This window comes from Lampetra fluviatilis, chromosome 45 (genome assembly GCF_964198595.1).
Source record: "Lampetra fluviatilis chromosome 45, kcLamFluv1.1, whole genome shotgun sequence".
NCBI classification, from domain to species: Eukaryota; Metazoa; Chordata; class Hyperoartia; order Petromyzontiformes; family Petromyzontidae; genus Lampetra; species Lampetra fluviatilis.
The window spans coordinates 4,941,422-5,085,600 of record NC_136319.1 but is presented as its reverse complement, the minus strand read 5'-3'; the positions used below and the strand labels follow the sequence as shown (position 1 = coordinate 5,085,600).

General features: G+C 49.3%; 3 protein-coding genes and 1 long non-coding RNA gene across 5 annotated transcripts in view; 3 read left to right on the top strand and 1 right to left on the bottom strand.

Annotated features, from left to right (window-relative positions):
* LOC144947435 (E3 ubiquitin/ISG15 ligase TRIM25-like) overlaps positions 1-8,981 on the top strand; it is a 26,572-nt gene extending 17,591 nt beyond the window's left edge. The window contains exon 6 of the mRNA XM_078876681.1: positions 8,431-8,981. Within this exon, the coding sequence (XP_078732807.1) occupies positions 8,431-8,981 (551 nt within the window). The remainder of the gene's footprint in view (positions 1-8,430) is intronic.
* Positions 8,982-52,284: 43,303 nt separating this feature from the next.
* LOC144947434 (E3 ubiquitin-protein ligase TRIM11-like) lies at positions 52,285-76,252 on the top strand. The gene is made up of 6 exons (XM_078876680.1): positions 52,285-52,863; positions 53,335-53,430; positions 69,103-69,336; positions 69,846-69,868; positions 71,423-71,526; positions 75,690-76,252. Exons 1-6 carry the CDS (start codon positions 52,285-52,287, stop codon positions 76,250-76,252), a joined length of 1,599 nt encoding a protein of 532 aa, XP_078732806.1.
* Positions 76,253-83,931: 7,679 nt separating this feature from the next.
* LOC144947538 (papilin-like) lies at positions 83,932-126,737 on the bottom strand. Of its 2 annotated transcripts, XM_078876760.1 has the most exons (10): positions 126,534-126,737; positions 108,724-108,927; positions 107,309-107,494; positions 102,450-102,653; positions 92,208-92,411; positions 90,918-91,121; positions 89,628-89,831; positions 87,451-87,654; positions 86,117-86,302; positions 83,932-84,497 (listed from the first exon to the last, which is right to left on the bottom strand). In XM_078876760.1, the coding sequence occupies exons 1-10, from the start codon at positions 126,613-126,615 to the stop codon at positions 84,352-84,354; spliced, it is 1,824 nt and encodes a 607-aa protein (XP_078732886.1). In that variant the 5' UTR covers positions 126,616-126,737; the 3' UTR covers positions 83,932-84,351. The 2 variants fall into 2 exon arrangements, with proteins under 2 accessions (XP_078732886.1, XP_078732887.1); XM_078876761.1 differs by lacking the exon at positions 87,451-87,654.
* On the top strand, positions 92,668-93,460 carry LOC144947547 (uncharacterized). The gene is made up of 2 exons (XR_013640077.1): positions 92,668-92,733; positions 93,356-93,460. It is a non-coding gene; the product is annotated as an uncharacterized LOC144947547 (long non-coding RNA).
* Positions 126,738-144,179: the final 17,442 nt, after the last annotated feature.

Below are 144,179 nucleotides of genomic sequence, written 5' to 3'. Positions count from 1 at the left end.
TTAATGTCCCCAATGCAAATAGTCGCCCGAATCTGGCCGATGATCCCCAGGGATCCCCCATTCGCCGCATAAAATGGCACGTCTACTGGCAGAAGGGGTCTACTTTGGACGGGAAGAATGTTATAAATAAGGTCCGAGATGATGGTGGCCGACGCACCCGTGTCAACAAGCACCCGGACCTCAACCCCGTCAATGAACCCCGTTACCACGGACGACCCGGCTGACGCAGCCACGATCCTGTGGGCCAATTCGGACCACTCGACTGCTTGCGGGCCGCGTACGGACCCCCCTCGCCGAATTGAACCCCCGGCACCCAGCCGCGAACCCCCCACCGCGAAGCGGCGACCCGAATGTGCCGTGTTTGTGGACCGAACGTGTGAGGTGCCGCGACTTGCCGGGTTTTGTTGGGATGACTTGTGGCCCTGGTCGTCGTCCCGACGTGGTCCTGCGGCGCGCGGACGCGGGGCCCGGCACCCGCTGCGACGTGACCCCGAAGGCCGCAGTTGTAGCAGACGACGGACGTCGTAGGTTTCGGTTGCTCCAGCTTGCGGGGCGAACGTGTGGGCGAACGACCTCCCATTCTCCACTCCCCCGGACGCGATGCAGCGAAGGCCTGCTCCTGCACCGCAGCTGGCTGAGGCTCGGCGATCGTGGCTGCCAGTACCGCGTTCCCCGCCGAATTGCAGACGACCCCCGGCCTGCGTTTGAGGACCTCGTACGTGTGAATGCTCGTGGCGATCGCCAGGGAGCAGATCTCCATCTCGTCTGCCACGTTGATGGGGACCCCCAACTCGTGGGCCAACACCAGCAGCTGCTCCGTCACCATGGCGTCCTTCCCCTCCTTATCCATGCGGGGAAAAGCCGCGTCCGCCAAGGCGAGCAGTGCCGTGCGGTAGGCTAGCGTCGTTTCCCCAGCCACCTTCCGCCGATCGTAGAACTGGTGGCGACACGTGGAGGGCGGCCCGAACACCTTCGCCATCAGGTGTAGTGCGGCCTGGAGCGTAGAGCGGGACGACCTTGCAGCAGATGTGAAGGCTGCAAGCGCGTCGTCGTCAAGCATCGCTGGCAACGCACGCAGGGCAGTGGTGTCGGACCACCCCGACATCTCCTGATGAGCGAGGAACCTTCGTTGGAAGGCTCCCCAGTCGCCCCCATCCGCCTTGAACGCCGACAGCGCGGGCAATCTTTGCTGGAGGACCCGATCGTCGTCGACGTCGGAGAGATTTTCCCGCGCTCCGCTGGAGTTGTGTAAAATGTCGGCTCGGTTGTCAGGCGCAAAATGGAGGGCTCCGGCGCGCGCTGATGACGTGGGCTGCGCTGCGCGGAGGTGTCCGGCCACGTGGCGTCCGTCTTTCCCGCCAATCAATGGCGGCCCCTCAAAAACGGCGGGAACTTCCAGACTTTCGGCGCGAAGCGCCTTTTGGCGGGATCCCGCCAGCCTCGCTCCTTCCTCCAACCCCGCAGCCGTTTTCTCGGCCGCTGGAACGGAGATCTCGGCCAAGATTGCAGCAGCGGCGAGCAGCAACTCCGCCAACCGGGAGTGTGCGTCTTGGAGGCTGGTGTCGGAGGCAAGCGGAGCGTCGGCCATCACCGCGAAGTGCTGCATCGGCGGCAACTGCTCGTCCTCTACTCCCGAGGTCGGTGTCCCCGGTACGCCGTCGTCATCCCGACCTCGCTCGTGGGTACGGGTAGTCTTCCTTGTGTCCATACTTCTTGAAGACAGGTTTACTTCTGACGCCAGTTGTAATGTAGTAACTCCACGGGAGACGACTTCACGGGTAACACACTCTTTATTTTATCAAACTTGGTTACAGGTGACTAACACCTACTTTGCATCTCGGGTGACAAACACCCACTGAGCTACTTGGCGACTAACGCCCACTGAGCTACTCGGATGACCCACATCCACTTAGTACTCGGGTGACAAACACCCACTTAGCTACTTGGCGACTAACGCCCACTGGGTTACTCGGATGACCAACATCCACTTAGTACTCGGGTGACAAACACCCTCTTAGCTACTTGGCGACTAACGCCCACTGAGCTACTCGGATGACCAACATCCTCTTAGCTACTTGGCGACTAACGCCACTGAGCTACTCGGATGACCAACATCCACTTAGTACTCGGGTGACAAACACCCACTTAGCTACTTGGCGACTAACGCCCACTGAGCTACTCGGATGACCAACATCCACTTAGCTACTCGGCGACTAACGCCACTGAGCTACTCGGATGACCAACATCCACTTAGCTACTCGGCGACTAACGCCACTGAGCTACTCGGCTTCACTAGGTCTTCAGCTCCGTCTTCGGGTCTTCAACTGGGTAACTCTCCCCGAGTGCTCTCGCGCGTCCCCCTTTATACCCCACCTGCGGACGTCGCTGCGAGCACCCACTTATTCGACCAATCGCCGGGTGCTGGCTACGATCCTCTTTTCCCACATCTCATCGTGCCTCACCACTCACTCCGCGCCGCCTCGTCATCTGTCACTCCCGGCGCGCGCGTCCACACCACGCCCACAACGCGTGCCCAACCCCGCACCCCGCGCCGCCCCGTGATCCATCACTGTCACAGTCGGCGCACGTCAATACCACCACTACATCTTCATGGCTAAGTTGGTAACTTTGTTTAACTAATATAGCTCAAAACCCGTCTGTTTGCTTCCCGGTTGCCAATTTGAACTTTTTTGCCGTTATAAAAAAATAATTATATATGTCTCGTGGCGCCTATTGCTTGTATTGTGAGGGGGAGCTTTTGAAGTGTGGTTATTGTCTTAACACCCTCTTGAAATTACCCCCCCCCCCCTTTTCCTCTGGTGTGCAATTCGGGGAGGTATTGTGACATTTTATGTCTGTCTCTTTCATGCTTTATGGCATTTTGAAGCGAGGTGCGCGTGCATCTGCCCGTGGAAGCGTGGAAACAGGTTTTTTTTTCTTTTCCTATGTTTGCTACCAAGTTTCCCCCGTGTCTATTAAAAAAAAGTATTATTGGCAGAATTATTCTTAATATAAATTTTTGATGAAGGGGCATAGATACAACAGGACGACATGCTGGCCGCTGACATCATCTCTCCATCCAATAGTCCATGGGGTGCTCCGGTTGTTCTTGTGAAAAAAAAGGATGGTAGCCTTCGCTTTTGCGTTGATTTCCGGAGGCTGAATAAGGTATCTGTAGCGGACGCGTACCTCCTGCCGCGTATGGATGATTCCCTCGATGCCTTGTCTGGGGCGAGATTTTTTTCGACCCTCGATCTTTCCTCTGGGTTCTGGCAGCTCCCCCTTGACGAGTCGTCGAGGGAAAAAACGGCTTTCCGTCCGCCTCAGGGGCTCTTTCAGTTTAATGGTCTCCCAATAGGATTGAATGCCACTCCCGCTACATTCCAACGGTTGATGGAACTGGTGTTGACCGGGCTCCAATGGGACACGTGCCTGATATATTTGGACGACGTCATTGTGTTTAGCCGCACGTTCGAGGAACACCTTCAGTGATTGGAGGCCGTTTTTGCTAGGATGCGTTCCGCAAATTTGAAATTTAAGCCCAAAAAGTGCCACCTCTTGCAACATTACGTGCGCTATTTGGGTCACATTGTCAGCTCGGATGGAGTGGCCACGGACCTGGACAAAACGGTGTGCGTTCGGGATTGGCTGACTCCTACCTCAGTGGGGAACGTACGTCGATTTGTTGGGTTTGCATCCTATTACCGCCGATTTGTGATAAATTTTGCTTCGATCGCTAGGCCGCTCCACCTCCTAACGACGAAAAATCAGAGGTTAAAATGGGGCCCGGAGGAGGAAAAGGCGTTTCGCGGCCTACGTGATCGATTGGCGTCAGCACCGACGCTGGATTACCCTGATTTTTCTTTGCCTTTTATTTTGGATACAGACGCCAGTGATACGGGTATTGGTGCTGTCCTATGTCAGTGTAAGGGCGGCGTCGAACGCGTTGTAGCATACGGGAGCCACGTTCTCTCTTCGACAGAGACCCGCTATTGCATCACCCATCGAGAATTATTGGTTATTGTTCATTTTGTTCGCCAATATTGGCCTTACCTATACGGCAGGAAGTTCATTGTGCACACGGACCATGCGGCATTGCAATACTCTTTGAAAGTCGACCAGCCCTCGGGCCAGCTGTCGCGATGGTTGGAAACTTTACAGGAGTTCTCATTTGACATTCAGTACCATAAGGGTTCTCATCAAGGTAACGCGGACGCGCTCTCTCGACTGCCGCATGATTCCGCCTGCGCGTGTGCCTCGGGCACAAATCGGTGCACGCGGCCCCCTCAGCCACTTCGGCCTGTCATGTCCGCAGTGGATAAGTCCGCGGACTCGACCTGTCCTGAGCCGGCTGATTGGGTTTTAAACTTGCTGCTTTCCATTTGGGTCCGCGAACAATTGTTGGATGATTCGCTTGCAGCTTTTCAGGGTCAGGCAAGCAAGTCTAAGGGGTGCCCGTCGTCGGATGGGGTGCCTGGGGCGGCTCTCCGGGACGGATTGCTTGTGTGGAGGGATGATTTGCGGGGCCGTTGGCGCCTGGTCGTTCCATTGTTGTTGCGGTATGAATTGGTTTAGGTCCTGCACGCTGAAAAGTTGTTGCATCTCGGTGTGCAAAAGACCTTGTTGATGTTGCAATGTGATTATTTTTGGAACGGAATGATGACTGACGTCGTCGGACACAATCGAACATGCTCCGAATGTGCTCGTCGGAAACCACTTAAAACAGCCTTATGTTCCTCCATTGCAATCGATTAAAGTGATGTGGGTTAATGAGTTGGTGGCATTGGATATTCTTTCCTTCGTCCGCTCGGGGGAACAAGTTCTTGTTGGTCGGGGTGGCTTGGCCCTTGCCCGACCAGTCGGCGTCGTCCATCACGGATGCATTTTTATACGGATACGTGATGGACAAGGGGGCGCCAGAACGATTGCTCACGGACCAGGGGCACAACTTTTCATCCAAACTGTTGCGGGGCGTGTGCGACGCTTTGGGCACTAAGAAGGTCCGGACTTCGCCGTACCATCCACAAACGGATGGGATGGTTGAGCGGTTGAACCGGACCCTGTCGGCCATGCTCTGCCATACGGTTAGCGAGAAGCAGGCCGATTGAGATTTGCATATTCCTGGAGTACTCTCTGCTTACCGGATGGCACCGCATGCGTCCACGGGGTATTCGCCCTTCTTTTTAATGTACGGCTGCGAGAATGTGCCGCCTGTTGATGTACAGTTCGACATGCCTGCGAAAGGTCCTGAGAAAACCCTTCCCGAGTATATTCGCGACTCCGTTCGTCGCGTTACGGAAGCGCGGGATGCAGCCCGATTGGCTACAGCCAAGACCCAGGCCCGGAACGAACGGTGTGCCCGGCGCTCCCATCGTGCATCGCCTTGGCGTGTGGGGGACCTGGCCTGGCTCCACTGCCCACAGGTGCCGGTAGGGACCTCCCCTCAATTATACAAGCCCTGGCAAGGTCCGGTGGTATTGATTGATGTTCCTAGTCCCCAGTCCGCACACGTCCGGGTGGGGTCGCGCCGTTGGTATGTCCACACGCCCCAATTGAAGCCCTACGTAGCCCCTCGTGTCGATGCGTCATCTCCTAAAGTTGCCTTGCCAGTGTCTGATGCGTCCGACGCACCACCACCCTTGCTTGTTCAACCTTCAAGCGCGCCTGTCGTGCCTCCTGTAGGCGTGCCGCCAGTGATCTTATCAGAGACGAGGGATTCTGCACCGGACGGGCCTCCACCAGCGATGGAAGATCTTGATTCCGTCGCTTTTCAACTCCCGCCGAGGTTGCAGTCGGAAGGAGCTCTGGTTCCCACCCTCTCTGATGCACGGGATCCTGTGGTGGACGAGCCTCCGCCTGCGGCGAAGTGTGATGATCCCGCCGCTCTTATGATCCCTGATGCACATGTTTCTGTGACGAACGGGCCTCCACCATCGGCGGAAGATTCTGGTTCCGCCGCTCTTCCAACCACGTCCAGATTGCAGTCTGCGAGGGCACCGGCTCTTGTGAGGGATGGGCCGACGTTCCATACTAGATCCAAATCCCTTCCCTTAGGTTGATCGTTGTTGTTATTATTGTATTGTTCTGTTCCGTCTGTTCGTGTTCGTTGCAGTAACTCTGTCGCTCGCATTATGTCTGGTCCTGATTCAGCCGGGACGGCTGGTCTTTTACACCGGGGGGGGGGGGGGGGGGGTGATGTAATGCATAAGCGAGGTTTCGCCGCTCAGCTCTGGGCCAATCAGACGGCCCGGAGTATTGGGGGCAGGGCCCAGTAATGTGGGCGTATGGGAAGGTCCGCCGCCCACTTCCGGTCCAATCGGAGGCCCGGAAGATCAGGGGCGGAGCCTAAGGGCGGAGCTGGGGGGGGGCGCTAAGTGAAGGGCATAATCTGGAAGGTTCGGAAAGGGCGTGGTGGAAGGTGGAGACAGGATGACGTGGGGAGGGGAATATAAGGGAGATCCGAAAGAGGCTCGGGGTCAGTTGGCGTAGTCACGGAGTGGGACCACGTTGGATCATGGGAGGTCTCCTGCGCCATCAGCCACGTGGCTGGAGACGACTCCAAGCACACTCTCAGCCAACGGTGTGCGGGAGCAGGGAGGAGTGCGACTGACGGGAAGGGCGCGCGGGGTGCGCAAGAGGAACAGCCGGTCCACTGTTGGGACCAGCGGAGTGTGAGCGGCATAACAAAGAATAAAAGAGAGATGGAGACTAAGCTGTGTGTCGTCAACATCTTTTATTACACGTGCTTTGTGGCGGTCTTTGAAGCCATGTAGCGATTTCCACAGAATCTCATTCGCAATCTTCCCCCTTTTCTCTTTTGTTTTTGGGTTTTTTATTACCTTTTATGGCTTATCTCCGGCTGCCTGGTCCCGAGTGTGAAGGGTAGGCTGCTGTGTGAGGGTGGGTTGTGCCTCACCCTTTTTTACTTAAAAATAAATATTCGGCAGAATTATTCTCAATATAATTTTTTGAAAAAAGGCCTATATATACAAAAGTGTACATCAATACACTATCACACACATACACGAGTGTACATCACTACACTATCACACACACACGAGTGTACATCACTACACTATCACACACACACAGTGTACATCAATACACTATCACACACACAGTGTACATCACTACACTATCACACACACACACACACGAGTGTACATCACTACACTATCTCACACACACACGAGTATAGATAACTACACCATCAAACACGAGTGTACATCACCACAGTAGTGGAGCATCTGAAACGGTCATTAGCCTCCCCTGGGTCGACTCAGCCTCGAGTGAGCAGCTGGTGTGGTGTGTAAACGTCACCACAGGGGAGACAAAGGCGGCCGGGCGTGGTGTTGGTCAACCCCACCCACCTCGTGTGCCTTGCCAGCCTTCACAGGTGCTCACCAACACCACTTGCCCCTACAGCCTGTGAAAAGTGACACACGGGAGATGTTTGTGTTTGTTGTACACACACAGCGACGCTCCGGCGGTGTTGATATCCACTCTGCTGCTGCGATCCACTGCCTCCCACGGGCACTACCACACAGTAGGGCTGAACGATTAATAGATTTCAAATCGAAATTTGAAACAATGCGATTATCAAATCGCAAAGGCTGCGATTTTTAACGATTTGAAAAGTCCTATTATTTTCTTATTGGAATTGTTTCAATTTGTCTTATCATCACTTTATTTAATTTAACAATTGCTCTATGTTTGATCGTTCTATTTCAATTTAAACATATTAATAAATACATTTTGGAAGCAATTCAAATATCTTAAGTTCTCATCCTTGCATTAGCGTATATAGAGCAGTTCATATTTTGATGGTTTAATGTGGTAATGCTCCATCACGTGGTTTAAATCTATTACACAGTAAATATTGAACTGAAGCTTGACTTAAAAAATATAATAGCAAATCAAAGAGCAATCGCAATATCTGTCAGAAAAATCGCAATTAGAGATTCTCCCCAAATCGCCCGCAGTGCACCCCACCTCCTCGTACCTCGGAAAGCCCCGCATGGGTTGGGCCTGGGGAGAGCTCGCACGGGCGGCCACCACCCTGCGTAGAAGGTGCTATAGGCTGCGGGGCTACGTGGCGGGGCAGCAAATGGCGGGGCAGACAAACGAACTGCTGTACTGTACTTCTGTGCTCTCGCCAGCCGCGCCGCCTGCCTTCACCAACGTGCGGTGACCGCGTGGTGAAGTATGGTCAAATATCCCCCGCAACCCGCACGGTATAGGGAAGCCCTCGTCCAGCAGTGGATTGACAAAGTGCCCGTTACATGTCATTACACCGATAGCTACGCATTACATTGTATAAAATGCTCATTATGAATTGAGCTATTGTACTGTACGTACGTGTTAGTGCACGAGTGCTTTTGTTATATTTGTGCTGTTGTTACACGGCTACTGTTATTATCATTACTGCAGACGGACGCTCACCGACTCTGAACCCAAACTCGGCCTACAACAACCTCCAGATTTCCTCGGATCTCAGGACGATGACGCGGACCGCTGTCTCCCAGGGTCGACCCGATCACCCACACCGCTTTGATGTCTTCTACCAAGCCCTGTGCTCGGAGAGCTTCGCGTCGGGTCAGCACTACTGGGAGGTGGACGTGGGGGGTGTGGCGGGGATCTGTGAGGTTGGAGTTGCATATGGGACGATCGCACGGAAAGGAGGTGGTAAAGAGTGTGAGCTGGGAAGGAACGACTCATCCTGGGTTTTATGTAAAAATAACAACAGCTGCTCAGTGTGTCATGGTGATGTAGCGACCTCAGTGACAGTGAGGGATCCTCCCCGGAGAGTCGGATGTCATCTGCACTGGGAGGCGGGGCTGCTGTCGTTTTACCGCCCGGACTCCATGGAGCTGTTGCACTCCATTCACCACTCGTTTAGTCAACCGCTCTACCCCGCACTGTGGGTGGGTGGTGTTGGTAACTCAGTGACGATTCTGGATCTGAGTCGTCCGTCCCGATAGCACGGAGTTTGAGCAGCACAGAGAAAAGGGCACAACGCACAGACTGACGCACACAAAGACACAGATCCCCCATGCAGCCTTAACAGACTGTTGGGGCAAGTGCTGTGAGCGAGCACCAATGACGTCCGGCACTGCACTCGAGGGGGTGGGTGGCCAACACCACGCCCGGCCGCCTTTGTCTCCCCAGTGGTGACGTTTACACACTGCTCCAGCTGCTCACTCGAAGCTGAGTCGACCTAGGGGAGGCCCATGACCGGTTCACCAACACCAGTGACGATTATCCGATTCTAAGTCGACTGAGCATCAAATTAGTACCTTGAGTAATGTGTAAACATCGCCATTGGGGAGACAAAGGCTGGTCAGGCGTGGTGCAGGCCACCCACCCCCTCGAATGCCATGCCGGCCTTCATAGTTGCTACCTGCTACTAACAGCACTTACCCCAACAGTATGTTAAGGCTACACGGGGGATCTTTGTCTTTAGTGTATAGATGGGCATGTGCATTGTGTGGGGTGGAGCGGTATGGCAGTGGTTTGCGCACTGGTGGGGGAGGGCGGGGAACACTCTCCACACTCTCTGCGCTCAACGCCGAGAGTGCGGAGTTCCACCGCGGGCGTTCTGGGAATACGCGTCACGTGACGCTACGGGGTGACGCGCGGCGTCCCCCTCGCGGTCACTCGTTTGATGGGTAATAAACCAGGGGTGGAAATGGGATAGCATCACTATGGGGGGACTACTAGTTGTGTGTGCCGAGCGTTGCTGGGCGAAAACATTTTTGTTATAACCTGGGTTGAGGGACTCCTCCACCCACACAAAGTAGTTTTTATTTTACAGGGAATTGACAGAGAGAAGCCATTTTAAAACCTAGTAGGAGGGCTTTCGCCACCAATAGTTTACATATTAAAGGTTTGTTTTGTTTAACGTTTTAATTCTCTTTGGACTTCCAGCCACAACCTTCGATTAATGGGATAACGCCTTCCTCTGCTGACAAAAAATGTAACTGTTTCTTGACTTGGAAGTCTGTCAATTAATTAAGCCTGCTTCAAATATACAGCAGCTTTCAGGGTCGTAATCCAACCCACGACCTCCTGCATACCAGGCGAGTGAGTTAACATCTCCGAGTTACCGCGGCGCCCCTCCTTAACGTGAGACACCAATCCGGTGTAAAATAAACCTCGAGTCTCAGGCTGTTTAGCAACGCGTAGATGATTTGAGACGCATTGATTATATCGTACAAGTTGTGTAGTTGTGTGAACGCGAATCGCATTGTGATCTGGGCTGTGGGTGAGATTTATATTTGCTTCATTGCTCGCATGGGTTTGACTTGCTTTTTTCATTTTTGTGACCCAGGTCCCTCTTGTCAATGAGACTCATCCTGATCTCCTGAGTTTTCACCTCGTTAAATTAAAATTCAACTCGACTCGATCATCAGCATCAGCAGAAGTATCATCAGCAGCAGAATTAGTAACAGGAGCAACAGCATCAACAGCAGTAGCTCCATCATCATCAGCATCAGGAGTATAACCAGCAGCATCAATAATAAAATCATTATCAGCAGTAACAAAATCATCAGCAGCAGGAGAAGCAGCATCATTATCATCCCTCTTGAAACCGAGACTCATCCTGGTCTCTTGAGTTCTCACCTGGTTAAACAAATCGACTTTAACACGTAGGCTTTCGCGACCAATATTATCAATGATAAATGTTTATTGGGTTAGATCGTGTAAATAGACATAGACTTGATTGTGTTCTGGGTTACCTGTGAATTGTAATCACATTGTATTGTGGGTCAAGGGTCAATGTGTTATGGGTGAATACAAAATAAAATCTGAAAATCTATTTTCAAGATTGTCATCCAGGCTGTGAATGTGACTCTCTCATAGCTCAGACTGACTTGTGTAAACATGTATTATTTTGGGATGGTTACTGTTGTTGTATTTGTATATATGTTATATTATCGGAGATTACACCCGGGCACGGTTTGTAAATCTACAGCTTACGCCTTCACAGGTAAGTGCTGTCTGTAGTCTTGGACTACATACCATAGCGCGTCTCGTGGTATTTATAGCTGCACTCTCAATCAGTTTGCTTGTTCCTCATCACCATGAGCTACGATGATGAATGGATCTTGATGGATGATGATGAAGAGCACGATGATGATAATGACGACGCTTAGTAATGATGACCACCACCCACTCACCTGCACCCAACACTTTCCTACCTTACACCAGCCACTCCCTAACCGAATACCCCCCCCCAGCCGTCTACAGAGACCCTCCCTCCCACCTGCCCACACTCACACCTGCTCGGCCCTACACCTGCCCATCCTGTCACCCTCCCCCCTACCCACCTCATGCATATTCAAGGTACCATTCCCGGCTGATCTCCCTCCTACCGGATCACCTGCAAACCCGCTCACTTATCCACCCGCACAAAGGCAAAGATCCCCCGTATAGCCTGAAACAACTGTAAGGCAAGTGCTGTTAGCGAGCATCTATGAAGGCCGGCATGGCACACGAGTGGGTGGGTGGCTTGCACCAAGACCTGCCGCCATTGTCTCCCGAGTTGTGATATTTAAACTACACACCAAGGTACTCATTTGAAGCTGAATCGACCTAAGGGAAGCCCATGACCGGTTCAGACAATGGTCAATGGTGTTGGTGGCCATGAGTGGGAATTGAACTTGGATCGGCAGGTTCACAGCACAGCGCACTAACCACTACAACACCAATCTCCACCTACACACACACCTGCTCAACCACCCACACGATCACCCTCCTACTCTCCCACCTGATCCCCCAATCATTTACACGTGGAGTTGGGAGATGATTTGTCAAATAATTAACAGTATTAATTTGACTATTTTTTAAGACAATTTTAAACAGTTTTTCTAAAATAAATCCAGAACAAATAAATTGCAATGATAGAGACGACATACTTTTTTTCAAAACCTTTAATAATACATTTTTATACGGTATGGTTTGGTGCAGAAACCCACAAAGCCTCACCATAGCCGACGACATCAGTCCAAGGGACAAACCATCACCGTTTGCCTGGCCACTCTGGGTTTTGTAGAAATCGCGACTCCAACACCGCGGTGTAAATGCAACGCTCCTGTCTACGCAGGTGAGAGTCAATTCGTGTCTTGGTTCGTTGCTGCCGTGTGCGCTCCTGGGACAACGTCTCTCAGCCACAGCGAGCGGCTATCGGTGAGAAGCCACTAAGAGTCGTGGCGAGCGCAGCTCCCACTGAGAGCGTAGCGAGTGGACCTGGCTCCCGTCTGGAAGTGGTCAAAGCCGACCGTGTAATGTGTCTCACGTTGCGTCTCGACAACTGCGTGCGATACGAAGCTCGTGTCTGTGAACTTGACCACCTGAGCACATTTCCACGGAGTGTTTCGTGAGGCTTGTAACCTCGTGCTAAGTAATGTTGGCTTTCTTGTTCATCTCCGATGTTGTGATCGCCCAGGATGTTGATGGTTAAAATATTTAACCTGGAAAGTCGCTCGATTAAACTTCTCATTCGCAAGGGTGTCCAAGGTGTCAAGTGACACATGTGTAAAAACATCAATACAATTATTTACTATGCACTACATTTTGTTATATTTTATCAGGTAAGGCCAACTGAGAAATGTAGCTCTTTTTCAGAAACGATCTGGCCATCACAGATGATAGCTCAACGAAGTGGCTTATAATCACGTGGAAATGTATATCAGTAGCTTAATAATCTAAACGCATGATGTTGATTCTATATGTGGAGGGAAAACCCGACCACGGGGAGAGAGAAACACGCAATCTCCTAATAAGCAGCAGGCGTCGCGATCGAATTTACGACCTTCTGCAGACCAGGCGTGAGAGTTAACATCTAATCACTACAAATAAAAACGTTAAAATCTACATCTTACACGGTTTACGTTTATATACAACGTGAAACACATTGATACAGAGCCAAGAACAGGGGCAATGCAGCGCACCCACAAGCATCAGATGGCAGTCAAATGCACGCATGCGCAGTGCGCACTGCCGGTTCACGTGGGACGTTCTCTCGCCGTCACAAAATATCTCGACGCGTCCGTCAAATATCACTGCGTGGACCTTAAAGGTAACATATTAAACTACGTTTCAGGCAACGAGCCTATTCATAGGACATCATTGAGAGTTAAGCAGGACTGCGATTCTGAATGAGTGCGTGCGTGTTCGGGTTTGTACTCTGATGATCGTTGCTTTAGTGAATGTGTAATGCGGGCGAAAGCGACCTTCCGGATGTGACGTCACGAGGAGGCGGAGCCAGGTGACGTGGGTGAAAGGTAGGGGGTCCTTAAGCGGGAAAACCGGAAGGAGAAGGCAGTCGGGGTGTGAATGGAAAGGTGTGGGGCCACGCGGGCGTACGAGCCGAGGGGGCACCGTCAGAAGCGGGAGCCAACCCTGGGAACAGTAGGGAGCTACTGGGAGGTGTAAAGCTGCAGATAGAGATAGGCAGTAAGGTTGTGTGTGAGGAGCAGCGGAGTGGCTGCCAGGAGTCGCAGGAGCGACGAGAAGGCGAGACAGCACGAGGCCGTGAGAGCTGCAGCAGGAACAGCCAAGGGAGCTGTGTGAGAGTACAGCAGCGGAGCTGCTGTGGGGCTGCAAGAGCGACAAGAACAGCAGCGGGGCTGCTGATGTGGACTGGAGTGACATCGGAACCAGCACAGAGAGAATAAGAGAGACAGCCGTGTGGGGACGCAGTACGGACCGAATAAAGGACACTGAGCCAGATATCGTGGTCAAGTCTTTTATTACACTGGGGTCAGAAGTGAAACGGCATGTCTAAGCAAGTAAGGAAGAAAATTCCCCCGGCGCCAGCATCGGCTTCTTCGTCCGACGACGACGAATTCCCTCCGACCACGGATTTTGCTGGGGTGGTGGAGGAGAGCCCTGCTGAGGCGAGCACGGGGACGGGCGTGGAAGATGTCGGCGCGATGGCGGGTCCGTCAACAACATCGGACGCTGAGCAAAGATGGCAACAGGTGGCAGAACAACTGGAGACACTCAAGGACGTCCTGGCGCATCTGTGTCATCTCGTTACGCCAAGGACGACGATGGAACGAGAAGGTGCTCCACGGGCCGCCACGTTGCCTGCCCTGCCGCCGCCATTGGCCACGCGGCAAGAAGACGCCATCTTACGCGCTCCGCGGCGCCAAACCGCCATCTTGGCCACGCCGCGGGCCGACGCCATTTTGAATTTACCTCCACAACAACCATCATTGGAAGACGGCGTGAAGAGGAGTCGGAGTCGCCACCTTACTACGGTTAAGGAATTCTCTATCGGGGGCGATTGGAGCGCTTTCGCCTGCCGATTTTTGGCGGCGGTTCGTTCAGCAAGATGGACCGATGCGGAGGCCTTGGAAGTGTTGCCGACTCTACTGGACGACGAATCTGTGCGATTTTTCCGTTCCATAACGGCCGATAAGAAGAAGACGTTATGTGGAGTTTTTGAGGAAATGGCCGACGCCTATGAGCCACCTGACGACGCGCATCGGCGATTCGCTCAACGACAACGAGCACCCGAAGAATCGCCCGTGGCGTTCAGGGGTGCGGTGTTGGAGCTGGCCATGGCGGCATATCCTGACACGCCACAGGATCTGCTCGAGCCCCTCATATTGGGAAAAATGCTGGAGCTGTCTCGGGATCTGGGGATCCCCATGCCTGTGTGTGGGCATGAGAAGCTCACGTCCCGGGCGGCAGCAAAGTGTCTGGACGCGCAGTTTAATCTCCGTCGCTGGAAGCAAGTGGCGGCATGGACGGGTGGGCCCGTCAAGGAAGGAGGCGCGATGGGGTGGGACCCCACAAAGGCGATCTATGTGCCGGATGAGCGGGGTCCACAGGAGCTGACGGCTGCCTCCTCTCCATGGCCGGGACGCGGAAGGCCGGGGCCGCGCGCTACGCCATCGGGACGGGGCCGCCGGGACGCAGGACCTGCGCTTCGGCGCAACGAGGCCGATTGCTTCCGCTGCGGCCGTAGGGGCCATTACGCCAGAGATTGCTGGGCCCGCTTCCCGGGTCCGCCGCAGCAGGAGCCCACAACACCGGACAAGCCGACCAAGGAACCTCCGAAACAGGCATGTCGGCACGCACCAGACACTCGGCAAGGCTTTACACCTCACCCACCACCTGTGTTGCGCGATCCTATTGTTGTTGTTAAAGAAAGGCCATCGACGGGGCCTTGTCATTCAGTTACGCAGTGGCGCAAATTGGCACGGAGAGTTGTCGCGGCCGCTACGGGTTCGTCCACTGTACCGGGGTCCATACAAGGTGTGGACGTGCGCATTTTGGTCGACTCGGGAGCGTCTGCGACTATTATATCGGATGTCATTTTCCATCTGTTGGGCATTCCGCCGGGGGCTGTGCGTCCGGTTTATGGGTCTTGCGTCGCTGCAAACGGGGGTAGTATGGGGATTGTGGGCCAGGTGGATGCTAAGATATCTATAGGGGATGTGTCGGCTTCGGGCGTTGTGTTAATATCGAGATCTTTGGCGGTTCCTTGCTTACTAGGCACGGATTTTTTGGCTAAGATGCCCATTTTGATTAAAATCAATGAGAATTGTATTGAATTGCCGGGGGGCCGTCGAATCTCGTTTCTGCCGTCGCCCTGGGGGCGACCTGCTTCGGCCGTACAGGTGCAGGCGCTGTCCGTCGCATCTGTGGACATCCCACCTGGTTCACAGATGCTTATACCCTTGCGGTATCGGAAGCCCCTGCCCGATCGGCTAGGAGCATTAGGGGTCTTGTTGTCACCATCCGCCACGATAACAACGGGATTGGCGTTAGTTGGGGCACAGACCATCGTCCGGCCGGATCAATTACCGGTTTTACAGGTGCTTAATGCGGGGGTGGAAAACATCCGTGTTCCGGCCGGTACGGTTGTGGCACATGCCACTACGACGTTTGCGACGCACGATTGTCCGCATCGCCGAGGAGTGGTCGCTGGTGTTTCCGAGCCAAGGAGTTCGGACAATCGTTGGATCGCTACCTTATGTGACGAAAATTCTTCCCTGTCCGTGGGGCAACTTGATGCGCTGCGTAAATTGTTGCTGACGTATTCGGATGTATTCAGCTCCGACGATTTGGATTTGGGACGCACATCCTTGCTTTCCCATCACATTGAGACGGGCGACGCTGCCCCTATTCGGTTAAATTCGCATCGGATGAGTCCAGCGGAGCGAGAACACGTTCGGGGGGCGGTGGAAGACATGTTGGCTGCGGACATTATATCGCCATCTAACAGCCCATGGGACGCTCCTGTGGTCTTGGTTAAGAAAAAGGATGGCAACTTGAGATTTTGTGTCGATTTCCGGAAATTGAATAAGATATCGGTGGCAGATGCGTACCCCCTGCCGCGTATGGACGACTCCCTTGACGCATTGTCGGGGGCTAAGTTCTTTTCCACACTGGACCTCTCTTCGGGATTTTGGCAGCTTCCCCTTGACGAGTCCTCACGGGAGAAAACCGCATTCCGTACGCCGCAGGGGTTATTTCAATTCAACTGCCTCCCAATGGGATTGAATGCGGCCCCTGCTACGTTTCAAAGATTGATGGAGCTCGTTTTGACGGGGTTGCAGTGGGAGACGTGTCTTATATATTTGGACGATATTATTGTGTTCAGCCGCACATTTGAGGAACATTTAACGTGGCTGGAGACAGTGTTCACGAGGATGCGCTCTGCCAATTTGAAATTCAAACCAAAGAAATGCCACCTACTGCAACGGTCCGTCCGTTATTTGGGGCACATTGTGAGTGCCGAGGGGGTGTCCACGGATCCGGAAAAGACGGCGTGTGTCCGGGATGGGCCGACTCCGGCCTCTGTGGGGGATGTTCGACGGTTTTTGGGATTTGCCTCGTATTACCGAAGATTTGTGCCGGGGTTTGCAACGATTGCGAGGCCCTTGCATCTCCTTACGGGTAAAGGACGGAAATTTGTTTGGGGAGAGCCGGAAGAGGCGGCCTTTCGGAGTCTGCGCGATCTATTGGCTACGGCCCCGACATTGGATTATCCCGATTTTGATCGCCCTTTCATTCTAGATACGGACGCGAGTGACACAGGTATTGGGGCGGTATTATCACAGTCTAAAGGGGGCGTAGAGCGCGTCGTGGCGTATGGTAGCCGAGTCTTGTCGCCTGCGGAAACACGCTACTGTGTCACTCGTAGAGAACTTTTGGCGGTTGTTTTTTTCCTGCGGCAATTTCGACCGTACCTTTACGGTCGTTCTTTTATTGTGCGTACGGATCATGCGGCCTTGCAATATGCACTTAAAATGGACCAGCCATCGGGACAGTGGGCACGTTGGTTGGACACGCTGCAGGAGTTTTCCTTCCAAATTCAACATCGGAAGGGAGTGCGCCATGCGAACGCTGACGCACTTTCCAGATTACCAGGGCGCGCCCCTTGTAAATGTGCGTCGGGGACGCATAGGTGTTCGCCGATTCTCAACCCCTCTCAGCCGCTCACGTTGGCCGTCGGGAAGTCGGATACTCCGATGGAACCGGGACCGACTGATGGGGTTTTGAATCTGCCGCGGTCTGTCTGGATTCGGGAACAGATGATGGACGAGTCGTTGTTGTCCATGCGGAAGCGGTCTATGAGGGACAAGGGGAGTCCGAGTTCGGCTGTGGGGCCGCGAACCGCTCTCCGAGATGGTCTGCTTATGTGGCAAGAAAGGTTCCAGGAAAGCTGGCGTGTGGTGGTACCAACGTCCTTGCGATTTGAGTTGATTAGAACTCTCCATTGTGACACACTATTGCATTTAGGGGTGCAGAAGACCTTGTTGACGTTACAACGTCATTATTTTTGGCACGGCATGGCGACAGATGTCGTAGGGCACGTGCGCGCGTGCCCTGAATGCGCCCGGCGTAAGCCGCCTAAACATCCTTACGTGCCGCCTCTCCAGTCGATTCAGGTGTCTCGAGTCAATGAATTGGTGGCACTGGACATATTGGGACCCTTCCCACCATCGGCGAGGGGAAATAAATATTTGCTGGTAGGGGTCGAGTATCTCTCCCGTTGGCCGATGGCCTGGCCGTTGCCCGATCAGTCGGCCGCGGCCATCACCGACGCCTTTTTGTTTGGGTACATTATGGACAAGGGGGCGCCGGAGAGACTCCTCACGGACCAGGGCCGAAATTTCTCTTCTAAATTGTTGGCTGAAGTGTGCGCAGGCCTTGGGACTAAGAAGATACGGACATCTCCATACCATCCGCAGACGGATGGTATGGTTGAGCGGCTGAACAGGACATTGTCTGCCATGCTTTGCCATACTGTGAGTGAGCAGCAATCGGATTGGGATCTGCACATCCCCGGAGTGCTTTCGGCGTACAGGATGACGCCCCATGCGGCTACAGGGTATTCGCCGTTTTACCTTATGTATGGTCGGGAAAACGTGCCTCCGGTGGATGTGCAATTGGGTACTGGGGTGAAGGGACCTCGTAAACCACTCCCTGAATACATTCAGGACACGGTTCGCCGGGTTACGGAGGCGCGGGAAAACGCCCGCGTGGCTACGGCCAAAGCCCAGGCCCGGAACGAGCGGTATGCTCGGCGGTCTGACGGGGAGTGCCCCTGGAAGGTGGGAGACCTGGCCTGGCTCCATTGCCCGCAGGTGCGGCCGGGGACCTCTCCTAAATTGCACAAACCTTGGCATGGTCCTGTGCGCCTCATTGAGGTTCCCAATCCACAGTCGGCGCGTGTTCAGTTTGGTTCTCGCCGTTGGTTTGTTCATACGTCGCGGTTGAAACCATATGTTGCTCCCCTACGTGATGCGTCATCTCCCAATGTTGCCTTGCCGGGGTCTGTTGCTGCTGACTCTGACTCTTCCCCGCCTGCGTCCATTGATCTTGCTAGAGCGCCTGTCGTACCTGTTCCAGACAGGCCGACCGTGACACCGCGGGGGAGGAGTGGGCCTGCTCGGAGGGCGCCTGCCAAGGCTGCGGGACCTTCAAGCCCGGCGACCCTTCCGACCCCGCTGCAGGCGCATTCGCCGAATATGACCAAGACTGATTCGTCAGGGACACGAGATGTCGGTGGACTTCCAATCGCAGCAGGGGAATTACCCCCTGTCATTTCTCGTGTTCCATCGCGTCCCCGTTCTACAAGTGGGCCGCCGACCGTCCGGGACGGGCCGGCGACCCGCACTCGTTCCAAATCGCTTACGTTTCGTTGATTGTATGTTGTTATTGTTCTTGTTCTTGCCGTCGTATTTATCGCATGCTTTCGTACGTTCGTCGATGTTACTTGTGTTGTTCTTGTTGTTATATTGCATGCTTAGTGTCCTTTAAGGGGGAAGGTCGGTTCACCGCATTACGCTTTGGTGTTGTTCAGCCGAGGTCGGCTGGGTTTTTTCTATGGGGGAGGGTGGTGTAATGCGGGCGAAAGCGACCTTCCGGATGTGACGTCACGAGGAGGCGGAGCCAGGTGACGTGGGTGAAAGGTAGGGGGTCCTTAAGCGGGAAAACCGGAAGGAGAAGGCAGTCGGGGTGTGAATGGAAAGGTGTGGGGCCACGCGGGCGTACGAGCCGAGGGGGCACCGTCAGAAGCGGGAGCCAACCCTGGGAACAGTAGGGAGCTACTGGGAGGTGTAAAGCTGCAGATAGAGATAGGCAGTAAGGTTGTGTGTGAGGAGCAGCGGAGTGGCTGCCAGGAGTCGCAGGAGCGACGAGAAGGCGAGACAGCACGAGGCCGTGAGAGCTGCAGCAGGAACAGCCAAGGGAGCTGTGTGAGAGTACAGCAGCGGAGCTGCTGTGGGGCTGCAAGAGCGACAAGAACAGCAGCGGGGCTGCTGATGTGGACTGGAGTGACATCGGAACCAGCACAGAGAGAATAAGAGAGACAGCCGTGTGGGGACGCAGTACGGACCGAATAAAGGACACTGAGCCAGATATCGTGGTCAAGTCTTTTATTACAAATGTAAGGGTTTGGAATTGGTTTCCACGCAAGCGTTTCTCTTTGTTTGCACGTGGCAGAGTTTAGCGGATCAACAGCGAATAAATAAATAAATAACAACGCCAGCTTCTGCAGCGCCGTAGCATGGAGAGCCGTTCTCAAATCACCTAAATGTTTTGGCGACGCTGCGTTTGACAGAGGAGCACAAATAACCACATTCGTAGAGTCGCTCTTCAACTTCTCCGGGCTCGCGACATGCTGTGAAGAGGGGCCGTTGCTCGAAACGTCACCTGTTGTATACAGTACTACCTTATAAGACCACGCAGTGTCATGATTTAACGTGAGTTTTCTTCAATGTTAAAAATACGTGTGTATTTGCACAGATGTATATTTGTGTGCATTTCAGTTTCTCCATGTGTCTATAACAGTGTAACTCACACCACCAAGCAGCTATGTGAGTGTGTGTTTATATTTATTACTCAGACCCAAGCGATGAGGTTGTCTATAACATGACACATCACACTATCTACTGTGTACAGCTCAGATACAGTACACTTGTGTGTAATGCTGTTTGCATACCCTCACCATGTACTATAGCTGAGTTATAGACAGTGCATAGTGTGTTGTATAGTGTGATGTGTAATGTTGTTACATACCCTCACCATGTACTATAGCCGAGTTATATACAGTGCATAGTGTGCTGTATAGTGTGGTGTGTAATGTTGTTACATACCCTCACCATGTACTATAGCTGAGTTATAGACAGTGCATAGTGTGCTGTATAGTGTGATGTGTAATGCTGTCACATACCCTCACCATGTACTATAGCTGAGTTATATACAGTGTATAGTGTGCTGTATAGTGTGATGTGTAATGTTGTTACATACCCAAACCTCTCAACCCATACGGATTTACCCGTATTGTCGTACAGGGAAATTGAGTTAAAACATTTTGTTTGTCTATTTGTTTGTGATTCTCCCTTGTGATGGGGACTTTGTAGGATGAACGCTGAGATTTATAAGGGACACGGGGTGACCGATCACGTCTGGATTGGTCCGTAATAAAGTAGGGCACTGATAAGGGGTTGACAGCTCTACATACCCACACCATGTGCTAGATCTGAGCTGTAAACAGTCAACGGCGAGGTTTTTGTGAGAAAATGATGAGATGTAAACTCCTTGGTTCTTTCGGTAAAGTCACGTAGATATGTTTTACCGAAACAACCAAAGAGTATGGATTCCTGCAGTCACGAAAGCTTCAAATCAAGAACGATGAGAAGTGTCTGTCGTCAAAGTAAAAAGTCACATCGGTGATAAAATCGCGCGTAGTGAATTGAAAGAGACATTGATGAGGCATCAACCATTAATGTTGTACAACAACAACAGCAGCAGCTGCTGTGCGTCAACGAGCTGCACCACTCGCACGTCGTTCGCCACAACGCGCTACAGACGCAGTCCATGGCGACACGGAGCCAAGGCGAATTCGTCGCTGCACTCCGACAACAAAGAAAGCGGTTTAAGATCAAGTTCATTTATTAGGTATAGCCCTGTGAGCCATTCGGCTCTTGAATCGGGTGCAACCGCAACAAACAAAAAACAAAAACATGAACAAGAATACATCTTATAGTGACTATGTGCAAACAGAAAATCCAAGAAAAGACAGCAAAATATTGCAGAAAAAGCACCGTACACCAACACTGTGTGCAAAAATCCCAGTGGGATGCAAGTCAAACAACAACAACCACAAGACAACTTAGATTAAGGCCATCAGTCTAACTCTGTACTACAGCAAACAAACATGGCCAAACCAAAAAACTTTTCGAAAATCACCAAAATAAAACCATAAAAGCAATGAAACAGTGGTCATAGGAACTGTGACCGAATTTTCACAATAAACGACGTAAACAACATGTACTACCAAATTCTGCAGCCATAGCTGGCTGCATGAGTCACTCCACAACAGTAGGAGCATCAGTCGGGTTATCAACATTTTTCAATGCACCTTTAAGATCAGCACACTAAAACACAGATCATACTTTGCAGCGATCATCCGGAGCGAAACATTGTATTTTAGGCTACTAAATTGCGGTGGAAGCTAGGGGTGTACAACTCCTCTAGAGCAGTTTTGAGTGAAAATCTCATAGTAAGCGATTCAAGTTGCAGTTTAATGGCAATAGCATTCCAGACCCTGGGGGCATCAATAGCAAAGGCCCTTCCTCCAGTATTTGTACGGCAATAGGGAATGTGAAGCTGGTAAATGAGTGAAGACCTTAGGTCAAATTTGTTCTTTGAAACAGAGAGGAGATCCAGCAGGTAATCTGCGGATTCTTTTGTAAGTACATCATGAATAAATAAGATCTGATGCACAAGCCGTCGAACATTGGGAGATGTTAAGTTTGACCCAATGTAGAGATCACAGTGGTGAGTCCTATATGGGCAGTTCAATGCAAATCATAAGGCCGAGTGATACATTGAGTCAAGCTTCTTCAGTACAGTACTTGGGGCTGATTTATACACGATGTCACAGTAATCAAGTAGAGGCAGTATGGTAGCTTTTATCAATTCCAAACGGAACATAGGGGGAAAGCAGTGCTTGTGTCGATACAGAAAACCAATTTTTATTTTTGTCTTTTTACCAATATAATCAATGTGATCTTCAAATTTCAGTTATGAATCAAGAATGACCCCAAGATACTTATAGATCTTGACTTGATCTATTTGATAATTATTTAAGGAATGTAATTGGGGAAAAATAACTTCCTGCTTTAGTCCTGGTGAGAAGCATAGTACCTTGGTTTTGGAGGTATTCAGGACTAGTTTAAGAGCAACTAGCTGATGTTGTAGTTTGTTGAAATCACCCTGGAGTTTAGCAATCACGTCATCCAGAGAGCGGCCAGCAGTAATCAGTATCGTGTCATCTGCAAAAAGATTTACCCTGGAATGATCCAGGTCAGTGCCCAATTTATTGACATAGAGAACAAGAGGGGGCCGAGGATTGAACACTGTGGAACCCCTTTTGTTATCTTAACACTGTTTGACCTCCAACCATCTGTGAGTACAGTTTGGGTGCGAAAAGAGTGGTAATTTTTTAACCATTCTACTGCGTGTTTGGAGAAACGTAGGCAACTTAGTTTACTAAGCAGGGTGTTGTGGTCGACTGTATCAAAGGCTTTGGACAAGTCAAGAAAAAAACTGGCGCAGTACTGCTTATTATCAAGGCTACTGTAAATGTGATTCAAAGAGTCTAATGCAGCAGATGTGGTACTGTATTTTTTTCGGAACCCAGATTGGTTTTGATGTAATAGATTGTTGTCGGACAGGAAACTGATAATTTGGTAGTTCAATAATTTTTCAAAAATTTTCATCAACGGGGACAAAATTGAGATAGGTCGGTAGTTATCTGGATCATCTTTAGGGCCCCCCTTTGTGAAGTGGACGAACATATGAATGTTTCCATTCTAGAGGTATTGATGCTTCTTTGATGGACAGGTTGAAAATATGGGCTATAGGTTTGTATATTAGGTGACCAACAGTTAGCAGAGCAAAGACGGGAATACAATCTGCTCCGGTAGAGGAGGACCCTTTGAGGTAGGACAGTTGTTTCAGAACATTACTTTCGTGGATTGGCTGAAAACTAAATTCGCTTAATGTTTGGATAGGGGTGTAGGAATTTGCATGAGCAGGGGTGACTCCCAATACATTATCAAATAGGGTACCAGCTTCAGAAAAATGAAGGTTAAAATTGTCAACTATTTTCTGGGGATCTGAAAAATATTCCCCATTTCGGTTAAACTCAACGGGCAGATTATCTGTGTTAGATGCCTTTTCGATACATTTGATTGTTTTCCAGAAAATCCTGGCATTTCCATGAGATTCAAGGAGAGTGGAAGAGAAGTAGTAATTTTTTGTATTCTTAGGTTTTTTTCGGTAAAGTCACGTAGGTAAAACATCAAAATTAATGAAAATAAAATAAAACAAAAATAAAACAAAATCACGACGTTTCGGAGGCAACACAAGTCTCCGTCATCAGGTGGGACCGTCACAGCCGAATTAGCTGCATCAAGTGAGGCAATGATTCAAGATGTAATCCCTTATAAGCAAGTTGAAGGGGGGAGGAGAGGGGGGGGAGCTCATCAGAATGTGGTAGCCAATGAATGGAACGTATCGGAAGGGAGGGAGGCGGGGCTCAAAGACAGCACGGAGTGCTAAGTACAACGCATCGGGAGGGGGAGGGGGGGCGTGGGGCCAAAACAAGGACGACGGCTTGGACGCGGTTGCTGCTGCACACGCCAACACAATGGACAAAGAGGGGGAGGGGAGGCCTGATACACATGATAGACAAAAGAACGAAAATGCCCATGTTTATACCAATGCTGGCTGAACAATGAAGAGAGTACTGTTAAAAAATAACTGGGGATGTTAACACCCGGTAAAGTAAAGTAAAATAGTGCCTGTCAGATAGGCAGGCACAAAGTGTAATTAAGTCTTTTTTGCGTGGTTGATAACATCTTTCCAATGATTACTAAGTTTGTACCCATCATCACGGTTGAAATTATGTCTGTGTTTGTATATTTGTATGGCTTCGTGTACAAACCTTTGATGGTAGCCGGGAGGTTTGCAGAGAACCTTGGTCTCGGAAAAGACAATTTCATGAGAGCCCACCGAGTTGTAGCAATGATCGGCAACGGCAGAAGAATCAGTTCTGCCGTGTTTCAGATCTGACTTGTGCTCGCGGACACGATCAGAGACATGACGTTTCGTTTCTCCAATGTAGCAATCACCACAAATGCAACTCAATTTGTAGACTCCAGGATACTGTAAGTCAGGAACGACATCCTTCACAGATGGAATCAGATCACGGATTTTATGCACTGTACTGAATCGGACTTGGATCTTATGTTTGTTTAGAATTTTGGAGATCTTTTTGGTCACGCCTGCTATGTATGGTAACGTGATGGTTTTGGTCGGAGTTTCGTGTGGCTGTTTCTGTGTGGTGGGAGAGACAGCTTGGCGGATAGTACGGTCAGAGTATCCGTTCATCCTGAGGGCCCGATGTACATGTCTTAATTCACCGGTCAGGTGGTGTTTGTCAGAAATGCCTTGGGCTCTGTGGTATAGCGTTTTGATGAGAGAATTCTTCTGAGATGGGTGGTGGTGGGAATCCGGTTTCAAGTAGGAATCTGTGTGGGTGGCTTTCCTGTAGACAGAATGTCCCAAGGATCCGTCAGGCCTGTTTTATTTTTGTTTTATTTTATTTTCATTAATTTTGATGTTTTACCTACGTAACTTTACCGAAAAAACCTAAGAATATGATTCCTTGCAGTCACGAAAGCTTCAAATCTAGAAGTAATTTTTTGCATGCCGTATTTATTTTGACGCATCTATTCCTTAAAATCCTGTATTCTAGCCAGTTATTGACCAAATTACTTTTCTGAGCACATGCCCAAGCCTTGTCCCTAGTTTTCATGAGCTTAGTAATCAAGGGATCAAACCATGGTGGGCGGTTGCCTTTAGTTTTAATTTTAACCAACAGAGCATGTTTGTTAAGAATTTGGAAAAACGTGTACCTGAAGGTCTCCAAGCCGTAGTCATGTTGGGAATATCACAGACCTTGTCAATATCTGAGTGAAGCACATCATTAGTAAATGCCTGAATGCTGAAGTGTCTCATGGAGTGCTTCTCAACCAATTTAGGGGGGGCTTTCTGTCTGGCTCATGATCTCTCCCCAAATATGAAGGAGTGATCGCTAAGGTTATTAACCAGGACACCAGTCAGCACGAAATTGTGAGGGGCATTTGTTAATAGGACGTCAAGCAGAAATGACTGCCCCAGGTTTTTTAGGTTGGGTCTTGTAGGGACATTTATTAATTGAAATAGGTTAAATTCATCTGCAAAATTTGGGGCCACGGCCGGCGGGTTTAGCCAATTCCAATTGAGATCACCCATTAAAATGATTTCACCTTTAGCAAGGCCCCCAAGAAGCTCCCTCAGTGCGTTCCCAGCTTCAACATCCTTACCACTAGGCGGTCTATAGCAGCACACTACCAATATCTGTTGATTTTTAGGGAGAGTGATTCTGAGAGCCAGACCTTCAAAGCAATGTTTCTTTAACAAGGAATGAGCTGGTGAACACGCAATAGTACTACGAACATATATGGCAATTCCACCTCCTTTAGACCCTCGGTCAAGTCAAAAAAGGTTGTAGTTGTCAATCGTAATCTGCAAGTCAATGACGACCGGAGTGAGAAATGTTTCTGTAAGGCAGAAAATGTCTGGGTCCAGATTTGCCACTTCTAGTTTAAGTTGACTTAATTTAATCACAAGACCTCTGATGTTGACATGTAGAACACCAACACCTTTTCTGCCAGAAACATCTACAGAATTAAATGAGTTCTTTACATTTGGGCCAGGATGAAGCTCAATACCTCCCAGAAATAAGAAAATTAGAATTAATAGTTTGCACAAGTATTTTCTGTGAATGGATGAAGAGCGACGAACCTTGGACGAATAGCAGCTGCTTGCGTATGGTGACATTTTTAAGAGCATAATGAAGTTAGGAAGGAGTGCTGGTGAAGTAATAGGACAGAGATAGGGCTTAAAAAGATACAATGATGGAGTGTAGAAGTGGCTATAAGCTGTTTCACTAGCAGGTGTAGTGGCAAATGGAGCATGAACTATGGACTCGAAATAACGAGGGCTGCCAGTGGTGGAGTTGTGTTTGGCACTAGATATGACCGGGAGGGACAGCAGTAGAATACACACTGCCATCTTTAAAATAACAAAAAACCACAACAGTTAAACACACACGTGAAAACGTACAGGTAGGCCGAGCGTGAGTAATGTCTTGCCGCACTCGTCGCACATGTACGGTTTCTCGCCTGTTTGACGAGCGCCCTCCTCGAAGTAGCCCTCCTCGAAGTAGGCCGCCTCGAGCAGGCCCCGACGCAGGCCCTGACGGGGTGTGGGCGGATGTTGTTGGTGTTGGTGGCTGCGGTCGTTGTTGTTGTGGTGGTGTGGGTGGTTGTGGTTAGTGCTGCTGCAGTGGTGGCCGTGGTTGTGGTGGTGGCCGTGGTTGTGGTGGTGGTCCCCGCGCTCAGCCTCGGGCCCCTGAGCCGCGTGTGTGCAAACACACTCACCACACGCACACACACACACTCACCACGCGCACACACGTTCACCACGCTCACCACACGCTCACCACGCTCACCACAAGCACACATGCTCACCACACGCACACACGCTCACCACACGCACACACGCCCACCACACGAACACACACCCATCACCGACGCCGTGGACACCGCTGGGTGACACACACACACGCGCGCACCACGCGCGCTCCCCACCACACACAGGACTACAGCGATCTCAACAACAACAGCGATCTAAAAAAGAAAATCACGTCTCCCTCTCACACACACTCACATTCTCACACACAGTTCACACTCATTCACACTCATGCAGAGCCATTCACACGCTTCCATCACGCTGCCGCCATCTTGCTGAGAAGGGTGGAGTGACTCCAACTCAACCCACGCGGGCCTCACCTTCCGTGTCTGATGCTCATCCTCCAGTGTGATAAACTTATGACCCGTGTGGTCTCCTGCGATGGTGCAGTCCCTGCACACGAGGCTCAGGTCTTGCTTGCAGTAGAACTTGAGCTCCTCGTTGTGCGTCTTGCACTTGCGTTCTTCAGGGTTCACATCTGATTAAACCAGGACGTGATCTTTAAACATCGTATTTCCAGGTGAGGCATGAGGTGTTCCCTGCAGAAGGACGTCTCACACCTGAGGCAGGTCTTCACTGCAAGCGTCTTGCCTTTTGGGCAGTTGTCACAGAAAACAACACCAGCAGCAGCCATTATCTCAGTCACTCGCAGCTGCTCTACGAGGTTGGCGATCGTCACGTTCCTGGTCAGCTGGGGTCGTCGAGGGAAGGTCTTGCGGCACTGCGGGCAGCAGTAGGAGTCTGTCTCCTTCCAGGCGTCCTCCAGGCACTGGAGGCAGAACGAGTGGCCGCAGCTCAACGTGGAGAGCAGTCAAACGTGTCCAGGCAGATGGAACAGGTCAAGTCACGGTCCTTGTTCTCAGCGGGAGCTGCGCTCGCCATGACCCGAGGATGCACCCAGAATAGTTTCTCACTGTGGCTCATAGAATATATTTGAACAAAAATCCTTTATGTTTATAATATCGTGAGATATTGATTACCATTGACGAGGTGTAAACTGTTTAGGAGACGCTGTGTGAGCAGCTCAGCGGAGACGAACACGGAAATAATTTGTCCGCGATGACCCACGGAGAGAGAAACCATTACCAACCACAGGGGTGATTCTATTCCATTATTTCACTATTTTACGACGAAAACTTTACCATATTCCGTCGATTCAAATTCGAATTTGTTCATCATTGTACAATAACAGTTTCAGTGATTTTGTATCTTGCTTTGTTTTTGTTTGTTATGTTTTAAAGTTAAAGTCAATGCGATATTGTTGCTATCCCCCCCCCCCACCCGCTGAGTGAGTGGTACATTCCGAACAGCCCAGCAGCTACGGTGAGCAATGTGGATCAAAGCAGATACCAGTAACGCGATTTGTTACTATCACAGATATTAATTTGGCATCTATGGACTGACGTACATCAGAATCGGAATATTTATACTGCAGGAGGAATCAGATGACCTGTAAAACTCTTTTTAACAGATGTCCAGTAGGAGCACGGGGTAAGAACGTTACAATAACAAACAGTACACAAGCATGATAGTAGCGCAAGTACAAGGAAAGTTAACACATCACCATACCACATCTTCGACCACATCAATTCCATACACCCAGCCATCAGATTCACCATGGAAGTCGAAAAAGATGGCAAGCTACCCTTTGTGGATGTCCTAATTAAAAGGAGACCTGATGGTTCAATGAGCCATTTTGTCTACAGGAAATCCACCCATACGGATGCTTACCTAAAACCGGATTCCCACAACCATCCATCCCAGAAGAATTCCCTCATCAAGACTCTATACCATAGAGCCCAATGCATCTCCGACCAGGAACACATTGCCAGTGAACTCAAACATGTACGCCAAGCTCTTAAGGCTAATGGTTATTCCGACAACACAATCCGCAAAGCCATCACTCCAACCATCAAGAAGGATCCTGTTGAGGAGCCTTTCAAAACCATCACCTTACCCTACATTGCTAGGGTCACAAAAAAGATCTCCAAAATCCTGATAAAACACAAGATCCAGGTCCGATTCAACACAGTACATAAAATCCGTGATCTGATCCCGTCTGTAAAAGATGTGGTTCCAGACATACAGTACCCTGGCGTCTACTAACTAAATTGCCTCTGTGGTAGCAGTTACATTGGGGAAACCAAACGACATGTCTCGGACCGCATCCGTGAACATAAAGCAGACTTGAAACACGGTAGGACAAACACCTCAGCCGTGGCAGATCACTGTTACAATTCAGTGGGCTCAAATGATAATGACTTCTCCAAGACAGATGTTCTCTGCAAGCCATCTGGCTACCATGAGAGTTTCGTTCATGAGGCGATCCACATATACAAACACAGACACAATTTCAACCGAGAAGATGGATTCTGGCTCAGCAATCATTGGAAGGACGCAATCAACCATTTCGGATCTTAACTGAGTGTGTTTACGGTGACTTTCAGACCGCAGTCCACTCACTGGCATTGACTATATATCTTGTATTCTCCGCAGGGAATAGATTATTTGCTCCTCTGCAAGTCTCCTAACACCACTCTCCCATTGACATATTTCGCTGCTTCCTCTTAGTATCTTTCACGCGACGTTCAATGGTATAGTGTATAGCGGATTGTATAATAATAAATAGTATAAAATTGTAATGTTTAATACAATGTACAAAGTAATATATAGTATCGTAATTATATAGTGAATATACAACAGTGTGAGTAGAATAATACATAGCGTAATATTACAATGTATAAGGTATAGGGTGGTGTATAGCAATACAGTATATAATTTAATGTTGGGTTTGTCTATGGCAGTATATAGTACGTTGTAGACCCGTGTGATGTAAGAGAATAAAGTTTAGCTGGAAGAATATAATATTTTTTGCGACATAGAATTGTAATATATTGCTTACTGTTAGTAGCTCAACTTATTGGAGAGTATATTTAGTATACTGTTGATACTATGTAGTTTATACTTTAGTTGTTTACGTGGTGGTTTAGTGACTGCAGCTACAGACTATTAACATTCCTTCCCTTTATTAATGCTTCCCGCTATCCCCTACCTTTGATGCTGCTAATCCTGCTTAATGCACGGGCAAAACATAACTTTAAACCCCTCGCCAAACCTCTTACGCATTTCACAAGTAGTACTAATCGCATATCTGCATTTCCCATAAATATGCTAAAATTCCTCTTGATATGCAAATTCTTTTGTCAAGGCACTCCTCCTCCTCCCTCCCAGCTTAAATATACGCTCCAAGCCTGGGGTGTGTCATTCAGACTCTGTCGTCTTGACAAACCTGTTCTTCACCTGAGGACGGCTGCTTGCGTTGTGGTCGAAACGTCGTGAGAATTATTTTATTATGTTTTATTTTTATTATTTCCATTCTACGTGACTTTACCGAAAGAACCAAGAAGATGACATCCACAGTAGTTTAACACGTACAACTTTCGCGACCAATATCCGTTATACAGTTTTATTGGGGGTGAACCATCTAACCCAAATAACCTGCATTATAGACATCTACAGTATATTAATATAAAAGTTAGTAGTTCCCTGCGTCTTGTTGACATTCGGGTGATTGCCAGAAAGTGGTTTGCTTTATCCACCGCTTTCTCTGTTGTCGGAGTGCAGCGACGAATTCGCCTTGGCTCCGTGTCGCCATGGACTGCGTCTGTAGCGCGTTGTGGCGAACGGCGTGCGAGTGGTGCAGCTCGTTGACGCACAACAGCTGCTGCTGCTGTTGTTGTTGTTGTACAACATTAATGGTTGACGCCTCATCAATGTCTCTTTCAATTCACTACGCGCTATTCATCCCCAATGTGACTTTTTTACTTTGACGACAGACGCTTCTCATCGTGCTTGATTCGAAGCTTTTGTGACTGCAGGAATCCATACTCTTTGGTTGTTTCGGTAAAAAAAATATCTACGTGACTTTACCGAAAAAACCGAGGAGTTTACTTCTCATCATTTTCTCACATTAACCTCGCCGTTGACTGTTTACAGCTCAGATCTAGCACATGGTGTGGGTATGCAGAGCCGTCAACCCCTTATCAGTGCCCTACTTTATTACGGACCGATCCAGACGTGATCGGTCACCCCGTGTCCCTTATAAATCTCAGCGTTCATCCTACAAAGTCCCATCACAAGGGAGAAACACAAACAGACAAACAAAATGTTTTTACATAATTTCCTTGTACAAGAATACGGGTAAACCCGTATGGGTTGACAGGTATGGGTATGTAACAACATTATACATCACACTATACAGCACACTATGCACTGTCTATAACTTAGCTATAATACATGGTGAGGGTATGTAACAGCATTACACATCACACGATACAGCACACTATGCACTGTCTATAACTTAGCTATGGTACATGGTGAGGGTATGTAACAGAATCACACACACGTGTACTTTATCTGAGCTGTACACAGTAGATAGGGTGATATGACATGTTGGGTCTGGGTAGTAAATATAAACACACTGGCATAGCTACTCTGTGGTGAGTTACACTATCATTTACAAACGGAGAAACTGAAATGCACACAAATATATACACGTGCAAATACACACGTATTTTAACAATGATGAAAACTCACATTTATTCATGACACTGTGTGGCCTTAGAATGTAGTACTGTATATAACAGGCGGCGTTTCGAGCAATAGCCCCTCTTCACAGCACATCGCGAGCCTGGAGAAGAGGTAGAGTGACTCTACGAATGTGCTGAGATTGTTTTATTGTTGTTTGTGCGCCAACTGCCGAACGCAGCGTCGCCAAAACATTTCGGTGATTTGAGAACGGCTCGCCATGCTACGGCGCTGCAGAAGTTGGCGTTGTTATTTATTTATTTATTCGCTGTTGATCCGCTAAACTCTGCCACGTGCACACAGAGAGAAACGCGTGCGTGGGAACCAATTCCAAACCCTTACAGTCAATAAAGCAACGATCATCAGAGTAAAAACCCAAACACGCACGCACTCATTCATAATCGCAGTCCTGATTAACTCTCAATTATGTCCTATGAAGTAGGGCCGTTGCCTGAAAGGTCGATTAATGTTACTTTTAAGCTCCACGCAGTGTTTGACGAACGCGTGGAGTTATTTTGACAGCGAGTGAACGTACCACATGAAACGGTAGTGCGCACCGCGCATTCGTGTGTTTGACTGCCCTCTGATGCTCGTGGGTTTGATGCCTTGCATCTGTTCTTGGCTCTGTATCATTGTGTTTCACGTTGTACATAAACGTAAACCGAATAAGATGTAGATTTTAACGTTTTTATTTGGAGTGATTTAGATGTTAACACCCTCGCCTGGTCTGCAGGAGGTCGTGGATTCGATCCCGACGCCTGCTACATATTAGGAGTTTGCGTGTCTCTCTCTCTCACTGTGGTCGTTTTTTTCCTCATTCAGAATCAACATCACGCGTTTAGAGTATTAAGCTATTGCTATACATTTCCACGTGATGATAAGCCACTTCGTTGAGCTATCATCTGGGATGGCCAGTTTGTTTCTGAAAAAGAGCTACATTGCTCAGTGTGCCTTACCTGGTAAAATATAACAAAAATATAGTCCATACTAAATCGTTTTATTGAAGTATTCACGAATGTGTCACTTGACACCTTGGACACCCTTGCGAATGAGAAGTTCAGTCGAGCGACTTTATAGGTAAAATATTTTAACCATCAACATCCTGGGGACTCACAACTTCGGAGATGAACAAAGAAGCCAACATTACTTAGCACGAGGTTACAAACCTCACGAGACACTCCGTGGAAATGTTATCAAGTAGTCAAGGTCACAGACACGAGCTTCGCAGCACCCGCAGCTATCTAGACGCAACGTGAGACACGTTACACGGTCGGCTTTGACCACTTCCAGACGGGAGCCAGGTCCACTCACTACGCTCTCAGTGGGAGCTGCGCTCGCCACGACTCTCAGTGGCTTCTCACCAATAGCAGCTCGCTGTGGCTGAGAGACGCTGTCCCTGAAGCACACACGGCGGCGACGAACCAAAACACGAATCGACTCTCACCTGCGTAGACAGGAGCGTTGCATTCACACCGCGGTGTTGGGGTTTACGGGTCGCGACTTTTACAAAACCCAGAGTGGCCAGGCAAACGGTGATGGTTTGTCCCTTGGACTGATGTCGTTGGCTATGGTGAGGCTCTGTGGGTTTCTGCACCAAACCGTACCTTGTAAAACATTCTTATTAAAGTTATTTTTTAAGTATGTCGTCTATATCATTGTCATTCATTTTTTCTGTAGTTATTTTAGCGTAACTGTTTAAAAATTGTCTTTAAAAAATAGTAACCATTAATATTGTTATTTTTTTTGACAAATCATCTCACAACTTAACGTGCAAATGAGTGGGAGATCAGGTGGGAGGGTAGGAGGGTGATCGTGTGGGTGGTTGAGCAGGTGTGTGTAGGTGGAGATTGGTGTTGTCGTGGTTAGTGCGCTGTGCTATGAACCTTCCGATCCAAGTTAAATTCCCACTCATGGCCACCAACACCAATGACCATTGTCTGAACTGGTCATAGGTCAATTCAGCCTCACATGATTACCTTGGTGTAGAGTATAAATATCACCACTCGAGAGACAAAGGCGGCAGGGCTTGGTGCTGGCTATACACCCACTCGTGTGCCGTGCCGGCTTTCATAGATGTTCGCTAACAGCACTTGCGAAACAATCTGTTCAGGCTATACGGGGGATCTTTGCCTTTGTGCGGGTGGGTGAGTTGAGCGGGTTTGCAGGTGATCAGGTGGGAGGGAGATCAGCCGGGAATGGGCGCTTGAATATGCATGAGGTGGACAGGTGGGAGGGTGGCAGGATGGGCAGGTGTATGGCAGAGCAGGTGTATGGCTGAGCAGGTGTGAGTGTGGGCAGGTAGGAGGGAGGGTCTCTGTAGACGGCTGGGGGGTAGTAGGTTAGGGAGTGGCAGGTGTCGGCGAGGAGAGTGTTGGGTGAAGGTGAGTGGGGTGGTGGTCATCATTACCAAGTGTAGTCATTATCATCATCATCGTGCTCTTCATCATCATCCATCAGTCAGGATCCATTCATCATCATAGCTAATGATGACGAGGAACAAGCAAACTGACTGAGAGTGCAGCTATAAATACCACGAGACGCGCCATGGAATGTGGCCCAATGGTACAAATAGCACTTACCTGTTGTTGTATGTGTCGGGTTATGAAATTTTGATGAAAATAATAAAAATTAATAATTTTCCGAAAAATGCGCAAATCGCATTAATTATGTTAATGTATGTATTAACGTGCATAAATTATGATAATTTGTGTAATTATATGCATAAATTATGATAATCACGGAGATAATCGTAGTAATTTATGCGGATGCTTGCGATTATGTTAATGTGTGCAGTTGTGATACTTAAGCTCAGCTTCGTTTATCCAGAGTTATATCAATCAGGATAACACGATTATCATCGATTAAACGTTTATCGATTATCTTAGTGTGTGTTATGATATTTTAGGTCTCCATTTTCATATCTCATCGCAGGTAACAGCTCTTATGAATAAGACAGTTTTGCATGGACTTGGAAAAAAGCACTTGAACAGTTGGTGTTAAGCAATTTTATTCTAACAAGCATGTGACACTCTCTTATCCGAAAGCAAGTATACGTCAATAAATTCATGGACAAGATTATGCAGTAACGAAAATGAATGACTAAAAATACTTATTCATTAGCGTGATTATGCAGTTGACGAAAATGAATGACTAAACATTTTTTATTCATGTAACTCGACGGCAGCAACTGCTTTGCACGATCCGTTGATATTGAACGCACCACCTCGAAATGGCAACCCTTTTTGAAACGCAAAGACAATTTTTTTTTAAAGTCTTATTCGTGTGCGTGCTGTGTGTGCGTTGTCCCCTTGTAATATTAATTAAATCTTAGAGCCGGGAGTTGTGTTGTTAGCTTGTGTGGTGTGGGAGAATACAAACAGCGGCCAGAAGTTTTCTCTGGGTTGGGCGTGGCCGCTGCGAGCGCCTGCTGCTCCCTCGCTCGGCGTGTCGATCGGCTTGTGCGCTCTCTCTCTCTCTCCACTGCTGGACGACGAGTTGGCACGACGCTCAGTGACGCCCAGTGACGTCCGAGTCGTGCTGCTCTTGCGCTCTCTCTCCCTCTACTGCTAGATGACGAGTTGGCACGATGCTGTCCTTGAAGATGCTCGGTCGCACGTGTCGCTCGGTGGCGCTGGGTGTCGCTCGGTGTCGCTCGGTGTCGATCGGTGGCGCTCGGTGGCGCTCGGTGGCGCTCGGTGGCGCTCGTTCGGAAGACTTTGACTCTCATTCTCCACTGCGGGATGACGAGTCGGTTTTGGTTGATGCTGGTTGATCTGGGTGTGTATTAGACACATGGCGCATTCGATGGCGCTGTCCTCTTCCTCACAGCCGTTTGACCAGGCTTTCTCCACTGCTTCGCGCTCTCTGCTTTGCACGCTTGGTCGACGCTTGGCGATCTCCGCCCTTTTACAGGTTGATTGCTTGTCGTCACTCGTCACTCTCTCTGCTCCGTGCTTCCCTTGTTCGTGCAGCTGCCAGCTTCACTCGCACTTAACTTCGTTCTGCGAGAAGCGACACCGGCTATCGGCATCGGTGTTTCGTTTCCTCACGACGCTCCGCCAGCCGGAGCACGGCTGAAACCCAGCCCCGACCCAGGTTGAACTCAGACTTCTGCGACTCGAACGACTCCTCCTCGTTCCATCACTTCTCGATGCACAACCGCCCCAGCTCTCTTGCGAGCCCCCGTCGCAACGCTGCGTCGCAAGCCGAGTTGCGAGACCGAGCGCCTCGGATAGACTGCTCTCAGACTGTCACTTTAACGACGTCTCGTCGTCCCATCTCTCCTTGAGGCACGACTGCCACACCTCTCTTGCGAGCCCCGTCGCAACACCGCGTCGCAAGCCAAGTTGCGAGACTGAGCACAACTCAACCCAGACTGCTCTCAGGCTGCCACTTTAACGATGTCTCGTCGTCCCATCTCTTCTCGAGGCACGACTGCCACAGCTCCCTTGCGTGCCCCGTCGCAACGCTGAGCTCGACACGGACCCAGACTGCCTGTTCGCGGTGTGCGCCCGTGCCTAACTCAAAACGTGACTCCCCTCTCCTCTCTCCGCGTCTCTTGCGAGAGAAAACAAACAGAATAAAAAAACAGATATCTTTGGAATGTCAGGCACCGATTCCCCCCTGTGACCTTTTTGCTCCCTCCTTGCTTGGCCTGCGTGGGTCATTCTGAGGTCAGACCCCGCTGGAAGACAAAGGTGGTCGAGGAGATGTATGCGATCCTTATGTGGTCCTGTGTGTTACATTTATTCTTGAATTATATTTTATGAGTTCCTTTGGTCTTAGTATCGTGGTTATCATTCGTCTATGCTTAATGAATATTCGTAATGATCTTCGTCACATTATTATTTTGGGGCTTCGCCAAGTTTAGTTCTCCAGAGATTGGTGTTTTATTCTGAGTTATATTTTAATGTCCTGAGGTTAAGTGCAACTATGTTTCCACTTAAGCTTTCTGGAATTCGTACTCTTTAGTTTTTTGGACGGTCATGTAGAAAGGTAACATATAATTCTAAATAATATGTATGCGGCGAATACGAGTAATATAAGATAATTACTAATAATACAAACGTATTGTTTGTTGGTTAATTCTCTTTGTTAAGTTTCTACTTTTCGGTAAGGAAAACGTTAAGAAAACGCGAGTGGCAACCGTTATTATCCTTTACTCTGCTCTGCACCCCCTCCGTGCATCTCAAGATGTCTTGGGAGTTCAGGTTTTCGATCTTTGTCCATCTGGATGTCTCTGACCTCTCTGTGACTGACTTCTTACCAGTTTAATGGCCGTTTCACAGATTCCTGGTGTGCTTGTAGTGGGTTGTTTTCATTATTTAATTTAAAAAAAAGTATATATATAGATATAATTAAAAAAAAATTCTTAATTATTCTTAATATTAATAACGGAAAACAGGGCATAGATACAACAATCCGCCCTTTTAAAAATTATCAGTGGTTGATTCGGCCACTGGCGAATTTTTAAACAAAGTAAATGCCCTGTTTTTTTCGTTATAAATCCATCAGCCGCCCTCACTCTCGGCGGTTATTTCTCACAACGCGCGCGTATGTATCACAATCTTAACATGGTTACATTTGAAATAAGCAAAGAAATAAAACACAACGTTAAACATCGGTACTAATCCATAACGCATTCCTTCCAAAGCGCGCGCATATGTATCACAATCTTAACATGGTTACATTTCAAATAAGCAAGGAAAATACAACAAAACGTTAAACATCAACACCACAAGTTACATTGATTCTCAACCATCATAACTACGGCAGATATTATTTTGTTTTTGTTTTTGTTAAATCCTGGGAAACGCTAGGTAGCGGTTTCGAACGCATTTATGCGTTACCTTCCTCATATTACCTCGTCGCCATAATTTTTACAAGCTCCGAGTGTCTGGTTTACCACTTATCACTTTGATCATTCGATCACGGTTTTCCGGTTCGTTTTTGTAATTTCCCCTCTCACTCTCTCGCGTCGTGGGAGTGTGTGGTGTAAAATTGTGCTGCACATAATCAGAATTCGCGCACACAACCAACTTCTGTACTCCGTTATCAATGGCATTCGCTTCTCTCTGCGATTACATGCACATTTGCCGAGTCAGCGTGTCGATTTAATTCCGTGCCTCGTAATGTTACCCTTTTGGTTTGTACGAGTGGGTTGGATTTCAACACCATTCCCGATACGTCATGGACATTCGTCTCCATTTCAGCACTCCGACCCACATTAATTTTTGTTTCATTTGGATATTTTCCATTCAGAGGCTCACGCCTGTACTTCCCAGGGTGGGTCTCTGTGTTCCCTCTCCCTGCACCATTATCGCTCTCTTTTGCGACACGTGGCACTGTTTTCCCTGTGCGCTCTCTCTGTCTCTGCTGTCTGTTATCTACTGTCCGATCACGCTTCAATTCAGCCCTGTCCTTGCATTCGATTTGCGCGTCATTTACGGGAGCACTGTCCGTGTTTCTTACCGCATCGTATGCATTTGATGTTTCCCGGTCGTGGTGGTATTTGCCCGCCCTGTCACTTGCAGCCTGCTAGTATTTCCCAATGAGGCCAGGGTTTAACAAAACTTCAGCGTACGTGGCGCGTATGGGCTGCTCGCTCTCAATCACTGTGGGTGGTTCATCACGTATTTGGACCGCATTCTGTGTCATTCCTCTATTCCCTCCTGGTATAGCCGGTGGAGGAATTGTTCGGAATTGGACCGATTGTGTTTGACCTCCCTTCCTGCGATTCTCCTGAATGTTCGCATCCATACCCCCGCAGTCTGTGTACCACCTTCTCGCTAGATGGTTATCTCGCCATCTTTGTGAGTAATTTTGACCTTGCGTGTGTCGTGGCATGGGGTGTTGATATGGTTCTGCTCTGAACCTCCCCCTGCGATTCTCCTGAATGTTCGCCTTTGTGCCGCTCTCATTCTCGTGCCCCCCTCTCTCTGGGTTATTTTGCCATGTGTGCATGCGTCTTTGCTCCTCCCTGCATTGTGGGACTGCTCGGTGATTTTTATTCCTCTCTGAGAGGCTGGGTTCCTTATCCCTCTCCCTGTGTTCTGGATCCGAATTATGATTCTTAGCTCTGTATAACCATGCCATGTACGCCTTGCTGTCTATGCGGCGTAAGGATGCGGTTTCTGGATTCAAAACCATTCTCACCCTTTCTGTAATCTCTGGGCTCAAGGATTCAAAAAACATAATTTTGAACATTTTATCTCCTTCGTGGTATTGATTCACATCGCCTGCGTAATACGCTCTTTTAAATTGTAAAATGTAGTCACGTGGGTCTTGGTCCATGCCCTGGGTCATCGATTTTACCGCATAAAACCGCTCAGTGAGTGTCGAATATTCTCCAAACTTCCGAATCACTGCCAGGCTCAGTTGTTTTAAATCATTTCTAACCTTGTGTGGTAGTGACTTTACCCATGGGATAGATTCTTTATGTAAGCTCCGTTTCAACAAACTCGCTTTTTCATCCCGTCTCCTCAGCCCTCGAATCATTGCCTCATCTTCTACTGTTGCGATATGTGTGTGTATATCCATGGATTTATTGTGTGGGTCAAAATCGGGAATTCTGACTAGAGCCTTGTCCATCAATTTAAGGGTTTTACTGATGAATAGGTATTCCGAAAGTTGATTGCCGACAGCGTCATCATCAAACAAGTTATCATCAGGCAATCTGTCACTTTGGTCTGTGCTGTGTCGGGCGTGTTTCAGCGGCATGCATTTTTTGTGTGAGCGCTCAGTGCTGTGTCGCTCATGTTGCCATTTCCCTTCAGTTTTTGCCTCTGCCCTTAGTGGAGCATGTCCTGTCGACTTTACTTTAACATTTTGCCTCCCTCTATCTGTAAAGTTGTCAGTCTCACATGTTTTTGTTTGCATATGTATCTCTCCATCCCTTCTCTCGAATTGTGAGGGTTTCCCTTTGTCAAGGATTTTTTGTTCGATATCCATAATTTTTTTGCGATCAGTCCCTGGACTCTGTCCACGTACCCAAGAGTGTGATTTACTGTTACTTCCATATTTATTATGTGGATCAACGTCTGTGAGTTTCGCTGGTGTCGCGAGCACTGATTTCTCCTCCCTTACGATGGTGTGAGGACATTTTTCCTCGTTTATTAGAGACGATTTCTCTCCTGTTTCCTTTCCGAATTTTTCTTCATTCCACAATCCCTGTCTGTATGCCTGTGTGAAAAGGAATGAGTCCTGTCCTGCCTTTCCTGCAGTTTTTACATCGTGTTCGCCTTCGTTACATTTTATCCAGTCAATTAGTTTCCCCCGAGGTGTGTTCATGTTATCGATACAGCTCCCTTCCCATATGTCTCTCTGACTGTACTGCTTTGTAACAGATCGGTTGGTACGTTTTAATGCGAGCTCCCAGTATTCCGTAATCTATTCAAAAATTATTCTTAATCCTAGCATCTCAAGTGGCAGGAGTTACTTTGACCTTTCCTTTCAGAGTGCATATAAAACAATTATCTCACAGAGTGTGGTCAGTTTGACTCGAGCTATTCTGTAATTTTCCGATTCAGAGTGCGTACCTCTAACACCATTTATCACAGGATGCAATCGGTTTGATACGATATTATCTTAATTCCACAGTCTTTTTTTTTTCAACCTGCTATTCTGGGTTTTCACCTCAGAGGGCGTTTTTTTGTTTGTTTTACGCCCGTTTACAATCACCATGCAATGTTCGATCACGATATTCTAGTTAACACGTAGTGATTCATTCCTTCATCCATGCAAAACACTGTCTGCGAGAGATCCCGGACGATGCCACCCATTATATTGTATGTGTTGGGTTATGAAATTTTGATAAAAATAATAAACATTAATAAATTTCCGAAAAATGTGCAAATCGTATTAATTATGTTAATGTGTGTATTAATATGCATAAATTATGATAATGAATGTAATTATATGCATAAATTATGATAATCACGGAGATAATCGTAGTAATTTATGCGGATGCTTGCGATTATGTTAATGTGAGCAGTTGTGATAATTAAGCTCAGCTTCGTTTATCCAGTGTTATATCAATCAGGATAACACGATTATCATCGATTAAACGTTTACTGATTATCTTAGTGTGTTTATGTTATTTTAGGTCTCCAGTTTCAGATCTCATCACAGGATACAGTTATCAAGAATAAGATAGTTTTGCATGGATTTGGAAAGAAGCACTCGAACAGTTGGTGTTAAGCAATTTAATTCTAAACAAACACATGACACTCTCTTATCCGAAAGCAAGTATACGTCAATAAATTCATGGACAAGATTATGCAGTAACGAAAATGAATGACTAAAAATACTTCTTCATTGGCGTGATTATGCAGTTAACGAAAATGAATGACTAAAACATTTCTTATTCATGTAACTCGACGGCAGCAACTGCTTTGCACGATCAGTTGATATTGAACGCACCACCTCGAAATGGCAACCCTTTTTGAAACACAATGACAATTTTTTTTTAGTCTTATTCGTGTGCGTGCTGTGTGTGCGTTGTCCCCTTGTAATATTAATTAATTCTTAGAGCCGGGAGTTGTGTCGTTAGCTTGTGTGGTGTGGGAGGATACAAACAGCAGCCAGAAGTTTTCTCTGGGTTGGGCGTGGCCGCCGCGAGCCCCTGCTGCTCCCTCGCTCGGCGTGTCTCTGCTTGTGCGCTCTCTCTCTCTCCACTGCTGGACGACGAGTTGGCACGACGCTCGGTGACGCCCGGTGACGTTCGAGTCGTGCTGCTCTTGCGCTCTCTCTCCCTCTACTGCTAGATGACGAGTTGGCACGACGCTCGGTGACGCCCGGTGACGTCCGAGTCGTGCTGCTCTTGCGCTCTCTCTCCCTCTACTGCTAGATGACGAGTTGGCACGATGCTGTCCTTGAAGATGCTCGGTCGCTTGTGTCGCTCGGTGGCGCTGGGTGTCGTTCGGTGTCGCTGGGTGTCGCTGGGTGTCGCTGGGTGTCGCTCGGTGTCGCTCGGTGTCGCTCGTTGGCGCTCGGTGGCTCTCGGTGGCGCTCGGTGGCGCAGCTCTGCTGGCGCTCTCCTTCTCTTTCTCCCGGCTGATTGTTCGTTAGCGCAACTCCAGCTGCAGCTGTTGGCATTCGCTCTCAAAATTTATAATTGTATTTGCACACCTCTTAGCCGACTGTGAAAACTTAGTACAATCAACTTATCGCAATCCTTGACTTTGCGAGCAACTCAACACATCAGGATAACTGTAGAAGAGAACTTTCAGCGATACTCTCTCGGCTCATGCCGACACCTCCCTTGCGAGCCCCGTCGCACCACTGAGCGCGACTCGGACTGACTGCCTGTTCGCTGTGTGCGCCCGTGCCTAACTCAAAACGTGACTCCCCTCTCTGCGCGTTCCTTGTGAGCGGGCAACAAAAAAACACAAACAGAGCGAGAAGAAGCAGACACCCCCGCGACCCCTCCTCGCGACCTTTCCTAACCCTCCAAGCATTCATGGGCCATCTGTTTGTGCTGCGGGGAGACAAAGACGGCCGTGTTTAACTCAAACGTGAGCACCCTCTCCTCTCTCCGCGTCTCTTGCGAGAGAAAACAAACAGAAAAAAAACCAGATGTTCTCGAATGTCAGCACAAACCCCCCCCCTTTGTGACCTTTCTGCTCCCTTCTTGCTTGCCCTGCGTGGGTCATTCTGAGGTCAGACCCCGCTGGAAGACAAAGGTGGTCGAGGAGATGTATGCGATACATTTATGTGGTCCTGTGTGTTGCATTTATTCTTGAATGATATTTTATGAGTTCCTTCGGTCTTGGTATCGTGGTTATCATTCGTCTATGTTTAATGAATATTCGTAATGATCCTCGTCACATTATTATTTTTGGCTTCGCCAAGTTTAGTTCTCCAGAGATTGGTGTTTTATTCTGAGTTATATTTTAATGTCCTGAGGTTAAGTGTAACTATGTTTCCACTTAAGCTTTCTGGAATTCGTACTGTTTAGTTTTTCGGAAGGTCATGTAGATAGGAAACATATAATTCTAAATAATATGTATGCGGTGAATACGAGTAATATAAGATAATCACTAATTTAAAAAAAACTATGGTTTGTTGGTTAATTCTCTTTGTTAAGTTTCTACTTTTCGGTTAGGAAAACGCGAGTGGCAACCGTTATTATCCTTTACTCTGTTCTGCACCCCCTCCGTGCATCTCAAGATGTCTTGGGAGGTCAGGTCATCGATCTTTGTCCATCTGGATGTCTCTGACCTCTCTGTGACCGACTTCTTACCAGTTTAATGGCCGTTTCACAGATTCCTGGTGTGCTTGTAGTGTGTTGTTTTCATTATTTAATTTAAAAAATATATATATAGATATAAAAAAACAAAATTCTTCTTAATTATTCTTAATATTAATAACGGAAAACAGGGCATAGATAACCAATCTTATTCATAATAAAAAGTTGTGTTGATAACTATTTTAATTATCTGCTTTGACTTCGAAGTGGGTTAAAGTAATTAAGCGCCTGATATATCTTTAGAGTGAAGATCTACAACATGACTAATTTTGTCTCAACACACATTAATAACACACACAGTGTGTATTATTACAGGGAGAGAAACACCACAAACTCCAAATATACAGCAGCTGTCAGGGTCGGAATCCAACCCACAACCTCCTCCATACCAGGCGAGGGAATTAACATCTAGCCACCACGGTGCCCCTCCTTAACGTGAGACACCAATCTGGTATGAACCCAACCTCGAGTCTGAGGCTGTTTAGCGATGTGTAGATGATTTGAGACGCATTGATTATATCGTTACCAGTTGTGTAATTGTGTGAACGCTAATCGCATTGTGTTCTGGGCTATGTGTGAGATTTATATGTTCTTCATTGCTGACATTGGTTTGACTTGTTTTGCTTTTTTTTCATTTTTGTGACCCAGGTAACTCTTGCCAATGAGACTCATCCTGATCTCCTGAGTGCTCATCTCGTTGAACTCAAATTCAACTCGACTCGATCATCATCGGCAGTATTAGCAGAAATATCAGCAGCAGAATTAGTAACAACAGCAGGAACAACAGCATCAGCAGTGGTAGCTCCATTGTTAGCATGATAATCAGTATCAGAGTAGGATCAGCATCAATAATAATACAATCGGTATCAGCAGTAACATAATAATCAATAGTATCAGCAGCAGGATCATCGCTAGAGTCATCAATATCATCAGGAATAGGACCAGCAGCATTAATAAAAAATATAATTAGTAGCAGTAACAGAATCGTCAGTAGCAACAGAAGCAGTAGCATCATCACCCTTGCAACTGACACTCATCCTGGTATCTTGAGTTCTCACCTGGTTAAACAAATCGAATTTAACATGTAGGCTTTCGCGACCAATATTATCAATAGTAAAGGTTTCGTGGGTTCGATCGCGTAAATATAAAAAGGCTTGATTGTGTTCTGGGTTACCTGTGAATTGGAATCACATTGTGTTGTGGGTCAAGGGTCATTGTATTCTGGGTGAATAAAAAAATCTGAAAACAAATCTTTAACATTCTCATCCAGGCTGAGAATGTGTCCCTCTCAGAGATGAGTCTGACTAACTTGTGTTAACACGCATGTTTGAAATGGTTACTGTTATTCTTTGGGTCTTTCGGTAAAGTCACGTAGATCGGTTCAAAGAAAATAACAAAAAGTAACAAAAGACTACGACGTTTCGATCGCAACAAAAGCGTTCGTCATCAGGAAGAAAAAAGAGGGGGAAAGCAGCTGAGGCAGACTGTTTAAAAAGTAAAAAAATGGGTGGAGCCCAAGGGTCAAACGAAGTGGGCGGGGCTAGCGATGTTATCATCATGTGGAAATGTATAGCAGTAGCATAATACTCTAAACGCGTGATGTTGATTCTAAATGTGCAGAGAAAAACCGACCACGGGGAGAAAGAGACACCCAAACTTCTAATATGCAGCAGGCGTCGGGGTCGGGATGGAATCCATGACCTCCTGCAGACCAGGCGAGGTAGTTAACATCTAATCACTCCAAATAAAAACGTTAAAATCGACATCTTACACGGTTTACGTTTATATACATCGTGAAACAGAACCAAGAACAGGCAAGGCATCGCACCCACGAGCATCAGACGGCAGTCAAACGCACGCATGCGTAGTGCACATTGCAGGTTCATATGGGACGTTCTCTCGCTTTCACAAAATAACTAAAAAAAACACTGCTTGTAGCTTAAAGGTAACATATATTAAACGACGTCTCAAGCAATGGACCTACTTCATAGGACATCATTGAGAGATAAAGCAGGAGGGCGATTCTGAATGAGTGCTTGCGTGTTTGGGTTTTTACTCTGATGATCGTTGCTTGAGTGAATGTGAGGGTATGGAATTGGTTCCCACGCACGCGTTTCTCTCTGTGTGCACGTGGCAGAGTTTAGCGGATCAAGGGTTAATTAATTAACAACGCCAGCTTCTGTAGAACCGTAGCATGGCAAGACGTTCTCAAATCATCGAAATGTTTTGGCGATGCTGCGTTTGGCGGTGGTGCACAAATAGCAAAAAAATGTTTTTATCCCAACACATTTGTAGAGTTGGTCTACCTCTTCCTTGGGCTCGCGATGTGCTGTGAAGAGGGGTCATTACTCGAAACATCGCTTGTTACCTTTTAAGGCCACGCAGTGTCATGAATAAACGTGAGTTTTCTTCATTGTAAACAATACCTGTGAATTTGCACGTGTGTAATAAAAGACTCGACCACGATATCTGGCTTGGTGTCCTTTATTTGGTTCGGTTTCTGTTTCCCACACGGCTGTCCTTTATTTGGTTCCTTCCACACGGTGCCGACTCCGCTGTCGCTCCCGTCACCGCCAACAGCCCCGCTGTTGGTCTCCGTCGCTCCCGTAGCTCCTTAGCAGCCTCGCTGCTGTTACCCTCACGCAGCCCCTCCGGCTGTACTCGCTGCAGCCTCCTCTCTGGGTCACTCCCGTAGACTCTTGACAGCCTCGTTGCTGTCTCTCTCTGTCGCTCCCGTAGCTCCTGGCAGCCTCACCACTGCCTCCCTTACACAGCCTCCCTGGCTGTACTCGCTGCAGCTTCACTCCCTCCAGTAGCCCACTACTGTCTCCGGGGTTGGCCACCGCTGGCCGACGGTGCCACCCCTTCTTGGTTCGCCCGGCGTGGCCTCACCCTTTTCCAGTCTCCCCCCAACTCCCTTCTCCTTCCGGTTTTACCGCTTAAGGACCCGAACCTTCCTCCCACGTCACATGACTCCACCTCCCCGTGACGTCACATCCGGAAGGTCGCTTACGCCCGCATTACACGTGTATAGATGTAATAAGAGCCTATGTCCGGCTCACGTGGTGATCGGCTCTGCCGGTCCCGCTTTACAGCCAATGGGGGGAGAGTCTGGGAGCATGGCCTCGGCGTGATCACGGGGTGTCAGCTAGGGTGATTGGTTCTGCTGGTCTTGGCCTCAGCCAATAGGAAGACAAGTAAGGGGCGTGGTCCCGGGAGTTGATGGGGAATCTGGAACATTCGGCGCAGGCTATTAAGGATTGGCTGGAGTGTACCACGTGACCCAGGCGTTAAATAAGGGGAGAGATCAGAGACACGGGTCAGACACGAAACGAAGAGAGAGAGGGGCCACGCGCAAGCGGGGCTCCGGGTGCCACGTGGCGGTGTGTCTCTTGTGGGCTGTCTGCCCGCTTCCCGTTGCCTGCCAGCAACTGGGAGTGTTTGTGAACTGAAGAAGTCAAATAAAAGGACCGATTCCACAAGCCGTCTCCAAGAGGTGTATAACATATATATGTTCGTGCATTTCAGTGTCTCCCTGTGTCTATGACAGTGTAACTCGCCACTGAGTAGCGATGCGAGTGTGTGATCATATTTATGAATGAGTGGTAAATGTGTCTGTATTTGTATCGATATGGGAGATAGTGTAACTCACACCAATGAGTAGCTATATGAGTGTGTGTATATATTTATGAATGGGTTGTAAATGTGTCTGTATTTGTATCTAAATGAGAGTGTAACACACCACTGAGTAGCTATGCGAGTGTGTGTTTATATTTACTCGCTGGGGGTTCCCATTACCCGGACCAAAGCTATGAGGTTGTCCATACCATGACACATCACACAATCTAACAGAGGTGGGACAAAGTCATTGTTATGCAAGTCCAAGTCGAGTCGCAAGTCATCAAATTCATGACTCGAGTCTGACTCGAGTCCAAGTCACATGACTCGAGTCCACATCTCATAGGTGGGACAAAGTCATTGTTATGCAAGTCCAAGTCGAGTCGCAAGTCATCAAATTCATGACTCGAGTCTGACTCGAGTCCAAGTCACATGACTCGAGTCCACACCTCTGCAATCTAATGTGTACAGCTCAGATATAGTACAGGTGTGTGTAATACTGTTACATACCCTCACCATTTACTATAGCTGAGTAATAGACAGTGCATCGTTTGCTGTATAGTGTGATGTGTAATATTGTTAGATATACCCCTACCTGTCATCCCATACGATTTACCCATATTCTTGTGTAGAGGAGTAGTTGGTAACGTTTCGTCATGCTTACCCTCCGGTGCAGTGACGTCACAGGAAGTGACGTCAGGCGGACTTTCCGGTACGATGACGTTATGGGAAGTGGCGTCATGCACAGGGGGCGGGGCGGTGACGGCACACCCCCCTGGAGTACTTAAGCTGGAACCCGTGACGTGAGCGGGGTCGTCGTTAGAGCGGGGAACGTGGAAGGGTGGAAGTCAGGACCCAGGGTAGGGTAGCCTAGCACGAGGCTAGAGTGGCTGCTTCACCCGGCCGGCCGAGTTTGGCTTATCCCTCCGTCGGTGCAGTGGGAAGGGCCCGAGTAGTCTGTGTGTTAGGGACTCCCAGTACCCTATCCCTGGGGAGATATATATATTAGCCCGTCCAATATAGGCGTAAGCCCCTAATAACCCTAGGCGTAAGCCCCTAATAAACTCTGGCGTGAGCCCCTACAAGACCTGCCTCTGCGACGTCATTTGCACCATAACACTTGTACAGGAAAATGGAGTAAAAACATTGTTTGTCTATTTGTTTGTGTGTCTCCCTTGTGATGGGACTTTGTAGGATGAACGCTGAGATTTATAAGGGACACGGGGTTACCAACAACGTCTGGATTGGTCTGTAATAAAGTAGGGCACTGATAAGGGGTTGACAGCTATGCATACCTACACCATGTGCTATATCTGAGCTGTAAACAGTGAGGTTATTGTGAGACAATGATGAGAAGTGTCTGTCGTCAAAGAAAAGACACATCCTCTTTGGTTCTTTCGGTAAAGTCACGTAGGTATAAAATAAAATAAATCGTGACGTTTCGGGTGCAACACAAGCGTCCGTCATCAAGTGACTTTACCGAAAGAACCAAAGAGTATGGATTCCTGCAGTCACGAAAGCTTCAAATCAAGATTAAAAGTCACATTGGTGATAAATCGTTCATAGTGAAATTAAAGACATTGATGAGGCGTCAACCATTAATGTTGTGCAACAATAGCAGCTGCATATCAACGTGGTGCACACTCGCACGCCGTTTGCCACAAGTCGAATTGATCGCTGGCACTTTCTGGCAATCCCCCAAATGTAAACGGACGCACGGAACTACTAACTTTTATATTTATACCGTAGATGTCCACTAATGCAGGTTGTTTGGGTTAGATAGTTAACCCGAAAAAACTGTATAATGGATATTGGTCGCGAAAGTTTTACATGTTAAACTACTGTAGATGTGTTATGGTGATTTGTTTATTTTTCTTGTACTTGCACTACTATCATGTTTGTGTACTGTTTATTGTTGTAATGATCTCACCCCCGTACCCCTACTGGACATCTGTTAAAAAGAGCTTTACACTTAAAAGGATTCCTGGTGCAGTATAAATATTCTGATTCTGATGTACGTCAGTCCAAAGATGCCAAATTGACATCGATTTTCGATGCACAGCGGTCAAACCACTCATTTACAATGCTCAGAGCTGGACTTTGGACGAACTAATCGCAGAACCAAACTCTGTATGCGTTCATGCCTGGCATTGAAAATGGGCTTAAACCAACAACTCGTTTCACCAGAGTACCGCGTTTAATCACAGGCAAATGCTTGGAATCGAAAACCCACATCTCAGGATGTGTTATACAGGTAGGAACAACAGTTCCACACTGCCCACCAGGGATTATTTGTCTGTCTGTCGTGAATAACCACGCTCTCGATTTGTATTTTATAGAGCGCTTTGGGCGGGCTCAGCACCACGTGATGCACCGCCCCACGCAGCTTGCGCCGCGTGACACGGATCGCACGAATGCGCTGTCCAACCAAGTTCCTAACTGCCCACTCCGAAGGAACGTGTTTTTCACGCTTGTGATCATGTTCTTACAAAGTCCATTGTTGGCACTGGTTAAAGCCAACGGCGCGAATCTACAGGTACATCTAGACAGGTTTGTGTGATGCGGGGCTTGTTTCTACATTCCTTAAACATCTCAGCACATTCCATGGGGTGCCTCGTGAGGTTTGTAACCCCGTGTAAAGTAATTTTACATCCACGTTTCTTGTCTGTGAGCCTTGATTAAAATATGCATGACTCACTATCTATACACTACTCACCACCCCATATCCACACACACTACTTACCATTCACACACTATTCACCACCCCATATCAACACTACTCAGCATCCGATATCCACACACTACTCACCATCCACACACTACTCACCATCCACACACACTATTCACAATCCGATATCCACACACATTACTCACCATCCACACACTACTCACCATCCCATAAGCACATACACTACTCACCATCAACACACACTACCCACCACACACACCACGCACCTGCTGCCATGCACCAGGGAGAACATCTCCCCCAGGAATAAACCCGTTTCGCAGATATTCTGATGGAGAGAATGAGAGCAAGAAAGAACTTCAAAGCGTAAACACAGATCCTCGCAGAAGGATGAGGCAATGACACAAACGAGAAAAAGGCAGCGCCAACCGACTCGCCCTCGCCTTAAATGGACTTGCTCCTCCCTACATTCATGACCTCCTTCAGCCACGAATATTGCATCAAGATCGTCAAGATCCTCAGCTTGTGCATTGCTCACCGTCCCACGGTCTCTAGGCTACACACGTGGGGTGTGACGGTGCCTTGGCAATCGCGGCACCTAAACTCTGGAACTCGTTGCCCTTGGAGGTCAATGGGGACTTCCGAGACACTGCTCATCTTCACATCTCCACCTAAGCCATCTCTGTGTAAAATGGCTTTCTCCCTTTAATGATGTTCCAATGTCCTTCTCACTTCTTTCCTCGGGTGATGTTTACTATTTTCTGCCGTTCCATGCAGAGCGCCCTGAGAGTGATTGTTTAAGGGTGCTTTGTTAATATAAATAATTATTAAATAATGATTATTAAATCTCTTTATTAAATTATTATTACTTGCCAGACACGCCAGTTGGTTCAGGGCACGGGGCGCTTTGTAAATGCAAATTATTATTATGAAGTTATTATTAAATAATGATGGCAGCAGGTTTATTTAATTATTTTAAATTCATAGTATTACTATATGGCATCAAATTATGACTTATCATTACTAAATGCTGTTATGAAATTATTGTTATTTCATAATTATTACTAAAATATTATTTAATTATTATGGGATTATTAGGAACAAAAATACTTAAAAAATTATTAAATTATTATAAAATCACCATTTACTTATTATAAAACTATTCTAATAGTTTAATAATTATTAACACTATTGGCTATGGGCGTTGTGAAAGAAGACCAACATACATGAAATAAACCACTGCGACGACGATCTGGGCTTGTGTCTGTCTTTATAATTTCTTCCACAGCTGGACAACACCTCTCTCTCTCTGGCACGGCTGCACTCCGTTCCACACGGCTGGTGGTTACTCGCCTCTCTCTCTCTCAACAGCTCCCGCGCGCCGCTGACAGGCGGTGCGCTGGGAGGAAGCCTCCGGCCCGCCACATGGCCGCTGGCGTCCCGGAGTCGAGCGACGTGGTCCCGCTCTCTGACTCCACACACTGACCGCGAGCTTTCTTCCGCTTCCCCTCATATCCCCTGGTCTACGTCACCAATCCCCGCCTAAAGCCACGCCCCCTCACGAACCTTCTAGATGGTTATGTAATGTAGTAACTCGGCGGGAGACGACTTCACGGGTAGCACACTCTTTTATTTGAACCAACGATATTTACATGGGTGACCAACACCCACTCAGTTACTCGGGTGACCAACACCCACTTAGTTACTCGGGTGACCAACACCCACTCAGTTACTCGGGTAGCTAACACCAGCCTAACCCTACACAGTTCTCCTGGCTACACCAACACGGGCTCTTACGCCCCGTAGCCTCTCGGAACACACCCAGCCGGGGTGTCCGTCTCGACTCTGGGTCCCACAGTCCCGACCCACATGGGCGTCGGACCACGGGTCCCACAGTCTCGCCTTCGAGCCACACAGGGCCCCGGTCCCGATAAGGACGGCGGGACTAGGGGTCTCGGGCTCTACTCCTTCAACTCCGTCTTCGATCTTCAACTGGTTAACCACCCCGAGTGCTCTCGCGCGTCACCCTTTATACCCCTCCTGCGGACGTCGCTGAGAGCACCTATCCCATTTGACCAATCACCGGGCGCTGGCTACGATCCTCTTTTCCCACCTCGTGTCAGCGCGCCTCACCACCCACGCTGCGCCGCCCGTAATCCCTCTCCCGGCGCGCGCGTCCACACCACGCCCACATCGCGTGCCCAACCCCGCACCCCGTGCCGCACCGTGATCCATCACTGTCGGCGCACGTCAACACCACCACTACAGTTACTTCCCCCGAGCCTTTTGAGCTCCGCCCCTAACCTCGGCCCATCCCTCTAATTGGGTGATGGCCCAAGCGGCGGAGCCTATCCACTGATCGGCGCTCATCGATTAAATCTCGTATTACACATAAACACAACCACCATCCACATAGAATAAAGCGGTCTCCTAGGAATTTCATGAATAAAAACAATATTTGACAGATGAACAGAGGATGCATGAAGCCAGTAGTTAAAATAATTAGTTGATAAAGGTTGAAGACGATTAAAAACTGTGAATCTTAAACAAACAGGCCTTGCAAGAAAAAAATGGAAAAAGACACATATGGGGAAAAAAACCTGTTAGCCTTTACATCAGAATGTCTGTACAAGGTGCGGTTCCACTGTGGCAATGCACACAGCCTGACCCTACCCGGTCAATCAGCCTGTGGGACAAACCATTATCAAGGCTGCTGCTACTGCTGGCTTTTGTTTGTTGAAACCTAACACAGTGCGTGACTGTAACGTGACGTCTGCACAGGTGAGCGCTGCGTTGTGGAACATTCAAGGGCGTGTCTCGGGATATTTATAACTTAACTGCAGGTGAAGTCAGTTCATTTCCCTGCTCGTCTCCGCTGTGTGAGCTGCGCACACAGCGTCGCCTGAACAGAACACATATCGTCAATTATATTCAACATCTCAAGAGATTATGAACGTAAACGCATTTTTTTTTAAATATATTTTTCCGAGTGATAGGCAGCGACTAACTTTGGGTGCATCCTCGGCTCATGGCGAGCATAGCTCCTGCTGAGAACGTGGACCGTGAGTTGACCTGCACCATCTGCCTTGATACGTTTGACTGCCCCTCCACGCTCAGCTGCGGCCACTCGTTCTGCCTCCAGTGCCTGGCGGACGCCTGGAAGGAGGCAGACTTCTATTGCTGCCCGCAGTGCCGCAAGACCTTCCCTCGACGACCCCAGCTGACCAGGAACGTGACGCTCGCCAACCTCATAGAGCAGCTGCGACTGACTGAGACCATGGCTGCTGTTTCTGCTGCTCCTGCTGGTGTTGTTTTTTGTGAAAACTGCCCAGAAGGCAAGACGCCTGCAGTGAATACCTGCCTCAAGTGCGACACATCCTTCTGCACGGATCACCTCGCGCCTCACCTGGAGAATAAAAAGTTTAATGACCACGTCTTGGTTTCACCAAATGTAAACCCTGAAGTCCGCAAGTGCAAGAGGCACAAAGAGGAGCTCAAGTTCTTCTGCAAGCAAGACCTCAGCCTCGTATGCAGGGACTGCATCATCACAGGAGACCACACGGGTCATAAGTTAATCACACTGGAGGATGAGCATCAGACACGGAAGGTGAGGCTCGCGTGGGTTTTGTGGGAGCCACTCAGGAGCGAATGAGAAAACCTGAGCTTAAAAAGTGCAACAACAACATACTCTTAGGTTTTTTTCGGTAAAGTCACGTAGGTAAAAATAAATAATAAAAATAATAGAAATATAATTATTCTTATTTTATTTTTATTATTATTTCTATTATTTTATTATTTATTTTTACCTACGTGACTTTACCGAAAAAACCTAAGAGTATGAATCCTTGCAGTCACGATAGCTTCAAATCTAGAATCAACAACAACATCTCATTAAATCAACACCATCAGGATGGGATGATTCTCTCTCCACGCTCTTTTTTCTTTCAAGCTGACTTCCTTGGATTCATTTCTGGTGGGCAGTTATAGAACGATCACTGTGGAGGGCTCCGTGTGGAGTGGGGCTGAGAGGGAGCAGCTCAGGGAGTGGAGTCTCCTCTGGTGACTTCGTCTCTTACAGAGTGGAGTCGGAGAAGAAACGCGAGCGGTGGAGGAGAAGAGGAGGAAGGCGGAGGCGTCCGTGGGACGGATGGAGGCCACTCGCAAGGTCGTGCAGGTACCACACGTGGGCTTTGTAACCCTGTGACCTCCACCCTGCGTGGAGTCTATGACTCTCTCCCTGTGAGGACAACTCCGTAGATTCAAGTGAACTTTGTTAGTGTAGTAACGCTCACGACTCGTTCACACCGGATAGTTGGAGGCACACTGGTTTATTTAACACCACACCTTGTGACATACACACTGAGGGGGTATCGGCCCCCTCACCCGTCTATCTGAGGACACACCTCTTAGCTAACCCTAGCCTGCCTCTGAGTCCTCCACTAAAGGGCTAGGGGAGGCTATCTTGGCCCGACACTGGTCAGTCGGGCCCGGTACCCAGAGTCCAGACCAGCACTGGCTCTGGCTCTGGTACCACGCCACTGGCTCGAGCCTGCGCGGTCCTGATAAGGACGGCGTACCAGGGGGAGACCAGGGCTCTATCTAGGGCGTCTTCCGTCTCCTCTTCTTAGCTAACACATCACTCCCGAGCCCCCCGATACATTCCCCTTTTATACTCCCCCTTCCATGAGGGGTGGGGCCCCGGGGGATCGTAACGTCCGAAGCGCGGACGTCGTAGAGGGCACCTGCCCGTGCACTCACGTAGCCCCGCCCACTGTGTTTGTTTACCATAGGCTGCCATGCATAACGGGCTCTCTCTAACACCCCTACATTAGTCTTGAGTCAGTGTGTAAGAACTGTGCAGGATGTTGCATATAAAGGCTATGGGTGCTTGACATATAAATGAGAAAAAATGTCACATTTATATAATAAAAGTTCAAGTCTCGTGAGACTGCACAGCATTTAGCAGGTTAACTCCAATGACTGGCAATGGTTGAGATAAAATAAAGCAGACTGGAGCAACGACTGCATTGAATTAGGAACCAAAAATTAAACGAGAGAAGATTAAGATGAAATTACAGGAAATCGGCTGTCAAATGCTAGAATAAACACAAGAGACGCGACTTCAAGAGAGTAGGGAATGCTGGAAAACACTTTTGCTCTCATGGCACGCACCCAACTCTCAACTAACATAACATAGAGTCTGACTATTTAAAACATTTAAAATTGATTTTGCACGAATCGTGATGTATTAGTGATTAACTCTTAGTGCCGTACATTTTATCGGTCAGTATAATTAGTAATTGTCTACTTTTGATATGTCTTCAAGGATAGTGCTGTGAACCTGTTTGTATTTTCGCATGCAGAAGTATCCATTGTAATGCAGGGCAACAGGTCAGCTGCTGATATTCATAATAAAAAAACGTAGAGAATATTAGTAACAAAAACAGATAAGCAGATTAAACGTCTCCATCACATATCTGCCTCTGTATAAAAATCATGACAAAAAATGTACACATGCCATCAGCCCCACGACGTGGGAGTGCATCGTTTCAAAGTATTCGGTAAAAGCAAACTCTGGACTGATTTCCACACCCAGTGTCTCGGTATCAGAGTCAGGCTTGCTTGAGGTAATATTGATGTACTGCTCTTAGTTTACAGGCAAGGACCGTTTCGCAATGATACGGGTCCTAGTTAGATGCCAAATTATATAATACCAAACACAAGCATAATAATTAGACTCGTTGCGGAGAATATAACAAAAAAATAAAATAAACAGACATTTTAATTTCCTTACACATTTGTCTCAATCTAATACATAAATTCGTAAACATCCCATCGGCTCCACAGTCTTTTGGGAGTGCATCATCTTAGCAGCATTGATTCCATAGCAGAAACGCTGGACTAGTTTATGCATCAAATAATTTTTTGTTGTCTGACAAAGATCCATATCACAGAGGGTCCTTGTCTATAGCATCTAGCAGTTCACCTTCGTTAAATCAAGCGAGCCTGACTCTGCTCATGAGACACTGCATGCCAAAACCGGTCCAGAGTTTACTCGCACTGAATGAATACAGTTATGCTCGAGTTTCAAGTAAATTTTAAGGTTGCAGAACTGCTACCGCAAATGTAAGCACTTTGACCGGGATCTCGACACCGGTCCATCGGCCGTGGGCGATTCTTGTGGCCCTCTGGGCATCAAGGGTTCACAGTCTGTGGCCAGCACAACGCATTTTCCCCGAAGCACAATTATTTTGGCCGACTGCTCAGACACGTCGGACACACCAGACCCCGGCCGTACAGGACATGCGGATGAGGTGTCTGGGCGGGGGATGTACGTATGGCTTGAGGTGTGATGGGTGGATGAACCAACAGTGACGCCCTGCCTGTATTCGCACGCACTGCCGCCATTTCTCCTCTATTTTTTCCTGAGGTCGTACCAAGTTGAGCCTCTATGGGGGGTTCATTTTCCCGTCCATACATTAGAAAAAAGGGGAGAATCTCGTAGATGCGTGTGGGGCCATTCTATATGCCGCCAGGATCCCCGGGACATGCAAGTCCCAGTCTGTCTGGGCCTCATTAACCGCTTGACAGAGCACAGATGTTATGGTCCTGTTCAAGCATTCTACCATTCCATTCGTTTGAGGATGGTATGGCGATGTTCTAAATTTTCTTGTACCAAATGCGTCACACACTTCGCGCAACAGTTTAGACGAGAAATTTCGACCCTGGTCAGTGAGAAGCTGCTCTGGGGCACTCTTGTCTAACATGTGGCCGTGTAGGAATGCATCCGCAATGGATGCAGCTGTTTAGTCCGGCAATGGCCAAGCCATTGGCCACCGAGTAAAATACTCCACCCCCACCAGGAGAAACCTGTTCTCCTTTTGTGAACATGGAAAGGGTCCCAGGATGTCTAGCGCAACCAATTCATCGATTTGGGACACTGTGATGGACTGCAACAGGGGCTGATACCTTTGCAATGGGGCTTTCGGCGCACGCACTCCGTGCCACCTGCGACGAGGTGATGAACATCGGTCGACTTTCCTGGCCAATAAAAGTCCCGTTGCAAGGTCTGATGCCCAACGTGCAGCAGCTTAGTTTCATGCACGGCTCGCGTCAGCTTACCCCCCGCAGGGAAGTGGGGACCACTAGGCAATGATGGTGTCAAACCTCATCTTATTGCATTAACAGTCCTTCATGGAGAACAACCCGCGAGACTCCCGCAGAGGCAGGAGCATAGTGGTTTGTTTCCACGCACCGCCGCAAAGCCAATAATAATCCACCTGCAGCTGCCCCCATTCTGCATGCGTGAGCCCAACTGCTGTCTCTATGTATAACCACCCTGGCTGGTTCTGCATCACTCAGTCAAGCTACGACCATTGGCAACCCAGCTGCGGGTGGTTTATACCGCCCAGCGCCCGACGCACATGCACACCGTTCTTCATGAGGCAACCGAGACAATGCATCCGCGTTACAGTGTCTTACACCTTTCCGATAGACTACCTGGAAGGATTATTCCTGCAGCATTTCTAGCCAGTGTGAGAGCTGGCCAGAAGGCTGGTCTACTCGCAGGAAGTACTGCAGAGCCGCATGGTCCATGCAGACCCCGAAGTCCCTGCCATATAAGTAAGGCTTATACTGCTGAATGAAGCAGACCATTGTCAGAAGTTCCCGGTGGGTAACACAACACCACTGCTCAGCCGGCGACAGGACGCGACTACCATATGCAATGGCCCTTTCAACCCCACCTTTCACCTCAGACAGGACAGCCCCTATACCTAGGTCACTGGCCTCCATGTCTAAAATAAAGGGGAGGGAGAAATCAGGATAAGCCAACGGAGGCGCATTGGAGAGGCGATCACGTAGCGTAACAAATGCTTCCTCCTCCTCCCCCCATTTGACCTTCTGTTCTTTAGCAGTCAAAGCATGCAAGGGTTTTGCAATGGTCGCGAACCATGGAACAAACCGTCGGTAATAGGACGCAAACCCGACAAAACTGCACACTTCACTCACATACTTGGGGGTCGGTCAATCTGGTTCGCACGCTGTTTTGTCGGGGTCCATAGCTATCCCGGAAGCGCTCACATTGTCGTCCAAATATCGTACCGAGGTTTGTAATACATTATATTTAGTGGGTTTCAATAAAAAAAAATAGCTGAATGTACCCTGGATAACACCACTCACAACAATTGCAAATGCTCCTCGACCGTGCGACCAAACACAATAACGTCATCCAAATAAATGAGGCATGAGTCCTATTGAAATCCTGCTAGAACTAGCTCCATAAGCCTCTGAAATGTGGTAGGCACTGAATGCAATCCCATGGGAATACAATTTAACTGATACAGTCCGTGAGGCGTTCGAAATGCAGTTTTTAGTTTAGATGATTCGTTCAGGGGTAATTGCCAATACCCTGACAATAAATCCAATGTCGAAAAAAAATGAGCGCCTGACAACACATCCAGAGAATCGTCCACACGCAGAAGCCGATATGCCTCTGCCACCAAGACCTTGTTTAATTTCCGAAAAAGGACGCAGAACCTTAGACTCCAATCCGATTTTTTCACCAGCATTATAGGGGCTCCCTAAGGTGCTGGTTGATGGTGAAATTATCAGCCGACAACATTTAATCCACCGCCAGTTGTACATGCTCCTTTTCTACAGGACACATACGGTATGAGTTCTGGCAAATAGGAGCTGCGTCACCCGTATCAATATGGTGCTGCAGCAGCGATATACGGCCAATGTCAAACTTACCCTTACTAAAAACGTCCGAAAATTGCAGGAGCAACGACCGCAATTTGCCCTGTTGTGCCTCAAGCAAATCCGGATTTTCGTTCCATAGTGTTTCAACCCATTTCCCATTCGACTCGGCCCTTTCTACCACCGCATCCACAATATCCATCGCCACCGAGTCAACTGCCTTGCAACACACAGCCGTCCCCACACCTACATTTAACACGTACAGAATTGGCACCTGGCTCACCTGCAGGATCGTCTGCGTGCCCAACAGCGGAATCACACGGATCGCTGTGTTGGACAGTGTAAAGAGGACTCCTGCATCGAGGTCGGCTAAATGTATTCGTTTGCGGTAATGCAATGGGACCAACATTTGCATGCCTGGCAGAATCTATACCGATTCCCTAACCAAGGCCTGGACTTTTATGTTTGTATCTGACTCACTACGAATGGAGTAAGTAAATGTTTTTTCAACAATAGCTGCCCTGACAGCATTATAATGCATTTCTGGTCCATCAAAATATTAAGAGGCAATTTGCTCACAAAGTCGGTGCTCAATAGGCAAGGAACAGCCAGTGTCTTAGAAATCAAAACAGGCCCCGACATTGCAATTTCCCCAATCATTACACATGCCTCGACCTGCCCCATGATTCTCATGCTCCCACCGTTAGGCGCCACACACGCATTCACTACCGGAATTACATAATGAGCATTTGACGGCAACATGTCATACATAATTTCCGAGATAATGGTGGCCGAGGCACCAGTGTCGATCAAAACGCGCACCTTTACCCCCTCAATGGAGCTGGCCACTGCTGATGTGTCTGCAGCAGCTGCCACCACCCAGAGAGCCAACCTTTCCATTCAATGCCCGACTTGGGCCACCCTCCTGACAACTAATGGATGTGTGTGAAAATGAAACTTGGAACACCGGATGCCCAAGATACTTGAGGTGGTGTTTCGGCCCGGGTGTCTGGTGTGTCGCGACTTGCCTGCTGTGGCTGTGTAGCGGTCATTGGTGGGAAAGTGGGTGCCGGCAATGTCGTCGTTGGTCGGGCGTCACACCGGCATCTCCACGCGATGTGTCCCGGCTGTTTGCACTGGAAGCAGATGATGGCGGGACCCCACTTTGGAGGGGTCGCCTCCTCCCTCGGCCCCCAACCTCGAGGCCATCGCGATGGCTCCCCTTGCCGCTGAGCCCAGCCTTGCACCGCCACCGCCACCTTCTTCCCCTGCTCCGGATCCTCCTTCTGTTTATATAAAAAAAATCACGTATCAAATGTCCCAAAAGTAGTAGCGCATTTATTCAAGTGTACAATTGCCGCGTCTGACATGTGCGTGCGAGCAACGTAAACATTTGGCGTAGCAGACGGAACAAAAACTGGAAAGTGTGCAAAGCAGCGGGGAAAGGCGCATCCTCGAAATGACACTGAGACTGAAAGAGGGACACGTGGATGAGAGGACATGGACAATAACGAGACATCATTCACTGTTTATGTACGAGTGTTGAAATTCTTTCGCACCTTACGTGGCCAACCGTGCTCATTGTACACCAACAGCTGCACCTCCAGTCACCAGTCCGTCAAACTCTTGAAGTTTGCGGACGACACCACCCTCATTGGGCTAATCTCTGATGGGGATGAGTCTGACTATAGGAGGGAAGCTGACAACCTGGTGACCTGGTGTAGCCAGAACAACCTGGAGCTTAATGCTCTTAAGACCGTGGAGATGGTTGTGGACTTCAGGAAGAATTCAGCCCCACTCACCCCCATCACTCTGTGCGACTCCCCAGTCACCAATGTTGATTCCTTCCGCTTCCTGGGCACTATTCTTTCCCAGGACCTCAAGTGGGAACTGAACATCAGCTCCCTTATCAAGAGAGCTCAACAGAGAATGTACTTCCTACGGCAGCTGAAGAAATTTAATCTGCCAAAGACAATGATGGTGTGCTTCTATACAGCCATCATTGAGTCCATCCTCACCTCCTCCATCACCGTCTGGTACGCTGCTGCCACTGCCAAGGACAAGAGCAGACTGCAGCGTATCATCCGCACTGCTGAGAAGGTGATTGGCTGTAATCTACCAACCCTTGAGGACCTGCACACTTTGAGGACCCTGAGGCGAGCGAGGAAGATTGCGGACGATTCCTCGCACCCTGGATACTCTCTGTTCCAGCTACTCCCCTCCGGCAGAAGGCTGCGGTCCATCAAGACCAAAACCTCACGTCATAAAAACAGTTTTTTCCCATCCGCTGTTGGCCTCCTCAACAAGGCCAAGGGCTTAAAATGACTTTTACACTTAAAATGACTGTTACACTTACTATAACATTTTATCTACATAATTACACCTTTCCATAATTACAACGTGTAATCTTATTTGTATTTTTGTATTTTAAGATTGTTTAATACAGCTAATTAACATTTTACATTTCGCATTTTATAAGGTCTACTTATTCATAATTTTAAAGATTTTAGCCCTTTAGTATTACTTATACTTTGTAACGTTAGTATAGTTAGAGTGTATACCTTTTATATAAGTTAAGATTCCTACTTGTTCAATGTGTAATGCGGGCGAAAGCGACCTCCCGGATGTGACGTCACGAGGAGGCGGAGCCAGGTGACGTGGGTGAAAGGTAGGGGGTCCTTAAGCGCGTAAACCGGAAGGGGAAGTCAGTCGGGGTGTGAATGGAAAGGTGTGGGGCCACGCGGGCGTACGAGCCGAGGGGGCACCGTCAGAAGCGGGAGCCAACCCTGGGAACAGTAGGGAGCTACTGGGAGGTGTAAAGCTACAGATAGAGATAGGCAGTGAGGCTGTGTGTGAGGAGCAGCGGGGTGGCTGCCAGGAGTCGCGGAAGCGACGAGAAGGCGAGACAGCACGAGGCCGTGAGAGCTGCAGCAGGAACAGCCAAGGGAGCTGTGTGAGAGTACAGCAGCGGAGCTGCTGTGGGGCTGCAAGAGCGACAAGAACAGCAGCGGGGCTGCTGATGTGGACTGGAGTGACATCGGAACCAGCACAGAGAGAATAAGAGAGACAGCCGTGTGGGAACGCAGTACGGACCGAATAAAGGACACTGAGCCAGAGAACGTGGTCAAGTCTTTTATTACACTGGGGTCAGAAGTGAAACGGCATGTCTAAGCAAGTAAGGAAGAAAATTCCCCCGGCGCCAGCATCGGCTTCTTCGTCCGACGACGACGAATTCCCTCCGACCACGGATTTTGCTGGGGTGGTGGAGGAGAGCCCTGCTGAGGCGAGCACGGGGACGGGCGTGGAAGATGTCGGCGCGATGGCGGGTCCGTCAACAACATCGGACGCTGAGCAAAGATGGCAACAGGTGGCAGAACAACTGGAGACACTCAAGGACGTCCTGGCGCATCTGTGTCACCTCGTTACGCCAAGGACGACGATGGAACGAGAAGGTGCTCCACGGGCCGCCACGTTGCCTGCCCTGCCGCCGCCATTGGCCACGCGGCAAGAAGACGCCATCTTGCGCGCTCCGCGGCGCCAAACCGCCATCTTGGCCACGCCGCGGGCCGACGCCATTTTGAATTTACCTCCACAACAACCATCATTGGAAGACGGCGTGAAGAGGAGTCGGAGTCGCCACCTTACTACAGTTAAGGAATTCTCTATCGGGGGCGATTGGAGCGCTTTCGCCTGCCGATTTTTGGCGGCGGTTCGTTCAGCAAGATGGACCGATGCGGAGGCCTTGGAAGTGTTGCCGACTCTGCTGGACGACGAATCTGTGCGATTTTTCCGTTCCATAACGGCCGATAAGAAGAAGACGTTATGTGGAGTTTTTGAGGAAATGGCCGACGCCTATGAGCCACCTGACGACGCGCATCGGCGATTCGCTCAACGACAACGAGCACCCGAAGAATCGCCCGTGGCGTTCAGGGGTGCGGTGTTGGAGCTGGCCATGGCAGCATATCCTGACACGCCACAGGATCTGCTCGAGCCCCTCATATTGGGAAAAATGCTGGAGCTGTCTCGGGATCTGGGGATCCCCATGCCTGTGTGTGGGCATGAGAAGCTCACGTCCCGGGCGGCAGCAAAGTGTCTGGACGCGCAGTTTAATCTCCGTCGCTGGAAGCAAGTGGCGGCATGGACGGGTGGGCCCGTCAAGGAAGGAGGCGCGATGGGGTGGGACCCCACAAGGGCGATCTATGTGCCGGATGAGCGGGGTCCACAGGAGCTGACGGCTGCCTCCTCTCCATGGCCGGGACGCGGAAGGCCGGGGCCGCGCGCTACGCCATCGGGACGGGGCCGCCGGGACGCAGGACCTGCGCTTCGGCGCAACGAGGCCGATTGCTTCCGCTGCGGTCGTAGGGGCCATTACGCCAAAGATTGCTGGGCCCGCTTCCCGGGTCCGCCGCAGCAGGAGCCCACAACACCGGACAAGCCGACCAAGGAACCTCCGAAACAGGCATGTCGGCATGCACCAGACACTCGGCAAGGCTTTACACCTCACCCACCACCTGTGTTGCGCGATCCTATTGTTGTTGTTAAAGAACGGCCATCGACGGGGCCTTGTCATTCAGTTACGCAGTGGCGCAAATTGGCACGGAGAGTTGTCGCGGCCGCTACGGGTTCGTCCACTGTACCGGGGTCCATACAAGGTGTGGACGTGCGCATTTTGGTCGACTCGGGAGCGTCTGCGACTATTATATCGGATGTCATTTTCCATCTGTTGGGCATTCCGCCGGGGGCTGTGCGTCCGGTTTATGGGTCTTGCGTCGCTGCAAACGGGGGTAGTATGGGGATTGTGGGCCAGGTGGATGCTAAGATATCTATAGGGGATGTGTCGGCTTCGGGCGTTGTGTTAATATCGAGATCTTTGGCGGTTCCTTGCTTACTAGGCACGGATTTTTTGGCTAAGATGCCCATTTTGATTAAAATCAATGAGAATTGTATTGAATTACCGGGGGGCCGTCGAATCTCGTTTCTGCCGTCGCCCTGGGGGCGACCTGCTTCAGCCGTACAGGTGCAGGCGCTGTCCGTCGCATCTGTGGACATCCCACCTGGTTCACAGATGCTTATACCCTTGCGGTATCGGAAGCCCCTGCCCGATCGGCTAGGAGCATTAGGGGTCTTGTTGTCACCATCCGCCACGATAACAACGGGATTGGCGTTAGTTGGGGCACAGACCATCGTCCGGCCGGATCAATTACCGGTTTTACAGGTGCTTAATGCGGGGGTGGAAAACATCCGTGTTCCGGCCGGTACGGTTGTGGCACATGCCACTACGGCGTTTGCGACGCACGATTGTCCGCATCGCCGAGGAGTGGTCACTGGTGTTTCCGAGCCAAGGGGTTCGGATAATCGTTGGATCGCTACCTTATGTGACGAAAATTCTTCCCTGTCCGTGGGGCAACGTGATGCGCTGCGTAAATTGTTGCTGACGTATTCGGATGTATTCAGCTCCGACGATTTGGATTTGGGACGCACATCGTTGCTTTCCCATCACATTGAGACGGGCGACGCTGCCCCTATTCGGTTAAATTCGCATCGGATGAGTCCAGCGGAGCGAGAACACGTTCGGGGGGCGGTGGAAGACATGTTGGCTGCGGACATTATATCGCCATCTAACAGCCCATGGGGCGCTCCTGTGGTCTTGGTTAAGAAAAAGGATGGCAACTTGAGATTTTGTGTCGATTTCCGGAAATTGAATAAGATATCAGTGGCAGATGCGTACCCCCTGCCGCGTATGGACGACTCCCTTGACGCATTGTCGGGGGCTAAGTTCTTTTCCACACTGGACCTCTCTTCGGGATTTTGGCAGCTTCCCCTTGACGAGTCCTCACGGGAGAAAACCGCATTCCGTACGCCGCAGGGGTTATTTCAATTCAACTGCCTCCCGATGGGATTGAATGCGGCCCCTGCTACGTTTCAAAGATTGATGGAGCTCGTTTTGACGGGGTTGCAGTGGGAGACGTGTCTTATATATTTGGACGATATTATTGTGTTCAGCCGCACATTTGAGGAACATTTAACGCGGCTGGAGACAGTGTTCACGAGGATGCGCTCTGCCAATTTGAAATTCAAACCAAAGAAATGCCACCTACTGCAACGGTCCGTACGTTATTTGGGGCACATTGTGAGTGCCGAGGGGGTGTCCACAGATCCGGAAAAGACGGCGTGTGTCCGGGATTGGCCGACTCCGGCCTCTGTGGGGGATGTTCGACGGTTTTTGGGATTTGCCTCGTATTACCGAAGATTTGTGCCGGGGTTTGCGACGATTGCGAGGCCCTTGCATCTCCTTACGGGTAAAGGACGGAAATTTGTTTGGGGAGAGCCGGAAGAGGCGGCCTTTCGGAGTCTGCGCGATCTATTGGCTACGGCCCCGACATTGGATTATCCCAATTTTGATCGCCCTTTCATTCTCGATACGGACGCGAGTGACACAGGTATTGGGGCGGTATTATCACAGTCTAAAGGGGGCGTAGAGCGCGTCGTGGCGTATGGTAGCCGAGTCTTGTCGCCTGCGGAAACACGCTACTGTGTCACTCGTAGAGAACTTTTGGCGGTTGTTTTTTTCCTACGGCAATTTCGACCGTACCTTTACGGTCGTTCTTTTATTGTGCGTACGGATCATGCGGCCTTGCAATATGCACTTAAAATGGACCAGCCATCGGGACAGTGGGCACGTTGGTTGGACACGCTGCAGGAGTTTTCCTTCCAAATTCAACATCGGAAGGGAGTGCGCCATGCGAACGCTGACGCACTTTCCAGATTACCAGGGCGCGCCCCTTGTAAATGTGCGTCGGGGACGCATAGGTGTTCGCCGATTCTCAACCCCCCTCAGCCGCTCACGTTGGCCGTCGGGAAGTCGGATACTCCGATGGAACCGGGACCGACTGATGGGGTTTTGAATCTGCCGCGGTCTGTCTGGATTCGGGAACAGATGATGGACGAGTCGTTGTTGTCCATGCGGAAGCGGTCTATGAGGGACAAGGGGAGTCCGAGTTCGGCTGTGGGACCGCGAACCGCTCTCCGAGATGGTCTGCTTATGTGGCAAGAAAGGTTCCAGGAAAGCTGGCGTGTGGTGGTACCAACGTCCTTGCGATTTGAGTTGATTAGAACTCTCCATTGTGACACACTATTGCATTTAGGGGTGCAGAAGACCTTGTTGACGTTACAACGTCATTATTTTTGGCACGGCATGGCGACAGATGTCGTAGGGCACGTGCGCGCGTGCCCTGAATGCGCCCGGCGTAAGCCGCCTAAACATCCTTACGTGCCGCCTCTCCAGTCGATTCAGGTGTCTCGAGTCAATGAATTGGTGGCACTGGACATATTGGGACCCTTCCCACCATCGGCGAGGGGAAATAAATATTTGCTGGTAGGGGTCGAGTATCTCTCCCGTTGGCCGATGGCCTGGCCGTTGCCCGATCAGTCGGCCGCGGCCATCACCGACGCCTTTTTGTTTGGGTACATTATGGACAAGGGGGCGCCGGAGAGACTCCTCACGGACCAGGGCCGAAATTTCTCTTCTAAATTATTGGCTGAAGTGTGCGCAGGCCTTGGGACTAAGAAGATACGGACATCTCCATACCATCCGCAGACGGATGGTATGGTTGAGCGGCTGAACAGGACATTGTCTGCCATGCTTTGCCATACTGTGAGTGAACAGCAATCGGATTGGGATCTGCACATCCCCGGAGTGCTTTCGGCGTACAGGATGACGCCCCATGCGGCTACAGGGTATTCGCCGTTTTACCTTATGTATGGTCGGGAAAACGTGCCTCCGGTGGATGTGCAATTGGGTACTGGAGTGAAGGGACCTCGTAAACCACTCCCTGAATACATTCAGGACACGGTTCGCCGGGTTACGGAGGCGCGGGAAAACGCCCGCGTGGCTACGGCCAAAGCCCAGGCCCGGAACGAGCGGTATGCTCGGCGGTCTGAGGGGGAGTGCCCCTGGAAGGTGGGAGACCTGGCCTGGCTCCATTGCCCGCAGGTGCGGCCGGGGACCTCTCCTAAATTGCACAAACCTTGGCATGGTCCTGTGTGCCTCATTGAGGTTCCTAATCCACAGTCGGCGCGCGTTCAGTTTGGTTCTCGCCGTTGGTTTGTTCATACGTCGCGGTTGAAACCATATGTTGCTCCCCTACGTGATGCGTCATCTCCCAATGTTGCCTTGCCGGGGTCTGTTGCTGCTGACTCTGACTCTTCCCCGCCTGCGTCCATTGATCTTGCTAGAGCGCCTGTCGTACCTGTTCCAGACAGGCCGACCGTGACACCGCGGGGGAGGAGTGGGCCTGCTCGGAGGGCGCCTGCCAAGGCTGCGGGATCTTCAAGCCCGGCGACCCTTCCGACCCCGCTGCAGGCGCATTCGCCGAATATGACCAAAACTGATTCGTCAGGGACACGAGATGTCGGTGGACTTCCAATCGCAGCAGGGGAATTACCCCCTGTCATTTCTCGTGTTCCATCGCGTCCCCGTTCTACAAGTGGGCCGCCGACCGTCCGGGACGGGCCGGCGACCCGCACTCGTTCCAAATCGCTTACGTTTCGTTGATTGTATGTTGTTATTGTTCTTGTTCTTGCCGTCGTATTTATCGCATGCTTTCGTACGTTCGTCGATGTTACTTGTGTGTTGTTCTTGTTGTTATATTGCATGCTTAGTGTCCTTTAAGGGGTAAGGTCGGTTCACCGCATTATGCTTTGGTGTTGTTCAGCCGAGGTCGGCTGGGTTTTTTCTATGGGGGAGGGTGGTGTAATGCGGGCGAAAGCGACCTCCCGGATGTGACGTCACGAGGAGGCGGAGCCAGGTGACGTGGGTGAAAGGTAGGGGGTCCTTAAGCGCGTAAACCGGAAGGGGAAGTCAGTCGGGGTGTGAATGGAAAGGTGTGGGGCCACGCGGGCGTACGAGCCGAGGGGGCACCGTCAGAAGCGGGAGCCAACCCTGGGAACAGTAGGGAGCTACTGGGAGGTGTAAAGCTACAGATAGAGATAGGCAGTGAGGCTGTGTGTGAGGAGCAGCGGGGTGGCTGCCAGGAGTCGCGGAAGCGACGAGAAGGCGAGACAGCACGAGGCCGTGAGAGCTGCAGCAGGAACAGCCAAGGGAGCTGTGTGAGAGTACAGCAGCGGAGCTGCTGTGGGGCTGCAAGAGCGACAAGAACAGCAGCGGGGCTGCTGATGTGGACTGGAGTGACATCGGAACCAGCACAGAGAGAATAAGAGAGACAGCCGTGTGGGAACGCAGTACGGACCGAATAAAGGACACTGAGCCAGAGAACGTGGTCAAGTCTTTTATTACAAATGTATGCACCGTCCCGCCATAGTGAATTCCTTGTCTGTGCAAACTTACATGGCGATTAAAACCGTTTCTGATTCTGATTCTGATTGGATGTGTGGAGGGGGGGGGCGGACAACGCACTAAACACAAAAAGCAGTTCTAAAGAAATGAGTTTTCGCTCTCCGCTGACCGGACTGTTGAGGCTTTGCCCAACACGGGCTCATCTGCCCATGCCACCACTCGAGGGGACTGGTTCATGCTTTCATGTGCCTGCAGGCACTTGGCCACCCACAGATAGGTCTGCGCCTCCTTCTCCATGATGAGCAATACGACTCCCATCTCCTGCGCCAACATCAGCATCTTATTCATGGCTAGTGAGTCCAGCGCCGTCTTGTCCAATCGCAGGTATGCCGCCTGCCCGAGTGCCATCAACGCGCTATGGTAAGCGAGGGGCATCTCAGCCTCTTCCCGCCTCCGCTGCAGGAACTTCCTCTGTCTTTTGGATGGAGTATCTCCCCATATGCCTGTTGAAGAGTGGCCGTTCTTCCTTCAGGCATGGCTCAGAACGCCGCGAGGGCATCGTCATCAAGGGCGGTCAGCAAAGCCCTCAGTGCTTCCCCCTCTGTCCAAGCTATTTCTTGATAAGCTGCCTCAAACTTACGGGTGAAAGTGGCCCAGTCACCTCCTGCTGCCATAAACTCGTTGACGGGAGTCATCCGTTGTGGACGTCCGCTGCTCTCTCTTGTGCCGAGGGAGCTGCAGCTGAATGGCGGCTGTCGATTGTGTTGTTTCCACCGTGGGAGCGATGGCGGCCGTCGATCGTACAGATCCCGCAACTCCCCCTCTCGCCGCAGCCACGCCCAACTGCAAGATGAGCTGTGCGACTGCCGCCAATAGTTGGTCCAGCCATCCCACCACCTCGCTCCACCCCTCCGTGATTTTAGTCTGCTATCGTTCGGCCCCCTCCCTCCTCATTGCCGCCACAGCTTCTTCTTCACCTGCGGGGTTGCTGACCGAGACCCTGCCTCCTTTGGCTGACTGAAGGGGGGTCTTCTCCTCTTCCTCTCCCTCGTTTCAGGTGGCTTTTATCTCCGGTTATAATGTGACACGATGATACCACCCTACTTCTGACACCAGTTGTAACGACTCCAGGAGACACTGCTCTTGTGATGATCTTTATTGAAGACACCTTCACATGACAAGCGAAGTGGCCGACTCCATCAGCAGCTTCAAGCCTCTCCTCTTGACCCATTTTATCCCCAGCGTGGCCTATCCCTTGACCTTCGGCCATGACCCTTCTCCAGAACCTTCTGGATGGCTCTCGGCCCCTGATCCGCACCTGCCCCCTTCTCTCACTTGGCCACATCCCCTATTCTCGATCCTTCTCCTAGACCCCAAAATCCTTCCCTGTCTGTCCCTTAACCTTTCATTACCCCCTGTTGCCCCTAGTCTTTTCCCATGCTAACTCCCTTGTCATTACTTCCTGTGACAGCTAATCCCCTGTACTGTGTTTACACATATTTGGTAGTTTTGTTCAAAAAGACGTTTAGGATGAAGGTATCCAGGGGGAACAAATTAGAGGTGAGTGGGCGGCCAGGTGGTATAATGGAACAAGAGGCTAGGCAGTCGATGATTTCACAGGAGTCAAAAATAGGGAGTATGGCGGCTTGGACTATATTATTACTGGCCATATGATCAATGTGGAGGACAAGATAACACCTAGATACTTAAAGTTATTGACCTGCTCAATGGGAATCCAGCGACAATGTCAAGGCAGGGAAAACTAGGTTTGAAGTTTCCAGAAAACAATGTGACTTTGTTCTTTACAGAATGGTATATGAGTTGATAGAATGCATCCCACGCCCCTTGCAGAATTCCATGGTCCAGTCCAAGGCTCGCATCTCAGGCGAGTTCACCCGCATGAGGGCGACGCTGGATGAGGACGAGAGGGCAGCTCTGGACTGCGTGGACGTGAAGGGGCGTGAGCTGCTGTCCCAGATCGAGGAGAACATCGCTCATTACCAGCGCGAGATCAGTGACCTCATGGCAGCAGCCACGCGCCTCCATGCTCTACAAGAGGAGAGGGACTCGCTAACGTTCCTGCAGGTAGAACACTCACAGAGCCAGGGCGAGTGCCCAGTTCGCGCGTTCATTACATTTATAAACGAGACACATGCGATGTAACACAAAGCACAGGATAACGCAACTTGTATCGTCAACACAACCCATAGCACATACATTCTGAAATTAAATGTATAATCAATTTCACCAACGTGGATTTGTATATTCTATGTTCACCCTGTTAAACTATAGACTCTGCTAACGCGACGCGCTGGCTGTAATTCACCCTCACAGTGCGTACTTAGTTTGAATGTTGGTTCACAATCACTGCTAATCGATATCGAGTGCTACGGACGCCTCTTCCCATGACATCGGGTACTGAGTGGCAACGGTTTGGGAGGCCACACTTTGCTGATGAAAACCATCGAGTTCACAACCAACAACACTGGGATACGCGAATGGCTGAGCGTAGCCTCATCGCGTCTACCAATCACCGTGTGATTAACGTGGCTGGAGGTGAACTGACTCGCGCCCCCTGTGTCTGACTCCTGCAGGTTCACCTGAAAGAGACAAACCGGTATGGACTCATGAAGTCACACAGATTAACACACGGGGTGACGCCTTGTGTGGGACATTGGTTGCGTGATGATGATGATGATGTGTGGTATGATCCTGTGAGTGATGGTATATGTTGATGCTGTGTGATGATGTTGTGCATGATGATGATAATATGTGGTATGATGCTGTGTGAAATGATACTAAATGATGGGACCTTTTTGCCAGTATGATAGTATGAAAAATAATAAAATAATAAAAATAAAACATAATAAAACAATTCTCACGACGTTTCGGCCACAACGCAAGCAGCCGTCCTCAGGCGAAGAATGAAAAAACGAGCCAGTTTGTAAGTGGGGGAGTTGATAGTAGAGACAATGGGACGAAGGGGTGTATCTTCTTTATGTATCTTTGGCAAGCCGTACAATCTTGGTGGCCTGGCTGCAGAAGGTTTCAACGAGAACTGTTTGGTCTGATCAATTAATGCGGTTGAAGCAGAAATGATGTTGTTGGTTTTGGAGACGAGTCTGTTGGTGGGGTCTCTTTTTATTTTTGTATAGCTGCCATCGTTGAGTAGTTCTTGAATTTTGTTGTTGTATTCTATTTTGTCCATGATGACAGTGGCATTACCTTTGTCGGCTGAGAGGATGACAATGTCATCAATTGACATTGTCATCCTCTCAGCCGACAAAGGTAATGCCACTGTCATCATGGACGAAATAGAATACAACAACAAAATTCAAGAACTACTCAACGATGGCAGCTATACAAAAATAAAAAGAGACCCCACCAACAGCCTCGTCTCCAAAACCAACAACATCATTTCTGCTTCAACCGCATTAATTGATCAGACCAAACAGTTCTCGTTGAAACCTTCTGCAGCCAGGCCACCAAGATTGTACGGCTTGCCAAAGATACATAAAGAAGATACACCCCTTCGTCCCATTGTCTCTACTATCAACTCCCCCACTTACAAACTGGCTCGTTTTTTCATTCTTCGCCTGAGGATGGCTGCTTGCGTTGTGGCCGAAACGTCGTGAGAATTGTTTTATTATGTTTTATTTTTATTATTTTATTACTTCCCTTCTACGTGACTTTACCGAAAGAACCAAGAAGATGAATCCCTGCAGTCACGAAAGCTTTAAATCGAAATTTATGAAAAATAAGAATAGGTTTTACCCTTTCTGGCAATAAAACAGTTGTTAAGATATTCAAGCGGCAATTCGACACGTACTTGTGATGAACCTGCAAACAAACATGCTCACTGGTCGCCTTTTGGCGTTCTCTGGTCTGACACTAGTGAGACTCGGCCATAAAGAAAGCCGTCTGTTCTAGGCCAATCAGTTTCAAAGGCATTGCATCATATATATTTATCTGAGAATGTTTATTTGCATTTAAACCACAAGTAGGTGTGGTTAATGCAGATTTTATTCCTTACAAAAGGTTTCTATTTGGTGTTTGAACATCAGAGCACCTAGTTTATTGCCAGAAAGGGCAAAACTTATTCTTATTTTTCATGAGATGATGCTGTGTAACACACGGGTTGTGTGAGTCACTGCTGGTTCTGGTCTCACAGGAGAGACGCTCAGAAGGGATCTCTACCCTCATCTCCCAGTGAAAAAGACATCGCCTCGATCATCACCCTGCAGGGAGCTGTGGTCAACCTGCTGGCATTCATGTGTGAGTTCCACGGACTCTTGCTACGTGTGAATCTGTTATTGTGCACATAATTGCGCTTGTACATGTATGTTGTAGAGCGGTAGTGTCGTGGTTAGTGCATTGTGCTACGAACCTGGCTTCCCGAGTGTGAATTCCGCTCAAGGCCAACACCAGTGATGGGTTATCTGAACCGGTCCTGGACCTACCGTAGGTCGACTCAGCCTCAAATGAGTACCTGGTGCGGTGTGTAAACATCACCACTGGTGGAGACAAAGGCGGCCTGACGTGGTGCTGGCCACTCACTCCCTCGTGTGCCATGCGGGCCTTCATTGACACTTACTAACAGAACTTGCCCTAAAAGTCAGTTGAGGATATACGGAGGTATCGTATCTTTGTAATAGTGTATAGATCTATATTGAACTTCTTTCACACCAACCATGCTAACCGGAGGTGCATGGGTTCATGGATGAGCGAGAGTGAGTACGGATGTCCAGTGAAGGTGGGATGGTTTGTGCACTGATATACAAACATGGTCACCAACAGACTATTCACGGCCATGGCTAACATCAGTGGTGAGTGTATTCAGAACCAATTTTGGAGCTCTCCTAGGTCCACTCAGCTTAAATTAGTACCTAGTACGTCTTGTAAAGATCGCCACTGCAGACACAAAGGCTGCCTGTAGGATTTGTACGGTTCAATTATAAAAACACCCAGGACCCCATTCAAACCCAAAGTGGCATGGTCTCAGGTAGCTGATGAAAGTTGCAAGCGAGAATTTCATCATCGCTTGTGGCTGTGGTTGGCATCGCCCCCCAATCTTCCAGATGTCGAGGGGAAATGGACGATGTTAAGGACTGTGGCTCATGCAGCTGCAATGGCTGCTTTGGGTACACGTTCAGACCGCCCCAGAGACCCTGGCTGACAGAGGAGGTGTTCAGGATGGCTGAGAAAAAGCGACAAGCCCACTCTCATCGTTTACAGCATCCCACGCCAGAGAATGAGGAGGCTTACCACAGCCTTCGCTCGGAGGTTCAGAGAGCCGTGAGGTGCTGCAAGGATGGGTGGTGGTCGCGGGTTGCTGATGAGATGGAGTCTGTCTCAATGGCCTGCGATCCCAAATCGCTCTTTAACTCCATCAAAAAAGTTACCTGCAGCACCACACCTATTACGATCATTAGGGGAAAGAACGGTGATCCAATCTCTGACCCCAGGAACAGGTTTGCAGATTTGCTGAGCATTTCTGTGAGGTCCTCGCTGAGGGAAAATCCCTCAGCCTGGAAAACATCGTAGGACAAAGTGGAGATGACCCCTTGTGAGTGGCTGGCTGAGGTGCCATCTATTGGGGAAGTACTGAAGGCGATCCAGAGTCTGAGACCAGGAAAGGTACCGGGCAGAGATGATCTCCCAAGCAAAATGCTGAGGGAGGATGGCATTTGTGCACAGACTGCCCTACATGACATCATAACAACAGTCCAGACCACTGGACGGGTTCCACAGGATTGGAAGGATGCCCTGGTGGTCCCCCTCTTTAAGAAGGGGGACCGCACAGACTGTAACAACTACAAGGGCATCTCACTCCTCAGTGTGCCGGGACAGATTCTGGCAAGGATTATTCAACATCGCCTTGCCAGGCACGCTGAGGAGAGGCTTGCGGAGCCCCAATAAGGTTTCAGGAAAGGGCGGTGCTGCACAGATGCATCAGCCAGTCATCTCAGTCAGTCGACCCGTGGCACCTGGATCTGTCCTGTGACATCCTGCCAGCGGGCTTTCGACACTTCACGTGGCCTCAACGTGCACATAGCCTGGCACAAGCGTCGGGGTGACGTCACCGCCACTTAGTGGCGATTTGCGGTTGTTGTTTTTCACAGAAACATTATGGCTGAGATTTTTAGGATTCATTATTAGTCCTTGAGGCTGCGATTTCCAGACTCAGACACAGTTAGGATTCTTAGGGTTCAGTGTTAATGCCTAAAGCTCTCAGAATCAAAGGCACCTTTAGGATTCTGTGTTAATATTCAGAGGTTTATCAGACAAACAGCCAAGGGCTTCACCCTGGTTGACCGTGTAAATCACTGCATAGGAAAAAAGGTAAATTACTATAGATCATGTATCAATATACCGATACATTAACATATACTGTAGCACACACAGATGAGTGTAAATCACTATTACAAGAGGTCTACTAACACTCCACGTGTGTACGATTGAGTGAGGATGCTGTTGCTAATTTGCGTGTGAGTCTTTGACACACACATGCTTTGCTGATATTCTTAGGATTAAGAATTATTAGTGCTTCAGGCAGCGAGATACAGACACCTTGAGGATTATTATGGTTCAGTGTTACAGCCTGAAGCTCTCAAGGCAACTTTAAGTTGTATTAGACAGCCAGACCAAGGCATAACCTGATTTGCCCGTGTAAATCACTACACAGGCAACACACAATTTAATTACAAAAGAACACGTATCAATATATACCGATACGTTTATATAGACAGAGATCCCTCGTATAGCTTTAACGGACTGTTGGGGCAAGTGCTCTTAGCTCGCACCTATGAAGGCCAGCACGGCACATGAGGGGTGGGTGACCAGCACCACGCCCGACCACCTTTGCCTCCCCAGTGGCAATGTTTACACACCGCACCAGGTACTCATTTGAGGCTCAGTCGACCTAGGGGAGACCCAGGACCGATTCCGATAATCGTCAATAATGTTGGCCGTGAGCAAGATTCAAATTGGGGTCACTGCGCTAAGCACTGTGCTACCGCTCCCCGCGACCATTAATCAATGTTTATGAATAGCACCCACACACGAGTGCACATCACTACAGTACTGCTACAGTATTACAGTGATAATTGTTTTTTTTCCCTTCTATCTGGCAACAAAACTGACACCTTTTTACAAGGAGTCATGTTTGCATAGAGCGCAATACCTGCAGTCATAATACAAACAAAAAGACATAACTCTGATAATGTGCACTGTCCTTGAAGTTGATTGGTCCACACCCGAGACAGCTTTCCTTAGAGCCTAGTCTCACATGGGTTGGACCAGATGACGCCAAAAGGCGCACAACTCAAAGACAATGCACCATCAGAGTATGAGAGCTCGGGGCAAGCATCTACACTATGAGAACTGACACCTTTGTAAAAAGGTGTCAGTTTTGTTGCCAGATAGGAGGGTAAAAAACCAATTATCACATTTTTACTGGCAAATGAGGTTCCCATAGTGTAGATGCTTGCCCCGAGCTCTCATACTCTGATGGTGCATTGTCTTTGAGTTGTGCGCCTTTTGGCGTCATCTGGTCCAACCCATGTGAGACTAGGCTCTAAGGAAAGCTGTCTCGGGTGTGGACCAATCAACTTCAAGGACAGTGCACATTATCAGAGTTATGTCTTTTTGTTTGTATTATGACTGCAGGTATTGCGGTCTATGCAAACATGACTCCTTGTAAAAAGGTGTCAGATTTGTTGCCAGATAGAATGGTAAAAAAACAATTATCATATTTTTACTGGCAAATGAGGTTCCCATAGAGTATTACAGTGGTTAATGCGCTGCGCTACGAACCTGGCGACCTGAGTTCGATTCCTGCTCACGGTAAACACCAGCGGTCGATTATCTAAACCGGTCATGGGCCTCCGCTGGGTTGACTCAGCCGGTTTTTCCTGGATGTTTCTGTTGCCGTCGTCACTTTAAGATGTTCTTTGTTCATGTTTTTTGTCTGTTGCCGTGACGCCCGAGTCAAGAGCCGCATGGCTCACAGGGCTATACCTAATAAATTAAACAGAAACTGAGTCGCTGTATCGGTGTGTAAACGTCACCACAGGGGAGACAAAGGCGGCCGGGCGTGGTGTTGGCCAACCCCACCCCCTCGTGTGCCGTGCCGGCCTCCACAGGTGCTCACCAAAAGCACTTGCTCCTACAGTCTGTTAAAGGTTACACAGGAGATCGTTGTGTTTGTTGTACACACAGAGAGAAGCTGCGGCGGTGTTGATATCCACGCTGCACACGGTGTAGGGAGGCCTGACAAAGTGTCATTACATATCATCACACCGATAGCTATACATTATGTTGTATAATGATGCTCATTATGAATTGCTCTATTGTAATGTATGTGCGTGATAGTGCACGAGTGCTGTTGTTATAGCTGTGCTGTTGTTACACGGCGACTGTGATTATCGTTACTGCAGATGGACGCTCATCAAGTCTGGACCAAAACTCGGCCCACAACAAACTCCAGATTTCCTCGGATCTCAGGACGGTGACGCGGACCGCTGTCTCCCAGGGTCGCCCTGATCACCCACACCGCTTTGATCACTGGCCACAAGCCCTGTGCTCCGAGAGCTTCTCATCGGGTCAACACTACTGGGAGGTGGACGTGGGGGGTGCGGCGGGGGGCTGTGTGGTTGGAGTCGCGTACAGGACAATCGCACGCAAAGGGAGTGGTAAAGAATGCAGCCTGGGACAGAACGACTCATCCTGGATGTTATATAAAGATAACAACAGCTGCTCAGTTTGGCATGGTGGTGTAAAGAGCGCAGTTGCGGTGAGGGATCCTCCCCGGAGAGTCGGGTGTCACCTGCACTGGGAGGCGGGGCTGCTGTCGTTTTACCGCGCTGACTCAATGGAGCTGTTGTACTCTATTCACCACTCGTTTAGTCAACCGCTCTACCCCGCACTGAGTGTGTGGGGTGATGGTGACTCAGTGAGGATTCTGGATCTGAGCCGTGCGTCCTTAGAGCACAGAGCGTGAGCAGCGCAGAGAAACGGGCACAATATTCTCAGGTTTTTTCGGTAAAGTCACGTAGGTAAAAACATTAAAATTAATGAAAGTAACAAAACAAAAATAATGTGAATTTTATTTTTGTTTTGTTTTATTTTACTTTCATTAATTTTAATGTTTTTACCTACGTGACTTTACCGAAAAAACCTGAGAATATGAATCATTGCAGTCACGAAAGCTTCAAATCTAGAATTAAACGGGCACAACGCACAGACTCATGCACACAAAGACACAGATCCACCATGAAGCCTTAACAGACTGTTGGGGCAAGTGCTGGTAAGCGAACACCTATAAAGGCCGGCACGGCACTCGTAGGGGACGATCGCCAACACTACGCCAGGCCGCCTTTGTCTCCCCAGTGGTGACGTTTACACACTGCACCAGGAACTCATTTGAGGCTGAGTCGACCTTGAGAAGAATAAGGTTGGCCTGTGTTGTGCCCAGTGTAAGAAATTAAAGAAGAAGTACCCTCTACATGGCGTGTCCCGGAAGTCGCTCATTACATGTGTGGGAGTGGGTTGGTGTGTGTATGCCTATATATGTACGTGTCTTTGTTATTGTGTCTGTGTCTTCGTGTCTGTGTCTTTGTGTCTGTGTCTGTACGTTCATTGTGTGTGTCTGGGCGTGGTTCTGGCCACCCACCCGCTCGTGTGCCAGTGCCAGCCTTCATAGTTGCAACTCGCTACTTACAGTACTTGCCCCAACAGTCTGTAAAGGCTACATGTGAGATATTTGTCTTTAGTGTATATAGGGGCATGTGTGTAGTGTGGGGTGGAGCGGTGGTGCAGTGGTTACCGCATTCGTGGGGGAGGGCGGGGGGAGCCAAGGTTCTCTCTGACCCCATCGTCCGTCATATTGCACCGCACGCCGCATGGTGCTCAACGCCGAGAGTACGGAGTTCCACTGCGGGCAGGGCATAGATAGAGAGAAGTCACTTCTAGTATTAGTAGGAGGAGGTCTTTCACCACCAATATTATTCGTAATAAAAGTTTGATTTTATTTCTATTTTAGGTATCTGTTCTCAGACTTAGACTTGGACATGCAGCCACAACCTTTGATTCATGGGATAACGCCTCCCTCTGCTGACAAAAAAGGAACTGTGTTTTGACTCTGAAGTGGGTTAAAGTAATTAAGCGCCTGATATATATCTACAGTGAAGATCTACCTTACACTACAACACGACTAATATTGTCTCAACACGCATTAATAACACACAGACACTGTGTGGTATTACAGGGATAATAACAACGCAAACTCCAAATATACAGCAGCTTTCAGGGTCGGAATCAACCCACAACCTCCTGCATACAAAGCGAGGGAGTTAACATCTCCTAACGTGATACACCAATCCGGTTTGAACCCAACCTCAAATCGCAGGCTGTTTAGCAACGCGTAGATTATTTGAGACGCATTGATTATATTGTGCCAGTTGTGTAATTGTGTGAACGTTAATCGCATTGTGTTCTGGGCTGTGTGTGAGATTTCTATTTGCTCCATTGCTGGCATGGGTTTGACTTCTTTTGCTATTTTTCACTTTTGTGATCCAGGTCACTCTTGTTAATGAGACGCATCCTGATCTCCTGAGTTCTCACCTCGTTGAACTGAACTTCAACTCAACTCGATCATCATCATCAGCAGAAGTACCATCAGCAGCAGAATTAGTAACAGGAGCAACAGCATCAGCAGTGGTAGCTCCATCGTTAGCATCATCATCAGTTTCAGGAATGGGACCAGCAGCATCAATAATACTAAATAATTATCAGCAGTAACATAATCAACAGTAGCAGCAGAACCATCACCATTACCATAATCATTATCATCAACAGGAGTAGGACCAGCAGCATCAGCCATAATATAATAATTAGTAACAGTAACAGAATCATCGGTAGCAGAAGCAGCATCACTATCAGCACTCTTGCAAACGAGACTCATCCTGGTCTCTTGAGTTCTCACCTGGTTAAACAAATCGACTTTAACACGGAAGCTTTCGCGACCAATATTTTCCATAATAAAGGTTTCTTGGGTTAGATCGCGGAAATATAGACTTGATTTTGTTCTGGGTTACCTGTGAATTGGAATCATATTGTATTCTGTGTCAAGGGTCAATGTATTCTGGATGAATAAAACATTTAATCTGAAAATCTATTTTCAAGATTGTCATCCAGGCTGTGATTGTGTCTCTCTCAGAGCTGAGGCTGACTGACTTGTGTTAACAGGCATGTTTGAGATAGTTACTGTTGTTTTTTCATATTATAAATCTACTGCTTACGCCTTCACAAGTAAGTGCTGTCTGTAGCCTTGGGCCACATTCCATGGCGCGTCTCGTGGTATTTATAGCTGCATTCTCAGTCGGTTTACTTGTTCCTCGTCACCGTGAGCTATGCTAATGAATGGATCCTGACTGATGGATGATGATGATGATAATAATAATAATAATAATGACTACGCTTGGTAATAATAGACACCGATCTCTCACCTGCACTCAACACTCTCTGACCCGACACCTGCCACTCCCTGACCCACAACCCCCCAGCCATTTGGAGCCCCTCCCTCCCACCTGCACTCCAGATCCCCCACACACTCATCCAAACCACCCATTCACCCAACCTCTTTACCTCCTACCCGCCTGCCCACACCGATACATGCTCATTCATTCACTTGTTAATTATCCTATCCTCACACTCTCCCACCCGCCCACCTACTGTATTCACCTGTCCACCCACTCACCATTCCACCTCATATTTATTCAAGCGCCAACTCCTGGCTGATCTCCCTCCCACTTAATCACCTGCCCACCCGCTCACTCACTCACCCACGCACACGATCATCCTCCCACCCTCTCACCCGATTACCCACCTACCAACATGATTCAAATTGCATCTGAAGAATATCACCCATTTACACATGAACTGGAGAGATTATTTGTCAAATAATGAACAAATATTAAGTTGATAAACTTGATTTGGAGCTTTCGTGACTGCAGGAATAACTTATTGGTTTTTTTGGTAAAGTCACGTATTAAGAAAATACATTTAATAATAGAATATGACGTTTCGATTGCAACACAAGCAATCATCATCAGGTACGAATGAATAAGAAAAAAAAACGAGTAAACTTAGGAATAGAATGCAATACAACACAGAGAGTCGGATAACATAACAGTCAACACCCTACCTGGTTGATTACATTCATCCAAAGATTGCTAAATTTGAGAGAGAGATAAAACACAGACATGGAGACATATAGACAGACACATAAGCAGAGAGAGACAACACAAAGCCACAGAGAGAGAGACACACAGAGACACACAGAGAAACAACGCCTCTGTGTCGAGGCCTTAAATAGAGAGAGGGGGGCAGAGAGAGAGGGGGGGCGGTGGAGAAATTAGCATGTCAATGAGAGATGTGGAGCTTTCGTGACTGCAGGAAGTACTAGAGAGACAACTCAGAGACACAGAGAGAGAATAAAACTTAATAAAACAAACTTAGTAAAATTTGGGAAAGTAATGCAATGCAACACAGAGAGTCGGTCAACACACAATTAACGCATAGCCTGATTTCTTATATTCTTCCAAAAATATCTAAATTAGAAGTTAAGTGTGAATTTTCAGAGAGAGACAAGACACAGACACACAAAGACAGACACACAAGCAGAGAGAGACAACACATTCGTACCTGATGATGATTGCTTGTATTGCAATCGAAAGGTCGTATTCTATTATTTTATTTATTTTATTTCTACGTGACTTTACCGAAAAAACCATTAAGTTGATACATTTTTCAGAACAATTAAAAACCATACTAAAACAAATCCTGAACAAATAAATGGCAATAAAAGAGACGACATAATTCGTTTAAAATCTTGAATCAGAATGTTTTTTCAATGTACGGTTTGGTGCAGAAACCCACAGAGCCTCACCATAGCCGACGAAATCAGCCCGAGGGACAAACCATCACCATTTGCCTGGCCACTCTGGGTTTTGTATAAATCGCAACGCTCCTGTTGCATTCACACCGCCGCCGTGTGCGCTCCAGGAACAGCGTCTCTCAGCCACAGCGAGCGGTTATCGGTGAGAAGCCACTGAGAGTCGTGGCGTGCGCGGCTCCCACTGAGAGCGTAACGAGTGGACCTGGCTCCCGTCTGGAACTGGTCAAAGCCGACCGTGTAACGTGTCTCACGTTGCGTCTCGACAGCTGCGTGCGATACGAAGCTTGTGTCTATGACCTTGACCACCTGAGCACATTTCCACGGAGTGTATCGTGAGGTTTCTAACCTCGTGATAAGTAATGTTCACTGCCTTGTTCATCACCGATGTTGTGAGCTCACAGGATGTTGATGGTTAAAATGTTTTAACTGGAACGTCCCTTCGCAATTGTGTCCAGGGTATCAAATGACACATACGTGAAAACTTCAATAAAATATTTACTATGGACTATATTTTCATTTTATTTTACCAGGCAAGTCCTGATGAGCTACCTTGCTCTTTTTCAAAAACGATGTGGCCATCACAGATGATAGCTCACCGAAGTGGCTTATCATCATGTGGAAATGTATAGCAGTGGCTTAATAGACGTCAGGGTCGGGATCAAACTCACAACCACCTGTAGACCAGGCGAGGTATTTAACATCTAATCACACCAAATAAAATATTAAAATCTACATCTTACACGGTTTACATTTATATACCACGTAAAACACATTGATACAGAGCCAAGAACAAGCAAGGTATCGCACTCACGTGCATCAGAGCGAGGTCAAACGCACGAATGCACGATCAGTACTGCCAGGTCATGTGGGACGTTCTCTCGCTGTCACAAAATCACTCAACGCGTTCGTCAAATAAAACCGCATGGCCCTTAATGGTCACATATATTAAACGACGTTTCAGGCAATGGACCTACTTTCTAGGACATCATTGAGAGTTAAAGCAGGAGGGCGATGCTGAATGAGCGCGTGCGTGTTTGGGTTTTTACTCTGATAATCGTTGCTTGAGTGAATTTAAGGGTTTTAAATTGTTTCACACACGCGCATTTCTCTCTGTGTGCATGTGGCAGAGTTTAGCGTATCAACAGCGAATAAATAAATAACAACATCAGCGAGCCGTTCTCAAATCACCGAAATGTTGCTGCGTTTGGAGAGGCAAGGGGGAGAGAGAAAGGGGGGGGGGGTGCGGGGTAGAGGGAGGGGGGCCGCGTGAGCGCTAGGGGAAGAGGACGTGAGGCTGGGGGGGGAAAGTGGGCGGGGCTAAAAGTTGGAAGCTGGAGATGAACAGATAAAAATGTGCTAGTAAACCGGCAGGTACGATGGAACAACCATAAACAGTTAAGGTTTTACCTGGTTGATAACATCCTTCCAATGATTGTTCAATTTGTATCCATCTTCTCGGTTGAAGTTTGTCTATGTTTATATATCTGGATGGCTTCATGAACAAACCTTTGATAGTAGCCCGAAGGTTTGCAGAGTACCTTGGTCTCGGAAGAAACAATATCATGCGAGCCCACAGCGTTATAACAATGGTCAGCTACGGCAGAGGTATTGGTTCTGCTATGTTACAGATCTGCCTTGTGTTCGCAAACACAGTCCGAGACATGTCGTTTCGTTTCCCCAATGTAACTATTACCGCAGGTACAACTCAGTTTGTAGACTCCAGGGTATTGCATGTCAGGAATGATATCCTTCACAGATGGGATTAGATCACAGATTTTGTGCCCTGTATTGAATCGGACCTGGATCTTGTGTTTGTTTAAGATTTTGGAAATATTTTTGGTAACACTTGCTAAGTATGGCAAGGTGATGATTTTGATTGGGTCCTTAGATGGTTGTCTCCCCATGGTTGGAGAAACAGCTTTGCGGATACTGTGGTCTGAGTTCCCATTCATCTTGGGGGCTTGGTGTACGTATTACAGTTAATTGGCTAGGTGGTGTTGGTCGGAGATCCAGTGGGTCCCATGGTGTGGTGTTTTGATGAGGGAATTCTTCTGGACCTAATGGTGGTGGGAATCAGGTTTTAGATAGGAATCTGTGTGGGTGCCTTTCCTGTGGACAGAGTGTCCCAACGAGCCGTCAAGGTTCTTCTCAAACAGAACATCCAGGAATGGTAGCTTATCATCCTTCTCCACTTCCATGGTGAATTTGATGGATGGGTGTATGAAATTGATGTGGTTGAGAAATTGGTTCAATGCTGGCAGACCATGTGGCCAAATGACGAAAGTATCATCTAGGTATCTCTTCCACAAGAAAGGAAGTAGGGTGGATGTTGGATGGCATCTGTTTCAAATTTCTCCATGAAAACATTCGCTATCATTGGTGATAAGGGGGAACCCATGGGGTACCTTCATTTTGTTTGAAGAAAGTACAATTCCAGGTAAAGTAAGTGTTGGTAAGGCAGTCTATAACCAAAGTTGGTACATCCGGATTCAGTCCATGTTGGACCAAGTCTTCAATTATTGCTAAGGTGTCAGGTACAGAAACCTTGGTGAACATAGAAACTACATTAAATCTGACAAGCAAATCATCTGGAGACAGTGAGATGCCCTTGATTAGAGAGACCAATTCAGCTGAGTTAAGTACTGCTGAGGTAGTCTTGCCCTATGAATGGAAGCAAGGTATCAGACAGAAAACGGGCCAGTTTGTAGATAGGTGAGGTGATAGTGGAAACGATGGGCCGAAGTGGAGAACCTTCTTTATGGATTTTGGAAGACCATATAATCTGGATGGTCTAGCAGCAGAGAGAGCCCCTTGAATGGTTCGTTTAGAGAAGTCGAATTGTTGATTATATTGTTGGTTTTTGGAACCAGGCGGTTGGTAGGATCTTTGTTAATGTTGGTGTAACTGCTGTCATTAAGAAGGTCCTGTATTTTGTTGTTATATGTGGTTTTATCCATGATAACAGTAGCATTGCCCTTGTCGGCTGAGAGGATGACTATGTCCTCTCTCTCTTTTTAAGAAAAGGAGTGCTTACTTACGCTGGCACTGGTTCCAACAAAAAAACGTTGCAGCTAATGAGACAAAATTAGAATACACAAATTAACGTTCACGCTTTCAATCTCGCTGTATTGATGGCATGTTTTGGACACTGGGGATTTGCTATAAACACATCGAGACTAAAAATTTAAAGTCGAAGTAATTTCCTTTTCAGATGAGCACGGAGGGCAACTCCTCCTCTACTGTTTAATGGTGTAAGCCTGGCGGTGGAAATTCCGCGTTCATATGGTGGCGGGGGAAGGGCGAGTACATCCACAAGACGACTGTTGACCTCTCCACCCCGTGGTTACTCATTTAGTCGACTCTAAGAGAGCGGGATGATTGGCCGAGTCAGCCCCAAACCCCACACCCCCCGGACCCACCAAAACAGGATTCGACTCCCAAACATTGCGATTGAGAGCAGCAATCACACTGCACGTGAGCGCGGCTTATTTGAGCAGGGGAAAAAAATTACCCACGCGTACGAGAGAAGCGTGGCCACAGCATTGCAGTTGACTACGACACAGACACCGTTGGCCCGTACGTCCAATGATACGTGTGTTGTAATGGCGTTTGGTGAAGTGCCCTTTATTATTTAAAAGTAGAAGAAAAATGTAGTGCATCGATTACTGAAGTGTGAAAATAAAATGTATTTTGTGCAAGCGTATAACAACAAAACAACAAAATCACGTAACAACTTTTCTTTAATGAGACGAACACGACAAACAAAATACGATGTGAGTAATACTCGTCGTGTCGTTAAGCCATAGTAGTGTTTGGTGACGATTACAGACGGCAGATGCCGATGCGAGGGATGGGCGTGTTGCGTTTAATAAGAACGGGCGCGTGACTTTAAAAGTGAGTTAACTGGAGATCAGCCGCCTGAACCATAAACATCGGTGATTCCACTTCGACGCAGTCGCTTCCTTCCACACGCAGCCCCATTCGTTTCCGTTGAGATCCACCGGCGCAAACTAAACTGCTGAAGCGGGTTAACAAAAAAAGTAAGTACGTAAAATATATTGTCGGTGCCTCTAGCTATGAAACCCAACCGACCTCGCGACTACAGACGGCGCTGCAATTGCGTGCTCTTGTCAGTTCTGCCCTCAATGCTCCGTGCGGTCTGCTCGTTCGCCGTTCTTCCGAAGTTGTTTTTGCTTCATGCTCCACTCGCTGGTCCTCATGCCCGCTCTTTTCTGGCTGGACATTGGTTTGCCTCTGGGTTGGATCATCGAAGTTGAGGCTCCCATATCTTCCGGGGGGGGGGGGGGAAAGGAAAGAAACAGAAAACGTTGAGGTTAAAGTAACCATCCACGCGCATGTGTGTACGTATGCGTTTGCGTGCGTGTGTGTGTGTGGGGAGCGGTGGTGTAGCGCTACGAACATGGTGACCCCGGTTCGATTCACGGCCAAAACCAGTGACGATTATAAGAACCGGTCCTGGGCCTACCCTAGGTCGACTCAGCCTCAAATGAGTACCTGGTGTGGTGTGTAAACATCGCCACTGGAGAGACAAAGGCGGTCGGGCGTGGTGCTGGCCACCCACCCCGCTCGTGTGCCGTGCCGGCCTTCATAGGTGCTCGCTAACAACACTTGCCCTCAGAGTCTGTTAAAGCTATACACTGAGGATCTTTGTTGTCTTTGTTGTAGTGTAGTGTGCATCTGGAAGTCATCTCGACCAGTCAACCCATGGCACTTGGGTCTGTTCCGCGACCTCCTGCTTGCGAGCCTTGAACACTTCACGTGGCCTCAAGGTACACCGTGCACTGGCACAAGCGACGTGGGGAGGTCACCGCCACTTAGTGTAAAACGGTGGATTTTTGTGAATGTAATTAGACGGCCCCCTTGCGCGAAGTCACTGTGTCGATGCATGTAGTGGAAAGAACGGTGCAAGTATCTCGAATCCGCCCCGCCCCCCCCCCCCCCCGACGATGCCCACCCAACAGTATGAACAGATAAACCACAGTCGTTTGGCAGGTCGCACGCGGTGGGGTAACGTATGGGTACTCCCTCCTATGCCAAGACATCTGACGAGTGTATAAGAGAAGGTCAAAATACACAACCAGAGTGGTTATCTAGAGCTCCCTCCGGTGGCGGCCTTTCCGCCAGCAATGATGTCAGCGAGCAATTGCAGGGCTGCGCTTTTATATTTTACAGCGTGCAGTGACTCAACACACTGATGAGAGCACCGCAAACCAGATGAGTCACGTGTGAATAAATTTCATTTGCATTGCGTGATTAGATAAAGAAAAGTCCGTTTTAGTATTCTCACCGCTCGCACGGTTAGTGCCCTGTCTGATAATTGCCCCCAGAAGATGAGATCACAGAACTATTTCTGAAGTCACTTCATTGAGCGCATTAATGCACACCGAGATCGCAGAGGTCGTTTATATTCTTTGTACAAAGTTCCGCATGTAAAACTGAAAACACCATTCTAACCACAGCGCATGCTCAGTGGCCAGGGGCGCAGTCCGACGGTGGGAGTTGGCGGGGGGGGGGTGTCCTACTCGTGAAAGCTTCCCCGTGGTTATCGGTTAGATTCCAGATAGGGTCGGTAAAGTTGGCCCCCACCCTCGCTTAGTCAAGGACAAGTGGAGTTCCACCGCAACTCCAACAGCAACTCCTGGCCATTGACTCAGTACTAACCCCCGCTGGTCGTGAACTCCCCCATGTATGGCAAGGTTCCATTGGATGCACAATCGGCATTTGCCTCGCTGTAACAGAAGAGTTAAAAAATGAAAACGCACTTAAAAAAACAGTACCGCAATTATTTTTCTAAAATGGCGCGGGAGGTCTTTTGGTTCCGTACGTATCTTAAAACGCGTCAAAGCTGCGTCATGCCGCACGCGTGGGGCCCAGCGGTGCACGGACCTCTGTTCTTGTGGCACTTGCAGCTCTCCACGCACTCCTCAATCGTGTGGAAGTTGTTGTCGTTGCCTCCGCAGCCGCCATAGATGAAGTTCTCGCACTGGCCCGTGGTCATGTTGTAGAAGTGACGCGGGAAGGCGGCCTTGCAGTCGCCAGTCTCCGGCTCAAAGCGGCACTTCTTGGGCACCTCTGCAGTGTGGGGAGGGGGGTGGTGGAGACACGGTGGGGAGTTTAAACACCGACGTGCAAGGGCAATGACGATGGCGGGGTGTGCAGATGAATGTCGCTGTGGGACTAACTTCTCTGGCACATGTCGTGATGGGTACTCCAAGATTGGATGTTCAGTGCTCGCCCGAGCTGCTTTGGTTTCTGGTGGCCGAACGAAGTGCTCGCCACAAAGGAACCACGATACCTTGCTGATGTCGTCAAGGAGCATAAACCATCGCGTAAACTCCGATCATCCTCGCAGCGGATTTTGGCTAACCAAAGACGGTCACCGCATCACACGCTTTCAGATGCAGCCGTCTGGAATGCTCTTCTGTCCGCTATTAGTAAGCCAATGGACGTAAGCACTTTCAAATCAAGTTTGTAAACTAATTTCTTTAGAACTACTTTTTTTGTGTTTAGTGTGTTGTCCTTCACCGCACCTCTGATTAACAATGTTGTCTACGTACGGTGCGAAACAAGTTCAACAAACATAAATAGTGCTGGTGGCAAGTGGGCGTTCTCATCACAACCACGTGCTCAGGGGCTGATAAATTTGTGAATATGTGTTTGTTCGAAATGTTTAGCATACTTCCCAACATGCAATAAAACTGAAATTTGGCATGTGGGTAGCTTGCAAACTGTACACCATGCAAAAAGTATAAAAATAGACTGTTGTATTTTGGGGGGGGGGGGGGGCGCAATAATGGATATATTTGCACGGCATATGAGCGGTGACGTCACATCTGTGATGTCACCCGCATGCTGCAGCGTTACGCAGTGTGCCTGCTGACGTCACGCATCCCCCCCACCCTCCACGTAGGCCATGTATTAATCCAAGACAAGAATCCAAGTCTCGGGCGAAGCCGGGTAGTAAAGCTAGTATAAGATTAAGTATTCTGACCCCGTGGGCCAAATTCTATGAATTTAGAAAAAACACAATATCTCGCCCTTGCACGTGGGGCCCTCCAGAACGTGAGGCAACCAGGGGTTACGTACGTACTCTACATTAAACTTATTTCACGCCATGCGCAGCCGACCACGCTAATCGGATTGTGCGGGGGAAGCTCAACAAACTGCCTGCGCGCTCGTTTCCCTCGATAGCCGGTGGCGGTGTGGGTGTGGGCACCTACTCTGCACTGTTTTGCAGGCAATGCGGCACTCCGTTTCTGTCTCGAAGTTGTTGGCGTTGCCGTCGCAGCCGCCAAAGTAGAACTTCTGGCAGCGCTGCGTGAGGCGGTTGTAGAAGTAGCGTGGGATGTGGGCCTTGCAGGGCCCAATCTCTCTGTCCATCGTGCAGATGGCGCGTATGGAAAGCTCATCATCGCTCTCGTCGCCTGCAGGGGGAACGGGGAGGACCCAATAACAAAAAACTATTTTGTACGTGCATGTTTACGTTGAACTTCTTTCGAACCATGCATTGCCAACCGTGATAACACTGGTCAAAAAAAAAATTCTGGCCTGGACTTTTGCAGCTGTTTTAGACTAATTTCAGGGTGTTGATTCCAAATCTGATCTCAGATTTGCTCTATCATATCATTTTTATGCTAACGGCATACCCCATTTTCATTGATTTTACCCGAAATTAACTCTGTAACTTTTGATTGCAAGTTGTTGCGAGTCAGTGACTGCTTTAGTGTTAAAATATGGTGCTGTATTTTTAAGATAGTGTGTTTATAATATCATTTTATGTAGATATCCACATTTATTTTATATTTTTCTTCTGCAGTTTTTATTGAAAATGCAATATTTGATATCTCAAAAACCTGATGTGATAGACGAAAACTGATGCCATATTTGGAATCAGCACCCCAAAATGACCTTAAAACCGTTGGAAAACCTTATGCCAGAAAAAGTGTGTTGACCAGTGTAATCGGAGTTAAGGGCCCACTGAGCTGAATATCTCTTCAGACGCGACCTGACCGCCATAAATTACAGCGTAACAAAGTGGCGGCTTATCACGTGGAAGTGTATGGCAGCTGAATGCTCTATAAATACACGATGATTCTTAACGTGGAGTGGAAAACCCGGAGGACCCGGAGAAAAATCCACACGACCACGGGGAGAGAAACTGCAAACTACAAATATACAGCAGGCGTCAGGGTCGGGATCGAACCCACGACCTCCTGTATACCAGGTGAGCTAGCTAACATCTCTCCACCGCGGCACCACTCTAACCACTGTGGCACCCCGGGGCTTAACTCCCGTCGTAGAAATGATGGTTTATGCATCGTACATATTTGTCTCACCAATGTCGTGTTCAATCACATTTCTGGCTCAGCAATCATCGAAAGGACGTAATAAACCATTTCGGATCTTAACTGATTGTGTTCACGTTTACGGTGACTTTCAGACCGCAGTCCACTCACTGGTATTGACTATATATATTTTATTCTCCGCAGGGAATGGATTCTTTGCTCCGATGCAAGTCTCCTATCACCACTCTCCCATTGACATATTTTGTTGCTTCCTCTTAGTACCTTTCACGCGACGGTCAATGGTATAGTGTATAGCAGATTGTATAATAATAAATAGTATTAAAGTGTAATGTTTAATATAATGTATAAGGTAATATATAGTATCGTAATTGTATAGTGAATATACAGCAGTGTGGTATACAGTAGGGTGGGTAGAATAATACATAGTGTAATATTACAATGTATAGTCTAAACATAAATAGTGCTGGTGGCAAGCGGGCGTTCTCATCACAACCACGTGCTCAGGGGCTCATCAATTTGTGAATATGTGTTTGTTCGAAATGTTTAGCATACTTCCCAACATGCAACAAACCTGAAATTTGGCATGTGGGTAGCTTGCAGACTGTACACCATGCAAAAGTATAAAAATAGACTGTTGTATTTGGGAGGGGGGGCGCAATAATGGATATATTTGCACGACAAGTGAGCGGTGACGTCATATCTGTGATGTCACCCGCATGCTGCAGCGTTACGCAGTGTGCCTGCTGACGTCACGCACCCCCCCCCGCACCCTCCACGTAGGCCATGTATTAATCCAAGACAAGAATCCAAGTCTCGGGCGAAGCCGGGTAGTAAAACTAGTATAAGTTATAGTATTCTGACCCTGTGGGCCAAATTCTATGAATTTATAAAAAAACACAATATCTTGCCCTGGCACGTGGGGCCCTCCAGCACGTGAGGCAACCAGGGGTTACGTACGTACTCTACATTGAACTTCTTTCACGCAATGCGCAGCCGACCCCGCTAATCGGATTGTGCGGGGGAAGCTCAACAAACTGCCTGTGCGCTCGTTTCCCTCGATAGCCGGCTGCGGTGTGGGTGTGGGCACCTACTCTGCACTGTTTTGCAGGCGATGCGGCACTCCGTTTCTGTCTCGAAGTTGTTGGCGTTGCCGTCGCAGCCGCCATAGTAGAACTTCTGGCAGCGCTGCGTGAGGCGGTTGTAGAAGTAGCGTGGGATGTGGGCCTTGCATGGCCCAATCTCTCTGTCCATCTTGCAGATGGCGGGTATGGAAAGCTCATCATCGCTCTCGTCACCTGCAGGGAGAACGAGGAGGAACCTATAACAAAAAACTATTTTGTACGCGCATGTTTATGTTGAACTTCTTTCGAACCATGCGTTGCCAACCGTGATAATCGGAGTTAGGGGCCCACTGATAGCGTAACAAAGTAGCGGCTTATCACGTAGAAATGTATGGCAGCCGAATGCTCTATAAATGCACGTTGATTATAAACGTGGAGCGGAAAACCCGGAGGACCCGGAGAAAAATCCACACGACCACGGGGAGAGAAACTTCAAGCTACAAATATACAGCAGGCGTCAGGGTCGGGATCGAACCCACGACCTCCTGTATACCAGGTGAGATAGCTAACATCTCGCCCCCGCGGCACCACACTGTGGCACCCCATTGCTTAACTCCCGTCGTAGAAACGATGGTTTAGGCACCGTACATATTTGTCTCACCAATGTCGTGTTCAATCACATTTCTGGCTCAGCAATCATTGGAAGGACGTAATAAACCATTTCGGATCTTAACTGATTGTGTTCACGTGTACGGTGACTTTCAGACCGCAGTCAACTCACTGGCATTGACTATATATCTTTTATTCTCCACAGGGAATGGATTCTTTGCTCCGCTGCAAGTCTCCGATCACCACTCTCCCATTGACATATTTCGTTACTTCCTCTTAGTACCATTCACGCGACGGTCAATGGTATAGTGTATAGCAGATCTGTGATGTCACCCGCATGCTGCAGCGTTACGCAGTGTGCCTGCTGACGTCACGCACCCCCCCCGCACCCTCCACGTAGGCCATGTATTAATCCAAGACAAGAATCCAAGTCTCGGGCGAAGCCGGGTAGTAAAACTAGTATAAGTTATAGTATTCTGACCCTGTGGGCCAAATTCTATGAATTTATAAAAAAACACAATATCTTGCCCTGGCACGTGGGGCCCTCCAGCACGTGAGGCAACCAGGGGTTACGTACGTACTCTACATTGAACTTCTTTCACGCAATGCGCAGCCGACCCCGCTAATCGGATTGTGCGGGGGAAGCTCAACAAACTGCCTGTGCGCTCGTTTCCCTCGATAGCCGGCTGCGGTGTGGGTGTGGGCACCTACTCTGCACTGTTTTGCAGGCGATGCGGCACTCCGTTTCTGTCTCGAAGTTGTTGGCGTTGCCGTCGCAGCCGCCATAGTAGAACTTCTGGCAGCGCTGCGTGAGGCGGTTGTAGAAGTAGCGTGGGATGTGGGCCTTGCATGGCCCAATCTCTCTGTCCATCTTGCAGATGGCGGGTATGGAAAGCTCATCATCGCTCTCGTCACCTGCAGGGAGAACGAGGAGGAACCTATAACAAAAAACTATTTTGTACGCGCATGTTTATGTTGAACTTCTTTCGAACCATGCGTTGCCAACCGTGATAATCGGAGTTAAGGGCCCACTGATAGCATAACAAAGTAGCGGCTTATCACGTAGAAATGTATGGCAGCCGAATGCTCTATAAATGCACGTTGATTATAAACGTGGAGCGGAAAACCCGGAGGACCCGGAGAAAAATCCACACGACCACGGGGAGAGAAACTTCAAGCTACAAATATACAGCAGGCGTCAGGGTCGGGATCGAACCCACGACCTCCTGTATACCAGGTGAGATAGCTAACATCTCGCCCCCGCGGCACCACACTGTGGCACCCCATTGCTTAACTCCCGTCGTAGAAACGATGGTTTAGGCACCGTACATATTTGTCTCACCAATGTCGTGTTCAATCACATTTCTGGCTCAGCAATCATTGGAAGGACGTAATAAACCATTTCGGATCTTAACTGATTGTGTTCACGTGTACGGTGACTTTCAGACCGCAGTCAACTCACTGGCATTGACTATATATCTTTTATTCTCCACAGGGAATGGATTCTTTGCTCCGCTGCAAGTCTCCGATCACCACTCTCCCATTGACATATTTCGTTACTTCCTCTTAGTACCATTCACGCGACGGTCAATGGTATAGTGTATAGCAGATCTGTGATGTCACCCGCATGCTGCAGCGTTACGCAGTGTGCCTGCTGACGTCACGCACCCCCCCCGCACCCTCCACGTAGGCCATGTATTAATCCAAGACAAGAATCCAAGTCTCGGGCGAAGCCGGGTAGTAAAACTAGTATAAGTTATAGTATTCTGACCCTGTGGGCCAAATTCTATGAATTTATAAAAAAACACAATATCTTGCCCTGGCACGTGGGGCCCTCCAGCACGTGAGGCAACCAGGGGTTACGTACGTACTCTACATTGAACTTCTTTCACGCAATGCGCAGCCGACCCCGCTAATCGGATTGTGCGGGGGAAGCTCAACAAACTGCCTGTGCGCTCGTTTCCCTCGATAGCCGGCTGCGGTGTGGGTGTGGGCACCTACTCTGCACTGTTTTGCAGGCGATGCGGCACTCCGTTTCTGTCTCGAAGTTGTTGGCGTTGCCGTCGCAGCCGCCATAGTAGAACTTCTGGCAGCGCTGCGTGAGGCGGTTGTAGAAGTAGCGTGGGATGTGGGCCTTGCATGGCCCAATCTCTCTGTCCATCTTGCAGATGGCGGGTATGGAAAGCTCATCATCGCTCTCGTCACCTGCAGGGAGAACGAGGAGGAACCTATAACAAAAAACTATTTTGTACGCGCATGTTTATGTTGAACTTCTTTCGAACCATGCGTTGCCAACCGTGATAATCGGAGTTAAGGGCCCACTGATAGCGTAACAAAGTAGCGGCTTATCACGTAGAAATGTATGGCAGCCGAATGCTCTATAAATGCACGTTGATTATAAACGTGGAGCGGAAAACCCGGAGGAGCCGGAAAAAAATCCACACGACCACGGGGAGAGAAACTTCAAACTACAAATACACAGCAGGCGTCAGGGTCGGGATCGAACCCACGACCTCCTGTATACCAGGTGAGATAGCTAACATCTCGCCACCGCGGCACCACACTGTGGCACCCCGTTGCTTAACTTCCGTCGTAGAAACGATGGTTTATGCACCGTACATATTTGTCTCACCAATGTCGTGTTCAATCACATTTCTGGCTCAGCAATCATTGGAAGGACGTAATAAACCATTTCGGATCTTAAATGATTGTGTTCACGTTTACGGTGACTTTCAGACCGCAGTCAACTCACTGGCATTGACTATATATCTTTTATTCTCCACAGGGAATGGATTCTTTGCTCCGCTGGAAGTCTCCTATCACCACTCTCCCATTGACATAATTCGTTGCTTCCTCTTAGTACCTTTCACGCGACGGTCAATGGTATAGTGTATAGCAGATTGTATAATAATAAATAGTATAAAAGTGTAACGTTTAATATAATGTATAAGGTAATATATAGTATCATAATTGTATATTGAATATACAGCAGTGTGGTATATTGTAGGGTGGGTAGAATAATACATAGTGTAATATTACAATGTATAGTCTAAACATAAATAGTGCTGGTGGCAAGCGGGCGTTCTCATCACAAGCACGTGCTCAGGGGCTCATCAATTTGTGAATATGTGTTTGTTCGAAATGTTTAGCATATGTCATGCCGCCGCCACGAAGCCGTTCAGCAGGCGCCCCATCTACGACCTCGCCACCACCAAGCGACGGAGCCGACCCCGCGTCCCCCTCACCTCACCTCACATGAACACACCCGCACGCATTTCCCCCCCCCCCATAGAGCTCCGAGGGGAGGTCACCTGGCCGACCGGTTTTTATCCGAGAAGCCCTTATCGGGATTAAACTTTCACGGTTTCCGGCGACCAGGGAATTGGACGACCTCCCCCGATGCTACTTTGCACCGCGGCGCTGCGACCGGCCTTAAGATTGCAAGGTCGCAGCGAGGGGCCACTCGGCCACCGCGGGTGAAACGCATCCCACACACCCCACACACGCAAGTATCGACGGGGCAGGCAGAGGGAATAAGCATTGTGATGGAGGAGCATCATTAGAAAACACACAGCGCATCTGAATTGCATAATCAGGCACCCCCGCACAGGGAGCGGAGGGACGGCATAATTACGCTCGGGCACGCAGGCACCATTGTTAGGGGAGTTAAAGGATAAGGCTGTTAGTATGAGTAATCGGGAGAGCGGGGTCACGCGGGGAGCCGTGCACAAATTCCCACGGCGCACCTTTGTGACGGACGCCACCACATAAACTGCGATAATGGGGGGGCCTGCGTGAGAAAGGAATTGATTGGAATTTGCGCCGCGCAGGTTGAGCATTAATTAGCATATCAAAAGCGGATTGATTGGAATTTGCGCCGCACAGGTTGAGCATTACGTAGCATATCAAAAGCGCCCGGAACCGCGGTGCTCCTGCCAGAGGGTCGCAAGCCTATTGTCCAGAGCCACATTCCCTTTGAGGTAGGGAGGATAAATGGGGAGCGCAAATGGGAAATCGCTCTCTTACTCCTGCACCAGGCGACCAGACGCAGCTCCAGCTCTGCCTCCGGACGGCCGCGCGACGTGCCCCGACGGCATATAGGAAAAGCCACAGGACGACCGAATACTTCGACCCGTGAGTAGCAAGGTGACAGGGTATCGTAAGCCGATAAATAGAGAATAGGTCCAGGGGAAGTAGGATAGGCCAGCCTCGTCGACTCATATTGACATAACATTAAATTACCAGGTAGCAGATAATAAATAATTAATAGCGAAGCGTGGTCTCGCGTGATCTTGTCGTGCAGCGTGAGCGTGTGGGGGCGCGGGTGCACACAGTGGTTCGCCACGTGAGTGAGCGCTGCGCGGAGCTGAGCGCGTGGGTGAGCGTGTGTACGCAGTGGTTCTGTAGTGCTGCGGCTCGCCTCGGGGGAGCGCGGCGCAGAACGGTGCGAGAGTGGGTGTCGCGTGTGTTCACTCCGTGTGTGATACAGGTGCACGATCATAACGCGAATAGTCAGTGTGGAGTTGGAGCGCACGGAGCGGTGTGTGTGTGTGTGCGTACGTTCGCTCCGTGTGGGTCGCAGGTACGCGATTAGGAAAGGGAGGTATCGTGGTAGCGTAAAGGGGGACATAATACTACGCGGTATCCAACCATGCCTACTACGCGGACCCTCGGTGGAGGGGAATCCTCGGGCGACGGCTCCCACACCATGGGTGAGGAACCTAGCAGCGGGGGGGCGATTGATGATGTTAGCCCGGCCGTTAGCATTATCGAGGGAGGGATATCGGGGGCTAGCGACCCCCACATATTTGTGTCAGAAGTGGGATGATCCCCCGCACCCCCAAGGGAAAGAGGCCCCCCAACCCAGATTAAAATCAAATGCACATTTACGGGCAAAGGAATTCCATCATGGAAATCGTTTGCCCGCAGCATCAGAGGGGCTAAAAAAGTTAATGGGTGGTCAGATGAGGAGGCGTTGCAGCAGTTAGAGTTACATTTAGATGGGCGGGCAGCTGACTTTGTGGAAGCTTTGCCCGCAAGCGCACAAACTCAGTGAGAAAAATGAATGTGCGAACTCGAACGGCGCTTCGGCGCCTATGACGAGGAGGATGCGCAGGCGGCCTTAGAGGCACGCCGTCGCCAACCCGGCGAGGATCTGCGAGATTACGCCGAGGATGTACGCATGTTGACCCAGCTCGCGTACCCAGAGTACGAGGCCAAAATAATTGAGGGCCTCGCCGCCGGTAAAATCCAACGATATTTGGCACGCACCCCGTGGTGGCAGCCAAATGTAGACGGTGCACGCCTCTCCTTTAACACCCTCGTCGAGCACGTGCGCAAATGCGAGAAACTCTCGGGTGAGCGCGCGCAGCCTCGAGGGAGGGGACGAGAGTGCGCCGTGGCGAGCCTACTCTCCGACGAGGAGGAAGAGATCGCCATCGCAGTAAGGGGACGGGCAAGGGAGCCCCAGAGACCCAGCGAGACCACCCCAGGGTGGGTTGCCAGGTTACAGGCTGGCATAGGAGATATACGCGAGGAAGCGAATAAAAATATGACCAAGCTGCAGTCCTCCGTTGAGGCCATCCAGTCCTAGATGGGGGAGCTGCTCGCAACGGTGGGAGGGCTAACGGGAAGGGTAACCCAACTAGAGGTGGAGTCCAGGCAGCGACAAACTGGGAGAGGGAGCGGGAAGGGGGCCCACTACGGAGCCGCCCCCCCTCCCCGGGCATGTTATATGTGCGATCGCCGAGGGCATCTAGTGAGGGACTGTTCTGAAATCACCCGGGCTAGGCAGACGCGGGGGTTAAACTCCAATGCCCCCTAGAGAGCGGACCAACTAGGGGTGCAATCGACGCGGTCCCGATACAAATAGATGATGATGAGAATAATGGCGAGCGAGTGATCTCCACACAGGTTCCAGCAACAACGTCCACAGAAACGGTGACTCCTGGCGACTGGCTACGGGAGCTGGTGGTGGGGATCACTGGGGCCACGTCGCTGGTGAACAGGGAGGTAAACGGAGTGCGTACCCGAATCCTGCTGGACACGGGGGCGGTGGCCTCGCTCGTGAGCGCAGCGCACTGCAGCGCGATCGGGGTCGACGTGCGTCACCTGCAGGCACCGGACCGCGCGCTGCACACGGCGAGCAGAGCCGGAATGGGGCTGCTGGGGAGAGCCACCCTAGAGGTCCGCATAGGCAGTCAGGTGTGCACCCAGGAGTTCTACGTGTCGAGTGCGTTGTGTCACGAGTGTATCGCAGGTACCGACCTCTTATAAAAGCTGGGACTCAACGTGCAACCCCGCCAGCGATGCGCCACCATGGAGAGCAACGGCGAGCGGATACCGTTCCTGGGACGAGAACCAACGCGCCCCCGCTTCGCACCTGTGGCCGCTATCCTGGCGACGGCAGTCACCATCGGGCCGCTCACCGAGATGCTGGTGCCAGTGGCAACCTCCCCCACCGACCCCGCGCTCCGACCATCAGGGGAGGTAATGCTAACTCCTCACCCGGAATTGGCAAAACGGTATGGGGTCGTGGGATCCGCCACGTTGGTAAACACAGATGGGGACCGATTGTTTATGCGGATGTTTAACCCCCACAATACCCCAGCGATACTGCGACGGCGCACCCCGATAGCCACCGTACACCCCCTGCACGCACGCCACTCTAACGACTCGGTGTTCGCACTCTGGGCTGAGGACCCCGGTCGTCCTGAGGATGACCAGGACCTGGCCTGGCGAGTCGGCCCGATTCCCCGAGCCGAGGTCGTTCCCCTGCTCGACGCGTTACATGTACCATGGGCGGATTTACCTAAAGGAGAGGCCGATCGGCTGCGCGAGTTACTGCAGGAGTATGCCGACGTATTCAGTGAACACGACTCGGACGTGGGTCGGACCGACCTTGTTAAGCACCAAATTGACACCGGTGCAGCCCGACCCATTAAACTCCCTGCGTACCGAGTGGGCGCACCCGAACGCGCCCAAATCAAAGAGGCAGTTGGGGACATGCTTCGCGATAACATAATTCAGCCCTCGGCGAGCCCCTGGTCAGCCCCAGTGGTACTAGTAACGAAAAAGGATGGGTCAACCCGGTTCTGCGTCGATTACCGTAAACTGAATGCAGTCACGGTCGGCGATGCCTTCCCCATACCCCGCATCGACGACACCTTCGACAGCCTCGCCGGAGCGCAATATTTTTCCACCCTCGATCTCGCGTCCGGGTACTGGCAGGTGGAGATGGCGGAGGAGGATCGGCCGAAAACCGCATTTACCACCCCGATGGGGCTATTCGTGTTTCGAGTACTCCCGTTCGGACTCACCAATGCACCCGCGACGTTCCAGCGGCTGATGGAGTTGGTGATGCGGGGCTTGCAATGGGAACAGTGCCTGATTTACTTGGACGATGTGATAGTGTTCAGTAGATCTTTGTCTGAGCATTGGTCCAGGTTACGGGAGGTATTCCAGCGACTGCGAGCGGCTCATCTCAAGCTCAAGCCACGTAAGTGTTACATCGCACAACGCGAGGTGGGGTACCTCGGGCATCGCGTCAGCGAGGCAGGCGTGCACACCGATCCGGAGAAGGTACGCGCCGTAGTGGAGTGGCCACGGCCAAGGAATCTGACGGAGATCAGATCATTTTTGGGGCTCGCCACCTATTATCGTCGATTTGTAAAGGGATTCAGCGAGATTGCACGCCCTCTCACCCAACTCACCTCCCCTAAGCACCCCTATCAGTGGACGGGGGCCTGCCAGACGGCCTTCACCACTCTCAAAGATCACCTCACCCACGCCCCCACCCTCGCTTTCCCCGATTTTACCACCGATTTTATTTTGGACACCGACGCCTGCAGCAGCGGGCTGGGCGCGGTGTTGTCACAGGTACAGGATGGGACGGAACGAGTCATCGCGTACGCCAGCCGGACCTTGAGTGGGGCCGAGCTGAACTATTGCGTGACCCGCCAAGAGTTGTACGCCGTGATTTTCGCATGCAAACAGTTCCGGCCGTATTTGTACGGCAGGAGATGTCGCGTACGCACTGACCATTATGCTCTGCAGTTCCTTCTTACATTCAAGGAGCCGCGGGGGCAGATGGCCCGGTGGTTGGCGCAGTTGCAGGAGTACAACCTGCAAATAGAGTATCGGGCTGGCCGGACGCATGCAAACGCGGACGCCTTGTCGAGGCGACCCACGGTGTACGCCGAGACAAGGGCGGAGGAGGCCTGCCCGTGTTTCACGGGGGGACGCTGCCGGCAGGCAACGGACCCCCGAGAGGCCGCGGCCACTGACCCCCCCCCCAGCGAGAGAGAGTGCAGTGTGCGCCACAGAGACCCTCACAGGTGGCACTGAGGATCCCGTCGACCGCCCGGCAAGCGCGGGACCCGCGGCTCGGGACCCGATCGGACGGATCCAGGAGGACGTCGGCTGCGCCTTCCCGGGCCTAAACGACGAGCAGCTGAGACAGACCCAGCAGCGAGATCCGGATCTGGCGGCAGTGGAGGCGGCACTGCGGGAGGAAAAGAGCGCCCTACCAGGACCCTGGAGCGGTTTGTATGCCCGGTTGTGTGTGCAGAACGGAGTGGTACGGGAGTTAACCGAGGCCGGCCAGCCGGGGTGCATCTGTGTTCCTGCCCAGGTGCGACCCCAGCTGCTACGGCTGGTGCATGACCACCCACTCGGGGGCCACGATGGGGAACGACGCACGCGAGAGACCCTGCGTCGCCAGTATCTCTGGCCCAAATTGGCACAAGACGTGGCGGCCTGGGTACAGGGCTGCCGCGCCTGTCAGCAGTGCGGGCCGAAACCGGCACGATACCAGGTACCCCTAAGGCCGTTCCGCGTCAGCCGCACGAATCAGCTGGTCGGGATCGACCTACAGGGGCCATTCCCGCGATCCCATCGAGGCAACCAGTATATCCTGGTCGCAGTAGAGTATTTCACCCGCTACCCCGTGGCAGTGGCCATCCCTGATAAAACGGCCTTGGTGGTGGCCCGGGCATTTGTGGAACATTACGTACTGAAGCACGGGTCCCAGAACGAGTCCTCACCGACCAGGGTAGCGAGTTCGAGGCCGAGCTGTTCCAGGCACTGTGCCGAGAATTCGGAATCCAGAAGGACCGAACCACAGCGTACCACCCCCAAGCGAACGGTATGGTAGAGCGCATGAATCAGACCCTAGCGGGGAAACTCAAACGTATGGCCGTCGCAAATCAACGGGATTGGGACGAACACCTCCCCTACGCCCTTTTCGCCTATGCCACCACCGTACACACGTCGACGGGACAAACCCCGTTTTTAATGATGTTCGGCCGCGAGTCTCGTTTACCCGCAGATCTGCTATTCGGCGTCCCTTCCCCCCAGCCGGAGGAGGGAAGCCGCCCCGTGGAACACCTGTTGGAGACCCTGCGAGAAGCCCGAGGCCGAGCATACCCGCAAGGGGAAGCCGCGCATCGGCGGCAGGAACAGGGCACACGACCCCGCATGGAACCCCCCTTATTCCTGACAGGCGCTAAGGTGTGGCTACACACCCCTCGCGTCGGGGCCGGGCAGGTGGGGAAACTGACGACCTACTGGCGGGGACCCTGGACCGTGGTGCGACAGATCTCCCCCTGGACGGTACTAATTTATGGCGGGAAGAGGGATCGAGAGACGGTGGTCAACGTCCGCCGCTTAAAACCGCGAGAGAGAACCCCGTCACCCGAAGGCCCCGAAATCCCGGAGTACCCGCACCCCTCGTGTTGGGGGGCCTCGCACCCTACATGGGCCTTGCCGGGCCCACGAGACGCCCCGATCCAGTCAGGAGACGACGCGGACGACGGCCCCTAAACCCTTCCGCTTCTGAGTTTGTACCCCAGCCCGCAGGTACCGAGGTACAGGGAGAGCCGCTGGAGTGGAGGAGGAGGCCGCCGCAGGAGCTGCAGAGGACGGAGCCACCCGCCCCGAGACCAGCCACGAGGTCCGGACGGACCCCCCGGACCCCGCAGCGTTTCCTCGTGGGCGCGGCTCAAGCAAGGTGCTCCAGTCAACCCGGGACGGGGACCAGCACCTCGGGGGGCTATGTCATGACGCCGCCACGAAGCCGTTCAGCAGGCGCCCCATCTACGACCTCGCCACCACCAAGCGACGGAGCCGACCCCGCGTCCCCTTCACCTCACCTCACATGAACACACCCGCACGCATTTCCCCCCTCCCCCATAGAGCTCCGAGGGGAGGTCACCTGGCCGACCGGTTTTTATCCGAGAAGCCCTTATCGGGATTAAACTTTCACGGTTTCCGGCGACCAGGGAATTCGACGACCTCCCCCGACGCTACTTTGCACCGCGGCGCTGCGACCGGCCTTAAGATTGCAAGGTCACAGCGAGGGGCCACTCGGCCACCGCGGGTGAAACGCATCCCACACACCCCACACACGCAAGTATCGACGGGGCAGGCAGAGGGAATAAGCATTGTGATGGAGGAGCATCATTAGAAAACACGCAGCGCATCTGAATTGCATAATCAGGCACCCCCGCACAGGGAGCGGAGGGACGGCATAATTACGCTCGGGCACACAGGCACCATTGTTAGGGGAGTTAAAGGATAAGGCTGTTAGTATGAGTAATCGGGAGAGCGGGGTCACGCGGGGAGCCGTGCACAAATTCCCACGGCGCACCTTTGTGACGGCCGCCGCCGCATAAACTGCGATAATGGGGGGGCCTGCGTGAGAAAGGGATTGATTGGAATTTGCGCCGCGCAGGTTGAGCATTAATTAGCATATCAAAAGCAGATTGATTGGAATTTGCGCCGCGCAGGTTGAGCATTAAGTAGCATATCAAAAGCGCCCGGAACCGCGGTGCGCGTGCCAGAGGGTCGCGAGCCTATTGTCCAGAGCCACATTCCCCTTGAGGTAGGGAGGATAAATGGGGAGCGCAAAGGGGAAATCGCTCTCTTACTCCTGCGCCAGGCTCCAGCTCTGCCTCCGGACGTCCGCGCGACGTGCCCCGACGGCATAGAGGAAAAGCCACAGGACGACCGAATACTTCGACCCGTGAGTAGCAAGGTGACAGGGTATCGTAAGCCGATAAATAGAGAATAGGTCCAGGGGAAGTAGGATAGGCCAGCCTCGTCGACTCATACTGACATAACATTAAATTACCAGGTAGCAGATAATAAATCATTAATAGCGAAGCGTGGTCTCGCGTGATCTTGTCGTGCAGCGTGGGCGTGTGGGGGCGCGGGTGCACACAGTGGTTCGCCACGTGAGTGAGCGCTGCGCGGAGCTGAGCGCGTGGGTGAGCGTGTGTACGCAGTGGTTCTGTAGTGCTGCGGATCGCCTCGGGGGAGCGCGGCGCAGAGCGGTGCGAGAGTGGGTGTCGCGTGTGTTCACTCCGTGTGTGATACAGGTGCACGATCATAACGCGAGTAGTCAGTGTGGAGTTGGAGCGCACGGAGCGGTGTGTGTGTGTGTGCGTACGTTCGCTCCGTGTGGGTCGCAGGTACGCGATTAGGAAAGGGAGGTATCGTGGTAGCGTTAAGGGGGACATAATACTACGCGGTATCCAACCATGCCTACTACGCGGACCCGCGGTAGAGGGGAATCCTCGGGCGACGGCTCCCACACCATGGGTGAGGAACCTAGCAGTGGGGGGGCGATTGATGATGTTAGCCCGGCCGTTAGCATTATCGAGGGAGGGATCTCGGGGGCTAGCGACCCCCACACATACTTCCCAACATGTAACAAACCTGAAATTTGGCATGTGGGTAGCTTGCAGACTGTACACCATGCAAAAAGTATAAAAATAGACTGTTGTATTTGGGGGGGGGGTGGGCGCAATAATGGATATATTTGCACGACAAGTGAGCGGTGACGTCACATCTGTGATGTCACCCGCATGCTGCAGCGTTACGCAGTGTGCCTGCTGACGTCACGCATCCCCCCCCCCGCACCCTCCACGTAGGCCATGTATTAATCCAAGACAAAAATCCAAGTCTCGGGCGAAGCCGGGTAGTAAAGCTAGTATAAGTTATAGTATTCTGACCCTGTGGGCTAAATTCTATGATTTTAGAAGAAACACAATATCTCGCCCTGGCACATGGGGCCCTCCAGCACGTGAGGCAACCAGGTGTTACGTATGTACTCTACATTGAACTTCTTTCACGCAATGCGCAGCCGACCCCGCTAATCGGATTGTGCGGGGGAAGCTCAACAAACTGCCTGCGCGCCCGTTTCCCTCGATAGCAGGCGGCGGTGTGGGTGTGGGCACCTACTCTGCACTGTTTTGCAGGCAATGCGGCACTCCGTTTCTGTCTCGAAGTTGTTGTCGTTGCCGTCGCAGCCGCCATAGTAGAACTTCTGGCAGCGCTGCGTGAGGCGGTTGTAGAAGTAGCGTGGGATGTGGGCCTTGCAGGGCCCAATCTCTCTGTCCATCTTGCAGATGGCGGGTATGGAAAGCTCATCATCGCTCTCGTTGCCTGCAGGGAGAACGAGGAGGAACCTATAACAAAAAACTATTTTGTACGCGCATGTTTACGTTGAACTTCTTTTGAACCATGCGTTGCCAACCGTGATAATCGGAGTTAAGGGCCCACTGAGCTGAATACCTCTTCAGACGCGACCTGACCACCACAAATGATAGCGTAACAAAGTAGCAGCTTCTCACGTAGAAATGTATGGCAGCCGAATGCTCTATAAATGCACGTTAATTATAAACGTGGAGCGGAAAACCCGGAGAAAAACCCACACGACCACTGGGAGAGAAACTTCAAACTACAAATATACAGCAGGCGTCAGGGTCGGGATCGAACCCACGACCTCCTGTATACCAGGTGAGATAGCTAACATCTCGCCACCGCGGCACCACTCTAACCACTGTGGCACCCCGGGACTTAACTCCCGTCGTAGAAACGATGGTTTATGCACCGTACATATTTGTTTCACCAATGTCGTGTTCAATCACAATGCCGCAGGTGACAACAACACGCTCACCAGCCCAGCCACTCAGTCACCGATGCAGTTCAAGACGCTGCTTCTCTTTCTGCGTCTTCCCTCGCAGTGCTCGACTGTGAAATTCCCTCCTTCCACCATCGTCTCTGTTGCTGATATATATATTAATAATGATTGGCCTTGCTCGATTGAACAAACACGTTAAACAAGTATTTATTACAATTTTGGCAAGTGCTGTTGGTTGCTGGCCGTTTTAATATTTTAGGTCAATGCTCAGCCTCTGTGTTGAAAAAAAACGTGCGGTATTCATGACATTCTTAGAGCTATCGTGAAGGCTCATCCATAAATTACATCATTGGTCAAGTTCATTGTGGAATGACGCACAAACATGTTTCAACTAAATCGGTAGCAGTGTAACAACATATTTTCTCTCCATGTGTGTCTTTGAGTTCAACGTACGATAATTTTACTTTTAAGATCATACCCCAGTGAGAGTCGCCGAATTCTCTGGATTATTGCATGTTTGTTTGTGCGACCCTATCTAAATTACATTATTGACACAGAGCACAAGTTTGAGGTGCATCTTACTCGCTGGTGAATATTATAGTAATTTGAAAGATACAATATGTACGTGCTCACGTCTCTCTTCACAATCTTTCTCTTGGCAGGTATATAAATGTTTTGTGGGAGCCGTGCGGGAGAGGAATTTGTGCGGCGGCTTTCACTGAAGCAATCGATGAAGGAAAACACCAACGCGTGCCTTTAAGGAGGTTCAGTTTACACGCTAAGCAACAATACTGATGAACTGTCACATGTGAGCGTCGCAATTTAATTCAGGAATCGATTATTATTTTTCTGTTTGCCTGGTCTGTAACGTCTCGCTCGTACTGTCTTCGTCGTAGGTTTCGTTTCGTTTTGTTCCATCTCATTCACTTCCATGAGCCTCCAGATAACTTTTGCAAATCATCAGTATGTTACATAAAAAAAATGTAAAGGTGTAGCTCCGCAATTGTTTGCTCATGCCACAGCTGGCAGAAGGCCCTCCGGTTAGAGGGAGCTCTAGAGAGTCCTTCTAGACCAGAGGTCGGCAATGAAAATTCGGTAAAAAAAAAACCCTCGATATTTCAAGAGCCGCAACGCGACGTGAATACGAGACGGTGGGGTCCTTAATAAACAACGTCACGACGCAGTCCTCAAAGAGCCGCATTCGTCTCCGGAGCCGCAGCGTGCAAACCCCTGACTTAGACGGTATATTGGCCTACTCTTTCACGCTGGCCAGATGCCGTGGAAGATGCGGTACTACTCGCAATTTCCCCCATCCACACGCGACCTTTTTTTTCCGCTGGGTAAACAAGAGGCGGGGATATTGAGGAAACTTACATCGTTGTTTCAACTGCTGCGCCGGGAATTAAAATGGAAAAAGGCGTTCTCTGCATTGCACGTCCAGTGTGCTGAATATTACACCATCCATGTAATTTCTATCAATCATAAATGGTCGCACGGAAATTTTAACCAGCGAAACAAATCATTACATTCCTTGCGAATAGTGTCCCAACCGCAGCTGGTGACAATTCATTGGCGTGAATGCAGCCACTAAATGTATCTGGCAGACCCAGGGGAAGCAATTCGACCACTTTTCTCTCAGGGTACGACATCAATTGCATCTGGCAAAACGTCAAAAACAGCTAATCTGAACGCACGTTGATTCTAAATGTGGAGGGAAAATTGGAAGACCCGGACAAAATCCACGCGACCACGGGGAGAGAGAGACACGCAAACTCCAAATATATAACAGGCGTCAGGGTCGAGATCGAACCCATCACCCTCCTGCATGCCAGGCGTGGCAATAAACATCTCACCACCGCGGCACCATTCCTTGCACCGAGGATTTGATTCCTTGCACCCGAAGGAACTTCGCAATGACACATACGGGGCTTGATTTCTCACGGAATATTTTCATATATTTTAAGGACCCACAAAACCCCCTCCTCCCCCTACCTTGTACCACCCCCACCACCCTGAGGAAGAGGTGAGGCCTCAGGAAGCAGGGAAATATTTTCTATAACCCAGCCCAGGACGGCTCTGGCCGAAATTAAGCCGCCCTGGGCACGCCTACGTTCAACCACGTGCCCCTACAAACTCGATCAGCATGTGGTTAGTACGGAACATTAAGACATGACAGGCAGGGTTTCGGGTATTTTTCTTTCCATTCAAGCAGTAACAGTGCCATACTCTTTGATTCTTTCGGTAAAGTCACGAAAGAACCAAAGAGTATGGATTCCTGCAGTCACAAAAGCTTCAAATCAAGATAGTAACAGTGCCAACCTAAGCAACTGACCTTTTGGCTTATGAGAAGAAAAAGGGGGGGGGGGGCAGAGGGCGATGGGGAAGAAAAAAACATCAGAATCAGAATATTTAGTTAGACTGGAGAAGTACAATGAGCTATGAAGCTCTTTTTCACAGACGCCCAGTAAAAGGGGCGCTGCAGCGTTGTCCGAATGAGAAAGACCGATTCACTCTGAGCAATACATCGGTGTCTATTGATCCCACCACTCCTCTTCAGCGGAACAGTAGAGAGAATACAAAGTAAAATAATCGATTTCACGTGGCCTCGTCGTCAATATCAAGTAGTCATCGTGGCCAAAGCCATCGATGCCACCACCACCGCTACCGCACCTCATCGCCAGCACCTTCCACCTTCCACCTGATTCCACAGCTGATGCACAGTCGACACGTGACCTCCAATATCTGCCCTGACAGTAGAAAAATTACAACTTAAAATACTTTTTTCATGTTACCAGGTAAGGCCCACTGAGCTCTAAAGCTATTTTTAAGAATTCTAGATTTGAAGCTTTCGTGACTGCAATGATTCATATTCTTACGGGTTTTTTGGTAAAGTCACGTAGGTAAAAAAAGAAAATTAAAATTAATAAAAGTAAAATAAAAATAAAATAAAAATCACGACGTTTCGGAGGTAACACAAGCTTCCGTCTTCAGGTGGAACCGTCACAGCACGCTTGCTGTATCAAGTAAATGAGAAATTTCAAGAGATCCGACCTTGTATATATACTGGTTGAGGGGGGAGGAGCCAGGGTAGGCCCCTGGATAGGAGTTTTTTTTTAAGAAGTGACCTGGCCGCCACAAATGATAGCTCGACAAATTGGCTTATCGCACGGAAATGTATAGCAACCAAATACTCTAAATGCGTGATGTCGATTCAAAATGTAGAGGGAAAAATCGGAGGAGCCGGAAAAATATCCACACGACCACAGGGAGAGAGACACTCAAACTCCAAATATATACGGCAGGCGTCAGTGTCGGGATCAAACCCACGATCTCCTGCATACCAAGCGAGGGACTTACATCTCGCCACCGCGGCCCCCCCCCCCTTTCCCGTGCCATGTGCTCTTTGGTTTTTCCCTCGGTCGCGGCACTCACGTGGTGGAGACCACCCCAACGTGTGGCCCTCTCCCACCCTCTACGCACGTCCCACCGAGTGCATCTGCTTTTGTCTCACGGCCTTGCAAAAGCATCAATGAACACGCAAGCTCGTACCACATGTCACCTCCCCACCCCCCGCCGTGTGACGATGATAAACCTCGCACGCTCCGCAGTGTGCACAAATGCAATAGTTCGAACTTCGGGTCAACTCCTCTGTTCCCATCAGTGCCACGAACCTAACTAATCATGTGCGGTGCAGTTTCCTGTTGATCCAAATTGATTGCCGTGATCCAAACCCTCCCCCCGACCTTATCAAGTTTCCACCGTGTACCAGCGCATGATCAGTGGCCAGGGGCGCAGTCCCATGGTGGGAGTTGGGGGGGTGTCCTACTCGTGAAAACTTCCCCGTGGTTATCGGTTAGATTCCAGATAGGGTCGGTAAAGTTGGCCCCCACCCTCGCTTCGTCAAGGACAAGTGGAGTTCCACCGCAACTCCAACAGCAACTCCTGGCCATTGACTCAGTACTAACCCCCGCTGGTCGTGGACTCCCCCGTGTATGGAAAGGTTCCATCGGTAGCACAATCGGCATTTGCCTCGCTGTAACGGAAGAGTTAAAAAATGAAAACGCACAATTTTTTTTTTTTTCTAAAATGGCGCAGGGCGTCTCTTTGTTCCGTACGTATTTTAAAACGCGTCAAAGCTCCGTCAGGCCGCACGCGTGGGGCCCAGCGGGGCACGGACCTCTGGTCTTGTGGCACTTGCAGCTCTCCACGCACTCCTCGGTCGTGTGGAAGTTGTTGTCGTTGCCTCCGCAGCCGCCGTAGATGAAGCTCTCGCACTGGCCCGTGGTCATGTTGTAGAAGTGACGCGGGAAGGCGGCCTTGCAGTTGCCAGTCTCCGGCTCAAAGCGGCACTTCTTGGGCACCTCTGCAGTGGGGGGGGGGGGGGGGGGGGGTGGTGGAGACACGGCGGGGAGTTTAAACTTTAAACACCGACGTGCAAGGGCAATGACGATGGCGGGGCGTGCAGATGAATGTCGCAGTGGGACTAACTTCTATGGCACATGCCGTGATGGATACTTCAAGATTGGATGTTCAGTGCTCGCCCGAGCTGCTTTGGTTTCTGGTGACCAAACGAATACATGATGAGGTCGCACTCATTACGCACAAAGTGCTCACCACAAAGGAACCACGATACCTTGCTGATCTCGTCAAGGAGCATAACCATCGCGAAAACTCTGATCATCCTCGCAGCGGATTTTGGCTAACCAAGACGGTCACCGCATCACGTGCTTTCAGATGCAGCCGTCTGGAATGCTCTTTCATCCGATATTAGTAAGCCAATGGACGTATGCACTTTCAAATCTAGTTTGTAAACTAATTTCTTTAGAACTGCTTTTTTTGTGTTTAGTGGGTTGTCCTTCCCCCGCACCTCTGATTAACACTGTTGTCTACGTAAGGTGCGAAACAAGTTCAACAAACATAAATAGTGCTGGTGGCAAGCGGGCGTTCTCATCACAACGACGTGCTCAGTGGCTCATCAATTTGTGAATATGTGTTTGTTCAAAATGTGTTGCATACTTCTCAACATGCAAAAAACCTGAAATTTGGCATGTGGGTAGCTTGCAGACTATACACCATGCAAAAAGTATAAAAATAGACTTTTATATATTTTTTTTTTTGGGGGGGGGGGGGGCGCAATAATGGATATATTTGCACGGCAAGTGAGCGGTGACGTCACATCTGTGATGTCACCCGCATGCGGCAGCGTTACGCAGTGTGCCTGCTAACGTCACGCATTACCCCCCCCACCCTCCGCGTAGGCCATGTATTAATCCAAGACAAGAATCCAAGTCTCGGGCGAAGCCGGGTAGTAAAGCTAGTATAAGATATAGTATTCTGACCCCGTGGGCCAAATTCTATGGGTTAGGAAAAAACACAATATCTCGCCCTGGCACGTAGGGCCCTTCGGCATGTGTGGCCCTCCAGCACGTGAGGCAACCAGGGGTTACGTACGTACTCTATACTCTACATTGAACTTCTTTCACGTCATGCGCAGCCGACCCCGCTAATCGGATTGTGCGGGGGAAGCTCAACAAACTGCCTGCGCGCTCGTTTCCCTCGATAGCCGGCGGCGGTGTTTGTGTGGGCACCTACTCTGCACTGTTTTGCAGGCGATGCGGCACTCCGTTTCTGTCTTGAAGTTGTTGGCGTTGCCGTCGCAGCCGCCAAAGATGAACTTCTGGCAGCGCTGCGTGTAGCGGTTGTAGAAGTAGCGTGGGACGTGGGCCTCGCAGGGCCCAATCTCTCTGTCCATCGTGCAGATGGCGCGTATGGAAAGCTCATCATCGCTCTCGTCGCCTGCAGGGAGAACGGGGAGGACCCAATAACAATAACTATTTTGTACGTGCATGTTTACGTTGAACTTCTTTCGAACCATGCATTGCCAACCGTGATAACACTGGTCAACAAAAAAAAATCTGGCCTGGACTTTTGCAGCTGTTTTAGACTAATTTCAGGGTGCTGATTCCAAATCTGATCTCAGATTTGCACTATCACATTTCATTTTTATGCTATCGGCATACCCCATTTTCATTGATTTTACCCGAAATTAACTCTTTCACTTATGATTGCAAGTTGTTGCGAGTCAGTGACTGCTTTAGTGTTAAAATATTTTGCTGTATTTTTAGGATAGTGTGTTTATAATATCATTTTATGTAGATATCCAGATTTATTTAATATTTTTCTTCTGCAGTTTTTATTGAAAATGCAATATTTGATATTTCAAAAACTGATGCCAGATTTGGAATCAGCACCCCAATATTACCTTAAAACCGTTGGAATACCTAATGCCAGAAAAAGTGTGTTGACCAGTGTAATCGGAGTTAAGGGCCCACTGAGCTGAATACCTCTTGAGACGCGACCTGACTGCCACAAATTATAGCGTAACGAAGTGGCGGCTTATAACGTAGAAGTGCATGGCAGCCGAATGCTCTATAAATGCACGTTGATTCTAAATGTAGAGTGTAAAACCCGCAGGACCCGGAGAAAAATCCACACGACCACGGGGAGAGAAACTGCAAATATACAGCAGGCGTCAGGGTCGGGATCGGGATCGAACTCACGACCTCCTGCATACCAGGTGAGCTAGCTAACATCTCGCCACCGCGGCACCATTCTAACCACTGTGGCACCCCGGGGCTTAACTCCCGTCGTAAAAACGATAGTTTATGCACCGTACTTATTTGTTTCACCAATGTCGTGTTCAATCACAATGCCGCAGGTGACAACAACACGCTCACCCGCCCAGCCACTCAGTCACTCATGCAGGTCAAGACGCTGCTTCTCTTTCTGCTTCTTCCCTCGCAGTGCTCGACTGTGGAATTCCCTCCTTCCACCATCGTCTCTGTTGCTGATATATATTTTAATAATGATTGGCCTTGCTCGATTGAACAAACACGTTAAACAAGTTTTTATTACAATTTTGGCAAGTGCTGTTGGTTGCTGGCCGTTTTAATGTTTTGGGTCAATGCTCAGCCTCTGTGTTGAAAAAATGCGTGCGGTATTCATGGTATTCTTAGAGCTATCGTGAAGGCTCATCCATAAAACACATTCCTGCGGAGGGAGCTGGTAGCAACGTTGGGTTGCTCGATCAATGGCCAGGGTCAATGGCGGCGCGTTGTATTTCGCAAATATGCCCGACTGTGAGGGCGGGCACAAGCCGGCGTGAGTAGGTTAAACGTGGAATTTTATAAGGGCACCACGGGGTGAGCAGCCCTTCCCGACCCAGCCCCACCCCTCCCACCCCCCACCCAGCCCCCCCCACCCAGCCCCTCCTCACCCTCCCCACCCAGCCCCTCCCCACCCTCCCCACCCAGCCCCTCCCCACCCAGCCCCACCCTCCCCACCCAGCCCCTCCCCACCCTCCCCTCCCCACCCAGCCCCTGCCTGCACGACGGACACAATAATCCCCTGTGGGCTGGTGTAACCAGGAGGTTCCTACCAGTATTACTTCATTGGTCAAGTTCATTGTGGAATGACGCACAAACATGTTTCAACTAATTCGGTAGCAGTGTAAGAACATATTTTCTCTCCATGTGTGTCTTTGAGTTCAACGTATGATAATTTTACTTTTAAAATCATACCCCAGTGAGAGTCGCCGCATTCTCTGGATTATTGCATGCTTGTTTGTGCGACCCTATTTAAATTACAATATTGACACAGAGCACAAGTTTGGGGTGCGTCTTACTCGCTGGTGAATATGTAATGCGGGCGTAAACGGCTTCGCGGATATGACGTCATGGGGGGAGGAGTTAGGTCACGTGGGTGAGAGGGGTGAGGTCTTAAGGGAGAGATACCGGAAGAGACGGGAGAGTGTGGGAGACGGAGTTAGAGTGAGGCCACGCAGGGCGGAGGTCGAGGAGTGGCGAGATCGCCACACACACGGGGGAGTAAGACTTGGCACCGTCGGCCAGCGGTGACCAAGCGCGGAGGAACGACGGGCAGCAGTGGAGCTGCAGTAAGAGCAGCGATGGAGCTGCAGTGAGCGCAGCCGGAGGACTGCACAAGGGGTCTGCAGCGGAGCTGCAGAGGTGTGGAGGCTACGAGAGCGAGGGCAGCTACGGAGCTGCCAAGGGGAGAGCTCTGAGCGAGGGCAGTGCGGGAAAAGTGTAAGAACCCTAATAAAGGACGACGGAGACAGAACCAGGATCGAGTCCCTTATTACACTGGTGTCATAAGTGAAACGGCATGTCAAAACAGCTCAGAAGAAAGAATATTCCTGTGCGAGCTCGTCACGCCGAGGACGGCGTTGGGGGGAGCCGATGGAGGTCCACAGGTCGCTGCCTTGCCTCCGCTGTCGGCGCCATTGACCACGCGGCAAGAAGACGCCATCTTGGGCATGGCAGGAGAAGAACGGCGGGAAGCCGCCATCTTGCGCTCTCCGCGGCGAGAGGCCGCCATCTTGAACACGCGGCGATGCGACGCCATTTTTAATATGCCGCCTGGTGAGTCATCGGAGGAGGACGGTGCAACAAGGAGTCACAGTCATCTCACGACCGTCAAAGAATTCTCCATCGGGGGCGATTGGAGTGCTTTCGCCTGCCGATTTCTGGCGGCGGTACGCTCAGCGAGGTGGACGGACGCTGAGGTGTTGGAGGTTTTACCGACTCTTCTCGATGACGAGTCGGTGAGATTCTTCCGCTCCATCAAGGCGGAGAAGAAGAAAACATTGAGAGGAGTTTTCGACGAGATGGCAGATGCATATGAGCCACCGGATGACGCTCATCGCCGGTTTGTTCAACGTCAGCGAGCACCCGAGGAGTCGCCGGTGGCATACAGGGGTGCGGTATTGGAGTTGGCCATGGCTGCATACCCGGAGACGGAGCCTGACCTGCTCGAACCTCTCATCTTGGGTAAGATGCTCGAGCTGTCCCGGGATTTGGGGATTCCTATGCCCGTGTGTGGCCACGAAAAGCTTACGTCCCGGGTGGCCGCTAAATGTCTTGATGCCCAGTTCAACCTGCGCCGTTGGAAGCAAGTCACGGCGTGGACGGGGGGACCCATCGTCGAGGGAGGTGCCACGGGTTGGGATCCTAAGAAGGCGGTGTACGTTCCTGACGGGGGGGGGCCCGCAGGAGCTGACAGCCGCCTCTGCTCAGTGGTCGGCCTGCAGTACGCCGGGGCCGCGATCTGCGCCACCGTCACGGGAGCATCGGGACGGGGTGCCTGCGGCGCGGCGTAATAACATCGACTGCTTCCGCTGCGGCCGTAAAGGCCATTACGCCAGGGACTGCTGGGCCCGCGTCCCGGGTCCGCCCCAGCAGGAGGCCTCGTCAGCGGACGTGCCACGGAAGGATCCTCCAGGACAGGCAAGTCGGTGCGCACCAGACACCCGGCAAGGCTTGACACCTCACTCATCACCGTTGTCGTGCGATCCGGGTGTTGTTAATAACGGGGGGAGGCCATTGACTGGGCCACGTCGCTCGGTAACGCAGTGGCGTAAATTGGCACGTCGGGTCGTCGCGGCCGCTACTAGCTCGTCCACCGTACCTGGTTCTATACAAGGGGTGGACGTACGTGTGTTAGTGGATTCCGGGGCGTCCGCGACCACTATATCGGATGTCATTTTCCATCTGTTGAACATCCCACCTGAGGCCGTGCGTCCGGTATACGATTCTTGCGTCGCTGCCAACGGGGGTAGCATGGGCATTGTGGGCCAGGTGGACGCTACAATATCTATTGGGGGAGTGTCGGCCTCGGGAAATGTGTTAATTTCGAGGTCCCTCGCGGTTCCTTGCTTATTGGGAACTGACTTCCTGGCCAAGATGCCCATTCTAATTCGAATTAATCAAAACTGCATTGAATTACCGAGTGGCCTTAAAATGACGTTTCTACCGTCGCCCTGGGGGCGACCTGCTCCGGTCGCTCAGGTGCAGGCGTTGTCCGAGGTATCTGTTGATATTCCACCTGGCTCACAGATGCTTATCCCCTTGCGATATCGGAAGCCTGTACCTGGTCGTCAGGGTGCAATTGGGATTTTGTTGTCGCCGTCCGCCACTATAACGGGCGGAGCGGCGCTCGTGGGGGCGCAAACTATTGTCCGGCATGACCAGCAGCCGTTTCTGCAGGTTCTTAATGCGAGTTCTGAGAATGTGTGTGTGCCGGCTGGTACGGTTGTGGCCCATGCCACTACGGCGTTTACGGCACAAGATCATCTGGGCAGCCAGATCGTGGTTGGTGGTGTTTCAGGTCCTGGTGCCGCTGATAATCGCTGGATCGCCGAATTGTGTGGGGAAAATTCTTCCCTTTCCGGGGAACAACGTTGTGCGCTTTGTAAATTATTATTGAGTTATTCTGATGTGTTTAGCTCCGACGATTTGGACTTGGGACGCACCTCGTTGCTTTACCATCACATTGACACAGGGGACGCTGCCCCTATTCGGTTGAACTCGCATCGGATGAGTCCGGCGGAGCGAGATCAGGTTCGAGGGGCAGTGGATGACATGTTGGCTGCGGACATAATATCTCCATCTAACAGCCCATGGGGCGCACCTGTTGTTTTGGTTAAAAAGAAGGATGGCAAATTGCGCTTTTGTGTCGACTTTCGTAAGTTGAATAAAGTGTCTGTGGCAGATGCGTACCCCCTGCCGCGTATGGACGACTCCCTCGATGCCTTGTCGGGGGGCGAAGTTCTTTTCAACGCTAGATCTCTCTTCGGGATTCTGGCAGATTCCCCTTGACGAACCCTCGCGGGAGAAGACTGCTTTCCGTACGCCGCAGGGGTTATTCCAATTTAACTGCCTTCCGATGGGGCTGAATGCTGCCCCTGCCACATTTCAAAGGTTGATGGAGTTGGTGTTAACGGGGTTGCAGTGGGAGACGTGTCTGATATATTTAGATGATATTATCGTCTTCAGCCGCACATTTGATGAGCATTTACTGCGGTTGGAGGCGGTGTTCGCCAGGATGCGTTCCGCAAATTTGAAATTTAAGCTGAAGAAATGTCACCTACTGCAACGGTCCGTGCGCTATTTGGGGCATATCGTAAGTGCTGACGGGGTGGCCACGGATCCGGACAAGACAGCATGCGTCCGTGACTGGCCGACCCCGGCCACGGTGGGGGATGTACGTCGCTTTTTGGGCTTTGCCTCATACTATCGGAGGTTTGTTCTGGATTTCGCGACGATCGCGAGGCCCTTGCACCTCCTTATGGGTAAAGGAAGGAAATTTGCTTGGGGACCGCCGGAAGAGGCGGCGTTTCAGAGCCTGCGCGATCGACTGGCTACGGCACCGACGTTAGATTATCCTGATTTCGATCACCCTTTCATTCTGGATACGGATGCGAGTGACACGGGCATTGGGGCGGTGTTGTCTCAATCAAAAGGTGGTGTGGAACGCGTGGTAGCGTATGGTAGCCGGGTTTTGTCTCCCGCAGAAACTCGCTACTGCGTCACACGCAGGGAACTTTTGGCTATTGTTTTCTTTCTCCGCCAATTTCGACCGTATCTCTACGGTCGTTCGTTTATTGTTCACACGGATCATGCGGCCTTGCAGTATGCTCTTAAGATGGACCAACCATCCGGCCAGTTGGCGCGGTGGCTGGACACGCTGCAAGAATTTTCCTTCCAAATTCACCATCGGAAGGGGGTGCGTCACGCGAATGCGGACGCGCTTTCTAGGTTGCCGCAGCCATCCCCTTGCGCGTGCGCATCGGGGACGCATAGATGTGCGCCGATTCAGCAACCCCCTCAGCCTGTTGCGTTGGCGGTCGAAGTGCCTGAAGCTCCAAAGGAGCCGGGACCGGCTGATGGGATTCTGAATCTTCCAAGGGCTGTGTGGATTCGGGAACAAATGTTGGATGGTTCATTGGTCTCGTTACGGAATCGGACTGCGGAGAAGAGTGGGGGACTGGGTACGGGTGGTATGCTGGAAACCGCTCTCCGCGATGGTCTGCTAATGTGGAGGGAAGGGTTACAGGAACGCTGGCGTCTGGTTGTACCGGCATCCTTGCGGTACGAGTTGATTAGGACTCTGCATGGGGACATGCTTTTACATCTGGGGGTGCAGAAGACCCTATTGACGCTGCAGCGAAACTATTTTTGGCACGGCATGACAACGGATGTCGTCGGTCACGTTCGCACGTGTCCCGATTGTGCCCGGCGGAAACCACCTAAACAACCATATGTGCCGCCCATACAATCTATTCAGGTGTCTAGAGTTAACGAATTGGTGGCATTGGACATTTTGGGACCCTTCCCGCCATCCACTAAGGGAAATAAATACTTGTTAGTTGGGGTAGAGTACCTCTCCCGCTGGCCGATGGCCTGGCCTTTGCCTGACCAGTCAGCGGCGTCTATCACAGACGCCTTTCTATTCGGGTACGTTATGGACAAGGGGGCGCCGGAGAGGCTCCTCACAGACCAAGGCCGTAATTTTTCTTTTAAATTGTTGGGGGAGGTGTGCGCGGCCCTTGGAACTAAAAAGATACGGACATCTCCCTACCATCCGCAAACGGACGGTATGGTCGAACGGCTAAATCAGACATTGTCCGCCATGTTGTGTCACACCGTGAGTGAAAAACAATCGGATTGGGATTTGCATATCCCTGGGGTACTTTCGGCATACCGAATGACACCGCATGCGGCTACAGGATATTCGCCGTTTTTCCTTATGTATGGTCGCGAGAACGTGCCGCCAATGGATGTGCAGTTGGGAACTGGAGTGAGGGGACCTGCTAAGCCTCTTCCTGATTACATTCGGGATACTGTTTGCCGGGTTACTGAGGCATGGGAGGGGGCCCGCATGGCTACTGCCAAAGCCCAGGCCCGGAACGAGCGGTGTGCTCGACGCTCGAAGGGGGAGTGCCCCTGGAAGGTGGGGGACATGGCCTGGCTCCATTGCCCGCAGGTGCGGCCAGGTACCTCGCCAAAATTACACAAACCATCGCAAGGGCCGGTCCGCCTCATCGAGGTTCCCAACCCACAGTCCGCGCGTGTTCGGTTTGGATCTCGGCGTTGGTTCGTTCACACGTCGCGCTTGAAACCATATGTGGCCCCTCGAGACGATGCGTCATCTCCCGATGTTGCCTTGCCGGGGTCTGTGGCTGCCGACTCATCCTTGCCTGTGCCTGTTGACCTTGCAAGAGCGCCTGTCGTACCTTTTACAGACAAGCCGGCCGTGACATTGCTGGAGACAGGAGACTCTGCTCGGGGTGTGCCTACCACGGTTGCGGGGACTCCGAGCCCCGCCGCCCTTCCGACCCCATCGCAGACACGATCGCAACGCACCCCCGACGCTGGGCCTTCAGGGACACGTGACCGGGACGTTGACGGGCCTCCAATAGCGACAGGAGGACTTCATCCTGTCGCTCCTAAAACCCCGTCACGTTCCCGGTCTGCAGGAGGGCCGCCGCCCGTCCGGGACGGACCGGCGACCCGAACGCGCTCAAAGTCCCTTACATTTCGTTAAATTTTACTGTTGTGTTGTTGTTGTTATATTTATTGTATGCTTCGTTGTCCTTAAATGTGTGATGGTTGTGTTCGCTCACATTACTGGTCTCGTTATTGTTCAGCCGAGGTCGGCTGGATTTTCTCTACGGGGGAGGGTGGTGTAATGCGGGCGTAAACGGCTTCGCGGATATGACGTCATGGGGGGAGGAGTTAGGTCACGTGGGTGAGAGGGGTGAGGTCTTAAGGTAGAGATACCGAAAGAGACGGGAGAGTGTGGGAGACGGAGTTAGAGTGAGGCCACGCAGAGCGGAGGTCGAGGAGTGGCGAGATCGCCACATACACGGGGGAGTAAGACTTGGCACCGTCGGCCAGTGGTGACCAAGCGCGGAGGAACGACGGGCAGCAGTGGAGCTGCAGTAAGAGCAGCGATGGAGCTGCAGTGATCGCAGCCGGAGGACTGCACAAGGGGTCTGCAGCGGAGCTGCAGAGGTGTGGAGGCTACGAGAGCGAGGGCAGCTACGGAGCTGCCAGGGAGAGAGCTCTGAGCGAGGGCCGTGCGGGAAAAGTGTAAGAACCCGAATAAAGGACGACGGAGACAGAACCAGTGTTGTGTATATGCCCCCCTTTTTAATATTTAAAATTATTTTTTTTTTAGAATTATTCTGCCAACATAGATAATATAATTTTTTTAATAGACGCGGCAACGTGGGAACGAACACGCCCCCACACCCCCACAGAGGCCCCCACACACTAACACAGATGTGCGCACACCTCATTTCAAAGGAAAGAGGGCATGAAAGAAGGGTAATCAAGATCATAAAAACTCCCCGAATTTCACACAGGAGGAACAAGGGAGGGGGGAATGGCAGGCAGAGGGTCGAAATGACACCCTCTCGTAAAAAAAAACCTTGCAGGGCCGGGCACCGCGGAGGAAGAGATGGTTATGTTTTTAACAAAGAAACAGCATTGACGACAAAAAGCACACACGGGTCTTTGAACCATGTTAGATGCACAAGTAAACTTAGCCATGAAGATTAAGCAAACAGTATCCATCCTCACTCCAATTGGAAAGCAGACTACAGTCTGCACCAAAATCGCGACTCATCATTGTTAATTAAATACTGACATTATTTACCTTTAAAGAATTTCTACACGGCCGGGCCGAAGCATCGAAGAACAATTATGGCATATATTTCGCTCCAAAACAAAATTCCTAGCCAGGATAGCAGATTAAATAATCACAAGAAGTCAAATAATAAGTACGGAATTAAAGTGAATATCCTAGGAGCTAACGGCGAATAAGGCTCTCAAAATTAACCAAACACAACGACCCAGGGGAAGCAGCAACACGACCGTCTTTGTCTTTCCGAGAGGATCTCCACACGCAGGCACAAAAGCAAGGAAATGAGACCAATAAAACTCCCGGGCAATGGCTCAAAGGAAATTAACACGCTCTGGGAAATAAATAAATAAGCCCATGCGCCAGGTGCTTCCACCGTGGAAACAACCGTCTTTGTCTTCCCACAACACGGACAGCAAAAATTGCACACGCAAGGAATAACATCTCCATGAGAGATCGGGTCACGATGAAACATCGGGAACACGGTTTCGGCATAACTGGGGCATAATGGAATAAGTCGCATTTCAACTTCCAAACCAAAACAACTTAAGCTGTGTGAGACAAAAGATATGATCCCCGAGCGAGGGCGGAAATAATTAAGCTCGCTTAACGCGTAGGTTGTCGCAACAAATATTATTCAGTAACAAAAACATGGATTCGAATATCTCTTTTATATATATAGAACTCGACGCGAATCATCGGTCTGGCTAATGGATATCTTCGTTGGCGCCGTCACGAGCCCCCCCCCCTTCCAGAACGACACACAGCTGCGTCTTCAAAGCTAATAAACACACGGACAAACACGCACGCGAAACACACGGACGGACACACACACACACGGATGCAGATGGCCCCACCCACAAGAAGGTTTTATGACAGACTTTGAACAACTCGGGAAACTGAGTGGATATTCTCGATATAAGCCAAAAAAAAATCCATTCAAGAGAGATCGTCAGGGCCTCTGGCCCCATCACACATCGTCAGGGCCTCTGGCCCCATCACAGATCTTCTGGGCCACGGGCCCCACCAAACAGATCCTCACCGGGGCTCAGGCCCCCCATCTCATCTCGTCGCCAACAACGAAGGAGCTCTTCCGTCATCCAGAATGACGATGTTCGCGGGGTAGCGACTTGCATTGACAAGCTGAGGTCTGCACCACCTAAGAAGAATTACTACACTGAGCCGCCGAGCTGCGAGTGAAACGGACGGAGATTCCAGCTATCACTCTCGAGCCAACAACTTCAACCCAACGTCAATACCAGCAACGAACGAAAGCATCGTTCATCGCCAGAGCGACAACCAACGAGAACCGACTCGTCATCCAGCAGTGGAGAGAAAGAGCGAGCCACCGCGCCGTCAGCTACAAGAGCGCGCCACCGCGCCGTCAGCTACCGAGAGCGCGCCACCGCGCCGTCAGCTACAAGAGCGCGCCACCGCGCCGTCAGCTACCGAGAGCGCGGCTGCAACCCGCACGGGCGAGAGGAATCTGCGAACCAGGGTCGTATCACCTCCCCCACTCACAACCTCCAGGAAGCACATAAACACACACGCACACACCTACTTCCCGCGGGGCATGCAAGAATTTATCCAAGAGACAATCCACCTCTCTCACAATGGGACCAACCCTAGACAATCATCAGAAGACTAATTATAAAGTTTGAACACCAGCTGGCCGTAAGGAATCGTGGCCCTCTGAGTAATTAAGAATCCGTCGGTTATAAGAGGGTGAAGTTTTTTTTTCTTGTTTTTTTTTGTTTCTCTTATCGCATAAACGACCAATAGATTCGTCGATGCAAACTAAAACCCTCGAAATCCTCATTGCGAATCGACCGTGCACAAAGAGAGAAAATCTTGTCAAACCAGTTTTCTTTGTCTTAGAGTCTCGCGGAAGAATTAATTAAAACCGAGCCAAATTCGCTCTCCCGCAACACGCCTCACCCACCATTGACTCCAACCTTCCGTTAAAAGGATTTCACACTTGCCGATTAATCTATTGACATATACTTTCGCCTCTTGGGTATGATAAGTGATTTTTATTACCGCAAAATGAAGTGTGTCATGCTTGTTTTCAAACTCGGCCAGTCGCCGATTGTGATCGATACAAAAATGAACTAATGAGATGCCTGGTTGTTAGGAGGGTTTTTTTTTTAGTCATTCAGTTCGTTAAATGCATAAGAGTTTTGAGTTATTCATTCATTTTAGTCAAACGCATAGTCTCGTAATTGCATAAGAATTTTAGTTATTCATATTAATCGAACGCATGATATCGCAAATGCATAGGGGTTTGGTTATTCATGAATTATTGACGCATGTTTGACCTGCATGATAGAATGTCACATGCTTGTTAGAATAAAATTGCTTCACACCAACTGTTCGAGTGCTTCTTTCCAAGTCCATGCAAAACTATCTTATTTTTGATAACTGTATCCTGTGATGAGATATGAAAATGGAGACCTAAATATCATAACACACACTAGGATAATCGGTAAACGTTTAATCAATGATCATCGTGTTATCCTGATTGACAACTCTGGATAGACGAAGCTGAGCCAAATTATCATAACTGCACACACTAACATCATCGCAAGCATCCGCATAAATTACTACGATTATCTCCGCGATTATCATAAATTATGCATATAATTACTCACACCATCATAATTTATGCATATCAATACACGCATTATCATAATTTATGCATGTTAATACACACATTAACATAATTAATGCGATTTGCGCATTTTTCGGAAAATTATTAATTTTTATTATTTTCATCAAATTTCATAACTCCAAGACATACAACACCAGGATCGAGTCCCTTATTACAAATATTATAGTAATTTGAAAGATACAATATGTACGTGCATTAGTTTTTGCTAGCCTTGACAAACATTTGGCAAATTGCAACCGTGCATTTTCAATCGAAACAAGAGGTAAAACAAATTTTGTATCAACTTCTCATCTGACAAATGTAATTCATTGTTTTCTCTCCAGACTCAGAGCTTGCGCGCCACGCTTGCAGGGGTTATAATGTTTACCGCTGGATATATTTATGTACACCGACATAATAAATATCGCCGTGCCCTATTTGAAAGCGTGTAATTTAATACTGCTGCTTCATACAAAAAAAACTCACGATAGCTTTCATGTAATATATTTACAAAAAGAACCAAAACACCATCACAATATAAATGGTGTAACATTGTTATATTCATTAATGAATTAGCTCTGTTATCTGTTTGCATGTAACTATCGCAATATGCGACTGCACGTTGCCTAATGTCACAAATCGCAAATGGCTAATGATGAAGCAAACTCATGCTTCTTTGATTTCACCCTGTCATGCATGTAATATTATTAGAGTAAAAAAACCAACGCCGTTATTATTGTTGTAATGTGATTTTTCGTCAAAGGAACACAGTTAGCGAGTTTATTTCAGTTGACGCGCATTAGAGAGCCGAGAGGCTTCAATGACGAAATCCCCGAAATAGCGTCTTAACGGCTTGCGAACAAAGTTCATTCGCAACATTACACTCGTGTTCATCACGATGGACAGTCAGCTTCCCAGTTTAACACGTAGGCTTTCGCAACCAATATCGTCCATAAGAGGTTTTTGGGGTTAGATCGCGTAAATATATGTGTCGTTAAACCCCGCCACCACCACCCGACACAACCAACTAGTAAGGGTTGTCACGTAATCAAAACGTGTCCAATTCGTCACCCATTTGTCGGCACACATGTATCTATTTATGAGATCCAAACCGCCCCCAAAAAAAACCTCTATTACGTGTGAGCTTTCCCACCAGCCGGTGCCAAATCTCACTGCCACAGAGCGTGCTTGCCCGCAGTCACCCGGCCATTCACCGATGTCCCATGGAGAGGAGGGTGGTAGCGTACGCCGGAGAGAGGGGGGGGGCTCCGACGCACGGCTCACCGTGGCCGAAACGCCAAGAGTTCCCAGCGGCACGCCGCGCGGGACGTGGTGGACGAGGGTTCATTCCGAACACCAGCGCGCCACTTTTAGCGCTTGCGTTCATGCGCAGCCTTGCCCGCATTCACCATTGTCTTAACCGCAGGTCTTAAGATCGGGGAATTCGCAGGGTTAAATAAGTAATAACTGATGGCCCCTTTATCAATCCATTGCGAGACGAAGGTCTCCCCAATACACGTGTGTCGTGCGGATTCGTTTGACTATGCTGCACCACGGTGTGGTGAGAGTAGCTACCCGTCGGAGGCCGCGAGAAGGGCTGGGTGCAGATGCGGCACTTGTCGTAGTAAAAATAAAAAATATTTATAATACTAATATTACAAATATTACAGAGAATACATAGGGGGAACATAGACATGGAGTAGGGAGAGAGGGGGTATAGAGAGAGGGGGGTAGAGAGAGAGGGGGGTAAAGAGAGAGGGGGGTATAGAGAGAGGGGGGTAGAGAGAGGGGGTAGAGAGAGGGGGTAGAGAGAGGGGGTAGAGAGAGGGGGTAGAGGGAGCAGGTAGAGAGAGAGGGGGGTAGAAAGAGGGGGTAGAGAGAGGGGGGGGGTAGAGAGAGAGGGGGTAGAGAGAGAGGGGGGTAGAGAGAGAGAGGGGGTATAGGCAGAGGGGGGTAGAGAGAGAGGGGGTAGAGAGAGAGAGGGGTAGAGAGAGGGGGTATAGAGAGAGGGGGTAGAGAGAGAGGGGGTAGAGAGAGGGGGGTAGAGAGAGGGGGTAGAGAGAGAGGGGGGTAGAGAGAGAGGGGGTAGAGAGAGGGGGGTAGAGAGAGGGGGGTAGAGAGAGAGGGGGTAGAGAGAGAGGGGGTAGAGAGAGAGGGGGTAGAGAGAGGGGGGTAGAGAGAGGGGGGTAGAGAGAAAGGGGGTAGAGAGAGGGGGGGGTAGAGAGAGGGGGGTAGAGAGAGAGAGGGGGTAGAGAGAGAGGGAAGGGGTAAGGAGAGCAGAGCGTGATTTATTTCGTGAAATTTTTCATTAAAAAGGGGGGGGGGTTACATAAAGCAAAGCATAAAAAAAACCGAAATGATGAACGAAGCAAAGTGCCGACTACACCGAGCATCTTCTTGTTTCCTCTGATCGTAAAAGGAAAAAAAGAGAGGAGCGGGCTTGGTGAAGCTATGGAGGGGGGGGGGCAGGAGAGGTTCACACATCATTCGCTACTGCCTGTCTTTGCCGTGTGAGGCAGTCGAAATCAGGTCACTCGGTTCGTAGTACAGTGCACCAGCCGCTGCATGAACGCTCCCTCCACTGACTTTATACCCTTGACAAAACCAAGGACACTTCAACAATGTCGACGTAACCTTCCACGTCTGCATGCTCGTATCTCATAAATAGTTGTCATTGTTTTATAATGTACTTGTACTGGCCCGGATGAGTGGAGGTTTTTTGTTCTTCATTTATTCTTCACGAATGTTTCAGCATTTTTCACGAACAAACGTGTGCGCGGGCGAACGAAAACAATGTTATTGCCATCATCATAATAAAATAATGATAGAGCAACTTTTTCAATAAAACAACAATTTGATAAGGAGTGGCATTTATCCTTCGCTCATGTTTTGCATTTTTCACGAACAAACGTGTGCGTGGACAAACGAAAGCAATATATTGCCATCATCATCATCATAATAATGATAGAGCAACTTTTTCCATAAAACAAACATTTGATAAGGAGTGGCATTCATCCTTCGCTCATGTTTTACATTTTTCACATACAAACGTGTTTTACCGTCACCATCATAATAACGATAGACCGACATGCCCTTGGAAGGGTCGAGGGGTGCAAGATAAACTCTTAAGCGCAGCGTGACATTTTAAATAACCTTGTTTTTCTGCTCAGATAGTGACATTGTTTTTCACTGCCGTTTTCCCTCTTAAATCTACACCGTCCGTTTAACAGGTCGCTTTAGCGCACTCTCCACCGTGTACAGCCAACAAATTCAGTTGGACGGTTAACTCAAATGGTTTATAACTACACCATTAAATATTCTTATTTTTAAAACATCACGTAACGTGATTTAAAGCTTTCGTGACTGCAGGGATTCATATTCTTGGTTCTTTCGGTAAAGCCGCGTAGAAGGGAAATAATAAAATAATATTTATATAAGAAATAAATATTAATATTATTTTATTATTTCCCTTCTACGTGACTTTACCGAAAGAACCAAGAATATTACTTAACGTGTTGTCACGAACTCGGCGCTTTTTATAAGGTCGGTGAATCCGATCACCCTCATGTTTTATTGGCGAAGCTAAAATGTCAAATACATAACTAGGTGGAGTGTGAAACATGGCTAAGGGGCGATTAAACATGCACGTAAGATAACCACCATGCAGCTTTTTGTGGTTGTCCTGGCAAAGGTCTCACACGTGTTTACAGGTTGGGCCCCGTGCTGTTCAGTGTGATGTCCGACGTTTTTGCTCCATATGCTGGGAGCTTCTTCAGCAACTGATTGGGCATAGTTACATGTTTTCCCTCGATTATATTAAGGTGCATCACCCTGGCATGCTAAATAAATAATACATTTTTCCCAAATTTGTCCCTCCACAAAAAAAGTTAATTTTGTATTTTTCCTGCATCTCATTGGCTGCACGGCCTTCTGTGAATCGCATCTTAACAGCAGCACTGTTCGATACAAGCAAACTCTGGACCAGTTTTGATATTCAGCGTCTCACCAGCAGAGTCATGCTTGCTCGAACCAATGCCGCTGAAACTAGTATAGGCAAAGGACCCCTACAAGAGAGCCATCTCCGGTATCACAACATATGCACACGCGACCAGCTCGTATGCCACACGTGTGACGAAGCTAACGGTGAACTTCGGCCGGTCGACACCAAACATCATCAGCAACAGCAGCAAAACGGCGACTACGAAGCTGAGAGAGACCGCGCGCGCGAGCGACTCCGTGAGTTCTTGTAGAAGAAGCTCACGGGACGCGGATTGAAACTTCGGTGCCCGAATAGCCACGCGGTGCAATCCGGAGAAAAAAAAACACACGGGGGAAATACGCCCTTTTTTAATTCACAATGCAGAACTCTAAACCATTGCAAACATTCTCTCTCTTCTCTCCCTCCCGAGAAGCCCCGGTCACGATGTATTTTAGAATGCAAGATGAATTACGCCCACGCACAAAAAAACACACAATTCACCGGGTCCCCGATTGCACGTGAGGTTTTTGAACAATTAATAATGAGACCGGCGGATACTAAAATTGCATTACCTGTAATATAACACACCAGCACATGACCTCCTCATCCCGATAAGTTACGTGTATTTTTAAATCATCACGAGCACAATCGTAAAAAGCAGTCGTAACTATACTCTTCGGTTATTTCGGCAAAGTCACGTAGGTATAAAATAAAACAAATAAATTAAATCACGACGTTTCAGCAATTGTTTCTTGCTGTGGTTGTCCCACCTGATGACGGACGCTTGTGTTGCGCCCGAAACGTCGTGATTTAATGTATTTTATTTTATACCTACGTGACTTTACCGAAAGAACCAAAGAGTATGGATCCCTGCAGTCACGAAAACTTCAAATCCAGATTCCTTAGAGCCTAGTCTCACATGGGTTGGACCAGAGGAAAACTGTCTCGGGTGTGGACCAATCAACTTCAAGGACAGCTATATATTATCATAGTTATGTTTTTGTTTGCATTATGGCTGCAGGTATTGTGGTCTATGCAAACATGACTTCTTGTAAAAAACTGTCAGTTTTGTTGCCAGATAGAAGGGTAAAAAAACAATTATCAGTTATAATTGTCTTAAAACTGCATATATTCCCTAATTCACGTGTTCCTATTTCTGTCTCTCAATATAATTCTAAATGTGTATCTCCATGCATCTATACGTAGATTTAAGTTTTTGTAAATGTTTTGTTTGTTACTGATCATGTTACAAAACCACATTTGTGATTCATGGCATCATAATAGCATTGCAAAGTATATGCAGTTATTGGAAAGTGTTTTAATCATTAATATTGGTATATTGCATTCCACGACCTAATTGAGTTTAAATTTCGATTTCTCGACAGACCTGTTTCTTCACCTGAGGACGGCTGCTTGCGTTGTGGCCGAAACGTCGTGAGAATTATTTTATTATGTTTTAGTTTTATTATTGTATTACTTCCCTTCTACGTGACTTTACCGAAAGAACCAAGAGTATGTGGCCGCTTTAAATTTCCACGTGATAAGCTACTTCATTGAACTATCAGACAATTATAACTGTTAAGAAAAATAGCTCTATAACTCAGTGGGCCTTACCTGGTAGAAAAAAAGGATTTTTTTTTCAATATAGGTTTTAGTGTCTACCGTCAGGGCACATATTGGAGGTCATGTGTCGACTGTGCATCTGCTGTGGGATCAGGCGGCGGGTGGAAGATTTATTTTTATTTTTTTTTGGAATTAAACTAAACGACAAATTTGAGGAGGGATCCGTAACGCAAACGCGCTCACCTCCACAACCACCGCTCCCCGACACGCACGTACAGAGAGACACTTACGGGACGGACACGCGTCCACAAAGAACACGGCACAAAGACTTGGTCGAACCAACTCTAGAGTTGTGCCGCGTGGTTCTTCTTCTTCTTGTTATTCGCCACGATTGTCCGACGTTTCGCCGCACGAGCTGGGAGTCTCTTTCCATGAACGTCTCCCTATACCGGCCACCTCGCCCCGAACCATTCTTCGGGAGCCGTCTTCATTGATTCGAGTGCTGCAGAAGCTCCCCCGGCAACGTGGAGCGAAACGTCGGAACATCAACACCGAACAGGCGGGTGTACACACACGCCCAAAACCACACGGGGTTGACAAACAGTCGCCAATAACCGCGCTACAAAAACCCATTGTACGCAAGCAAGCAGTAGCAGTACGTTAAAAACTTCACATCACCCCCCCCCCCTTTCGACTCTCACTTACCCGTGTCTTCTTGCGAGTTGCAGGTGATGGCCGTGTACGCCAGGAGGTAGAAGAACAACGTGGCAGAAGTCATCGTCAACATCGTCGTCTCCTCGATGCCGTCGTCTCACTCACGAGATGTGTTAATGAGCTGAACGAGGATTTCTGTCCGTCGGCTCTGGCTGGATACGTCGGTCGGGTTTCCACCTGTTCCCCCTTTTTATTCTTCTTCTGCTGCCGCTGCTCTGTATAAACTTTCACCGCCCACACCCCCGCCCCCAAAGTACACACACGCGCAACCCACCCAAAACTCACCGCAACAGACACACACACAGAAACCCCCCAGGAAATGATGCTTAGTGAGTAAAAACACACGCAGCTTGTGGGCGTAAACGTCCAACTTTAATGCGCTTAAAGAGCAAGCCAAGAAGATAATGAGTGTATGTGTGTGTCATCACGCTTTATGTATTGCTAAGCACATTCTTTAAAGATAACTAACCCCCCCCCCCGTCCTCCACCCCACCCACACATCGGACCAACAGCCTCAGTAAGTCTCAAGCCTCATGGGATCTGAGCTCCTGTCAACAACCTGATGATGCTACTCGCGTAGCCCCGCTCTCTGCCCCGATCATAAGTGCAGCACGTGGCCAGTTTAAAAACAAATTACCGGAGACAAAATCCTCCTAATTTTCACAACAACTTCTGGCTGCCACCAGGTCTGTCCAGGGCAAACCGGGACGTTGGTAACCGAACTGTTATTCCACACTCGTATTTACATACGAGCTTCATTTCATCCCGCGGGCTCTATTGATGTGGTCAAATAAATTAATAAATTATTTAACTAATTAGAAAAGAAGCAGCGGGTCCACTGAGATGCACTATCTCATGAACAAGGCTATCGCTCAATTGAAGTTTGGGTTTGTTTTTCTTCGTGGAAGACATTATGTTACGCACTGAATATCATGGCCTGGATTTAGCGGGGGAAGGGGGGACATTTATCCATGGTCCAAGATTCAGATCGGCCCATGAAAAAAGAATACGTCAGTTTTCTTTATTGGCAAATATGTGACTGTTTCGTCATTATTTTAATATGAAGCATACATAAATAAAACGAGTAATTAATTAATTTCTGAGGTTTTTTTTAGGTTTTAATTTCATCCTTCAATTTTCTCCGTGTGACACTGAGGGTTGGGAATTGTATCAGTGTCTCTATGTGTATGGGGAGGGTGTCTTTTTTCTGCCCTAGTGTCAGGGACATAGATACCAAAAATGTGGCCTCGGTGAACGAGTTATAGGCCGAGCATGGTGAGGGCATCTTGCACGCATAGAATGAACCACCTCAATGAACCCGACACGCACGTACCACGATGCACATAACAACAAATGGGTCTTCCGTCTCATCCTAAGCTGCACGAACAGGAGCCGATAGCACACTTGCGTTAGGCTGCCGATGTTTAAATCTTCATTCAGTTTCAGTTTCAATGATTAGGTATAGCCCTGTGAGCCGTACCGCAACAAACAAAAACATGAACAAGGAGCATCTTAAAATGACTACGCGCAACAGGAAAATTCAGGAAAAAACAGCAAAGTCTTCTAGAATACCACATACCGACGTTCAAATCTAATCGTACCACTTGTATAGCAAAATACTAAACAAATATTAGACCAATTATGTAATTAAAATTCAGCGTGCAGTGAAATGGTTTGAAAATTTGCAGCCTACTCGCTTTAATCGGTACGTCTGACATCTGTGATTGACAACAAGGGTTTTGCCACCAAGTACTAAGTCATGTTTTGCAGAGGGGTCAAGTACTTATTTCCTTCATTAAAATACAAATCAATTTATAACATTTTCGACATGCGTTTTTCTGGATTTTGTTGTTGTTATTCTGTCTCTCACTGTTCAAATAAACCCACCATTAAAATTATAGACTGATCATTTATTTGTCAGTGGGCAAACGTACAAAATCAGCAGGGGATCCAATACTTTTTTCCCTCACTGTACATCTAGGTACAAAGTGGGCGCCTGTGATCCAGAGCTTAAAACGAAGGTTGGTGGGTCACACAGAGACTTGTGAAGCTTCCAAAACCACTGGGCCGCGAAGTGGCCAGGAGACGAAAGTGGCCGAAGTAAAATATGGTTTAAGCACCTCCGCACCTTACTCTGCATTTTTTTTCTAGAACCTCGGGCACTCATGAAATGTACTGAAACTAGAAGAGACGATGTTCCACAGCACGTGAGGTTGCGAGATTTGTCACGTGTAATAATCATCTTATCCACGCACGGAGCATGTGACCTCATGGCCATTCGAAGTAAAGAGGATTACTTTTTTTACGCATTTAATTTCGGTCAAGTAACGTTAGAAGGGGAAGTGAGTTAGGTAAGGGAGGCAAAATAATTGAGGTGTCAGAGGCAAGGGAGTGAAGTATGGGGAACAAGGGAGTGAGGTGTGGGAGATCGGTGAGTGAGGTGTGGGAGGCTCAGGCAGTCAGGGATCCGGGCTCTGAAATTACAGCCCTCAGATCCGCATGTGGCCCCTGGAATGTTTTATGTGGCCACAAGGGAGGCTCGGTGTTACCCCAGCTCTCAGTGGGACTCTGAGCGCAGATGGGGAGACACAGCACGTTACAATGTAGCTTCAAATTCATCCGAATGACCGAAGTGGGAATTCAATATTCGCACAAAGTGTTAGCACGCTGCCCACTCTGAACCCGGTGGAATGCACAAACTGCACTCTTCCAGAACTTTTTTGCTTGGTAAACTCATATTTATCTGCACGTGTTTTCAATTCTAATTCTCGTTAAAAAATATAACCTTCGTGGAAACTGCGAACGATCAACTGAAGCTTTCAGCAAACATTCCGAATATGCATAACAATAATTCGGCCTCGTTGTTTTTTGTTTCCGTTAAAAAGTAAAACAAGCAACAACGCTGAACCCAAGTTACAACAGAACCATACTTCACCCGAGTCTGATCGCTTCTTGCCTCCCTAGCAACAAAGCTCCTGCAAAGTACATGTTGAGCAAAGGTTCAACTTACATTGATTATAATGGCCCAGTAAATAAATAAAAAATGTAATCCTTTACCTTCCGTGAATGCAGTCGGTCACAGGGTTCACATTTTCACTCCCAACACGGCGTTCTGGGTATTCCGGCCCGTTTCCACCGCTGCTGAGAACACCACAGTATATATAGAGGATTGCAGAGCTTGGGCATGTTGTGTCTATACCCCTTTTTTTGTTTAATTAATATAAAAAATTATTCTGCCAACATATATAATATTTTTTTAAATAGAAACGGGGCAACTTGGGAGCGAACAAAGACGAACAAAAACCCGTTTTCCAACTGGCGTACACACCACGCTTCAAAGGCCAGAAAGCATGAAAGAGATGGCAATAAAATGTCATAAATTTCACACAAGAGGAAAAAGGGAGGGGGGAATTGCAAGCGGGGGTTAGGATAACACCCATTCTTTAAAACGCCCTTTTACAATACAAAAAAAACCAGGCGCCACGAAGAAATATATAATTATATTATTACCAAAAAATAGCATTGACAACAAGAAAGCACAGACGGGTTTTGAACCATGTTAGTTAAACAAAGTTACCAACTTAGCCATGAAGACTAAGCAAACATTATCTATCCTCACTCCAATTGGAAACCAGACTACAGTCTGCACCAGGGTCGCGATTCATCATTTGTTAATTAAATTCTGACATTATTTACCTTTAAATAATTTCTACGCGGCCGGGCCGAAGCATCAAAGAATAATTTTGGCAGTCAGGGTCGCTCCTAAGCCAAACACAAACAAATTCCCCCGGGATATCAGATTAAATTATAACAAGAAGTCAAATAATAAGTACGAATTTAGAGTGGATCTCCTAGGAGAGTTAAGGGCTGAGAAGTCTATCATAATTAACCAACACGCAACACTCCAGGGGAAGCAAGCAGCTCACAGCCGTCTTTGTCTTCCCGAGAGGAACGACCACGGAGCACACACACAAAGCCAGGAAATGACCCTCATAAAGTTCGTGGCAAGCGGGCAACGGCTCGAGAAAGATAAATAAATGAACACACGCGCAGGGTGCTCCAATGACGGAGCACAGCCGTCTTTGTCTCCCCGCAGCACGGACAGCAAGATTTTCGCACGCGAGCAAATAACATTTTCCCATAGGGAGATCAAACCACGATGAAATACCGTGAACACGGCTACGACATGCATGGAGTCACTTACAATCAAATCACAATGATACTAAGCAGCCAAATGAGTCGCATTTTAACTTCCAAACCAAAAACAACTTAAGCTGTGTGAGACAAAGGATATAACGCCCAAAGCGAGGGAGGGGATCATTAAGCCCGCTTAACGCGTAGGTTTTCGCGACAAATATTATTCATAATCAAAACGTGTATTATGATTGTGATTGTGTAACCTCGGGGCGAACGCGAATCGTCGGTCTGGTTTAATGGATAACTCATGTGACGCCAGTTCGCGAGGAAGCCCCCACCCCTCCTTCCAGAATGATTACACAGCTGGTCTTTAAAGCTCCCATAAACACATACGGACGGACACGCACACGACACACACGGACGAAACGCACACGAACAAAGGGAAAAGTTATATGACCCGGCCTTTGAACAACTCGGAAAGACTGAGTGGATTTTCCCGATATAAGCCGAGGAAAAATCCATTCAAGACATCTCGTCTCCGGGGCTACGGCCCCAACCAGAGATCTCCAGGGCTACGGCCCCATCTCATCTCAACGCCGACAATGAAGAAGCTCTTCCGTCATCCAGAATGACGATGTTCGCGGGGTAGCGACGTGCATCGACAAGTTGAGGTCTGCACCACCTAAGAAGAATCGCTACCCTGAGTCGCCGAGCTGCGAGTGAAGCTGACGGAGATTCCAGCTATCACTCTCGAGCCAACAAAGACACCCAACGTCCACCCAACAACGAACGAAGCATCGTTCATCGCCAGAGTGACGACCAGCGAACAACCTGTAGAAAGGGCGGAGATCGCCAAGCGTCAACCAAGCGAGCATCGCAAAGGACGAGCAGCAGCGGATGAGCAACAAGAGCCATCGTTCATCGCCAGAGCGCTCCAAGCCAGTGAGCGCGCACAGCCGCGTCGTCCAGAGCCTGAGCCAACACAGCCTGAAGTAAGGGCGAGTGTCCGTGTGAAGCGGGCAGCGATCAAGGAGAGAGTGACGACGATATCATCGCGCGCCACGACGGCGAGCATCGTGCCGACGCCACTCATCTAGCAGTAGAGAGAGAGAGAGCGCACGAGCAGCACGACTCGGGCGTCACCGAGCGTCGTGCCGACTCGTGGAGGAACTGCGCGCTATCCGACGACGGAATCATTGCGCACCACGACGGCGGACATCGTGCCAACGCCGCTCAATCGAGCAGTGGAGAAAGGGAGACAGCACGGGCTCGCTGCGGCCACGCCCTCTAAAGAGCTGGTTGTATCTCCCCCACCCCACAAGCTAACGACACAACTTCCGGCTCTAAGAAAAATTTAATTAATTTTACAAAGAGACAACGCACACACAACACGCACACGAATAAGACTTTCAAAAAGTTATCTTTGCGTTTCAAAAAGGGTTGCCATTTCAAGGTGGTGCGTTCAATATCAACTGATCGTGCAAAGCAGTTGCTGCCGTCGAGTTACAGGAATAAGAAATGTTTTAGTCATTTATTTTCGTTAATTGCATAATCTTGCCGATGAATCTACTGACGTATACTTTGCCGTTGCATCTTAGAGGTCATATGTTTGTTTAGAATAAAAATTGCTTAACACCAAGTGTTCGAGTGCTTCTTTCCTAGTCCATGTGTAATAATCCTTCTTGAGACGGCTTCGGAATCAGTCCTTTTTATTTCCACTTCCACAATACACTTTACTCACTCACTCTCCGTTGCTGGCAGACAACGGAGAGAGGACAGACTTCACACTAAGTCCCCACCGCGCACGTGGCACCCAGAGCCCCCGTACACGCGTGACCCTGCTCTTGTCGTTTCCCAGTCTGCTCCCGATCGTTCTCTCTCAATCTCTCTTAATCCCTTCGTCACGTGGTCCCCCCAGCCAATCCTCCATGGACAGCCTTGACCATTCTCGATGGTTCCCTGTCACTCCCGGGACCATGCCTCTCATCCGGCTCCCCATTAGCTGGGGCCGCGAATGGCTAGGCCAATCACTCCTGATGACATGCCGTGATCACGCCGGGGCCATGCTCCCTATCTCAACCCTTATTGGCTACAAAGCAGGACCGGCAAGCCAATCCCCACGTGAACCCTCTATGGCTGTTATTACATCACTCCCCCCCCCCCCCGGTGAAAAAAATTTAGCCGTCTCGGCTGGGAAAAGGGTGATGAACCAATTCCGAAACATCTTATTAGGGCACCAAGGTGCGTTTAACAATACGAGGGTGAACCGGCGTCCCCGCGCCTAACAATATTTAAAACAGTCACCCATGAAAAATCACGACATACATTAGGGCGCCCCTGCAGCGCAGTAACGACAGGGAATTTAGCGAAACGATCAAACGTTAATGAAACGAAAGAGATTTCGACCGCGTACGCGACGCGGGACCCTCTCCGCTCCCAGCGCATGGTCGCTTTGCTTCCGGATGGACAGGAGGTGGTAGGCTCGAAGAAGAAGTAGGTTGTTGGTGCTTGGTCACGTTCAGGGTGGGCCCCGTTGGAGGGGGGGCAGCGGGGGCTTCCTCAGCCCTCAGAACCTGTTCATCTGTAGGAGGCACAACACAGTCCCCCCTGGGATCAACGGGCGTGTCAAGCGGCGTAGTCGGCCCGGCAGAACCCGGCAGGTCAGCTAGTGGGGATGAAGGACTGACACGCGCGTCAACATAGGGTTTAAGTCGCGAGGAATGAACATACCACCGACGTTTTCCGTACTGAACGCGGATACTTTGCGAGTTCCGAACATCTACCAGCGTCACAGGCCCCCGCCACGGCCTGTGCAGTTTGGGGGATGTGCCCGCCGGTACCTGGGGGCAGTGGAGCCACGCCAGGTCTCCCACTGACCAAGGCATGCGAGTATGCGATCGACGCGCATACCGTTCGTTCCTTGCCTGAGCACGGGCCGTCGCACACCGGGCAGCCTCTCGCGCCTCCGTTACTCGTTCAAGCGAGTCACGCACGTGGTCAGGCAAGGAGCGGGACGGTCGTTTACTCGGCGTACCCAGTTGCACATCGATGGGTGGAACATTTTCACGGCCATACATCAAACAAGTAAACCCGTAAAAACAAAGTTTTTCACTATAAATCCTTTATATGCGTGGCGGCTAGAGTCTTCTCGTCCTCTGGCTTGAGATGGCTGCCACTTATGGGTCAGATGATTGTCTGCCAGTATTAAGCAATTGGTAATTAAATATTTAATTTGTTTTCCCTAAACAGTGTAAAATTTAGGAAAAAATGTTTTCACGAACATTGTCACACACAACGAGTCTGTGTGGAAAATGTCAGCTCTATTGGATCACGGGAAGTGGGTTAAAAAACGAGCGAAAGATTTGCACGGTCCTAAGCAAGCAAGCGAACTTAATATAAAGGATTTAAAAATATATTCGCCTGTGGAGGACGCGGGGATCGATCCCGCGACCTTTGGCATGGGAAGCGAGGGTGCTACCAACTGCGCTACTCCGCCAGGGCCTGTGGAGGGGTTACACTCTGGGATCCTACACTGTGACGTTGAGCCAAAGCCATGAATGAGTTATTTTTGAATAAATGTAAAATCTTTTTTTTTTTGCCTAATAAGTGTAAAATTTTTGAATTTTTTGATCAGTGCGGACCAGGAATTTCCGTCCATACAGGTAAGGCTGGTACAATTGAACAAAATGGACAATTGCCAAAAGTTCCCGCCTTGTCACGCAATAGCACTTTTCCGCAGGGGATAGAACCCTGCTGCCGTACGCCACCACTCTCTCAACCCCGTCCTTGCGTTGCGACAAAACGGCCCCAATGCCGATATCACTAGCATCCGTATCAAGGATGAACGGCTGCGAGAAATCTGGGTAATCTAGCGTAGGCGCCGTGGCGAGGTGGTCCCGAAGTGCCATAAAGGAACTTTCTTCCTCCGCACCCCATTTAAACCTTTGATTTTTGCCAGTTAGAACGTGTAATGGTTTTGCCAACGTCGCAAAGTTCTTAACGAAGCAACGATAATAGGAAGCCAATCCAATAAACCGCCGAACATCACCCACCGAAGTGGGTGTGGGCCACTCACGTACACATTTCGTTTTCAGAGGGTCAGTGGATACACCGTCCGAACTGACAATATGACCCAGGTAACGGACGGAGTGTTGCAGAAGGTGGCATTTCTTAGGTTGAAACTTAAGGTCAGCCGCGCACATTCTTTGAAAAACTGTCTCAAGGCGTTGGAGGTGTTCCTCGAACGTGCGGCTAAAGACAATTATATCGTCTAGATATATGAGGCACGTTTCCCACTGTAATCCCGCCAACACCAATTCCACGAGCCACTGAAACGTCGTCGGAGCCGCGTTCAGGCCCATAGGCAACCGATTAAATTCAAAGAGGCCTTGCGGCGTGCGGAATGCCGTTTTGGCTTTAGACTCATCATCGAGGGGAAGCTGCCAGAAGCCCGAGGACAGGTCAAGGGTGGAAAAAAATTTAGCACCCGATAAAGCATCCAATGAGTCATCCATCCTCGGTAAGGGGTACGCGTCCGCTACCGAAATTTTGTTCAACCGGCGGAAATCAACGCAAAACCTCGTACCACCATCTTTCTTCTTAACCAGAACGACGGGCACGCCCCAAGGGCTGTTGGACGGCGAAATAATATCCGCCGCCAGCAATTCATTTACTGCCCCGCGCACGTGTTCCCTTTCCGCCGGGCTCATGCGGTGAAGGTGCATACAGACGGGAGGCGCCGCACCGGTGTCAATATGGTGTGACAAAAGCGACGTGCGGCCGAGGTCCAAATCATTTCTGCTGAAAACATCAGCGTACCGTAGCAATAGTGAACGCAAGGCGTTCCTATGTTCATTTGACAAGGAAGAATTCTCTCCTCATAAATCTGCGATCCAGTGTTCTTGTGAACGATCGTGTGGAGGCCCACCAGCGGGCATCCGAGCGCGCGGCGTTTTGTCACAAGAGGCGAAATTGGTAGAGGCGTGAGCCAGCACCGATCCCTCCGGAACAACAACACGGTCAGGTCCCCCATTCAAGACCTGTATGAAAGGTGCCTGACCTGGGCGCACGATCGTTTGTCCCACCGCCAAAAAAAAAGATTTAGATACCGAATTGGATGGGGATAATAGCACGCCCTTTGCATCCCTTCCCATTTGAAGGGGTTTTCGGTAACGCAGCGGGATGAGCATTTGCGCTCCCGACGGAACCTCCACCGTAGCAGCAACGACGGCAGTAACTGCGTTACCTGTAGGTGCATTGGCCAGCAGGGAAGGCAGGAATGCCATCCTACGACCCCCCGGCATTTCCAAACAGTCCTGGTCGACCCGTATTCTCAGCGGCATCCGACGCAGGAAATCAGTACCCAACAAGCATGGAACAGCTAGCGAGCGAGAAATTAACACAGGTCCTGCGGCGGTAATATTTCCGATAGCGATGCTCACATCTACCTGACCGCAGATACCCATGCTTCCCCTATTGGCGGCAACACACGCATCATTAACCTTGCGTATCCGCGACGCAGGAATGGACAACAAATGAAAAATAACATCTGAAATGATGGTAGCCGATGCGCCAGTGTCCACCAAGATACGGACGTCAACGCCGTCGATGGTACCCCGTACCGTCGACGAGCCCGACGCCGCAGCCACAATCCTGCGAGCCAATTTCTTCCACTGTGTAGCAGAGCGTGTCAATGGAGCAGGAGAAGTAACATTATCCTTAGGAGTGTAAGAATGAGTGCGAGTGGATGAATGATGTGACAAGACCTGCCGGGTGTCCGATTTGTGCCGACTCGCCCGAGGTTGTTGCAGCTCCACAGCAGGTGGAGGAGATGGAGGTCCCCTTGGCGGAAGAGGCGACAGCAGAGGTCGGCAGTGGCAGTCACGGGTGAAGTAGGTAGCGCTCCCAGCGCTTCTTCCTTTCGTCCAGTTCACAGATCTAAAAGCTGACTGGAAGCGCCACGTAAAAGCACTCCAATCGCCCCCGGCGATAAATTCTTTAATTTGTGGAAGGCGATGTCCGCGGTGGCAGGCGCGCGCCGCGGGCTTGTCCGACTGCCGTTCCCGCTCTCCACTCGTTGCAGGCAAAATGGCGTCCGGCGGCCGCGTGGTGGTAGGCGCGCCCAAAATGGCGGCCGACGACTCCGGCGCAGTCACCCTACCCAAGACGACGGCGTCCTCCCGCGTAGCAGGAGCAATGGCGGACTCCGATTCCTTTGCAGGACCCCTTCCCGCGGCGTCCAGCTGATCGGTGATCTGGCGACCTACGGCTGGTGAGGACGCCACCGCGGTCACCAGGCTTAGCAGAATGGCGCGCAATGACTCAATCTGCTCCGCCATCAGCCGCCATTCGTCTTTTGTTCCTGCGGCGGTCGCATCCTCCCCCGGTCGACGCTGAGAGGCGTCGAGGAGAGTGTCATCAGCAGGCGGCATAAGGGCTGTAGCTCCCAACAGCTCATCTTCATCTGTCTCGACCTCTTCCGCCGATAGAGGCACGGGCAGGTTCTTTTTTCTGGGGTGTTGAGACATCTTGACGATCGTCCAAACAGTCGCAGAAGCACTTCTGACACCAGTGTAATAATCCTTCCTGAGACGGCTTCGGAATCAGTCCTTTTTATTTCCACTTCCATAATACACTTTACTCACTCACTTTCCGTTGCTGGCAGACAACGGAGAGAGGACAGACTTCACACTAAGTCCCCACCACGCACGTGGCACCCAGAGCCCCCGTACACGCGTGACCCTGTTCTTGTCGTTTCCCAGTCTGCTCCCAATCGTTCTCTCTCACTCTCTCTTAATCCTTTCGTCACGTGGTCCCCCAGCCAATCCTCCATGGACAGCCTTGACCATTCTCGATGGTTCCCTGTCACTCCCGGGACCACGCCTCTCATCCGGCTCCCCATTAGCTGGGGCCCCGAATGGCTAGGCCAATCACTCCTGATGACATGCCGTGATCACGCCGGGGCCATGCTCCCTATCTCAACCCTTATTGGCTACAAAGCAGGACCGGCAAGCCAATCCCCACGTGAACCCTCTATGGCTGTTATTACACTTACAAAACTGTCTTATTCCTAAGAACTGTATCCTGCGATGAGATATGAAATTAGAGACCTAACATAACATAAACACACACTAAGATAATCAGTAAATGTTTAATCAATGATAATCGTGTTATCCTGATTGATACAACTCTGGATAAACGAAACTAAGCCTAATTAGCATAACTGCTCACATAAACATAATCGCAAGCATTCGCATAAATTACTACGATTATCTCAGTGATTATCATAATTTATGCATATAATTACACACATTAACATAATTTATGCGATTTGCGCATTTTTCGGATTTTCATTAATTTGTATTATTTTTATCAAAAATTTCATAATCCAATATATACAACAGGCAATTGTTGGTAGATCCGGCTAGCCATGTGGCTGTTTCTGCCACCTTCCCGCTCATAAGTGGTTCCTCCTCATGCCTTTGAGTTGTTTTCTGTCTTAGTCGAGAGTGAATCCTGCGGTGTGGTCGCGCGTTACAAATTAATTTCTTATTATTACTCTTTAAAATGAGACGCCAATTCGGTGTGAACCTAACCCTTGTTCTCAGGCTGTTTAGGTAACGTGTAGATGAATCTTAATTCATTGATTATATCGTACTCGTTGTGTGAACGCTAATCGCATTGTGGTCTGGGCGATATGTTGGTTAAATTTACTTCATTGCTGTCATGTGTTTGACTTGTTTAGCTTTTTTCATGATTGTCACCTAAATCATACTTATCCTTGTCTCCTGAGTTATTACCTCGTTGAACTCAAATTCAACTTGACTCAATGATTAGCAGCATCTGCAGAATTAGTAACAACAGCAGGAGTAACAGCATCAGCAACTCCATGATTATCATTTTCATCGTCATTATCGTCATCAGCAGTATTATCAGCAGCATCAATACGAAATTCGGCAACAGAAGCAGAATCATCAACAGCAACATCATCAATCTTGAGTTCTCACCAGGTTAAACAAATACATTTTAACACGTAGGCTTTTGCGGCAATTATCATCCGTATACAAGGTTTTTTTGGATTAGATCCCATAAATAAAAAATATACTTTCATTTGATCTGGGTTACCTATGAGCTTTAATACCATTCTATTATGGTTCAAGTGTCAATGTGTTTCTGGGTGAATAAAAATTTACATCTGAAACTAAATTTTCAAGATCGTGATCCGGGCTGTTAATGTGTTTTTCTCAAAAACGAGCCTGGACTAGCTTGTGGAAACATGTGTAGCGCCATAACAAGGCGCTATAAGCAGCTTACCTGCCACCACGCTCACGGGCCTACAGGGGGCAGCCGAGAAAGAGCGAGGTGTGTAGGGGTTGACCAAAGGTCAAACCTCCTCCCCCCTGGGGGGCCCGTGACAGGAGGTTGACACCCTAGACCCCCCCAGGGGTTAGAGGCTGAGGGGGATGGGCTCCCCCACCACTCCCTAAGACTCCTTAAGATATAAGACCCTCTAAGACCTTCCAGAAGGTTATGGAGGGGGGGGGGGTCATGAGGGGAGGGTTAAGCCCGACCTGGGGATAAAAAGCCGACCCTCTGAACGTGTCCAGCAGTGTTCGCCAACTCAAGCGTGAAGACATCTGAAGACCTGAAGACTGGACCAGCACCCGGGAACCCTCAACCGAGGCTCTCGTTAGAGCCGGGTTGTAGCGGACCCCAGGTAGCTCGGACACCCTGGGACCCTCTCCGAGGCTCTGGTCAGAGCTGGGGTGTAGCAGACCAGGGGTGAGCCCCGTACCCTGCATGGGACGGGTCAGTCCAGTCTTCCTTTAGCCCCGTGGCAAGGGACCGGTGTGTAGAGTAGCCCGGAGTGTGTATGACGCGCTAGAAGGGTTGAAGGGGCCGTTTCCCCTTCGTGTTACAGTTGCGATTAACAGAGTTGTTATAATAAATGCGTTACCTCCAGCAGACGTCTCCGTGTGGTTAGTTATAGACACAGCACATGTATTTTTGGATGGTTACTGTTTATTTGTACAGCTATTATATTAGCTGCGCCTAAACCTAGCAGAGTTTGTAAATCTACAGCAATGTCTACACAGGTTAGTGTGGTAGCCTTGGGCCACATTCCATGGCGTGCCTAGTGATATTTATAGCTGCACTCTCAGTTTGCTTCCTTGTTCCTTGGCACGTGAGCGATGATGATGATGAATGGATAATTGCTGATGGACTGAGGATGATGATGATGATGATGGCGACAACAATGACTACTCTTGATTTGAAACTTATGTGACTGCAGGATTTACTCTTTGGTGCTTTCGGTAAAGTCACGTAGAAAGAAAATAAATTAAATAATAGAATACGACGTTTCGATTGCAACACAAGCAACTATCATCAGGTAGAACTAAATTTGAAAGAGACAGAACATAGACACGGAGACACACAGACAGACACACAAGCAGAGAGACAACACAGACACACAACATAGACATAGAGACCTAATGCCTCTGTGTCGAGGCCTTAAATAGAGGGAGAGGGGGGAGGGGGAGTTGGGCAGAGAGAGAGGTGGGTCTGTTGTCTCTCTCTGTGTTGTTTGTCTCTGCTTGTGTGTCTGTGTCTATCCGTGTCTGTGTTTTGTCTCTCAAATTTAGTTCTACCTGATGATGGTTGCTTGTGTTGCAATCGAAACGTCGTAATCTATTATTTTATTTCTACGTGACTTTACCGAAAGATCCAGAGTAACTACTCTTGTTGGATGATAATCAACACCACCATCCTCCACCACCACTCATCCACCATCACACCCAACACCATCCTCCACCACCTACAAATGGGCTCACACGAAATTGATTTCTCTAAGACGAAGGTACTTTGCAAGCCCACTGGCAATCAACAAAGATTCGTTCATGAAGTCATCCATATATATAGACCCAGACACAATTTCAACCGAGAAGATGGGTACAAACTGAGCAATCATTGGAATGACGCTATTAACCTGGTTAAGTCATAACTGGATGTGATGTTTCCATCCTATCTTTCGATGTTAGTAGTTATTTTCGATTATCTGGTTTTACATTAACTGGTTCAATGTCTCGCACTAAAACAGCACACCGTAGCTCTTGTCTTCGATGTGGCGGTTGCTTTGTGTTTTTACATTGACATGCTAATCTCTCACAATACAATGTCCACCAACGCGCCTTCGTCGTCGTGGAGGTAGCTCACAATGACATGCAAATTTCTCACTTTAACATCACTAGCCCCACCCACTTCGTTTATGCCCCTTGGGCTACACCCATTGAAAAACTTTAAAACAGCCTTCTTCAGCAGCTTTCCCACTCTTTTTAAATCCTTTATATTAAGTTCACTTGCTTGCTTGCTTGCGTGCTTGCTTACGACCGTGCAAATCATTCGGTCGTTTTTTAACCCACTTCACGTGATCCAATCGAGCTGACATTTTCCACACAGACTCGTTGTGCCAGACAATTATTGTTCGTGAAAAAAAATTCCCAAAATTTTACACTTTTTAGGCCAAAAAAAATGATTTTACATATATCAAATAGAACGCATTCGTGGCTTTGGCTGAGCGTCAGTGTAAGAGCCCAGAGCGTAACCCCTCCACAGGCCGTGGCGGAGTAGCGCAGTTGGTAGCGCCCTCGCTTCCCATGCCAAAGGTCGCGGGATCGATCCCCGCGTCCTCCACAGGCGAATATATTTTTAAATCCTTTATATTAAGTTCGCTGCCACGCATATAAAGGATTTATAGTGAAAACCTTTGTTTTTACGGGTTATACTTATTTCTCCTGATGACGATTGCTTGCGTTGCGATCGAAACGTCGTAGTTTTTTGTTATTTTCTTTGAACCTATCTACGTAACTTTACCACAAGACCCAAAAATATGAATTCCTGCAGTCACGAAAGCTTTAAGTCAAGATTTGGTCGTGAAAGCCAACCTGTAATTTTAAACGTTTAATAATAATTTACAAGGTGCGGTTTACTGTGGGAAAACACAGCCTCACCCTAACCGGTGTAACCCGTCTGTGAGACAAACCATTACTGTTTTCGTGGTTACCATGTGGTTTTTGTATAAATATATATATCAATTGCGACCTTTACACCCTGACATTGTGTGTGAATGTAACACCACATCTCCATAGTTGAGTACGGGCTGCCGCGTGGAACATTGCAGGGCGCGTGTTGTGGTGTTTATAATTTAATTGCAGGTTAAGTCAGTTCGTTTCTTTGTTCGTGGTCGCTGCTCTGCGAGTTGTTTTACATCACGCCTCGATGGCGAGGAGATGTCCACCACCTCACCTGGTAACACAGGAGATCGTGGGTTCGATCCTGACCGTGATGCCTGCATATTAGGAGTTTGCATGTCTCTCTCTCCGTGTTTGTGTGGATTTCTCTCTCGTATTTACCTTATACTTATGTAATAATCCTTCTTGAGACGGCTTCGGAATCAGTCCTTTTTATTTCCACTTCCACAATACACTTTACTCACTCACTCTCCGTTGCTGGCAGACAACGGAGAGAGCACAGACTTTACACTAAGTCCCCACTGCGCACGTGGCACTCAGAGCCCCCGTCCGCGCGTGACCCTGCTCTTATCGGTTCCCAGTCTGCTCCCGATCGTTCTCCCTCACTCTCTCTTAATCCCTTCGTCACGTGGTCCCCCCAGCCAATCCTCCATGGACAGCCTTGACCATTCTCGATGGTTCCCTGTCAATCCCGGGACCACGCCTCTCATCCAGCTCCCCATTAGCTGGGGCCCCGAATGGCTAGGCCAATCACTCCTGATGACATGCCGTGATCACGCTGGGGCCATGCTCCCTATCTCAACCCTTATTGGCTACAAAGCAGGACCGGCAAGCCAATCCCCACGTGAACCCTCTATGGCTGTTATTACACTTAGAATCGACATTACGTGTTGAGGGCGTTTGTCTGCTATAAATGTCCATGTAAAAAGCCACATTTTTAGATTGAATTCGTGGCCAGGTCGCTTCTGAAAAAAAGAGCTATATAGCTAAGTGGGCTTTACCTGGTAATATTAAAATATATCACGTAGGCTTACGCGACCAATATTATTAATAATAAAAAATTTGGTTAGATCGCGTTATTTATAAATGTGTCATAACTTTCCACCACCCGACACGGCCAAACAGGAAAAAATATGTCACGTTTACAAAAGACAAATAGTTCACAACTTTAGCCCACCTGTGTGTTGAAAAGTGAATCAGCATCATTTACATTTTTGAGTACGACGTTTCGCTGGTAATAACATCCAGCATCATCGGGCAATTTGCCAGAATAGTGAAGCTCCCAGTCTTAAATAGAGCAGCAGGGTGACATAATCATTTAACCCAATCTGGTGCAGTGATTTGAGGCAGAGAGGGGGAGAGTATTGTAATTATATAATATATTGGTAATCATTCAATTGTTATTAATTAGTATTTGTTTCCCATATAAGGAATTGTAATTGTAATATATATTTTATTTTATAATACTAACTAACTAACACTGTTTTAACCAGTGACATGATTTCCATCCTTTCTAAACTTTGCCGTTACCCCACGCACAATTCCAGTGGATGTGATCATTGCTGAGGTAGAATCAGCGGTAAGACTCCTTCCACATAATGAGGCAGAGATGACTAGACACGAGGTTACCAAAATAATTGAGAATAGCAAAGTACCAAAAGTAAATATTAGCTCGAACGAAGCAAAAGCCTTAAGGGAGCTTCGATTAAATAAAGATATTAAAATCCTGGCAGCTGATACAGGCCGCACTACTGTAGTGATGGCCCGAGCCGATTATCATAATAAAATTAAAGATTTACTAGACTAAAGTACTTACATTAAAATGAAACGAGATCCAACTAATACTGTAGAACGTAAGACTACTACAATCATTGCAAATTCATTAAACCCTAAGAATGAACCACCTAGACTGTATGGGTTACCAAAGATTCGTAAAATCGGCATCCCATTACGACCCATAGTCAGTACAATTGGCTCTGCCACATATGAATTAGCAAAATATATAACTAAACAAATACAGCCCTACATCGGTAGGACATCTTCATTCATAAAGAAATCAGAACATCTTGTGAATGTGATTAAAGATATCAAACTTAACCCTAATGATATTTTGGTGAGTTTTCATGTGATTTCTCTATTCACAAAGGTTCCAGTGAACGAGTCGCTTAAATTACTTGATACACTAGGAAAGAATACAGGTTTACCAAAAGATATCCCGAAACTCTCTGACCATTGCTTAAATAACACTTACTTCTTATGTAGAGGTGATTTCTTTACAAAAGGAAGGAGCCGCAATGGGCTCTCCTTTATCTCCTACTATAGCAAATCTGTACATATAAAACTTTGAAGCAAGAGCACTCTCCTCGAGTACATTAAAACCATATTTTTGGTTTAGATATGTTGATGACACTTTGGTTGTCTGGCCACATAGTAAAGATACACTTAATGATTTTCTAAATCATCTCAATGC

Excerpts from the sequence above, each read along its gene's own strand:
- LOC144947434 (XM_078876680.1), top strand. The coding sequence starts at position 52,285 with ATGGCGAGCATAGCTCCTGCTGAGAACGTGGACCGTGAGTTGACCTGC. Across the intron at positions 53,431-69,102 it reads CCACTCGCAAGGTCGTGCAG|AATTCCATGGTCCAGTCCAA; the intron begins GTACCACACGTG and ends CGCCCCTTGCAG. Across the intron at positions 69,337-69,845 it reads ACTCGCTAACGTTCCTGCAG|GTTCACCTGAAAGAGACAAA; the intron begins GTAGAACACTCA and ends TGACTCCTGCAG.
- LOC144947538 (XM_078876760.1), bottom strand. The coding sequence starts at position 126,615 with ATGTTGACGATGACTTCTGCCACGTTGTTCTTCTACCTCCTGGCGTAC. Across the intron at positions 92,412-102,449 it reads TGCCTGCAAAACAGTGCAGA|GTGACGAGAGCGATGATGAG; the intron begins GTAGGTGCCCAC and ends TTCTCCCTGCAG. Across the intron at positions 89,832-90,917 it reads CGCCTGCAAAACAGTGCAGA|GTGACGAGAGCGATGATGAG; the intron begins GTAGGTGCCCAC and ends TTCTCCCTGCAG.